This window comes from Styela clava, chromosome 6 (genome assembly GCF_964204865.1).
Source record: "Styela clava chromosome 6, kaStyClav1.hap1.2, whole genome shotgun sequence".
Lineage (NCBI taxonomy): Eukaryota > Metazoa > Chordata > Ascidiacea > Stolidobranchia > Styelidae > Styela > Styela clava.
Genome location: NC_135255.1, coordinates 489,605 through 628,556, shown reverse-complemented (window position 1 = coordinate 628,556; position 138,952 = coordinate 489,605). Strand labels below are relative to the sequence as shown.

At 36.1% G+C, this 138,952-nt stretch overlaps 8 protein-coding genes and 3 long non-coding RNA genes across 12 annotated transcripts; 6 read left to right on the top strand and 5 right to left on the bottom strand.

Moving 5' to 3' along the window:
- The first annotated feature begins 10,013 nt into the window (after positions 1–10,013).
- On the top strand, positions 10,014–12,249 carry LOC144424446 (uncharacterized). The gene is made up of 2 exons (XR_013476720.1): positions 10,014–10,821; positions 11,107–12,249. It is a non-coding gene; the product is annotated as an uncharacterized LOC144424446 (long non-coding RNA).
- Positions 12,250–14,251: 2,002 nt separating this feature from the next.
- On the top strand, positions 14,252–18,608 carry LOC120330895 (dynein axonemal assembly factor 9-like). Its single transcript, XM_039397874.2, has one exon. It carries the CDS (start codon positions 14,263–14,265, stop codon positions 17,773–17,775), a length of 3,513 nt encoding a protein of 1,170 aa, XP_039253808.2. The 5' UTR covers positions 14,252–14,262; the 3' UTR covers positions 17,776–18,608.
- LOC120330896 (BRISC and BRCA1-A complex member 2-like) lies at positions 18,583–24,950 on the top strand. Its single transcript, XM_039397875.2, has 10 exons — positions 18,583–18,764; positions 18,977–19,062; positions 19,540–19,699; positions 19,934–20,069; positions 21,858–21,932; positions 22,448–22,557; positions 22,909–23,082; positions 23,262–23,344; positions 24,162–24,315; positions 24,563–24,950. The coding sequence occupies exons 1-10, from the start codon at positions 18,637–18,639 to the stop codon at positions 24,624–24,626; spliced, it is 1,170 nt and encodes a 389-aa protein (XP_039253809.2). The 5' UTR covers positions 18,583–18,636; the 3' UTR covers positions 24,627–24,950.
- A 15,766-nt stretch (positions 24,951–40,716) lies between these two features.
- LOC144424311 (putative ATP-dependent RNA helicase Pl10) lies at positions 40,717–46,544 on the bottom strand. The gene is made up of 3 exons (XM_078113486.1): positions 44,932–46,544; positions 44,606–44,819; positions 40,717–44,372 (listed from the first exon to the last, which is right to left on the bottom strand). The coding sequence occupies exons 1-3, from the start codon at positions 46,468–46,470 to the stop codon at positions 43,846–43,848; spliced, it is 2,280 nt and encodes a 759-aa protein (XP_077969612.1). The 5' UTR covers positions 46,471–46,544; the 3' UTR covers positions 40,717–43,845.
- A 5,614-nt stretch (positions 46,545–52,158) lies between these two features.
- Positions 52,159–57,965, bottom strand: LOC120330682 (putative ATP-dependent RNA helicase Pl10). Its single transcript, XM_039397565.2, has 3 exons — positions 56,374–57,965; positions 56,048–56,261; positions 52,159–55,814 (listed from the first exon to the last, which is right to left on the bottom strand). Exons 1-3 carry the CDS (start codon positions 57,910–57,912, stop codon positions 55,288–55,290), a joined length of 2,280 nt encoding a protein of 759 aa, XP_039253499.2. The 5' UTR covers positions 57,913–57,965; the 3' UTR covers positions 52,159–55,287.
- A 6,479-nt stretch (positions 57,966–64,444) lies between these two features.
- Positions 64,445–79,708, top strand: LOC120331054 (ketohexokinase-like). 2 transcript variants are annotated; one of them, XM_039398077.2, is made up of 7 exons: positions 64,445–64,603; positions 76,992–77,135; positions 77,426–77,560; positions 77,772–77,844; positions 78,420–78,572; positions 78,826–78,914; positions 79,290–79,708. In XM_039398077.2, exons 1-7 carry the CDS (start codon positions 64,599–64,601, stop codon positions 79,555–79,557), a joined length of 867 nt encoding a protein of 288 aa, XP_039254011.2. In that variant the 5' UTR covers positions 64,445–64,598; the 3' UTR covers positions 79,558–79,708. The 2 variants fall into 2 exon arrangements, with proteins under 2 accessions (XP_039254011.2, XP_039254010.2); XM_039398076.2 differs by lacking the exon at positions 64,445–64,603 and adding an exon at positions 76,357–76,750 and having other exon boundaries at positions 79,290–79,707.
- A 997-nt stretch (positions 79,709–80,705) lies between these two features.
- LOC144424424 (uncharacterized) lies at positions 80,706–81,644 on the top strand. The gene has a single exon (XM_078113755.1). The coding sequence runs from the start codon at positions 80,706–80,708 to the stop codon at positions 81,642–81,644; it is 939 nt and encodes a 312-aa protein (XP_077969881.1).
- A 6,834-nt stretch (positions 81,645–88,478) lies between these two features.
- LOC144424621 (uncharacterized) lies at positions 88,479–99,771 on the bottom strand. The gene is made up of 3 exons (XR_013476846.1): positions 96,361–99,771; positions 95,997–96,121; positions 88,479–90,293 (listed from the first exon to the last, which is right to left on the bottom strand). It is a non-coding gene; the product is annotated as an uncharacterized LOC144424621 (long non-coding RNA).
- Positions 99,772–101,971: 2,200 nt separating this feature from the next.
- On the bottom strand, positions 101,972–115,707 carry LOC120330732 (ubiquitin carboxyl-terminal hydrolase 7-like). The gene is made up of 14 exons (XM_039397635.2): positions 114,068–115,707; positions 113,656–113,826; positions 111,574–111,708; positions 111,109–111,213; positions 110,607–110,757; positions 109,881–110,258; positions 109,445–109,600; positions 108,008–108,142; positions 106,937–107,125; positions 106,037–106,195; positions 105,296–105,406; positions 104,814–104,891; positions 104,550–104,624; positions 101,972–103,338 (listed from the first exon to the last, which is right to left on the bottom strand). The coding sequence occupies exons 1-14, from the start codon at positions 115,504–115,506 to the stop codon at positions 103,225–103,227; spliced, it is 3,396 nt and encodes a 1,131-aa protein (XP_039253569.2). The 5' UTR covers positions 115,507–115,707; the 3' UTR covers positions 101,972–103,224.
- Positions 115,708–119,128: 3,421 nt separating this feature from the next.
- LOC144424330 (uncharacterized) lies at positions 119,129–120,126 on the top strand. The gene is made up of 2 exons (XR_013476632.1): positions 119,129–119,271; positions 119,557–120,126. It is a non-coding gene; the product is annotated as an uncharacterized LOC144424330 (long non-coding RNA).
- A 4,865-nt stretch (positions 120,127–124,991) lies between these two features.
- On the bottom strand, positions 124,992–129,953 carry LOC120331099 (ketohexokinase-like). Its single transcript, XM_039398129.2, has 7 exons — positions 129,756–129,953; positions 128,760–128,909; positions 128,427–128,561; positions 128,181–128,253; positions 127,649–127,801; positions 126,279–126,367; positions 124,992–125,435 (listed from the first exon to the last, which is right to left on the bottom strand). Exons 1-7 carry the CDS (start codon positions 129,857–129,859, stop codon positions 125,171–125,173), a joined length of 969 nt encoding a protein of 322 aa, XP_039254063.2. The 5' UTR covers positions 129,860–129,953; the 3' UTR covers positions 124,992–125,170.
- Between the last annotated feature and the right edge of the window lie 8,999 nt (positions 129,954–138,952).

The window sequence follows — 138,952 nt, the reverse complement described above, 5'->3', positions numbered from 1 at the left end:
CATAATGGAAAATATCTTACGCGTTTCAAATTATGAATTATTTTAGCTATAAATGCGGTATTTGATACCTAAATTGCTTATAATATGTGGGGACTACTGTTAACGAACCATTACACGACCATAAATTATTGGACGCATATAACCATTAGTTTTCCTTGCTCTATGGTATTTACTCAATGCATTTAAAGTCAAATATTTCAAACTATTCAAATGACAAGTGTTACTCGCCTATTTTATTCGAACACAAGTGCCCACATTTTTCGAATAACCTCATAACTCAAATAAAATGCACAAGACGGGATAAACCTTAATTCGCAAATGGTAATGTTCGCACCCGTTATCTCGAGAGATATAATTTTATAAATTCGGATTATCGATATCTCCTGCCTATTTAATAACCTCACGCAATTTGAAAATTCAACGCCCCTGCACTTTAATATATATATACATGTGCATTTACCGGACATCCTCATTGAAAATTCCCGTTCTTCTTCAAAAATATAGTTTTAATTTAGGCAATTGAACACGCTTACGCACTGGTTTCGTTCAAAAAAAAATATTCATTAACGAGGTATGAGTCTTGCGTAGGGGAAGTTTTTCGAATCACCGGGCAGCCTACGTCACTTCTAACATACGCGGGTGCTGTATGCTTTGATAATAACAGGGTAAATAATTCCAAACTGAATTACTCATCGATATTTCAGTCGATGCTGTGCAAAGCGATGACTAAGAATTTTGCAAACAAAAAGTAACCGAAACCTTACAATTTTATAACCGTCAATGAAATAGCAGGATTTCACTTTCGAAATACCGGAAGAAAAATATATCTATTGCAAACACACAGATGCTTATGATGAGTCCAGGATAATATGTATAACAGAAATCTAACAGGATTGATACAACATTATTAAAGGTTGTCAAAGTAGGCTTGTTACCAGGATTTAGTCATCAGCAACACTATTCCGATATTTATGAATAGTTTAATTTTTCAAATTCTCACTTCAATCACGCATTGCAAACTTAATCTTCCGATCGCTCGGGTAATACGCTTTGATAATTTTTAATTAACTTTTTTATTTAACATTTTCTGTTACTATACCATAAGACTCGTTTGTATCTCAAAATTACCAACTTGTAACAGGTATGACAAAGTAGCCCATATCGATTATTTATACCATTATATCAGTATATATTTGTATTTATCAAACTCTACCAAACTCTTCAATGTCACTTCTGATCCACACTTTCCTAAAATTCTTGGGAAATTTTTTCGTGCATAGTTGCGAAGCATAGCTGGGAGATAAAAAGTGCGGAATACTTGTGCGTAATGGTGTGTCGTAAAATCTATTTTAGATATTCCTTTATGTGGTTTTGCGTATAGCAATACTACTTTATTGAAGCTGGTATTTAAATGTGCTACCCGATTATTTCACATTATATAATGACATTGATTCAACCTACTATTCAAATGACACTTATCACGAAAACAACCCAAGTACTGTTTAGATTCAGATGAAGATTGTTTCTGATGAGTTGGAAAAGTTAAGAAAGTTTCATAGAAGAGGTTTTGTGCAGTGACATATACATGCAAGCACATTGCCCTCGATTCCTTTTATCAATTTGCTTTGTGATCTAATTCAAAGGACATTAGAGCAAGACGTAAACAGCATCACGATAATGTTTAAATGATATGATATCGGGTCAGGTAGAGAGCATTTATATCTTGCCAACAAGCTGAATTCAATATAAAAGGCGAATGAAATGTGCATTATGCAAAAGAGCTCAAGCCAAGATGCCTCTCAAACACTCATACAATTTCATTATTGATTTGTAATTCCAATTTGGCAATTAGGATCAAATTTTTAACATGGCGTGGCGTATGTTTATTTTTTATATTGAACAATGTTTCCTTAAATTATTCTGTTTGATTTCTATTTTATTATATTTCTGTGTTTGTTTCTGTACGTGTGATTGTGTTGTGAATTAACGCATTTAAAGTGAGTGGACAAGTAGGCTACCACTACCTCACCAACAACTTTTTATTCAAAGTTTATACGTTATAAACCTTACCTATAGTTAAGCTAGCTCTCTTGATTCCGTAATCAGTGACCCTTTCCCTCGGATTTAATTAATTACAGTACTTCCATGAAAGAAAAAAATTATTCAAGTTTGTTTGAGCATGAACTCATGCTTGTGTGTGACTATACCAAAAGACGCTTTTTACAAAAGTTAGGCACTTTCTAGCTAGAATATGTTCCAAATGGCCCCCTTGGTGTTGGAGACAGACTTGCATCCGTTTCGCAAAATGGTCAATAACTCGATAGCACTTCTCTGTGGCAATTTTCTCGATATTTGGTGCAACTGCAGTTTTAAGTTAACCAATTGATTGAGAATCTTGGCCTGGGGAAGTGGTTTTCATCCCTTTTGATGGAGCGAAATTCTAGTTCAACATTCCGGAGGCTCGAAAAACCACTGTGGATTAGTTCAATTGTCTTTTGTTGTTCGAATTGTATAAGTATAAACAAAATAAAACCTAATACTGGCAAAATGAAATGATCTTGGAGTGTAGCAAATTTATTAGTGACAAACCCTAACCTGTTACACATACTACGGGAGTATCTTTTATTTATATTTAAACAATATAGCCATTATATATATACACAGATATATTAATATAGACTGCCAGATTTAAATGGATACTTGCGGAATCCCCTGAAATGTATTGACATATCCCTAGGGTGCCACGGAATTCCTATTTAAAAACCACTGGCCTAGGGCAGTGGCCGGCAAACTGCGGGACGAATGCAACTGGCGAACAAATTTTTGTAGCCCTCGGACGACCTCACTTTTAATGCATACAGACGGAATTTGCTCATACATTAGTTATCTGCACACGGACCTATGTCGAAAATTAGCTGCTGTAGGGCTTTTTATTTATAGTAATAAGCGCAAGCCCAAGTTGTATGTCGTTTGGCCTACTCGACTAACATTGGTTGTTATTAACATAGAAATAGGAGTCGCAGGTACGTCATAATTTGAAGTTTAATAATGTGGAGATTGCTTATAGGCGGAAATAAACGTGGCCCGAACGCTACCGTGAACATGCACATTTGGCCCAGTAGTACAGTGCAGGGAAAGCCCGACTGTCGTCTGGGTTTGACGTGTTTTTGTTGCTCTGTTAAATGAAAGATCAAACAATGCTGTTTGACCGAGATTTGAGAATTCTACGCTATGTATGTTTCGGTACTTAGTGTTGGATTTGTATCGCGTAATATTAACTCGATCAAAGCTCACCGGAATTAAAGAAGATTGGATTTAAAGTTAAATGGTGGACGATCTGTCACGGATGTTTTGGAATGGTGGTCGTTCGTGGAAATCCGATATTAATGTTCGAAGCATTGGAACGGATACAATAATTTTAAATTGAACCAATCGAAAACTACAAATAAACCCGATACCCCAATCCATGTTTGTGCATAGACTGTTATGAAACATTCAATCTATTTACAGAGTTGTTTTTTTTTAGTAACAATTTTTTGTCACTGTGCTATTTTTGCAATGAAATTGAACTATACAGCATCACCATTTTACGTCATCGAGTGTTTTTTATTACATATTTTTGTAGGAAAAGCACTTTTGTGATACATATAACATATCCATGCATTCCATCCTATCAAAGTGTATTTTTTAATTGGGACCCACCGAGTGTTTATGTTACACAAGTTTGACGCCCGAACGATACCCGTTCGTGTCTTTGTCTTTTTTTATTTTGAATATATGTTTGTGTGTTGAATGTGGGTCAACTGGCGCATGTATATTTACATGTATTAAACCTTTTGGGTAAACTGGTATTGTATTATTAAACTGGTGTATTAAACTGGTTTTGCCAGTTTCCCCGATTTTCCCAATCTTCTGTGTGTTCATTGTTTTATGTTTTGTGTATGATTTTTTTGCGGGAAAATCAAAATATACTTAAACTTATTATATACTTATACAGCGTTTCCCAAACTTTTTTGGTCACGGAACACTTACGCTTTTTATCTCGCCTCGCGGAACACTAAAAAATAAAAGGTTAAATTGATGAAGAATACTATGCAGCGGTTCCCAAAGGGTGTGCTGCTAGTGCGCCGTGGCGACTTGCCGAATGCGCCGCGAAAACTAACATAATTGTGTTCAACATAACTAAAATATAATTAAATATTTCACATATCGCATTTGTTATAAATGTTTTATTGCTTCTTATTTTAAATGCCGTGTATACGAATCAATAAGTTAAATTTACCTTTCTATGTCGTTCACTTTCTATTACATAGCGTTTGCCTCTAATGTTACGTAACAATGGATATAGAAGTACTTGCTTGCCTTTATTCTTTAGGCCTACGCGTTTGCCTGTAGCAAAACCAAAAATATTGTCTCAAACTTCATAATGAACTTGACAGTCAAAATGCTAGGCCGGGGGTTAATGGAAATCCACCCCCCCCCCCCAAAAAAAGTTAGGCCGACTAGGGTTAGTTCGGATACCTATAATTTTTACTATCTGGATATCGGATATATCCCAGTATCCCGTATTTCAATTATCCGGTTAACAGGATAGTTACTGCTAATTTTAGCGAACCCATTTCACAAGATTTTTGTGGAGAATTGACCGAAAACCATCACAAAGTTCTATAGTATAGTATTTTGTGTTCTGTAATATTTAATGATTTCTTGCACGACGAAATATTGACGAACTTTGTACATATATACTGTAATACCATACATATAAATGAAAGCACGAACACACAAAATCATGCATTTCGAACATTTCATTTCGGTGAGAAGTACCAAAAAAAAAATATAATACAGGGGGAGAAAAGTCCGTGAATTTTTAATGACAAAAAAAAATGATGATGTTAAAAAAAACGAACTAGTCCTATCACTGACTCATAAATCAAGAGTCGTGGTATTTTCGTTAGCATTTACTGCCTTAATTTCAGTCAGATTTATTTTTTTCAACGATAGATACATAGGACGATAGATAACATACTACGCGATTTCAGTTCCGGGCGAAATAAAACAATTTTCGGCGTTATATACCGACGTGACCGCATCCGACTTTTCTCCCGAATATGTTGATATATTAACATCTGCATTTATTGTACTAAATAAATTATACTCATTGGAATTACAGTAATAGCTCAAATATGATAAATTCGCAAGATCGCAAAAATACGAATTAAAACTGTATTTATTCGTGCAGCTCACCACGTATTTTCATATATATCTACAGTAGAAGTGCTTTTATTTTAACGTAAGTCGACGTAATCGTGAGATAGATGAACACAATTAATATGGAAAGACATTTTAAAATGCTCGAATCGGCAACAAATTGAATATTTTACGCAATGGAAAAATTATTATCAACTGAAAAAGTAAGCGGTAATATCAGGCAGTGTCATGATCGCAGCGACATCTTCACAAATCGTCGCAAAGTATTAATTTTATAAGTATATTTTACGAGACGTAACAAAAAAATCGAGCGGCATGTAATAGTGATGTTCACTCTACGGATGGCTAAAATATAGGCAGAGTGGTGTGAATGAAAGTTGTTACTATATATTGTCAGTTGCCACTTAACAAAAAATATAGAAATCACTAATGCGCATATGCATTATTTATACTGCTCTATTATCCGGTTAACCATCACAATAATATCCGGATATTAGATAGCAAAATAACTCTCGGTTAACCGGTTATCCGGATAACCGTTATCCGGATAATTCAACCCTGAGGCCGACGGTGACGCAACAGTGAACGATCGCCAATTAGACGACAACTTCACGATTCCGAAATAGCCATGGCGACCAATTTAGTCGTAAGTAGTACATCAGGGTTGGCCAACTTTTTTGGCCGAAAGGCTACATGTAGTTTACTAATAAGTGCACGGGCCACTTAACATGGTAGTTATGTTTTAGTTTTGCTACACACTGACTACAGGTTAATGAAAAAACAAACAAAACCCTCACGCTAAACTTTCTCAATTATTAGAACAATAAAACTGTTGTTTCCAAACCATTGATGGGGCGCCACCAATGATATCCTTAATCAGGACAATGGCCGCGAGCTCTTTAGTAATTTCAAAACCATCATTAACTCCCCACGTGATGAGAAGCAGACTATGGTGTCAGTGTTTTCGTCAAGCGCCAAGGAATACGATGAAAACTTTCTTGCTTTTGCAAGTGAGATTTCTGCTATAGAATTCCCAATCTCATCAACACTACGAGAATCGTTTGACTTGACAGAATAATTCTTGCAAACGCCTAATTTATTTCCTGATATAAAACATTGGCAATCCAAACAATACATTGCTTAACAAATTCTCAACGTGAGAATGGCTTCGATTGTTTTGCGATTATTTCTGCCACGAAGTAGGCCTATCTCGCTTTTATAATTGTATTATGAATTTTATGTATGTACGTAGCGACTATGCGCCTCTATGTATCGATATCTCCTCCCAGTTGGTTATGATTCAAAATTGCACTCATGGTTCGTTTGGAAGGGCTGGCAGAGCGCATTTCATGAAAATAGACAAATCTGTTGTATCACATCTTTGCATACTACATCACTCGACTAATAGTTATACTCAATTTGTTTTATTCAATTCCGAAAAATACAGTGCGGGCCACTCGAAAGGCTTCCGCGGGCCACATATGGCCCGCGGGCCACGGGTTGGACGACCCTGTAGTACATAAAGTTTGCCGACCACGAGCCTAGGGTAAAATGTTAGTAAGTCGACTCTTTAACTTTGCTCTCCCCAAGTTTAATATGAAGATGATGATGTCCAGTTGTTGTAAGACAGGGATGGCGAACCACTGACCCGCGGGTCACAAAGTGACCCACTGCGTTGTATTCGTGACCCGCCAAGGGACGAATAAAAAATAAAAATGGTAACATATCAGTGACGAGAACTAGATGATACTTTGCATTTTATTAGTTGACCACCTACATTGACGTTGAGAAAACAAAATCTTTCAGACTTGAAATAAAATCCTAGAAATCTGAAATAACAATGGGGCAGTGTAAAAGTGCCTTAATGTGGTTAAAAGCTGATTAAAAAATATAACACTATCAAAGTGGAATTCCCTCCAAACTCCTTGGAACCGTAAAATAATTTTCCTCATCCTAAACTTTTTTGGTAATTCATATGCGTGTTTTCGTACTCTAATTTCATAAAATTGAGTGCCATAATAAGTCCCTGATAGAAGTGATGCATAAGTAAAGCCCAAAACTACACCAATAGAAACTTATAAGATTTGTTTCAGAAGTTACTTATAGATGATACAAATACTGATTAAATATCTGTGACCCACTCTCTTCTTTTCCGCGATAAAATTATAATTTCTGATAATTTATACTTCTGATAATTGAAAAAGGTTCGCCATCCCTGTTGTAGGATAAGACCTCAAATATGATAGAATTGTGCAATTTTGGATGCAAGCATGAAACTTGGCACACATGTACAGTAGCATCTTCTGATTAATTTTGGGTATGGTGCCATCCAAGAAAACTCTTCGTTGCCATGGAAACTAGGCATCATCCGTATTGCTACCCAAGTGTACGAAACATTACTTCAAGAAAGGATATTTCCAAGATAAGTAAACCGATGTGTATTTAAGAAGTAAGGAATATAATTAAAAGGGCATTTTGACAATTGCCCTTGATAACAGGATACCTGGTTACCATGGAAACGAGTTATCGTTATCGGCTATCGATTATTAGTCGCACAACCTGAACGCTATGCGGAACACAAATAATACGTTCATGTTGTGCGCCACCTTGGTGCACATACTTCTGGAGCTCCCCCATCCCTACTATTTAATGGACATATATAGTATATATTTACGGTTAAACAAAATTAAAATTAGTGGAATCACAATATTTATTACCTGTGAAAAGAGATGATGATGTCGAAATTTAGCTTAACGATGTCGATGGAGTAAATGACACTCTCGCTTGACGATAAACAGACAGAATTTATAATCGTGCCAAAATGTGCGTATGCTGTTAATAAAGACTCCGATTCTACTCTATGGTTTAAAACTAGGAGCCTAGTTGCTCTTATTTGTGTGCTTTCAGCTAACACCACAATTTATAGATATAAATACTGTAATGCATATTAAGTCTCTTTCCTTAGAAGCAAGAAAATCACAATTTCATTTATATCACACATGCCTTATGACTGCTTTACAATAATAACATTATCAAAGCCTAATTTCTATGTCCCTGAATTTTAGAAAAGTGAATAGTATTTATGTGGGGGATTTTACAATGTATTCGGAATTTCAGTATCGATATATTTTTCAGAATGTATTCAAAATAGTCAATGAGTATTGCCATCCCTGATCACAAGCTTTGGCTACAAGGGTGGTAAAATAAATGAATGTTTAGCCTACTTATTCTATCAAATTGATACATTGAGTTACGTGCGCGAGATTATGTCCCAAAATCCACTAATATTCTATTGATATATTTCTTCATAATTACTATGTAATATTGAAAACGTCAATATGAAAATTTGACAGTAAAATAGCCAAATTACTTGAGCGTTTGGCTGATAAATAACTAAAAACAGGTCAGAATCCTATTCCCGTTTCTACTCGCGGGTGTGTGGACGTGCATGGCCCATAGTCCACGATTCCTCCAAGCAAAAAATAATTTAAACATCATATGACAACGAAAATATATTTTTCTGTTGTGCAAAGTGATGAATTCGTGACCGATACGGGCATATTTGAAATGTCTTGCTTTATTAATTTAATTGTTTTCAATTTAACCTGCGGTTGCGTCGACAAAAAAATTTGAGAGGTGTAACACTGACTCCGCTCAATCAAAATGCCGCCACTCGAATTATTAAAACCGTTCGAAAAACGCATAAATGTGACGTAAAATCTTAGAGTAAAATTTATTTCAGCACAATAAAAATTGATTGCATATACTTTAGATTAATTATATTATATACATTCTCACAGCCCGGGAGAAAATGATGTTTCAAACCTTGTATAATGTTAACACAAAAATTTTTAACGGCAATTTAATTAAAGTAATGGATAATCAGGCAAATCCCGCCCTCAATTAGGGACAATATATTTTTAAACGAGGACCAAACATAATGTGTGCCAGAGGCACACGAAATTTTACGATTTTCACTGCCTAGAAAAGCGTGTTTTAAACTGTTTTGTTTACGGTTTTATTTTCAGTATTTTAAATTGCCGCTTTTCAATCAAAAAATTTGCGTTTTCTTTAGAAACTCGCCGCCGATGAACGTCGGATTCACAATTCCGCGCGAGTACAAAAACAAAATAATTTTCATCGTTATCGTGGAACAAATTTGTGGAACATTTGCGTTTTAGGGAAAATAACAACAAACGTAAAGGCCTTTACGGCCTAAATAACATGTCACGCTGATGAAAGCAATGGACCTCTCCCCGACCTCTGACCCCCGGAAAATTCTCCATATACTTTACCATTGCAAAATTTTCAGGGCTATTTTAAGAGTGATTTTGCGAGTTGGCGCCTGTAAAATGGGGTATGTGTTTCAAACCATCATTATGATTCATCGCATACAACAATCTGTATTTTAAAAATACCGGTAGACAATTTCAGGCAAGTCTACCACAGCTATTTCTACACTAATTTTTAATACTGCAATTAAATTAAAACACCTAGGAAGACAGAGTGATCATTGAATTATCTGATTTATATTTAAGTTTCCGAAACACAACTGAAAACTAACGAATAGAGTTCAAAAACGCGAAAGCGAGGTAATGTTTACAACCACGCTTGAAAATCTGTCTGAGTGAGAAAAGTGTCTGAGCGGATGCGGAAAAGGGATTGTTAGGTCACTTTTTGCATCTTGCTGATTTGCCAATGTCACGAAGTAAACAAGGAAGTCGATGCTCGGGGAAAGTCCATCGGGCGCAAGTTTCTATCGAGAATGTTTTCATTCAACGGAAACGTCTTGAAAGCGGGATAGGCCGCGAGCCGAGGCCATTTATCTTTCAGTTTCGTAGCGCACATCAGGTAACTACCTGAAAATGATTTTAAAATGTTCCTTAGAAATTTAGTAACAAATATTGCCTTGTTCCCACTTCCAAAAGTTGCACGTTTTACAGAAAAGACGCTTTTACTACAATAAATATGTGTTACCATCTGTCCTATTTTCTCTGCTTTTCCGGTATCATGGGCCAATGAACGCAGACTTCTGCATGACGTAACAGTCAAGTTAGTCAGCTGTAGGTGGATCCCCAGTGGTCGGATGAATATCAGATGTACTCAACTGCTCGCTTTTGCGTTGAGTAGCCTTTCCATAGTTTTTTTCAGTTACCGGTAATATTAGTCCAGTTATTCTAAGGAGGTGTTGAAAAGTATAGGTAAGATATTAAACACTTGTATATCCTTGCCATAAATAGCAATTTTAGTTGAGCACTAGCTCATAAGACGTTGTTAAATAGGTACGGTGCGGTAACTCCAAGGAAGGCTAGACCTAGAATAATATGTCACAAACAACGATATTTTCTGGCTTGCATGAAATGTTTATGATTAATTTAATGACTCTTCTTGACTATTCAGCAGACTTATACTACTATATAGGCCACAGCATATTTGGAAATAGAAATGAATGGCTGTTTCTGTAATGCACGGTTGTGTGAAAGAGAAGAAATTAATCAATTTTACTAATGTCGGTTGTTCTAAATCTAAATTCATAGAGTCGACAAGAACCTGGGAAGCAATGATAAGTTATGCCGGAGTGGAAAGAAAGGTAGCATTGGAAATGATTGAGAGGTGAGAAATGAAGTTGTAGACAAACAGTTGATGTTTCAAAATATAGTTTATAGTCCATACTCATACTGTCATAGGACATTTCAGACTGTGATATATCAAAATTTAGTGTAGATATAGTCTAGTAATGGTATGCAAACACTGCTGGACTGTAGAACATGCAATGAGCATATAATCGCTCATTTAGTACATCAGATAAAATGCATTATGTATTCAAGGTATTAGTTAGTATTTAGGGGTATTTTTAAAATCATGCTGCTCCAAATATTATTTTCTTCCTTATTTTAGATACTGTACTACAAAAGAAAACGGCAATGTTCCACCAATCCGACCTAACGCAGGCTCTGATCCCTGCTGCTATCAGTGCTATAAAATGGATTAAACAAGAAGTCTTGAAGCTTAAAAGTATATGAGAATCATAATAGTTGCAAACAGCTTAGATGGGCTATTCATATTGAAATACTTTAGCACTTTTCTGCAATTGGAACTGCCCATCAAATTCATGTTGGAGACTTCATTGAGATTTTCAATTCATTTTTTTCCCTCGACTATGAAGATCTTTTGAGGTGAACGAGGTATTAATAAATAAAGCTGAGGAATTTGAAGAGGATATGAAGAATGTAAATGAAACCAGGGCACGTCTATTTAACACTGTCAAACATAAGGATTATACTCTCCACCCAACAATGATTCACTGAAGAAGCATGTGGCCCTCAAATCAGTTCTTGAGTTGGCAAACTGCAAAGAAAAATAGTCAAAATAATTTATGAAAGTGTGCCAAAATCAACTTAAATTGCACAGATTTTTGTTTTTGTATTGACTGCAGAAATCACAGTACACCTATAGAGGAAAAGTCGATTTTTGAGATAGTGGATTTCGAAAACAATTCAGAAGAAAGTGAATTAGATATTACAGTTGATTTAATAAGTATCATACATTTGTTTTTTTTTCGGACATTTGTTAGTGTCGTAGTCCTGTTTCTAGAAATATTATTGCCTTTGTTCAAATACATAACCACGTAAACTAAAAAAAGATTAATTGTAAATTGTAATATTTCTGTTCACTATGTTATGTACATATTGTACATTCATTTAATTTTCTTGACTTTTGCGGTAAATTTCTAAGTGAGAAATAACTGATTTATTTGTGTTTTCGTGCTCACGATGTTAATTTGTGACTTCATTACTTAAAAATAAATCATGTGATACTTGATAGCTTCTATAAAATGGATGTAGCTTTTTATGCTGTTCTTGTTGTAAACTGCTTGTGGTTATTACATAAAATTTATTCTCAAATGTGAATCAGCGTTGTTGGTGTCGCTGCTTTCGAGGTCACTCCCGACTCCTGTCACACAATTAAAGTATTTTTTGTTGTTGGTTACATGTATGCCATATTTTTCGTAATCTACCTAATAAATTATGATTGACTGAGGAAGTCCGATTTTGGTCAGGCAAAACATTACAGGAATACATTTGTGTTAGTGTGCTGTAGGGCTCTCGAATTGCATAGTTCTTATGTATGCGTTGTAAACTTATGGTTATTGAATTTCCGGGAACCTCTTATATTCAATTTCGCACCAGGATTGTGGAACAAGCTGTAATGCGTTCATTATGTTCGTTTTCACACAAAACTGAAGAATTTATTTAGTTACCAGATGTGCGCTACGAAACTCATTTTCTGGGCGTTTTCATGGTTTCGTCTCACGGCCCATATCCGTGGTAAGGATCTACAAGTGTTTAATAATTTACTTATACATTTTTCAACAACGTCTTAGCATAACTTAACTAATAATAACTAAACAGGGCTATGGAAAGCCTGCCCAACTCAGCGCAAGGTCGAGCAGAAATAACTAATATTCATCAGCTCGCTAACAGCTGGTTTAATTCAATTGTTACGTCATGCAGAAGTCATTGTTCAGTGCCGAAAATGTAGAGAATATAGGACAGATCGTAGCACATATTTCTTGTAGTAAAAGCGTCTTTTCCGTAAAACGTGCAACTTTTGGAAGTGGGAACAAGGCAATATTTGTTACTAAATTTTTAAGGAACATTTTAAAATCATTTTCAGGTAATTACCTGATGTGCGCTACGAAACTCACTTTCTAGGCGTTTTTCAGGGCCTCGGCTCGCGGCCTAGGACGGACTAAAAGTAGGCACTTGCAAATTAGGCACTTTTTTAGGCACTTTGGAAAAAAAGTAAAAAGGGCGTAATACCTTTTAAAAACATAATTAATTAGTTAAAAATGGTCAAATGAAATGTTGAAAACGCAAATTGCAACGGGCAAACTCAATAACAATATTTAAAACGTAGTATTAAAGGCAGTCGCACGCGCTTGGTCACCACATATGCTAGGCACATATTTAGGCACTTCGAAAAATAAAGAAAATGGCAATTATCACTAATAAAAGACAGAGACATAAACATATTACCCACACTGATTAGCCTGGGTAAATATCCAATAGATGCACTTGAGTCTAGTACTGGAATTTAGAAATAATAAATTGTTACCGGTAGGCACTTTTTTAGGCATTTATTTAGGCACATCGAAAAAAGGTGAAATGGGCGTAATAACTTTTAAAATGATAATTAATTAGTTGAAAATTGTCAATATTTTTCTAGGAGTTACTACGTCCATTTCACCTTTTTTTCGAGGTGCCTAAATAAGTGCCTACCGGTTACAATTTACAACAATTCCTGAGGGGGTCCAGTTACAGATAATGGACTTAGTTAGTGGGCTGTGAAGTGAGCTTTATTTTGCCCACCCTGTCTTAGTGGTTTATTCAATTCAATTATTGGAAACGAAGTGTACATATAAGTTAGCTAGATCGTTTTGTTATTATTTTGTTCTTGCACCAAGGTTTTCTTCCTATATGCAGTTGATTATGATTTGTTGTTGTAGGCTATTTGGGTCTCGTGTAGTTTCGCACCTAACGTACTTCTAGTGGGCGTAGCATAACAATTTTTTGATATGTCAATCCTAACCCCCATCTGACTACGCCATCCAAAAGTTAAATCCCTACGACATCACAATCACGGCATAGAGCTTGCTAAATATACGCACGATCGACCGAACGGCATTGGCGCTGACGATAAAAAACTGACTGACGTTATCGGTCTCTCTCCTATTGGAATCGTTGCGACGAGAAAACGAGAGAACCAACTGTTCGATTTCGGGTGCTCATTTGCGCGTCTTGGATGGCAGTTCGTATAGTTTGAAGGGCTCCATTACGTCACTGTGACGTCGTAATGACGTAATTTTTGGATGGTGTAGTCAGGTGGGGGTTAGGATTGATACGTGAAAAATTTTTCATGCTACGCCCACTAGAAGTATGTTAGGTAGGAAAGTACATGAGACCCGGCTATTTGATGTAATGACAGAATGACCTTAGGGTCCAGACAAGGAGTATCATTTGCTGTTTTTTCAATAATATATTTTTTCCATTGATGCATTCATATAGGATTTCGTTATATAAATTAAAAATGACTGATATCATTAAACCAATTGCAAAAAGAAATAAGTTTTCAACTTCATTGAGTTGCCAAAGGCTTCGAAGTGTTCAAAATTTGTTGAAAAACAATGTGAATTCGAAAGAATCAGTGGATGCAATTCTTGTAGTTCTGGGTGTTGATGGAAGATTTAACGAGGGATGTCGTGAACTTGCAAACTATTTGACTTTTGGATTTTTTTCAAATCGACAAACTGAATTAGAAAACTCGGGATTAGAAGAAGAAGATACTGAGGATGTGATCTTCTTCATTCGACCTGATTCTGTATCATTGTATTGTGGTTCATTGTTGTACAACTATATTCTACCTTATGTTACACACTGGAAAAATCTACAGATTTATTGCCGATTACAAGATGCAAAAAACAAAATTCGGGACACTGACATTGAAGAGAATTACAAAGTGAAAAGCTTCATTTCGATGCTGAGGAAGAGCGATACAATTGGCATTTCATACAGTGGATCTGTTACTGCAAATGATACCAATGGAAATTGTGAGATACCTGTCAAAAAATGGCCTGTCATGCAATCATATGCCTCTGAAGATATTGGTGTTGGCAAAGATTTTTCTTTTGATCACAAAGTAATAAATATGAGGAAGTTCCTGTTGCCTGTTTACAATCAGTGTGATCCATTTGTGTTTGAAGACACAATATTCCGGTCTTTTGGATTATTTCAACGTCATTGGTATGAAGCTACAAATGTGATTCAGAATGCCATGAAATGCAAAATGATTTTACAGTTGAAAGAAGAACAGGTTCTTGAACCCCTCCAATGCTATTTTAAACATGGCCAAATAGCTAAACATGAAGAAAGGGCCAGTGTGGACCCTCCCCTTAAACCATATGTGATGTTTGGAACACGCTCTCTGGGATCAAGCAAGGAATATAAGGCAATGGGCACAAATATTAAATCTACATCAGGAAAGGGGAAGTCTCTCCCATACCATATGGTAATGCAATGCATTGCCCCTAATTGTCCTCTGGTGTGCACTCGAACATACTTCTTTAAGAGTGGTAGCACTGGTGAGAATGACAAGGAGTTTAATGACCTTGTGAATTTGTATGCTGCATGCGTTGAAGGTGCTTCCATTGCTATTTCTGAGTATGTATCATCACTTGATGCCCCAAAAGCGGAGAAAAAAGTCATTGAGTATTTACTTGCGAAGGGGGTTGCAGGATCTTTGGTCTTTGATGCGAAATGCAAAATTATATCATGTGATAAAACTGGCCAGGTACTTCGGAGCAATGAAGGAAAATCTTTCCAAAATATAAATGTGATTCGTGTTGCTCTTGAAAACATAAAAACTTCACATGTCGGTGAAGCAATTGGTTCTATTGTGTTTTGTGATACTTTCATCGTATCATCGCTTCGAGTTATTGATGGAGAACAATCTTGTTTGAATTCTGCTTTTAATGTCTTGACATCAGACATTCCATCTTACAAAAAATGGCTGCTTGAGACTGTCAAATCTGACTACAAGTTTGATGGACAGGAGTCATTAGCTTACTGCAAAGATTTGGTGGTGTGCTCCAAGTCACTGATGTATTCTCCTTGTAAAGCTAATGTTCGGTTTAATGAAGATGGAAGTGTTTATCTGAATGCTGCAAACATGGAAGATCTCTTACTACAAACTGGGATTCAATATTATGATAGCAATTCCCCTGGTAAAGTCTGTATTCTTGTGATAAATTTTGATTTGCCAGAAAATAGGACATTCTGGACAAGAATACCAGCACAATGCAGAGGAGAAATCAATACAATGGCAGATGTTTCACTGACCCAGGCGAGTAAGTGTATAATTTTGGCCCTCATGCCAGGTACACCAGCCTATAAAGAGTTTTACGCATGTGTTGTGCATGCTTCTGTGTCAGATGGAATATTGAAACACATGAAGTCGTTGTCATCTGATCTTGACCAAATGTATAAAATTATTCAAAATGTTCATGAAAAGCATCTTGATGTAACCAAAGAAACGTTCCAGAAATCTGCTATATCTGCAAATACTACTGTAAAAGAATTTGTTTCTCATTTGACAGTAGCATCTGTTGCGGGAGGTTTACCAATACCACGACCAACCATGTCTATCCTTTTTGGAAACAATTCTGTTTCTAATGAGGTAAATGGTAAAATGGAGGATGAAAAAGTACCTGTAACATTGATTGCTGGATTGCCATCTTCAGGGGCTGAAAATATTAGCCGACAACTAGTGACTTTGAACAAAGAAAAAGTCAGATGGGTTGTTATTAGACCAGTTAATAACACATCACAGACACTCTTTATGTTACACAGGGAAAATTTAGTGGAACAACTCACTCAGGCTATTGGACGTAAACATGTAGCAAGACCAAGTGCTGCAGCCAGGAAAAAGCTGCGAATTGTCGTATTGGCGGTTGGATTTTTTGACTTGTGTGAGATCGTTCAATGCATAACCTATCATCCTGATATATCTATTCGTGAGCAGATGAAACTTGGAGCCGTGACAACTTGTATTTGGCCCAAATCTATCAATTTCACAGAACGACAAAATTACCCAAAGTTCTTTGATCAGTGCTTACTTGGAGTAGTAAGCAATTTTGCTTTTTTTACTCCATCAATTGAGGCTGCTGAAATCAATGATAAAAATACAACATTGGTGCAAGCACTTCTCCGCAGCATGAACAAACAAGCTGCATTTCTTATATGTCCTGGTGGTAAATTGATAAGAAAGAGTGATTTTGAACTCATCTTGGCCGAAGACAGTTTCATGAGTGCAAGGATGCAGAAGGAACGCTTTATGCTCAGACCAGCATTGTCATTAGGAAGATATGAATCAAAATTGAGTAATCCTTCCGTTTCCAAAGTTGTCCTTGAATTTTCTCAACCACTCATAAAAGGGACATTTTGCGCTCGTTCAAGAGGCCTTAAAACCTCCTTGGCATTGCAGCAACCTACTGGGGGGGTATGTTTTGTAAGTGGTTGTGTAGCATTTACAGATTCACCAAATCAAGATTTTGAAGTCAGCTTTGCTTCTGCTATGAATGAAGTTTCTCTGAATGCTAAAATTGAGCAACCAACACTTCCCACCCCACCATCTTCAAAGAACAGTACTTCAAAATCAAAGTCTTATTATCTGGAATTTCAAGGCATGGATTTGAACAAGGATGCACTAATGGATTGGCTACGGAAGTGTGGGAGGCAGAAACCAAGTAAGAAATGTCACAAGACAAAACAGCATCTAACGAAAGACGAAATTCAGATGATTCATGAAGAAAATTCCACCCGACGTCTTCCTGAAGGATTTTTTTACAATGGCTCATTCTATGTTAGTTTGTTTGACAACAACAAAATGATGCATCATCCCAATATGTCAAAATTTGTTGATGAGTATCTCAGAGATGAAAACATAGAAATTGATGCATACAATGCTGAAATTGACAAACAGAATATCAAGGATGTTTTTGAAGTGTAACATTTACATTCATTCACCTGACTGGCTCCCATCTGATAAAACATGTTTTTTTGATGCTATTTGAGTTCCTGAAATAGTCATATGAGACTGTTTATTTTGCATGCTGGAGTTAACTTGAATGTTTTCTTATTATCATTAAGACTGAAAGTTTTTTATGTCCAATATCTTGTGAATGTGATAAAAGTAGTTTACTAAGGCACAATGTAGGCCACTGGTAACAACTCAATTACCCGAGTTTTAGAGAAATTAAGGGTCGCTCTGAAGTTGAATCAGTTTGGCAATTCACCAACATACCGTAGTGAGAAACATTTTCATGCTTTCAGTAGGTTTTTATCAGTCCTATAAAAGTTTTATGAGAACAATAGTTGATAATAGTGCACCATTTAATTACTGTATATTATTCTTACCTATAATGAGTGTTTTTCAAATCTGTCATTCATGATTTATGCACTGTAATTTTATGGATGTATTTCATTGTGCATATCAGTAGTATTCTTAGTTTATTGCAGACAATGTGTAGTTAAAAATGCTTGCTACTTTTCCATATGAATTTATATTGTACCTATCATATTAATCCACCAGAAATAGCATACGGTACTTAAATACGTAGTTCTACTTTAGTTGAATATGAACAGAACAGACATTTCTGAATTTCCTATTGATTAACATCCCTATCTAGACATTGTTAACTGTTCCAAATTGTTTGATAAACTTTTTAATATATTTTCACTGTTAATTTGGTTATTTTTGTATGGTTTTCACTGTAGATATTGTAGATTTTTGTTTATATTTCGTTTGTTTTGAGATGAATAACTATAAATATATAATTTTTTAGAACTCAATTATTAATAAAACATATAAATGGATAGAATGGATGAAATTTGTGAAATGGATGTTTTTCCCTGGATTGAACCGTTGTTATCTCGATTGACCGAAGCTGACTTGAATCTTTGTGCTGGCAAAGCCTCTCTCAAGGATTTCACTAGCAGGTGAAATGACCATGTGTTGTGACCTAATTAATTAGTCTCATGTTATTGAAAACACAAGCATGATTGCCTTGTCAAGAATTCTTTGGTACTGAGATAATTTTATTTTTTTCATTTTGACCACTATGCTGCCTGTGATAGCATTAGCACTGCTTGGTAGTAATAAAAAGTGCTTAACTGCTCATTTGTATTCATTTCTTTATTTCTCTTTTCAGTACATCACAAAATTCTTCTGAAACTGGCAGTGAAGAATGTGATATATTCACGATTTGCATACCATTTGCAGGAGCAACATTACAATGTATGTATATATTATGGCATGTAATCTGCAGAAAATATTGCCTATCAGGCACAAAACATAGAAAGTCACAGACAAATTATTCACTGGTCAATACCACTTTTGAAATGTAGTGTATGAACCATTCTACATTGTTGATGGAATAAAATACTAGCCTACTACTTTATTTATATCCAAGATTAATCATGATTAACCATTCCCAGCCCTATTCACCACAGGTCAGGTCTTCATTAGACCTTGATTGTGATGTTTGATGGAAAGAACTCCCATTAAACTTGAAAAATAATTTCTCGAGCTTGTCTCCCAGAAGTGACACCTGTAAAATATTTGTATTGTAGGAGTTAATTTTATTCAATGCAGATATCGGTAACGAAATTCCAAATCTCAGAGTGGTCACTTATTAATAAATAATATTGTTCGGGGCTTTTGTGACTTTTTTAAGCTTATTTTTCATCCACGAATTATATTTACATTATTTAGGGAGAGTTTTGTTTGATGGACTTGATTGTGAAGAATTGCCAGATTTTCTAATATCTGATCAAGATGGATTTGATCCTGATTATGAAGACATTCCGCATTTAATAAATTGGAATTCGAAGGAATCTGATTCGCTGTTGAATGTTTTAAAAGACCTTTTAAAGTGAGGATTGGATTCTGTTTTGCTGTCTCATGATCAATTTTTGTTCATGCTTCTTTGCTTCAATAACATATAATAACTGTGTTTTTGCTATATACAAACTGGACACAAATTAAATAAACTTAACAAAGAGTGTTCTTACGACTAAAATACAGTCAACTGACTTACTGTTGATAAAAACTTATATTTATGTTGAAGTGCACAAGGTACACTTTTTTATAAATCTCTTTATTCTAGACTTTATAAGAAACATCATTTGAAACTATTGTCGGAAGCTGATCCCAAATTGTCAAAGAATGTGGAGGAAGTACTAGCTTCAAATGAATATCCATTTCTAGATGCCTGTGTGGTAAAGGAAGAAGATCGATATGGTGTAAGAAAAATTATGCTCCAAAACTTTTAGTAACATTGTCATTGCTCTCATTTTCTGCGTTAATTGATGGTATAGGCCAGGGGTTTCCAAACTAGGGGTCGCGACCCCAAATTAGGTCGAAGTGATAAGTAGCTAAGGTTGCAAACAGGTCATGGGGTCGCTAAGGTATGGTTGAAAATGGATGTACAAAACATCTAAGATTTGACAAACCATGTTAAATTTAGCAGTTTGTACCATGGCTTATTGTAAAACAGGCCCATAGACATCGCTCTATGCTTATGCTATAGAAATTGTAGGTGCTTATTGTGACATCACTGTTTGGTTTTAGCTTATTTTACCTAATACCACAACATGACCAAATTCAAAAAGCCAGTGAAAGAAGCTCTAAAGTTTCATGAAATATATATTGACCTGGGGTCGCACTGGACACTTGAAACTTGTCTTTGGGGTCGTCCTGGTATAGGCTTTCATTGGCTCATCATCATTTATTTATGCATTTTATTGCATACAAATGACTTCGTATTTGTTCCTAGCGCACTGTATCACAGGGTGTGTTCTAGAGTTCGACCGATATATCGAGCCGATATTCAGTGTTTGCCAATATATAACGGCCATACTCGGCAAGCGCTGGGATGCGTGCTTCAACGGCTCTCGCCTCTGCATAACTGCTGGTTTCCCAATATTTCTCTCGCTTTCATTTTGCGTTAAAAAGGTGTCTCTCCTAATTTCCGTTGGCACATGATTAGCCATTTCATGCATGATCATAACTGAAAAGTTATTATCAGGAGTAACGTTTTCGATAGAGTGCACAATGAGAAAAAAGCAAATTTAGTATCAATAGAAAACGGTGGTTCTATAAATAAAATCGAGTTGAAGCCGGTGAGTACTCACACAAACATGGTACAGATAGCTCAAAGCAATAATGTCATCAAAGTAGTTGCGAATTTGTGACCTTTCCAAATTGAATTTTGAATTTCTGGGGTAACAGTTTTATCAATATTGATTGATGGTTGTTTATCATTTTGCTGAGAATTACACAAAAAAACTCAATCCATTATAATTGACTAAATAAGGTATTGAGAGTCATGAAACATAGTTATTAAAAATTTCACATACTGCACATATGCTATCACAATATCGAAGGAATTTATCATTATCTCGATTCACTTTAAAAAAAATATCAATCTATAATTTTCCAACACCCTCAACATATGCACACGGCCACAGTTATGTTTAAAAACGTCAGATTAACAATTCTCTTTCCTGGAAAAGGCTAGACTGATATTGAAGTCACAGGAAAAGTTACAGAATAACATTTGTTCAAGCATTAACTGGAGTTAGTTAAATGAGATTCTTACTGCAATGATAATAAATATCAAAATGAAACTACAGACTTTCGAGGTACATAATAAAAGCCCATTTTGTGGCTCAAAATATGATTTTTTTTAAAACCGGCATATCGGTTATCGGCCACTTGTTAGGCGTTATATCGGTATCGGCGTCAAAAAGTGATATCGATCGAGCTCTAGTGTTTACCAACGTCATGTTATAAACAAATACGTTTTTGAGTATTTTTTCAGTGATCAACTAGTTTGGCGACGCCAGAGTGAGTGCCATGCCATGCCCAAAGTGCATAAGAACATATATATATAGTTCAACTGAAATTGTTCATTGAGGTATTCCGTGGAATTAATTTCTAGAGGTTGCCAAAGCCAAATAAACATGTTATAAGATAAAATCAGCACTGAACTGTTAAATCTTGACATTTTCATGAATTATTGTTTTCAGTCACCTCGATTCACATTCAGTGTGTTAGTTCAGATCCAATTGGATTCAAGTCAAATTCCTGACATCTGTTTCAAGGTTTGTAACATGAGAAATTTGACGTTTTTTAGTTGTTTAAAGAAGTGAAAAAGTTCTGGGAGCCAGTATATGTTTTATGTATCAAACCTGGATATTGCCTATACATTATATATATATATTGTATAAATTGAACTGAATTTGGCTGGCTTGTCAAATACCTTAGCATCATGAATAATATTTGCATGAATGACTCATATATTGAGAATAGATAAGTGCTCTTTCAACCTATTAATTACAAAATATATTTCATTGTTGTGGAGTGTTTTATCTGATTGATAAACAAGCAAATTTTAACATCTGCTTTTGAAGTGTCCAAATCACATATTTCATTGATGTTTGAATGTAATTGTAAGCTAGCAAATTTTAATTAAGCGTTTTAAACTAACTTTTAAAACAATTTTAGTCAATATAAAACAATTGAATGGCAGTTGTAGTTCCATAAGATAATTTGAACTAAGATTTTGATTTATATGGTTGTTGTCTCAATTTGATCCTGATGATCAAATGCTTTTCAGGATTCACCTCCCATTGATCCTGGTTTTCTCCAACCAGTATTGTTCATTCGATCAACTGCAAACAGTGGAAAAATTGTTCCCCAACTATACATGCCTCCTAGAATGGAACAGTAAGTCATGTTATGTTTGTTGACATCCTATTTTAATCACAGACGTCATTCATAACTGATGTTTTTACATTCCAGGTACCATCATCTTTTTAAAATAGTCTGTTGTGCATAGAAGTGCCCAATAAGATTAAATTTAAACTTTCATAGGTAGATTTCTACCACTCTTATTAAAATAATTGTATTGGTCTATGTCTATGTACTGGCTGGAGTTTGACTGATATGCACACTTTGGCATTTATTAGCAGTAACCCATTTTGTGATATTTAGCACTGAGTTTTCAGCACATATCTGTTCAGTGTTCAGGAATATTGGAATAGAAGAAACTTTGTTAAAACAAAACTTCTTATTCAGTGTATTGGGAGGTCGAAATGCCATGAAGTTGCCGCACTACAGTCGACAAAACACTATTTTACTTGAATACATTCAATCAGTTCATAAAAATCTTCAAGAATTAGTGGCTTTGTTGAAAAATGGACATTCAAAAAGAAGAGAATATGTGGCATCATTGCTCTGTCAGTTTTCGAGGTTATTACCTATGTTTTACTGCAATTTTTCAACATAGAAATGAGAATTATATGTTTTGTACAGTTGTAATACTTAATATCTCTAATTTTGATCAACTTGATGTTATGGCTGATAAAACAGTAATTTCATTTATCATAACAAGTGTTGTTTTACACTTCTTTTAATTGTTTAAATTTTAGCAATATTCTTGAGTATGATGCAGAAGATTTTCGAAAGATTAGCCTGATGTTCAGTCATGAAGATTTCTACTTCCTTGTTCATGGTATGTTATTAAGCTGATCATTCCATGTATAAATAGTTGCTCAAAAACAGCGGTCTTCTATCTGTATTATTGCAGAATCATGATATACTGTATCAGGAAATATTACGCTTAAAATTAAACAGATGCTACTTACATTGACATAAATCAAGAAAAAAATGTTTGTTTTTCTTTTTAATAGTTAATGCATATAAGGGTATACTTATCAGAAAAAGTTTCAAAAAGGACATACCGGTAGCTTTTTTAATATGGTATCAACTTTTTCAGTTTTCACAGTCATGATTTATGATCCGATTAGTATTTTTGTAGGCATTAGATATATTGGTACTCTCGAAGTATGTGAACCAAGATGGTGGACACCTGAATGTAGTATTTGTACCAAGTTAGGGTTAGGCCATAATTTGAGGTACAAATACTACGGGAGTCACTTGGCTAGTCCCAGAACTCGTAATAGAACTTAAAAATAGGAAAATTAGAATAAAATTAGGGCCTAACCCTAATCTGGTACACCTACTACGTTCTGGTGTCTGCCATCTTGGTTCGCCTACTTGGGAGTATCGATATATTAGTATAACCACTTTTGTTCATTGCTAAACTTTGCTTCTATAACATCCAGTTTAGAAATATTTCTTTGTAATTTGAGTTATTGGTAGTACACATACTATGTTCAGGTTGTGCGCCATCTTGGTGCTCATACTTATGGAGCGCCCAATTTTTATCACTACCAATAACTTCTATTTCTAAATTGTTTACAAAGAAAGTTATGTTTATGTTCTAATCTTGTGATGATTTTTAGTAAATTTTTCACTGTATTTTTCAGTCACTCTCAGCAGATTGTTTCCACAAGAGCAGCCGAAACTCATATTTCAATCTGCTTACCACGTTACAAAACGAGGAGAGTTGTATCAAGTTACTCATTCAAACTATCCTTATAGTCCTAGATGGACAGGCTCTGAAATGGTTAAAAGAGCAAGGTTAGATATCCTTTGTAGTTAGTTACAGTAGAGCAGAAATCTTTCATTCATTTTATTCTTCTAGCACACCTGAACAACCATATATTGCATAAATAAAAAGATGATCATTTTTCAATAGTTAACTCATTAATGTTGCTTTGTAAGATAGGGTGGTAGTTTACTGTTCCAGATAGATTAACAAAAAGCTATTAGCAGTGTATTAAAAGGTTTTAGTTTCATCCAGTTATTTTGTTGCATCATTTCACAGGGCATATATTCTGGAACGAATTGAAGCTTTCAAAACTGGCTGCATGAAGAATGGAATTATATAGATGCGAAGTTGCTCATGTAGTGCATCTTGCCATATTTGTCTTACTTCAAAGCATGTGCAGAAAGATTGAATTTGTCAATAAATGCAACTGTTTATGTTTTGATATTGGGAATTAAACTACCAATCTTCTCAAATCACCCATCCATCATTCTACATCACGGGTCACATCAAGAATTATAAATCTTGTCTTCGCTAGATCAACCTGCCCTAGTACATGATTGACTATCTCTTTCAATTTTTTTTTTCATAATCTTTTAGTTTTTTTTTTACTGTATTATTATGCAAGTTTTTGTTTCAAAATGCAATAAAAATATGAAATTATTAATTATTTGGTCCTTTTGATATTCTTCCTGGTAATAATAATATCCTACCACCCAACCATATGACTACTGGTACTATTCCTTTTTAGGACCTCCAGAAGTATGCGCACCAAGATGGCGCACTACCTGAAAATGGTATGTGTGTACCGGTTAGGATTCATGTTGTAGGGGTGCTCCCTTTTTAGGTTCTGGTTTTGTGAAAATCGGGATTTTTATTGAGGGCTTTAGCGAGAGTCGAAAAGCTTTATTGCTGTTTTGATTAAGATCTTAAAATAGCTTATAGTCTAACTTAAATAGTAAACATCACTGACGATTTACAATCTACATCAGCGATATGTCGAACTCCAAAACTGACATGGCTGCTTTCAACTACATCGAAAAGCCGAAGCCGAAACCTCGTCTAAGCAGAAGCCTACCAGACCCTGGCCTCTCCCCAATAGGTCCTGTTTCATATCAACAAGAGGGACCTAATTTTCAAAAAAATCTACAGGAAGCAATCCAGAGACAAATAGAAAGCCAACTACCATCTCTAATCACCAAGTACCTTGCTGAGAACTTCAATACAGCAAATCTTACTTCGGAATACATACCCCTAAGCCCAGGCCTTAAAGAATGTATGGAAGACCAAATCCAATCTTTAAAGGAAATAAAAGAGGACATTGCCTTAATCAAGGAAACCCAGAATTTTCAGTCGGATATGTTCGATAAATTATCCGCAAAGCAGAAATTTATGGAAGGAAAAATTATAAACTGTGACAAAAGAATAAGAGAATTAGAAGATTTGGTTTATGATCTTGAGGAAGATCTGTATTATGCCACAGAAAAAATGGAGGAACATGAAAGGCGCTCTCGACTCGACAATCTAGAGTTTCATGGTCTTGCCCCAGCTGTGAATGAGGACACAGATAAACTAATAATGGAAATAGGAAAACTGATTCATGTAGATATCAAACCATCTGATATCTCAGTTACACATCGCAGTCCCACTCACAACTCTAATATCCACAAGCCAATAATCGCCAAGTTCACTAACAGAAAAATCCGAAGCAAAATTCTTAAAAATCGCAACCTCATAAGAACTGCTTCCAACAAATCACCTTTAACCAATTTATCAAAAGCTTTTATTGTGGAAAACTTAACAGAAAAAAATAAAAACCTGTTCTATCAAGCTAAGATCCTGAAAAAACGATGTGGGTACGCCTTTCTTTGGACTTCCAATGGGCGAGTGTTGGTGAAAAAAAACAAGGATACCAATACCCTGTCGATATCAGATGAAGAAGATCTGCAAAAAATCAGATAAGTTGATTAATTGTAATTCCCACTGTAATTTTCTATCTATTGTTATTTTAAATCTAACTCTATTGTTGCTATTAGGCCCCACTTTCAATGTAAGCCCTTTATTAACAAGTTTCTGTGTATACTTTTTATTCACTTATTCAATACGATTCAATGTCTACTGTCCATGATGTACCTATATATTGTTCCAAAATGAACTGGGAATCTAACAATTTACATCATCATGTTAGTACAACTCACTGTCGATACCTCGAGTTAAACGAGATCAGTGAGGTCTCATCTAGATTTCTACCATCTGACCTTATTTTGGTACACTTCAACATCAGATCTCTACCAAAATACATTGACCGCTTAGTCGAATTGACATCAAATTTTCACTATCTCCCACATATTATTGCGCTAAGCGAGACAAGAATTAAAGCTGGGGGAATGGCCGAAAATGTCGACATCCCAGGATATAACTTTATATATGTTCCTACTCCTACCCAAGCTGATGGTGTAGGTTTTTATCTTAAAAGCAACTTAGATTACCAGGTGATCCAAGAATTTGATTTAGGATTTCCAAATTGTGAGGACTTGTGGGTAGAGATCAAACTTAACTCGAACAACCAGAGATTTGTAGTTGGTGTCATTTACAAACACCCCAAATGTAATATACCCTCATTTTCTGGAGCAATGGCTCTTGTTTTCGAGAAGCTGGCAATGGCGAAAAAGAGGTTTGTAATATTAGGTGACTTCAACATCAACCTACTTGACACCCATGACAATCCCACTGCTAAATATTTGGACATGCTTATGTCCTATTTCGTATTGCCTGTGATTACAAAACCAACTAGAGTCACATCATCCACCCACACCCTCATAGATCATATCTATACAAATAACATAGGTAATGTCTCTTCATCATTTATTTTGCTTAGTGATATTACTGACCATTTTCCTGTAATTTGTACAATCTCTGGTTTAAATGTTTCTTCCAAGACAAAAACTCGGATGAAGCGAGATTTGACAAAATTTTGTAGCGACTCTTTCAGATCTGAGGTCGAGTCGATGTGTAACAACTACATTGATACCGCTCTCTGTAAAGCAAATTTTAATTTATCTTTCGATTCTTTCCTTGGCCAATTGAAATGGTTAATCAACAAACATGCCCCACTTCGACTTGCATCACGTCGGGAAAATAAATTGTACTTGAAGCCTTGGATAACTAGGGGGATTCGCAAGTCCATCAAACACAAAAATCAAATGTTCAAAAAAAAATTTTTAAAAGGAAATTTACTTGAGCGTCTTTACTTTAAAAAATATAAAAATATCTTAAATCATTTGCAGAGAAAATCAAAACAATTGTATTACCATAAAATCCTCAAAAACAACCGAGGTGATGTAAAACACACTTGGAAGACTATAAATGAAATTATCAAAATCAAGTCCAGAGATGATACCCCCATCTCGGAATTGAAACTCGATAATGGTACTACAGTCAGAGACCCTGTCATGGTGGCTAGCGAATTCAATAAATTTTTCTCAACAGTGGGGAAGAAGCTTGCAGATAAACTACCTCATAGCTCAAAATCATTCGCGTACTTCTTGGGTGCTCCTCTGCAAAGCTCTTTCTTTCTTGAAGTAACTACTCCTGCAGAGGTCCTCCAAATGATATTGAATCTAAAAAAAGGAAAAGCAATTGGGCCTGATGGTATTCCATCACACTTCCTAAAAATAGTTGCTGATATCCTATCACCAGTGCTCAGTCATTTTTTCAATTTTTCATTCAAATTGGGTATTTTCCCTTCCTCTTTAAAAGTTGCTAGAGTGAAACCAATTTTCAAAAGTGGTAAGCATAATGACCCTTCAAATTACCGACCAATCTCCATCCTCTCCTCTATTGCCATTATCTTAGAAAAACTTTTACATTGCAGATTGATCAATTTTTGTACAAAATTCAACCTGATCAATAAACGTCAATTTGGATTTCAAACCAATAATTCTACCAGTCATGCTATTTTAGATCTAACATCATTTATTTATGATAAAATTGACAAAGGCGAATTTGTCTGCTGTATTTTTCTCGATTTAAAAAAAGCCTTTGACACTGTCAACCATAGTATTCTTTCCCAAAAACTGAGACACTATGGCTTTCGAGGTGCTACAGGCAAACTATTAAGCAATTACCTTTCGGGTCGATTCCAATATGTGGAGGTGGATTCTCAGCAGTCTCCGATGTTGCCCATTCATCACGGAATTCCTCAAGGTAGTGTGTTAGGTCCTCTTGGTTTCTTAATTTACATAAATGATCTGTCTAACTGCTCCAATGTCTAACTGCTCCAATTTCTTGAGCAAATTGTTTGCTGATGATGCTTGCCTGCTCTACAGTGCAAAAGATCCGAGTATTCTCCAAGACAAGGTGAACACTGAAATGAATAAAGTATATGATTGGATGACTTCCAATAAACTTACTGTGAATATACAAAAATCCAAAGTCATGTTATTCGGCCACAAATCTCTAGCCAGACATGCGAACATCTCAATCAAAATTACAGGTATCCCTCTTGAAATTGTTCACTCTTATAAATACCTTGGCCTCACTATTGACAATCAATTAAAATGGAACTTTCATACCAATGAATTGCATAAGAAATTGTCAAGATCAGTCGGGATCCTAGGGAAGTTAAGGCATTATGTAAACGACTCGACTCTGCGAACAGTATATTTGGCTCTTTTTCAATGTCATATCCAATATGCCTTAGCTGCATGGGGTTCCGCTACCAAAACAAACTTGAATAAATTAGAGATTTTACAAAATAGGGCTGTTAGAATTCTCTGTAGGGCATCTATTCGTTCTAACCTGAATATCCTATACCACAAGACCAGGGTTCTAAAATTGTCCGACATCTATAAACTAGAGATTTCTAAACTTATGCACCAATTTAACAATAACCAATTGCCCCCAGCTTTTGCTGACTATTTCGTCATGCTTAGTAACGTGCATGAGCATAATACACGCTCATCGACTAAATCCAATTTATTTGTCCCTCGATTTTCATCAAGCAAATGCCAAAACTCCTTGAAATACAGGGGAGTTGTAATTTGGAATAGCATAGGTCAAAGCCTTCGTCATTCATCTTATGACACCTTTAAATTTAAATACAAAAAATTCATGCTTTCCCTTTACCATTCTGCTGCCTTTTCATCCGATTAAAGTGGATCCAGAACTTTCTTCGCCATTGCCAGCTCCACTGTCGACTTGATCCAGTGATCCAGAGTACCTGAAATATATAATTTTGGAATTTATCGTGTAATCAAACAAATGTTTTTACCTATGTATGTTACATGGACCCAGCCTTACAAAAAGTATTTACTGTATTTTTAATTTCACCCAATATATCAAAGGGCGAGCTTTTGCTAAAATATTGACCTAAATCAAAAATTTTAGGTATCATTCTCTTATTAAATGACAATTGTCCTGCTATATGCATTTACAATCAGTCATGCTTCCAATGCAAAGCTCATATTGTCTTTCCTGACCATGACCTCTTTATTACCTATTTACTACTATGAATTGTTTCTTTTTACATATTTGATTCATCTCTGATTGACCCACTGTGTGAATGAGAGGATATCATGTAGGAAGAAACCATGCATAGTTCATGCACTGTGATGTCATGTAAAATAGTCAGTTATATATTGGTAATATTTGAGCCTGATCTAAGTTACTAAGATCTTGGTCACTGGCACCCTTAATAACATCATTTTAATGTTAAACCATATTCGATTGTAAATTATTTTTTTTTTATCTTTGTACATTTGGCATCGTTATGTCATAAACTGACTGACATTAGATTTTTATCAATCTACCTACCTTTGCTTTTTCCATGTTCTGTATGAAGTGGTTAGTTCCACATGAAATTTAATCCTACCTTGATCTTGTAGAATACCATTTATTCATTGATCATGTGCCTTCCAGTTACACACTGAAGTTCAATTTTCTTACCATAAAAGGTAAAATTATTTATGACTACCGGTACTACAGTTGCATGCATACCATACTACTGGTAGGCTTCCTGTTCGTGAAACTTCATTTTTACCATTGATACCTAAACAACTGTAGCCCTGCACCATACAATGTTCTACATACGACCACAGTCACTTCACAATGGTACCATTGTTACTTTGCAGCTATCGTCATGGCTACTTAGATAATTGGTGCACGGAGTCGTTTCTTGTTTTGTTGTTGTTGAAACGCGAGATTACTGGGCATACCTGGTTGGAATGCCTTGACGTATTTATATTTATTTTCAAATTAACGTATATATGATACTGTATATACACAGTTCGACTTTTTTTTTTGTTATTATTTCCTTGTTAGACTTGCTTATGGGTGCCGCTGCTCGATAACCAAATTTGGTTTCTCGCGGCTCCCCTCACCCTGAAATGCCTTTTTATTTATTTATTGCAATTTATATATCAAGTGTGCATTTAGTATGGTGAGAAAATAAACTACTGATTACTGATTATTTCCACACAGTCAAATCTATTTCGGCAGCTCAATACAGCTGTATGCTAATTTGTTAAAATAACAAATATCCTTAGTTTGTTTCGAAGCATGATCTATTGGAGTGGCCAGTAATTGGATATTTGGAATGGCACAGTTTCTAATGGGTTTACAAAGTGACTTTCCAGAACCTCTATGTTGATGTTGCCATCAGGATAGTTGAGACGCACAGTTTCGCACTACAACAGGCCCAAATGACTGAGAAGACAATTTTTTTCGGCGGTGAAGGCGACATAAAAAAAAACCTACAACTTGTCCCATCCAGAAATTGATTTACCGTACATTCAATATTTGCCCTTCTTGCACGCTATCTCGCTATAAATTTCTTACATATAAATCGCATCTATGAAGTATCAAGACCTAAAAAATATCACCAGAATATATTGTAATGGTAAAGATGTTTGCTGTTTTGTTTTATATTATAATTTTTTACAGAAAACTGATTTGGGGAAAATCCCCCTCCCATTTTCACAAAACGAAAATTAATGTCAGTTTGGGGTGTAACTAATTAGAAACCAGGGACAAAAACTATGTTACGCAGTGTAACTAACTTATGCTTTTTGTTGCCATCTTTAATGGTTCTCTCTTGAAGAACAGAACATAGTTTACACCAGATTCTAATCAGGCGTGCGTTTTTGTGGGGCGGGCTTCATAACATCTTTCCTGTGCTTTCGGGAGCCGTTTTTATTATAATTCGCAAACTTTACCACAATTTCGATAAAGCACATTAGTGATTAATAAGACGGGAGTGCATCAAGTCAAACCGACCTGAATATTTTCCAACAATCAAGAGGGATACCATTTATCAGTGGCGGCGCATCAATAGGGCCAACCGGGGAAATGCCCCGGTTGTTTTTCCGGTATAATAAAAAATATTCGAAAAATACCTCAATATCGGTTGCACAGACTGTCTACACTAGCCCTATTCTCCCGACATGGTTCATTTTTCGCTCGCAAAGCCTTCGCCGAACGTCGACGGGGCGACGCCGATTTTGCCCCGGTTGCTCATTGTATATCGTATTCTCTCTTTTATCTTCCACTCGCCGCGTTTGTCTCGTTTGTTTTCTGTTTCTTTTACTAAATCATCGGGGCTAGCCCCAAAATTATGACGACACAATGCCGACGTTTCTTACAACAACGTGTTGACATATTCACGCATTCCTTCTCGTTCGTTGGTTGCTTGAAGAGTTTCCTCGCCTTCGTTTTTGTCGCTTGTTTCGCTATTTGAATCAGTTAAAGACCTTTAGTCCATTTGCTTTCGATTTTCCACATTCCTTTTGAGCTCCTCACTTCTTTCCGGCTTCGCATTTCTTAGCCTTAGACCTCATAATGAATAAGGTTGATACACTACTTCGCACTCCGTTTTCGCAGCTGCCGCTGGAACAAAAATTAGAGGTACAACGTCTTGGGCCTTATCAACCAAAAAATTGTTCACTGGAACAATCCCATGACGGAGGAAAGCGTCGGCGTACATTCTGCGCAGAAACTTGGTATAAAAAACACGAATGGTTGTGTTACAGCGAGGACAAAAATGCACTTTTTTGTTTTTATTGCCTACTTTTTGCTACCGCCCGTGACTCATGTTGGTGTAAATTTGGTTTAAGAGATCTTAAACATCTTTCCGAGCGTGCCAGGGATCATCAATCTTCTATGGAGCATCTGGACAATGCAGTAAATTACCGAACATTCGGAAATGTTAATATTGCAGCACAGTTGGATGAAGGACGCGCGGTTTCTATTCGTCGGCACGACCAAAACGTCGAGAAAAACCGCCATGTTCTCGGTCGATTGATAGATGTTTTGAAGTTCATTGGTTGTCACGAGCTGTCCCTCCGTGGGCACGATGAACGGGCTGGCTCTTCTAATAGAGGGGTATTTTTGGATATGGTGGAATACACCGCATCCCTAGATACAGTATTGAGAGATCATCTTGATGCCGCAACTGTTTCGAAAGGGACATCTAATGATATCCAAAATGATTTACTCGACTCAATGTATAAAATTTATTTACAACATTTGGCTCTGGAAATTGAGAATTGCCAGTTCCTTTCGATTCAGTCTGACGAGGCAACTGACATCACGTGCGTTTCCCAACTGGCTGTGATTTTTCGGTTTGTGAAAGATGGTAAACCTACCGAGAGATTTCACAGCTTTGTACCAATCGTTGATCGCACGGCTTGCGGGATATCAGCTGTACTGAAAGAAGTGTTACAGCCTTACAACGCGAAGTCAAAATTGATAGCTCAAACTTATGACGGCGCGGCAGTCATGAGTGGGTCGAAACATGGTGTTCAAGTTTATATAAAAGAAGATTTTCCTCATGCGCATTTTTTACATTGTTATGCACACCAATTTAACCTCGTTATTAAAAATATGTGTCTTGATACCCCTCTCGTCCGTATATTTTTTGCAAATGTTTCGGGGTTTTCTTCATTTTTTTCCGTTTCGCCGAAGCGCTCTGACCTCCTTCGCCAGATATGTAGCCACCGTCTCCCAGCTTGTGCACCAACACGTTGGAACTTCCAATCACGCGTGGTGCAGGGCGTGTCCGAAATTAGGTCTGAGCTCATTGAGTGTTTCAATGGCATTCAGAGCTCTCCGGTTTGGGACGAACGCTCTGTGAGGGAGGCGGCAGGTCTAAAGCGTCTGCTAGAAGATGGTGAGTTTTCATTTTTGCTCGCTTTTTTCTCCACAATATTCTATCACGTGGATGTATTATACGGCGCCTTGCAGTCAAGGCTAATGGATGGAGCGTCTGTGCAGTCGTGTATTTCAGACTTCTGCGATGCTGTCGTATCCGGGAAACAATAAAATACGACGACACATGGAGTGCTTCTTTACGCCGCGGGCAAACAACGCAGCGTTTGATTTTGTCTGCAAAGGAATGCTGTGACATTCTGGTGAATCAAATAGGCGATCGTCTGCGCACTGAACACCTTGCCGCGTTCTCTTTGATGAACCCCAAAAATTTTTCAAAATTTGCACGCCAATTTCCCATCCATTTGTTGGCTACTGTCTCCAAATTTTACCCCATGATAAACGTGGGTAAATTGGAAAATGAATTGCGATGTATATACACCAATCAAACTTTTTTGAACATCACATCAACTTGCGCGCTCTATGGGTTCCTCATAGATAACACTCTAAGAACTACCTTTGCGGCGTCTGCAAAATTTCTGGACATCATTTTGACGACGCCTATTTCTTCCGCCGACGCAGAGCGAACATTCAGCACGCTGAAGCGTATTAAAACGTATCTCAGAAACACAATGAAGCAAGATAGATTAAATTCCTTGGCTGTTTTATCCATTCACAGAGACGTTATTTCTGGGATGCATGACTTTAATCAGCGCGTTATTGAGCATTTTGCTTCCAAGAAACCGCGGCGTGTTGCATATATGTTCAAGCAGTAGAAGTCTAGCAGCATATATATCTATGAGTGAGCGACGCATGTCCTTATCTTTGCATTAACTTTCCTTTCTTCATAGTAACGTTTTAAATCTTATTTTAGGTTTTGTCTGCTTTCCCGAAGTTTCTGTTAATATGTCATTGTATTTATCTGGGTAAATATTGTCTTTCCTTTTGAAAGAGGTTTCAAAATAAACGATGTCTATATTTATAAATCCCTTGACTTGGACCGGTTTTAAAGACACTTTCTTATCGTTAAAAATTGTCGCTTTTGCCGATTGGTTGTTACCGATGGAATGGTTTTTATACTCATAAAATGATGGGAGAACTTACAGCGCTCATACTGTCCCCGTAGATGGGGGTGACTTGGTCCCGCAGTAGCTTGCCCCGGTTGTCAAAATGACCACGCGCCGCCACTGCCATTTATTGTTATCTGAGACGATTTTAGAATACATCGCATAGGTCCGAGCATCTTCTTCAACTTTTCCAACTCAATATATTGCAAAAGAGCGTATACACTTATTAAGTTCGTTACATTTACCACGAGTTTATTTAGATCTCGCATTCGTACTTTTCGTAAAATCCACGAAGATTTTGTTGTGCTATAGAACCGTCGTCAGTTAAGTCATCCAAAGTTAGCAATACAGATACTGGTATATATATACTTCCCTAAAACACTGCTAATGCTAAGTTGACCGTTCATCTCGCGCAATTTTCTTTGTTTTTGACTAACTTGGATTTTCTCCTATAAACGGTATAACACAAATACAATTCCAGAAAATTTCGCTAAATGTTCAAAATTAGGCATCGCCAAAAGATTTGCGAAACGCACCATTTTCAGCATTTTTGAAAAATTGGGAAGAAACTCAAACTACGCGGGCTGAAAAAACTCGTTGTCAGACACCTGGTAGACCTGTTCTAAATCATAAATAACGAGTTTATAATCTCTTAGTTGAGATTTGGTTTCAAATGTTTCTGAACTTATGCGTCAATCACGCACAAGGCCACCCTATGGGCCTATGCGACGAAACGTCATGTTCTATGGAGAAATAACGACAGATATTTCTCTGAATATAATTAGGTATATTATAACGGCGTATTATTTATTTAACTTTAGTCGAATCTCGAAATATTACAGGCACGGACGTTCTATTCGAATTTAATATTCGAATATCACGTACTAATTTTTTCGTCGCTGTCCACGTTTTGATTAAAAATATTTAACAGTTACAGTTGCAATCACGCTGGCAGAAAACGCTCAGAATTTATAGCTAAAATTAGCCGTTTGAGCTTTATTAAAAGGACTTTGATTTCACTGGGCGCCTATTTTTTTTTCTGTACCTGCTAGTATAAGTATAAATACTGTAATGTTTATAAATTCTCTATTCTCAGAAGCGAAAGAACCACAAATTTCAATTATATTACACATTTATATCTGCTTTATTATAATAATATTAATAAAGCTTAATTCCTATGTCTTTGAATTTTAGAAAAGTGAATAAAATATATATTTTCTGGTATTTTAAAAAGAATTCCAGATTCGAAAATATTTTTTAAGAATGTATTCAGAATAGTCAAGTATTCGGTTATGACCATCCCTGTACGTTTAGTTTAAATTTCATGATGGCTGATAGTGACAGTGTTTAACCGGAGATAAAAAATTTATTATTTATTATTTGGAAAGCGAGACTTGGTGTCCCATTACTATTGAATGCTTTCTAGACACGAAATTGTAGTTCTTGATTGTATTGAACAATGAACTATTTCAGACATATATAAGTCAAACTTGGATCGTAATCTGAAAAGTATGATTGCTCGTCGGTCTTATCCATGGCTGGCATAGCTCTTGGAAAACGTGTTCAATATTTCTTAAAACTACATATGAAAATTACATTTATTTTTCAACGCTTTTCAAATATCTAACTATGAATTGTTAAAAATAATAATTTTTTTTATCTGTCACTATCAGCCATCAGGAAATTTAAACTAAAGGTATAATTTGCTCATATTGAGAATATTCGAAACGGCTGACTAAAATATGAATGAAGTAATTAGCATCAAATAAATTATCAAAGACAAATCATGCCATCTCGTCGGATACAAGAAAAACAACACAGTATTGATGACGACGACGAGCTAGCGATACTCATCACGATGACGATATACAACTGAACAATCCCGAACTAATCTGAAATTTAGGACCGTCGGATTGCCAACGAAGCCACCCCATTAATATTCACCGGAATTCATTCATCTAGGAGGCGGAATTCGCATGTCGTACGTAGTTTCAACTGCGACAGTTCGGACGAGTGCGTCAGATTGAGTTGCCAATATCCTCTAGGTCAGCGTTTCCCAAACTGTGTTCCGCGAGCGTCTTCTGTGTGTTCCGTGGAAAAAGAATCAAAAATACGTCGAAATTGGTCGCCATGGAATTCTAGGGATCGTGAAGTTGTCGCCCAACATCGCGTCACCGTCGGCCTAAAGCGGAATAACTAGGGTAGGGGCAATTTCCTTAACAATCGGCCTAGCTTTTTGACTGTTAAGTTCATTATTAAGTTTACAGCAATCCTCTTGGTTTTGCTATGGGCAAACAAGTAGGTCTAAAGAATAAAGGTAAAAGGTCAACTCTTCTCCCTCCATCTCTGCCTGGTTTTACTTTGAAATGCTGAAAAAATTACTCATGTTCGCTAAACTCGATTCAGCAGATAAATAAACTGCAGGTCTGCAGTTCGCGAAATTGCAGCAAGTACTTCTATCTCAATTAGACGTAACATTACAGGCAAACACTACGTAATGGAAAGTAACGACATAGAAAGGTAAAATGAATTTATTGACATATGCACAGCATTTAAATTTAGAAACAATAAAACATTTATATTAAATGCAATATGTAGAATATTCAATCATATTTTAGGTGAGTTTAACACAATTCTGTTAGTTTTTGCGGCGCATTTGTCAACTCGCCACGACAAACCCATTGGATTACACATTACACCATGTTTCTTTATCAATTTTACTCTATCATTTTTTGATGTTCCGCGAAGCGAGATAATGAGTGTAAGTGTTCCGTGGCCGAAAAAGTTTGGGAAACGCTGCTCTAGGTAGAGAAACAAGTTCAGATTTCCACTTTCCCAGATTCATTGCTCTTTCCGCCAATTAACACCGCGCCACCAAAGTCTGTCTCTCGTACTCTTTTTGTCATCTTTCCCAAAACTGATTGCAAATAGCTTCGGTTTGCCTCTTTCAAGCAAACGCAAAAACTGGTCCAGTTAGCCACCCGTCAATATTTTCAAAAAACTGCGAAACGTTCGTTCTTCTAGTGCAGCAATCAGCGGTATTCGGCGCGGAATCAACGTACCGAGGACGACTCTGACAATGTACCTTTGTTCTTGCCCCACCTAACAGTAACAAATAATGCCCCTCAACGCATTGCCTCCGGAAGAAATTGGACCTCGAATGTGCGCATGTAATTCGTTCCAACATGCCCCGAGAATGGGATAGCTTGGACCAGTCATGGGGCGCGTTGAAAAGTAAAAGAAAAAATGACGAACAAGTTAACAAACTCAAAGAAAATTTTCAAATTCAACCACTGGAGTTCACAGAGGATCATATGGGGATAGATCTATTGCAAAAGTTAGTTTTTCTGCACACCTGGCAGTGCCGCCTATGCGCAACGGCGCAGGAAGTTTCATTGTTATGTAATCCTTTCGATGCAAAGCGACGTCCTCTTCACACGGGTACGAAAATGCCATGGCATCGGTTCTTCTCATATCCACTCGTCTCACCTCTCAAAAATCTTGTCTTCATCTCTACGGTTTCTGCGTCGCTCGTACCAGAAACTTCTAGAGTTTTTCCGATATAGTGCGCGATGGATCAAAACCCTCGGAATCTCACCACAACAAAATCACCCTGCTCGAATGATTCGACCTTTTCGCTGTCATCAGTGGTGTCGTGAATAGACATAACTTCTTCCTCATCCGAGGTCGATTCATCATTGACCATCGCATTTTTCCTGGGGATCATGCGTTGTATAGTTTTGGTATTAGATGAGCTCTTTTTCAGATATCTAGCTAAAGCCAAGTCTTTTTCATGGGTTCGAGTTAAGATACAGGATTTTTTTCTGTTTTCTTCTCACACCGATCATTCGCGCCTGTAGCTTGGGTTTCGTGATTGGTCGGACCATTTCTGAAGTCACGCCGGTTTCAGACTCGACCTGCGATGGCTCTCGGTTTTCCACGGCAACTTCTTCAGGGGATGGGCGTTCAGTGGCCCGAGATGGGAAGAAGTCTTCTTCGACATAAATATTCCTATCCAAAGGTTAGATACCTGTTTTGGAAAATCCGCTTGACTATATTTGATTTGGGAAACGACTGTGGAAGCTCTGAGACGCCAGTTGTGGAATGTCGTATATTGTGATGCGTTCTCCCTTGTTTAAAATTCGTCGACTTTCTATCGCACTACAGCACAACGAACCGTTACCATGGTTCCCCTTTCAGCGGAAGTGGCAGTCCCCACATGACGAGTGCCCTTCTCTGCAAAAATTAAGCTTGGACGTTGCACTGTGGAACATCGAGGGCTTAAAATGATACTCGTCCATGATTTCATACAAGTTACAAAATATCCTTACAGTGTGTTCGTTGAAGGCAGACATCCGTGCTATTGATGTTGATTATGGTGTTCTAATTGATATGTTCTTATTTCTTCTCATAAAATCTGAGAACCAATCACTGCCAGCCTGCTTCTCCCCTCCCCAGGACTCACGGTATTGTATCTTTCTCTCCTCGTGATTTTCTTCTATCGCCCTCGCAAAATCATACGCTACCTCCGAAGTTCCAAGGGTGTGAGACCGAAAAACAATTTGGCTGCTCTGATTGCATACTTTGCTAATTCTTTTTCCTTTCCTGCGTTGAAGACAAGTCTGCTTTGCTTGTAGCCTACGTGTTCAACATCAGAATCCTTCCTATACTTTTTAACATACCTAGTGTGGGTCACATGGGAAATACTAAATTTGTTGCCGACTTGTCTGACAGTCTGATGGTTTTTTGATTTTCTACAACTTCCTTTACCGCATGCAGCATTTCTGTTTTTAAAGTTTGACCTCGCTAACTTCTACGTTTGTATTTCCTCATTTCTCGTTGAATTATTCTCACTAAAAAATGATAAAACTGTGGATAAATGTTAGGACAATAATTCTTAACGTAATCACCTACGACTGTCATAACATGGCACAACACTGCGACTGATTGCTCTCAATAAGCTTGGGATAGCGGCCTAATCGATATGTGAGGCACACGGGGCAGGTTGAAACGGTAAATATTGCCCCTTGCAGTAAAGTTCCAACTGATCCCGACGTGACAAGTCGAACGAAAATGGCCGCCCTAACCGGAACAGTTGGTGTCCTGCAGCCGAATCTCTGCCAATGTCAGCCTCTTATACCTGTTCCCATTAGCGCAATATCAGCCGAATCGCCTTGCCCTATGGTACCTCACATTCATGAGCAAACAAAAAAATTAACCTTCTAGTTAGGCCAAAATTTGCATCCGATTTTGAACGATATTGCTCTACAAATTACAAAACTAGCTCTAACTCCTTGCTCCGCAGCAGGTGAAACGGCGACGTTGGTCGCGATTTGCTTGCTGCCAAGCGATCACGTAATTTGGGCGCGTCATCTCGTAGAAAATTCGACCGTTTGAACAAGCCCCGTATACCAACCCGGTCTCCCCTACACTGAAATAATCGTAATAGTTTTTCTTTTTCTTTATTACGGTACTTCAATTAAACCAAAGTTCCCACGCGTGGTCCAGCTTTGAGAATTTTTTTTATTAAGACAATACCGCTTGATTTAAACCTAAGTTCTGAAAACGGTAGAAGTTGACCAATGAGGCAATGTTCGAGACCATGTCCAAAATGGCTCCTGAATAAATTTCAATTGTTACGTTTCCTTTTACATTTTGCTGTTTATTTGTTGCCATTGTTTCGGTAATAAACTAGGAAGTCCGTTCGTAGAGAAACGTATTTGGATTTGTTATTATGAAATATAAAAAAATGAAACAATTTGACGCGGAACACCCGTAAGTCTCTCAAGGAACACCTGTTGAAAAACACTGAATTCTGGTGGATATCAACTGCATATGGTATGTCAGTGATAGCAAACCATTCTACTGAATGCTTGAAATGTGTTAATAAGCAGAATTTGTAATATCAACATTGCCGGGTTATTTTTTGCAATGTAATATATCGCAAAACCAGCTGCAAGAAATGTCCTAAGATCGTAAACTAATGTGAGTATACTAGCAACCAAATGGAATGGAAGTTTTCGCGTTCTTTCGACCATTGTGGACTTTGTGGTTGCATTATAAAGCACTGCAACAGATGACGTGTTTTTAAAAATAGTCACGGATTTTTGGAGTGATCGAAAACTTCGGAACTTAGTCCTTATCATATGACAAATTCACTGTTATATAACCTGGCGTCTAAACTATGTACGTCACTGATTTCCCAAAGAAGGTATCGATACACATAGTCAGTGATCTTTTTTAAACAAGAAGCATACAAACCCAAAATTTACACAAGCTTAGCAATTTACTCTTACTCAGTGTTTCCCTGATAGTGTTAACTGTTGTGACATTCAATATGTACTGACACCTTAGTCCCAGGTTCCAAAGCTGAATACTCATGAAAACTAACAAATGGAATGAGCTTATACGCAACAAAAACAATTAATGGATAGCAGTCGTGTATCTTCATATGGGTAAGAAAAGTGTTATCAAATTTAAAACCAATTTCAGCAAAGCAATCAATTCAAATCACTATTATTGACATAGACAAAGCCATAACGCATATACTAATACCTGCATACTGGGTATAAATTGCTTCTAGCCATGTAAATTAATGCACAAATCGCTGTGAGACAGTAGGTGCCTATAAGTATGATATACAGATCAGCAGCACCTCTACCATTGATTTATAATTCATTTGCACATGAGAAAGCCAACATCTTTGAATTAGTGACGTCCCAGAAAGCAATGATAAAAGTATAACGCTAGAATAACAGTTCAAAACTGTAGCCTTAAAGTGATTAAAATTGATGCCAAACTTGTGGAATTGATTGAAGATATCAAAGTAGCTAAATTTACATAAGATTGTAATTAACATATCACGTTTCTCGATGTGTGATAGTATTATGCAAAATACAAACATCCTCAATGGATATTTAGATATACAATATTGCAAAATTTATGAAACTGTCAAATCCTGTTAAAGCTTTTGACATAAGCTCTAACTTATAAAGACTGTAAAACACTTACAGCTACAAAACAAATAATATCAAACTTATTTTTTAATCTACCACATGGCTGCACTAATTTTGTGTCGCATAAATATTTAAATACACACTGTACCATGTCAAAAAAAGACTCATTAATTTAAATATACAAAGCATCAGACCTTGTGAGAAAGCACTTAAATCTTCTATATGTATTTCTAAGGCCAAGTCACTTGCTGCATCAGCAAATGCACATCAACTGGAAAATACTGTAAATGGGAATTCAAAAGTGAATCACAAATTTCAATTGTACATTTTACTTTTAACAAAACTTTTTAACTATTGCCCCAATATTTGCCAGTCTAATGTAATCATTAGTGTCAGTGTCATGGCTGAAATGACATCTAAAAATGAGGATGTCGGCTTCTATTTTCGATAAACTTACATTCTGTGCAAGTTTGTAAAATAATTACCAGTTGAGTTTAAACAATTAGAGCCCGACCGTCAATTTCCTATAAAAATACTCTTACGAAATTTTATATCCATGATTTTATCACAAAGTGATATTGACACTAATATCAGAAAAACCAGATTACAAAGAGCACTGGAATTTTGTAATATTTTATATAGGCAATAACTTTATACATTACTGATACATTTACTATTTGGCATTGGGAATCCAGCTCCCTAAATTTATGAAATATGTTCCTAAAACAAAAATAACCTCGCATTGCTGTAAAAATATATAAAAAGCATGCTGTGCAAGATATGCCCACATTTATAAAGCAAATTGCGGGCTAGTTATTTTATGGCTCTTATTAGAGCCCGCTTCCTCTGAAATCGCGATATGTTTCATACCTCTAGATTGCACAGTAATTTTTTCAAAAACAAAAAACACAATGAACTTTTCAGCTAGTTTACAACAGAATACTAAAAGCAGCTCAATGTCGAAGAAGCTAGGCATAACAATTTAAAAAATAAAAAGGGCAGTTTTTGACTGGTATAAAATAAGCATGACAATAATCCAAGAATAAAAAAATCTTATTGATTCTCAAAGTTCTTGTCAAAAATGAACAAAATTCAGAAAGGCTCCATATTACAATCAATAAATTAAGATTTATGCAAAAATATGTGCAAAGAGGTATAAAATGGACCATTCCGTGAGGAAAACTTCCATGTATATACTTTTAGGGAAGCATTAATTTCACAGTGGTTTTCGCGATACAAAGGAATAAAAAAGCACAGCATACTTAAAAAAATACAGCACTAGTGTGAACTATACTAAATATGAAACATTCAAGTGAGATCAACTTATTCTTCACAGTTCACACATAAGCTTTTGTCATGCATTCATGATTGATATATACTCTTGGAAAATTTTTTACTGGAATGCTCAAAATAATCTTTTCGAATTATTCAAGGTTCCAAAATTTGGATTAAGATTACTTAAAGATTACTCTATAAATCAACATGATAGAAGTAATAATAATTAGTTCATACAATTTACTGTAATAAATAATTTAAACCAAATTGTAAAATATTACTTTCTGGATTCCCCGAATTTTTAATTATTACTTGGTTGATCACTATTTAATTTGACTAAACACAGGCGAGAATGTGCCCTACAATTTATTTATACTAGTAAAAAAAATATCATAGAATACACTTTTCCGTAAATATTAATGACTGAAAAAGGTACAGTGCACTATTGAATCAAAATAGTTTGCAGAATATTTACGACAGTAAACATTCTTGGCAAGTGTGTACATATTGTCCCGCATATTCACAACCAAAAAAATTGTTCTTGGCTGTGATATATACAAAATTTGGACATCTTCAAGAAATTACTAGAGTGCGACACTTTACACAAGAGCCATGTGGAAAATGATGTTGGTTCTAGTACATAAGGTAATCGCCGCAAAAATGGTACCAAAACTAAGCAATCCAGCTGTGAGTTTATCTATCCTGTCAGTCTAATGGTTGGTTCGCGGGTTCTGGTAAAATTACAATCAATCTTAAAGAATACTACATTTTTGTACATTGTCAAATCGGCATTGTATCTCAACAGCTGTTGGGAAGTTTTGATCCCAAAATTATTGTGACTAAAAATTTTAATAACCAGCCCACAACAAAATATCTGCCACACAGAACATAATTATGCAGGTAATAACAAGGGAAACCTAGACAATATTTACAAGGGCTCCCTGGCAAATTAACTTATTGAAAGAATCGTTGAATTGAGTATTACTAACCAGATTTCTGTTTCTTGTCACCTCCATGAATCTTTTGGACGACAGCACATTTATATACAGTTATTGCCTAATTAATGGGTACTTATTTCATAAGTACAGTGACAACAGAGAACAGTTAGCTAGAAGATTGTCTAATTACCAAACCAGTCCTCCGATCCACCAGAGCTGCCATATGATCCTCCATAATCATTACCACGATAATATGGCATTCCCCATCCACCACCACCACCACCACCCATTCCTCCTCCTCCTCCTCCACGTGCGGGCATCATACCCCTCTGGCCTGTTCCTCTTCCTCCGCCCCCTCGGCCGGACTGTTGCCTGTAATCCCGAGATCCAAAACCTCCAGTGAAACGCTTTCCGCCACCACCCCTCATTGGTTTACCCTTCTGGTGATTGACAGCCATCTGCTCCAGCCAAGGTGGAACTTCTTGGTTAGCTTCCATGAGCAAATCGACTAGATCCTTGCCGATGTTTAAATTCTTCTTGTTGAAGAATGAAGTTGCCAAACCAACATTACCAACACGACCAGTACGACCAATACGATGCACATACTCATCAATATCACTTGGTAGGTCAAAATTGATAACATGACGAACATTGGGAATATCCAATCCACGGGCAGCCACAGCAGTAGCCACCAAGATAGGGTATTCACCTACATAAGAAAAATTTAACGACTATAGTAATTGCACCTATGATCGTTGGTTGAAGTATATCGCAAGAAATGTCACAGTAGAGCATTTATTAAGATCATATTTCAAGATGGATATGAAAAGTTTTAGTAACTAGTGCCAAATTTTCTGTAACTTAGTTTTGTCTGAATAATATCTCGGGGTTTCAAAGAGGTATGATTAATATACTATAAGATACAATTGAAAATTTTATTACCTGTTCTGAAAGCTTGCAGAGCTTCTTCTCGTTCACGTTGGGATCTATCACCATGGATACTGGTTGATTTGTATTTACGAGAATATAAGAATTCATCCAAATCATCTGCACCTTTCTTTGTTTCAGTAAATACCAGAGTGAGCGAATTGGCATCAGTCGCATTGATCAGATCCAAAAGGAATTTATGCTTCTCATCTTCATCAACCCAAACCACCTGAAACATAAGATTACTAAAAGTGAATTTAGTATTGACTAAAATAGTATAGAAAGCAAGTAATTATAATGACAATAAACATTTATCACGAGTAATATAATTGAAAAATCACCTTTTGAGTGATGTTTGTAGAAGTTGATCCAACCCTTCCAACTGCAAGAAAAATGTAATTTTCCAAGAAATCACGAGCTAGCATTTGAATTTCTTTGGGAAATGTAGCGCTGAACATAAGTGTTTGTCTTTCCCCCTTCACTGGCATCTTGTTTTCTTCCACAATTCTTCTAATCTGTGGTTCAAATCCCATATCCAACATTCTGTCTGCTTCATCCAATACCAAGAATCGAATATATTTCAATCCAATCTTTCCACGATCCAAGAAATCAACAAGACGTCCTGGAGTAGCCACAAGAAGATGACAACCTCTATCCAAATCTCTCATTTGTGCTCCAACATCTGCACCCCCATAGATCACACAAGGACGAACATGGGAACGATATGAAAACTTCCGTGACTCATCATAAATTTGCGAAGCCAATTCACGAGTGGGTGATAATATCAGAGCCAAAGGAAAAAGCTTTCTCCTTCCTGAACGCTGGGCAAGAGTTGCATTGTGCGATTCTCCAGGACCTTGCTTATAGATGTTGCATAAACAAGGCAGCAAAAACGCAGCTGTTTTTCCAGATCCAGTTTGTGCACAAGCCATCAAGTCTCTTCCCTTCTGAACAATTGGGATAGCATATTTCTGTACTGGCGTCGGTCGATCGTATTTGCAATGCTTCAGATTCATTTCGCCAATTTCCCCCAGCTCAGATTCAGAAAATGTATCGATATGGTCAGGTACATCATCTCCAGTTGCTTCAACAGGAATATCATCATATTTTTCAAAATTAATACCAGTGTTAGATCCAGAAAACAACTCTTTTTCCAACTTTTCGTTTTTTGGTAATGGCTTACTCCAATCTTCCGTGTCAGCAAACGCATCTCCACCACCACGTCTCTCATCCCATTTCTTAGCAAGACGATCCCCCTCGTCATGAGTGTATCTTGGATTGTGATACACGTCATAGCCATCATCAGGGCCATCCAACATAGACCAACGATCTGCTACTGGCAATGGACCCCGAGGTGCTGGCCCTCCCCATCCGCCCTGAAATCTGTCATTCATGCCACGATTGTCATATCCTCGGTTGTATCCTCCTCTGCTGCCTCCGTAACCTCCTCTATCATTGTAGCCTCTGTAACCACCTTCTCGGCTACCATAACCTCGATCATTCCCAAATCGTGGCGGTGGGCCACCACGCATCATGCCATTCTGAAAACCAGCCCTGCCATTCCGATATGGCTGATTCATTGGAGGCATTGGTGGCCCTGGATGCATGTGTCCTGGTGGACCCTGAGGTGGTCCGCCATATCTAAGCTCTCCATTAGGCCCAGTCATTGGAGCACCACCATACTGCTGAGGTGCTTGCTGAGGTGGTCCTTGTATATATTGTGGGTTTCCTCGAGACCGCCCATATTCTTGTCTCATATGCGGTGGCATATAGTTGCCTTGAGGTCCTCCTCCATAGTTTCTGCCACCCCCTCGAGAATTTATGTCCAAATTGGCCATTTGGTTTTCCAAATTCGGTCCATTTGTCGCGGCTTGTGACATATTTGTACCTTATACTACACAGAATAGTTTGAACTAGGTATTTTAGTTTAATGCTGTGATAGAATTTAAATAAATTAAATATATTGGCAGATTGAAATAAATATAAACAAAAAAATGTGTAACTGTAGAACTGAGAATGGAAGGCAACGCTAAAAGATGCTTCATAAATAGACCATCACGAATATTTACAAATGATTTTCATGTCTTATTAAAACATACAAGTACGACTGGGTAAAATATTCTAATAGTATTTTCCCCTCAAATATCAGAAAGCATATTCACTGCAAAACATTTCTTGTGCACAGCACTGGTGTGCTGCTTCATCAACTACACGGTCATGGATTACACACTACACCTGTCAATTCTAGGCGAACGTGCACAAATTTGGACGTGGCTCTTGCAAACAGACGTAAATGTTAAAATATAGTTGTCAACCTAATGGTATTGTGCTTTTTGAATTATTCATTAAAGTGTCATAGTTGAAGAGTCAGTAAATGATAACACTGATATGCTGTTCACAATATATTCTGTGTCCATAGGTATATAATGCTTTGACAACATTATGACACAAATGGCAACAAACTGAGCCTAAACCTATACAAAACAGAGTATGACGAATTCAATTACTATTGTTAGGTCACATTTGGTTTGGTGATATGTAGAGAAATATGACAAATAGGCCTAAGGTGGCAGTGTGATTCAAACCGAAATTTAATATAAAAATATATAAAAAAAGCAAATAATTCCCAAAGCATGTATTGCCCTCCCAGAAAACTAAAAGCAAGGAAATGCTATAGCGAGACATTGTTCATGAACTGCATCCAGCACTTTTCCCTTGTTATCACTTATAAAACGAAGCAACTTCTACAAAGCAAAAATAATAAACACTAAGACACTCAAAATATAAAACTCGCACATTTGTATAAGTCGTAATTATCCGTGACTATGTATTGTTGAACATATACCATAATAAAGTATGAGCAAGATTCCCAGTATAATTTAATAAAATGCTGTTCTTGCAGTCAGGCACAGTTCTGCGATTCCGATGTCCAGACAATAGGTTCATTACATTTATTTTTCAACGCTTTTCAAATATCTAACTATGAATTGTTAAAAATAATAATTTTTTTTATCTGTCACTATCAGCCATCAGGAAATTTAAACTAAAGGTATAATTTGCTCATATTGAGAATATTCGAAACGGCTGACTAAAATATGAATGAAGTAATTAGCATCAAATAAATTATCAAAGACAAATCATGCCATCTCGTCGGATACAAGAAAAACAACACAGTATTGATGACGACGACGAGCTAGCGATACTCATCACGATGACGATATACAACTGAACAATCCCGAACTAATCTGAAATTTAGGACCGTCGGATTGCCAACGAAGCCACCCCATTAATATTCACCGGAATTCATTCATCTAGGAGGCGGAATTCGCATGTCGTACGTAGTTTCAACTGCGACAGTTCGGACGAGTGCGTCAGATTGAGTTGCCAATATCCTCTAGGTCAGCGTTTCCCAAACTGTGTTCCGCGAGCGTCTTCTGTGTGTTCCGTGGAAAAAGAATCAAAAATACGTCGAAATTGGTCGCCATGGAATTCTAGGGATCGTGAAGTTGTCGCCCAACATCGCGTCACCGTCGGCCTAAAGCGGAATAACTAGGGTAGGGGCAATTTCCTTAACAATCGGCCTAGCTTTTTGACTGTTAAGTTCATTATTAAGTTTACAGCAATCCTCTTGGTTTTGCTATGGGCAAACAAGTAGGTCTAAAGAATAAAGGTAAAAGGTCAACTCTTCTCCCTCCATCTCTGCCTGGTTTTACTTTGAAATGCTGAAAAAATTACTCATGTTCGCTAAACTCGATTCAGCAGATAAATAAACTGCAGGTCTGCAGTTCGCGAAATTGCAGCAAGTACTTCTATCTCAATTAGACGTAACATTACAGGCAAACACTACGTAATGGAAAGTAACGACATAGAAAGGTAAAATGAATTTATTGACATATGCACAGCATTTAAATTTAGAAACAATAAAACATTTATATTAAATGCAATATGTAGAATATTCAATCATATTTTAGGTGAGTTTAACACAATTCTGTTAGTTTTTGCGGCGCATTTGTCAACTCGCCACGACAAACCCATTGGATTACACATTACACCATGTTTCTTTATCAATTTTACTCTATCATTTTTTGATGTTCCGCGAAGCGAGATAATGAGTGTAAGTGTTCCGTGGCCGAAAAAGTTTGGGAAACGCTGCTCTAGGTAGAGAAACAAGTTCAGATTTCCACTTTCCCAGATTCATTGCTCTTTCCGCCAATTAACACCGCGCCACCAAAGTCTGTCTCTCGTACTCTTTTTGTCATCTTTCCCAAAACTGATTGCAAATAGCTTCGGTTTGCCTCTTTCAAGCAAACGCAAAAACTGGTCCAGTTAGCCACCCGTCAATATTTTCTGCGAAACGTTCGTTCTTCTAGTGCAGCAATCAGCGGTATTCGGCGCGGAATCAACGTACCGAGGACGACTCTGACAATGTACCTTTGTTCTTGCCCCACCTAACAGTAACAAATAATGCCCCTCAACGCATTGCCTCCGGAAGAAATTGGACCTCGAATGTGCGCATGTAATTCGTTCCAACATGCCCCGAGAATGGGATAGCTTGGACCAGTCATGGGGCGCGTTGAAAAGTAAAAGAAAAAATGACGAACAAGTTAACAAACTCAAAGAAAATTTTCAAATTCAACCACTGGAGTTCACAGAGGATCATATGGGGATAGATCTATTGCAAAAGTTAGTTTTTCTGCACACCTGGCAGTGCCGCCTATGCGCAACGGCGCAGGAAGTTTCATTGTTATGTAATCCTTTCGATGCAAAGCGACGTCCTCTTCACACGGGTACGAAAATGCCATGGCATCGGTTCTTCTCATATCCACTCGTCTCACCTCTCAAAAATCTTGTCTTCATCTCTACGGTTTCTGCGTCGCTCGTACCAGAAACTTCTAGAGTTTTTCCGATATAGTGCGCGATGGATCAAAACCCTCGGAATCTCACCACAACAAAATCACCCTGCTCGAATGATTCGACCTTTTCGCTGTCATCAGTGGTGTCGTGAATAGACATAACTTCTTCCTCATCCGAGGTCGATTCATCATTGACCATCGCATTTTTCCTGGGGATCATGCGTTGTATAGTTTTGGTATTAGATGAGCTCTTTTTCAGATATCTAGCTAAAGCCAAGTCTTTTTCATGGGTTCGAGTTAAGATACAGGATTTTTTTCTGTTTTCTTCTCACACCGATCATTCGCGCCTGTAGCTTGGGTTTCGTGATTGGTCGGACCATTTCTGAAGTCACGCCGGTTTCAGACTCGACCTGCGATGGCTCTCGGTTTTCCACGGCAACTTCTTCAGGGGATGGGCGTTCAGTGGCCCGAGATGGGAAGAAGTCTTCTTCGACATAAATATTCCTATCCAAAGGTTAGATACCTGTTTTGGAAAATCCGCTTGACTATATTTGATTTGGGAAACGACTGTGGAAGCTCTGAGACGCCAGTTGTGGAATGTCGTATATTGTGATGCGTTCTCCCTTGTTTAAAATTCGTCGACTTTCTATCGCACTACAGCACAACGAACCGTTACCATGGTTCCCCTTTCAGCGGAAGTGGCAGTCCCCACATGACGAGTGCCCTTCTCTGCAAAAATTAAGCTTGGACGTTGCACTGTGGAACATCGAGGGCTTAAAATGATACTCGTCCATGATTTCATACAAGTTACAAAATATCCTTACAGTGTGTTCGTTGAAGGCAGACATCCGTGCTATTGATGTTGATTATGGTGTTCTAATTGATATGTTCTTATTTCTTCTCATAAAATCTGAGAACCAATCACTGCCAGCCTGCTTCTCCCCTCCCCAGGACTCACGGTATTGTATCTTTCTCTCCTCGTGATTTTCTTCTATCGCCCTCGCAAAATCATACGCTACCTCCGAAGTTCCAAGGGTGTGAGACCGAAAAACAATTTGGCTGCTCTGATTGCATACTTTGCTAATTCTTTTTCCTTTCCTGCGTTGAAGACAAGTCTGCTTTGCTTGTAGCCTACGTGTTCAACATCAGAATCCTTCCTATACTTTTTAACATACCTAGTGTGGGTCACATGGGAAATACTAAATTTGTTGCCGACTTGTCTGACAGTCTGATGGTTTTTTGATTTTCTACAACTTCCTTTACCGCATGCAGCATTTCTGTTTTTAAAGTTTGACCTCGCTAACTTCTACGTTTGTATTTCCTCATTTCTCGTTGAATTATTCTCACTAAAAAATGATAAAACTGTGGATAAATGTTAGGACAATAATTCTTAACGTAATCACCTACGACTGTCATAACATGGCACAACACTGCGACTGATTGCTCTCAATAAGCTTGGGATAGCGGCCTAATCGATATGTGAGGCACACGGGGCAGGTTGAAACGGTAAATATTGCCCCTTGCAGTAAAGTTCCAACTGATCCCGACGTGACAAGTCGAACGAAAATGGCCGCCCTAACCGGAACAGTTGGTGTCCTGCAGCCGAATCTCTGCCAATGTCAGCCTCTTATACCTGTTCCCATTAGCGCAATATCAGCCGAATCGCCTTGCCCTATGGTACCTCACATTCATGAGCAAACAAAAAAATTAACCTTCTAGTTAGGCCAAAATTTGCATCCGATTTTGAACGATATTGCTCTACAAATTACAAAACTAGCTCTAACTCCTTGCTCCGCAGCAGGTGAAACGGCGACGTTGGTCGCGATTTGCTTGCTGCCAAGCGATCACGTAATTTGGGCGCGTCATCTCGTAGAAAATTCGACCGTTTGAACAAGCCCCGTATACCAACCCGGTCTCCCCTACACTGAAATAATCGTAATAGTTTTTCTTTTTCTTTATTACGGTACTTCAATTAAACCAAAGTTCCCACGCGTGGTCCAGCTTTGAGAATTTTTTTTATTAAGACAATACCGCTTGATTTAAACCTAAGTTCTGAAAACGGTAGAAGTTGACCAATGAGGCAATGTTCGAGACCATGTCCAAAATGGCTCCTGAATAAATTTCAATTGTTACGTTTCCTTTTACATTTTGCTGTTTATTTGTTGCCATTGTTTCGGTAATAAACTAGGAAGTCCGTTCGTAGAGAAACGTATTTGGATTTGTTATTATGAAATATAAAAAAATGAAACAATTTGACGCGGAACACCCGTAAGTCTCTCAAGGAACACCTGTTGAAAAACACTGAATTCTGGTGGATATCAACTGCATATGGTATGTCAGTGATAGCAAACCATTCTACTGAATGCTTGAAATGTGTTAATAAGCAGAATTTGTAATATCAACATTGCCGGGTTATTTTTTGCAATGTAATATATCGCAAAACCAGCTGCAAGAAATGTCCTAAGATCGTAAACTAATGTGAGTATACTAGCAACCAAATGGAATGGAAGTTTTCGCGTTCTTTCGACCATTGTGGACTTTGTGGTTGCATTATAAAGCACTGCAACAGATGACGTGTTTTTAAAAATAGTCACGGATTTTTGGAGTGATCGAAAACTTCGGAACTTAGTCCTTATCATATGACAAATTCACTGTTATATAACCTGGCGTCTAAACTATGTACGTCACTGATTTCCCAAAGAAGGTATCGATACACATAGTCAGTGATCTTTTTTAAACAAGAAGCATACAAACCCAAAATTTACACAAGCTTAGCAATTTACTCTTACTCAGTGTTTCCCTGATAGTGTTAACTGTTGTGACATTCAATATGTACTGACACCTTAGTCCCAGGTTCCAAAGCTGAATACTCATGAAAACTAACAAATGGAATGAGCTTATACGCAACAAAAACAATTAATGGATAGCAGTCGTGTATCTTCATATGGGTAAGAAAAGTGTTATCAAATTTAAAACCAATTTCAGCAAAGCAATCAATTCAAATCACTATTATTGACATAGACAAAGCCATAACGCATATACTAATACCTGCATACTGGGTATAAATTGCTTCTAGCCATGTAAATTAATGCACAAATCGCTGTGAGACAGTAGGTGCCTATAAGTATGATATACAGATCAGCAGCACCTCTACCATTGATTTATAATTCATTTGCACATGAGAAAGCCAACATCTTTGAATTAGTGACGTCCCAGAAAGCAATGATAAAAGTATAACGCTAGAATAACAGTTCAAAACTGTAGCCTTAAAGTGATTAAAATTGATGCCAAACTTGTGGAATTGATTGAAGATATCAAAGTAGCTAAATTTACATAAGATTGTAATTAACATATCACGTTTCTCGATGTGTGATAGTATTATGCAAAATACAAACATCCTCAATGGATATTTAGATATACAATATTGCAAAATTTATGAAACTGTCAAATCCTGTTAAAGCTTTTGACATAAGCTCTAACTTATAAAGACTGTAAAACACTTACAGCTACAAAACAAATAATATCAAACTTATTTTTTAATCTACCACATGGCTGCACTAATTTTGTGTCGCATAAATATTTAAATACACACTGTACCATGTCAAAAAAAGACTCATTAATTTAAATATACAAAGCATCAGACCTTGTGAGAAAGCACTTAAATCTTCTATATGTATTTCTAAGGCCAAGTCACTTGCTGCATCAGCAAATGCACATCAACTGGAAAATACTGTAAATGGGAATTCAAAAGTGAATCACAAATTTCAATTGTACATTTTACTTTTAACAAAACTTTTTAACTATTGCCCCAATATTTGCCAGTCTAATGTAATCATTAGTGTCAGTGTCATGGCTGAAATGACATCTAAAAATGAGGATGTCGGCTTCTATTTTCGATAAACTTACATTCTGTGCAAGTTTGTAAAATAATTACCAGTTGAGTTTAAACAATTAGAGCCCGACCGTCAATTTCCTATAAAAATACTCTTACGAAATTTTATATCCATGATTTTATCACAAAGTGATATTGACACTAATATCAGAAAAACCAGATTACAAAGAGCACTGGAATTTTGTAATATTTTATATAGGCAATAACTTTATACATTACTGATACATTTACTATTTGGCATTGGGAATCCAGCTCCCTAAATTTATGAAATATGTTCCTAAAACAAAAATAACCTCGCATTGCTGTAAAAATATATAAAAAGCATGCTGTGCAAGATATGCCCACATTTATAAAGCAAATTGCGGGCTAGTTATTTTATGGCTCTTATTAGAGCCCGCTTCCTCTGAAATCGCGATATGTTTCATACCTCTAGATTGCACAGTAATTTTTTCAAAAACAAAAAACACAATGAACTTTTCAGCTAGTTTACAACAGAATACTAAAAGCAGCTCAATGTCGAAGAAGCTAGGCATAACAATTTAAAAAATAAAAAGGGCAGTTTTTGACTGGTATAAAATAAGCATGACAATAATCCAAGAATAAAAAAATCTTATTGATTCTCAAAGTTCTTGTCAAAAATGAACAAAATTCAGAAAGGCTCCATATTACAATCAATAAATTAAGATTTATGCAAAAATATGTGCAAAGAGGTATAAAATGGACCATTCCGTGAGGAAAACTTCCATGTATATACTTTTAGGGAAGCATTAATTTCACAGTGGTTTTCGCGATACAAAGGAATAAAAAAGCACAGCATACTTAAAAAAATACAGCACTAGTGTGAACTATACTAAATATGAAACATTCAAGTGAGATCAACTTATTCTTCACAGTTCACACATAAGCTTTTGTCATGCATTCATGATTGATATATACTCTTGGAAAATTTTTTACTGGAATGCTCAAAATAATCTTTTCGAATTATTCAAGGTTCCAAAATTTGGATTAAGATTACTTAAAGATTACTCTATAAATCAACATGATAGAAGTAATAATAATTAGTTCATACAATTTACTGTAATAAATAATTTAAACCAAATTGTAAAATATTACTTTCTGGATTCCCCGAATTTTTAATTATTACTTGGTTGATCACTATTTAATTTGACTAAACACAGGCGAGAATGTGCCCTACAATTTATTTATACTAGTAAAAAAAATATCATAGAATACACTTTTCCGTAAATATTAATGACTGAAAAAGGTACAGTGCACTATTGAATCAAAATAGTTTGCAGAATATTTACGACAGTAAACATTCTTGGCAAGTGTGTACATATTGTCCCGCATATTCACAACCAAAAAAATTGTTCTTGGCTGTGATATATACAAAATTTGGACATCTTCAAGAAATTACTAGAGTGCGACACTTTACACAAGAGCCATGTGGAAAATGATGTTGGTTCTAGTACATAAGGTAATCGCCGCAAAAATGGTACCAAAACTAAGCAATCCAGCTGTGAGTTTATCTATCCTGTCAGTCTAATGGTTGGTTCGCGGGTTCTGGTAAAATTACAATCAATCTTAAAGAATACTACATTTTTGTACATTGTCAAATCGGCATTGTATCTCAACAGCTGTTGGGAAGTTTTGATCCCAAAATTATTGTGACTAAAAATTTTAATAACCAGCCCACAACAAAATATCTGCCACACAGAACATAATTATGCAGGTAATAACAAGGGAAACCTAGACAATATTTACAAGGGCTCCCTGGCAAATTAACTTATTGAAAGAATCGTTGAATTGAGTATTACTAACCAGATTTCTGTTTCTTGTCACCTCCATGAATCTTTTGGACGACAGCACATTTATATACAGTTATTGCCTAATTAATGGGTACTTATTTCATAAGTACAGTGACAACAGAGAACAGTTAGCTAGAAGATTGTCTAATTACCAAACCAGTCCTCCGATCCACCAGAGCTGCCATATGATCCTCCATAATCATTACCACGATAATATGGCATTCCCCATCCACCACCACCACCACCACCCATTCCTCCTCCTCCTCCTCCACGTGCGGGCATCATACCCCTCTGGCCTGTTCCTCTTCCTCCGCCCCCTCGGCCGGACTGTTGCCTGTAATCCCGAGATCCAAAACCTCCAGTGAAACGCTTTCCGCCACCACCCCTCATTGGTTTACCCTTCTGGTGATTGACAGCCATCTGCTCCAGCCAAGGTGGAACTTCTTGGTTAGCTTCCATGAGCAAATCGACTAGATCCTTGCCGATGTTTAAATTCTTCTTGTTGAAGAATGAAGTTGCCAAACCAACATTACCAACACGACCAGTACGACCAATACGATGCACATACTCATCAATATCACTTGGTAGGTCAAAATTGATAACATGACGAACATTGGGAATATCCAATCCACGGGCAGCCACAGCAGTAGCCACCAAGATAGGGTATTCACCTACATAAGAAAAATTTAACGACTATAGTAATTGCACCTATGATCGTTGGTTGAAGTATATCGCAAGAAATGTCACAGTAGAGCATTTATTAAGATCATATTTCAAGATGGATATGAAAAGTTTTAGTAACTAGTGCCAAATTTTCTGTAACTTAGTTTTGTCTGAATAATATCTCGGGGTTTCAAAGAGGTATGATTAATATACTATAAGATACAATTGAAAATTTTATTACCTGTTCTGAAAGCTTGCAGAGCTTCTTCTCGTTCACGTTGGGATCTATCACCATGGATACTGGTTGATTTGTATTTACGAGAATATAAGAATTCATCCAAATCATCTGCACCTTTCTTTGTTTCAGTAAATACCAGAGTGAGCGAATTGGCATCAGTCGCATTGATCAGATCCAAAAGGAATTTATGCTTCTCATCTTCATCAACCCAAACCACCTGAAACATAAGATTACTAAAAGTGAATTTAGTATTGACTAAAATAGTATAGAAAGCAAGTAATTATAATGACAATAAACATTTATCACGAGTAATATAATTGAAAAATCACCTTTTGAGTGATGTTTGTAGAAGTTGATCCAACCCTTCCAACTGCAAGAAAAATGTAATTTTCCAAGAAATCACGAGCTAGCATTTGAATTTCTTTGGGAAATGTAGCGCTGAACATAAGTGTTTGTCTTTCCCCCTTCACTGGCATCTTGTTTTCTTCCACAATTCTTCTAATCTGTGGTTCAAATCCCATATCCAACATTCTGTCTGCTTCATCCAATACCAAGAATCGAATATATTTCAATCCAATCTTTCCACGATCCAAGAAATCAACAAGACGTCCTGGAGTAGCCACAAGAAGATGACAACCTCTATCCAAATCTCTCATTTGTGCTCCAACATCTGCACCCCCATAGATCACACAAGGACGAACATGGGAACGATATGAAAACTTCCGTGACTCATCATAAATTTGCGAAGCCAATTCACGAGTGGGTGATAATATCAGAGCCAAAGGAAAAAGCTTTCTCCTTCCTGAACGCTGGGCAAGAGTTGCATTGTGCGATTCTCCAGGACCTTGCTTATAGATGTTGCATAAACAAGGCAGCAAAAACGCAGCTGTTTTTCCAGATCCAGTTTGTGCACAAGCCATCAAGTCTCTTCCCTTCTGAACAATTGGGATAGCATATTTCTGTACTGGCGTCGGTCGATCGTATTTGCAATGCTTCAGATTCATTTCGCCAATTTCCCCCAGCTCAGATTCAGAAAATGTATCGATATGGTCAGGTACATCATCTCCAGTTGCTTCAACAGGAATATCATCATATTTTTCAAAATTAATACCAGTGTTAGATCCAGAAAACAACTCTTTTTCCAACTTTTCGTTTTTTGGTAATGGCTTACTCCAATCTTCCGTGTCAGCAAACGCATCTCCACCACCACGTCTCTCATCCCATTTCTTAGCAAGACGATCCCCCTCGTCATGAGTGTATCTTGGATTGTGATACACGTCATAGCCATCATCAGGGCCATCCAACATAGACCAACGATCTGCTACTGGCAATGGACCCCGAGGTGCTGGCCCTCCCCATCCGCCCTGAAATCTGTCATTCATGCCACGATTGTCATATCCTCGGTTGTATCCTCCTCTGCTGCCTCCGTAACCTCCTCTATCATTGTAGCCTCTGTAACCACCTTCTCGGCTACCATAACCTCGATCATTCCCAAATCGTGGCGGTGGGCCACCACGCATCATGCCATTCTGAAAACCAGCCCTGCCATTCCGATATGGCTGATTCATTGGAGGCATTGGTGGCCCTGGATGCATGTGTCCTGGTGGACCCTGAGGTGGTCCGCCATATCTAAGCTCTCCATTAGGCCCAGTCATTGGAGCACCACCATACTGCTGAGGTGCTTGCTGAGGTGGTCCTTGTATATATTGTGGGTTTCCTCGAGACCGCCCATATTCTTGTCTCATATGCGGTGGCATATAGTTGCCTTGAGGTCCTCCTCCATAGTTTCTGCCACCCCCTCGAGAATTTATGTCCAAATTGGCCATTTGGTTTTCCAAATTCGGTCCATTTGTCGCGGCTTGTGACATATTTGTACCTTATACTACACAGAATAGTTTGAACTAGGTATTTTAGTTTAATGCTGTGATAGAATTTAAATAAATTAAATATATTGGCAGATTGAAATAAATATAAACAAAAAAATGTGTAACTGTAGAACTGAGAATGGAAGGCAACGCTAAAAGATGCTTCATAAATAGACCATCACGAATATTTACAAATGATTTTCATGTCTTATTAAAACATACAAGTACGACTGGGTAAAATATTCTAATAGTATTTTCCCCTCAAATATCAGAAAGCATATTCACTGCAAAACATTTCTTGTGCACAGCACTGGTGTGCTGCTTCATCAACTACACGGTCATGGATTACACACTACACCTGTCAATTCTAGGCGAACGTGCACAAATTTGGACGTGGCTCTTGCAAACAGACGTAAATGTTAAAATATAGTTGTCAACCTAATGGTATTGTGCTTTTTGAATTATTCATTAAAGTGTCATAGTTGAAGAGTCAGTAAATGATAACACTGATATGCTGTTCACAATATATTCTGTGTCCATAGGTATATAATGCTTTGACAACATTATGACACAAATGGCAACAAACTGAGCCTAAACCTATACAAAACAGAGTATGACGAATTCAATTACTATTGTTAGGTCACATTTGGTTTGGTGATATGTAGAGAAATATGACAAATAGGCCTAAGGTGGCAGTGTGATTCAAACCGAAATTTAATATAAAAATATATAAAAAAAGCAAATAATTCCCAAAGCATGTATTGCCCTCCCAGAAAACTAAAAGCAAGGAAATGCTATAGCGAGACATTGTTCATGAACTGCATCCAGCACTTTTCCCTTGTTATCACTTATAAAACGAAGCAACTTCTACAAAGCAAAAATAATAAACACTAAGACACTCAAAATATAAAACTCGCACATTTGTATAAGTCGTAATTATCCGTGACTATGTATTGTTGAACATATACCATAATAAAGTATGAGCAAGATTCCCAGTATAATTTAATAAAATGCTGTTCTTGCAGTCAGGCACAGTTCTGCGATTCCGATGTCCAGACAATAGGTTCAATAAAACAAACACTATATGTCTCTGAAACAATAACTTCAGGCACGACAGCATATCGCACCATGATGGTCTCAATAATATAAACCAATCGCGGCGTGCATAGGCCGTCATGTGACCAAAATTGTAGTTTTTGCTAAATACTCGCAAATGCTACAATCAAATTTTTTCATTCGGTAAATCTGATTCTTTTTTTCAACAGATCCAATAATGTCAATTTTAGATTGCGCTTCCTTTTAGGCCTGACTGGCTTGTGAAGGATATGATTTACATATTTATCCCGGGGGAAAAGAAAGCCGATAAGAAGGCTTAACCATATGGCGAACCATGGCACCTCATTCGGTTACCATTCCATGCCGGGTATGGGATTAGTTGGTTAATTTTTTTCTAAAGCATGGACTTGATAGTGGAGGAAGTTGTAACTAACCAGCGGTTACGTGAACCACCCGACGATGGCGAGGAGTCCAGCAATCCTCTCGCAGGTGACTATCCCCACATGGGACTCAAACCTGCAAACCCACACAGATCAAGCAAGAGGTGCGGTGGCGAGTGTATTTCTAACGCTCAGCGCGATGAGCCATATCGTTGCGCCAAGGAGAGGTTTGCATTCATCGTTATAATTGATATTCTTGGGATCTGAGAACTGTGCCGAACTAACTTAAGGGCATTGTATATTTTGTACATGACATCATCACAGAGAGATTGTAAACCAGGGATCATCAGTATGAGTTCAGGGGACCAAATGTGTGAATGAATGAATGAAACCAGCATTGGTCTTAACCTCTCCAAACCGATATTCTGAACAGCATAGTACTGAGTAAGCTTACAATAGAACTACCGACTTGGTTTACCGTACATAATAAACAGGAAGATAAATATGTGAACTAACACCAGAACACTGGTGCACGATTCAGTGACAGCTCGGATAATTCAAGAAAGCAAGAACAGATACGGTAACTCAACATTCTGGAAGTCTAAAATGTAGCCTTCACGGCATTTCATTTCATATCAGACAGATTTCTTAAAATCATAAAAATTTCACATCACATTTTTGTTTAAATTTGAGTTGGGTGCCGCAGGACTAACTTCCTATTTTTTCTCTATGCCTTTATGCTAGTGGATCCGTATGCTTATACTGCAAGGATACTGTAGCTGGAATGAACATGACTATTCTATCCAATTACAGAATAAAAGAGTCCAGCTGCACACTAACATAAATGTATTTCTGTAACGTTTGTCCGACCAGAGTACAGGAGTACCGTAGGACTTACTCAGTCAAGCAGTTTACAACAAACTGTACAAATTGTTGTAAACTGCTTGTCTGAGGAAGTCTGACTCTGGTCGGATGAAATGTTACAAAAATACATTTGTGTTATTGTGCAGCTGGACCCTTTCAATTGGATGGAACATATTTGTTTGACAATATTTGAGCAGTGGTACCGGTACTGCGTTTACTTTTTCCCAATTCTGGAAACAATAAGTGGTTCAGAACTGGGTCTGTCAGTCTGTTCAAAAGACTTTTACGAATTGACTTGATGTCTGTACGGTACCATCACACAGTCATACCTACCTTCTTTAATTCGTCGTTACCGGTACAGCTTATCTTTGATTCTTCAATCACCAATACCGGTACGGTACCGTACGTCGGATACCGGTACCGTAACGTCAGAATGTTTTAGAAAATAAGATATACAAAATGGGCAATGTTCAGGAAGGCATTAATCACTGAAAATATATTCAAGTTGTAGCATGCACAGCAAATTATTTTATTTATTTATTTTTCAAATGGCTGTTTACACTCTGACATCTGCATGCGCATGTTCCCTTTTTGCTTAACGTTGGATTTTTGACATTACACATGCATGATCTTTGTTTCTATATGGGTGGTGTGATACCTTATGAGGGTTGTAGACCGTATAGTTTAGCTCCTGTACCTATTATTGTAATTAGGCGACCAGTGGAGATATATTGGATTCTCCCCTTCATTTTAATTTGTTGTGGTATTCTATGATTTGTTTTGTGTGTATACAAAATTTTATCCTAGGTTGAGGCTCTGCTGTGAAGTTGATGTGAAGGCCAACATACGAATGGTCAGTGTGGTTTGAGAGTTTCTGCATGGTTTGCGAGGAATTCACCCTGTGTCCCAACCATATTTCAACTCTGGTCTTTGAACTAGCGTTTTATAGATAGATAACTAATAATCAATATCTACTCGAAATAATAATTAATTCTAAACAAAAGTGTAGGGTAGTGCTGTTTCCAAATATGTAACCCTTGAATATCCTACTCGCAGATTTGTTTTCTGTTTTTCAGGTCGTTCTGTGATGATCAATACAATGGCTAGTTTATTGAATATAAATGGTGTCTACAACAACAAAATTCGCAGGCTGATGTCTCATCCACGATAAACTTGAACCTATTACGCCATAATAATTAAATGAAGAAATGATCCTGTGAAATAACAATACTAATTCCTTTATTCCTAATTCCTTTATCCTTGCAGAAGTCAATATCTAAGAATGAAAAAAAAAACCTTATAACCTTAGCAACCAACATATTCCTATACCCTGTCTTTCTACCTTAATTAATTATAATTACTCATACTTATAAAGTTACTGATAGATTTAAATACTTATTGCAATCTGGACTACAATTTGGCAATAATAGGCTCTAGTTTGGGCAATGAAGTGGTCTAGCCCACCTCTTCATGCACCCAATTCTGGCAACTTTGGTTGGGCATTTTGGCATTTGACTCCATCTATAATCAGCTTGACAATATATTTTTTTATAAAAGTTTATCTTTACTGTTCACTCCCATTTATAAAATTGATCAATTTGGCAGTGGCAATCATGATAAATTTATTAATATGGTGTGGCAAGTAATTTTTATTTATTTAATTTTTATTAACTACCAGTTTGTAATTTTTCATGTTCCCTTTACTTAATAACTTCTATATGGTTGTGTGTGTGGGTGCGTGTGAGCGTGTGTGAAATATTTCAATTATTTTAGGTGAGTGAACACGTACCACATCTTCTTGGCAAAACCTTCCATCTTATATACATTCTGTACGTTTTAAACCTTATCTAAGGTTTTGTTCGCTCTCCTGATTTCATAATCAGTTTTTATTTATTTATTTTTAGCATTCATTTTATTGTTTTGCTGATTATGGAGTCGAAATAAACTTATACTTATACTTAAGTTGTAAACCCACCGTACTTATCCCGCAGCGAGCCAGTTAACGGCGGGTAACACAGCCAGCAGAGAAACGGAAAGACCGACAAAGAAGGGCATGTCCTAACTGTAACTGACTATGGAGGAAAAAGGCACACACAACACGCACCAAAGAAACTCTGTCACGTGATTAAACGAAAATTTATTCTCAGGAAAGAGATGATTATGGTGACATGCGGGAGGTCGTTTATCTTCCAGTTTCGTAGCGCACATAAGGGAACTAACTAAAAATAGTTTTAAAAGGTTCCTCAGAAATTTAGTAACAAATGCTGACTTGTTCATATTTCCATAAGTTTCACGGAAAAGACGCTTTTACCACAATAAATATGTGTACCATCTGTCCTATATTCTCTTCTTTTTTCCCCTACTGCAATTATGATGCCTGCTTTAGAGTGTCCTGTCCTGGTAGAATCTTTCCTTAGGGGTCGGTCGACCTTGGAAGTCTTGCCCGTCCCCTGCCGTATATATTTTTATGCTTATTGTTGTTTGCTTATGCCTACCGTATTATGTACTTGTATCGGAAATAAATCACTATCTCTTTTCCGATATCTTGGGCCAATGAACGCAGACTTCTGCATGACGTAACAATTATAGTTGGTCAGCTGTAGGTGGATCCCCGTGGTCGAATGAATATCAGATGTACTACTGCTGGCTTTTGCGTTGAGTTGAATCTGAGTAGCCTTTCCATGGTCTTTTTCAGTTATTATCAGTTGGGTTATTCTAGGTAGGTGTTAAAAAGTATAAGTAAGCTATTAAACACATATCCTTACCATAAATAGCAATTTTAATTGAGCACTAGCTCATAAAACGTTGTTAAATAGGTACGGTACGGTAACTGAACCTAGAATAATATGTCACCAACAACGATATTTTCTTGCTTGTATGAAAGGTTTATGATTAATTTAATGACGATTCTTGTGATATGTCGAAATTCAGTGTAGATATCGTCTAACATGCAAACACTGCAGGACTGTAGTACATCAGATAAAATGCATTATACCGGTATATGAGAAGTATTAGTCAGTATTTAATGGTGTTTTTACACTCATGTTGTTTGAAATATGATTTTCTTCCTAATTTTAGATACTGTACTACAAAAGAAAACGGCAATGTTCCACCAATCCAACCTAATTCCACCAATCCAGGTTCTAATCCCTGCTGCTATCATAGCTATACCTGTAAGAATAAAATAAATTAAACAAGAAGTCTTTTGATTGATGGATCTACTGTCCCACTTGTACTACGTGTCCCACCTATACCCCTCGTGTAACACGTGTCCCACTTCTCCGTGACACGTAGGACAAATGGAACACGTGGTACAAGTGGGAAACATGGTACAAGTTTGGTTCACGAACGACAAAAGTTTGCCGACCCTTGACTTAGAACATCACTGTGACGAGAACTGAACAATCCTTTGCCACCAAAACTTAGGTCTGCGTCGTGGGATACCTGAAAACGTTTAGCAGCTTACCGCGAAATACAAAACCACGTATTACTCAAAACATGTATTACCAGCACTTCGCTGTTTAACTTCATTCAACCAGATTCCGTTGCCTTTCGTCTCCAGCACAGAACTAATATCAACTTACATCGCAGTGCACAGGCAAAAACTTATCGATACGGAATTGATAGATACAGAAACTGTATCGATATCGATACAGAACCACGTAACTAACCCCATGCATTTTGTTACCTAACGTTACCAAATCAATTTTTGCTTTGTTTCCCCGTCAGCTTTTTTGGTCATGTAATTGCGATGGAAATCTGACCGTGCGCGAGCTATGTGCCTGATGACGTCGCCGGTCGACGTAAGGGGTCTGACCAAGTGTGCAGTTGGCCATGTACTAAGATTAGATGTCTGCCGCCGGTGCAATCTTGTCTGTGACCGGTTTTTTACCCTTGTTGTGAAATTTTTGCAAGCCCTATTTTGGCGCTCGGGGGCATATGTACCCCATTGCCCCCCAACCCCCCCCCCCCCCCCCCTAAGCTACGCCTCTGTAGCTGCCAAAAACGGATATCGGCTAGAGCAGTGGTTCCAAACTAGGGTCCGCGGACTATTTGGGGTCCGTGAAGCACTTTCGGAGGGTCCGCGAAACAAATCTGCAATACGACAAATAGATTGACAATACAAAACTTAAGTGCTTTAATTTGCAAATACACATTTGTTGCCTTTTGCTGCTTTGCAATCCCCGCCGGAGACACCGAGTCTTCACCTTTTTTCTGTTTTGATCACACTGCCCCATTGTGATGACACAGAGCTATGGGCCTGTGATATTCCAGTGAAGGTTCAATCATACATTTACGGTTCAATTCATGCCGCCACAGGTTTATTAACTGCAGAGCTGTAGCTGGCGGTGCCCTTTCGCACGTTTACCAAATATCGAAACAGATTGGATGTCGTGAGTATTGCGCTTTATATTCTTCTCACTATACGGCACATTTTTTTTGTTACTTGTGATCTTTTATGGTACTGTATTGTTTTGGTGCATAAGGCCGGGAATCATTAATAAAATTGCAAGGGGTCCGTCATGGAATTTTTCGAACCACTGGGCTACAGCGAGAATGCAGTCGCATTCATAGCGAGAGAACAGTTATTACAAAACAAGAGGGCTTTGAAATATATAAACACGTAGCGCCACCTAGTGGCAAATCCGGATGACGTCATAACACTAAAAAAAAAATCCTATGCAGCTCATCGAAATAAATAAAAGTAATAGCCTTCTAGGGAAAAATTCCATCTTTAACCCCTGAAAATTTCAAAGCCAATGGTCCAGAAATCAATGAGAAAAGTGTTTTTTTCATAACGACACCAATAAGAATTCAAATAAGATAAAGAAGAGTGCCAGCATAAAATGCAAAACGTTCGTTATGTCCACTTACGGGACAACACTAAAAGGCTGAAGGAGGAAACGGATGAAGTGGAGGGAAAACGGAAGTTGAAGTGTTCCCAAAGGCGAAAAATTAAAAAACACTAAAAGGCTGAACACTAAAAGGAAGAGGTGGATGAAATTTTTTCCGACGAATAATGAGGTGGTTGAAGTCACTAAAAAGCTGATGGAATTTTTTCCGACGAATAATGGGGTGGTTGAAGTCACTAAAAAGCTGAACACTAAAAGTAAGAAGTGGATGAAATTTCTTCCGACGAATAATGAGGTGGTTGAAGTCACTAAAAAGCTGAACACTAAAAGGAAGAAGTGGATGAAAATTTCTTCCGGCGAATAATGAGGTGGTTGAAGTCACAAAAAAGCTGAACACTAAAAGGAAGAAGTGGATGAAATTTCTTCCGGCGAATAATGAGGTGGTTAGAGTCACTAAAAAGCTGAACACTAAAAGGAAGAAGTGGATGAAATTTCTTCCGGCGAATAATGAGGTGGTTGAAGTCACTAAAACGCTGAACACTAAAAGAAAGAAGTGGATGAAATTTCTTCCGGCGAATAATGAGGTGGTTGAAGTCACTAAAAAGCTGAACACTAAAAGGAAGAAGTGGATGAAATTTTTTCCGACGAATAATGAGGTAGTTGAAGTCACTAAAAAGCTGAACACTAGAAGGAAGAAGTGGATGAAATTTCTTCCGGCGAATAATGAGGTGGTTGAAGTTACTAAAAAGCTGAACACTAAAAGGAAGAAGTGGATGAAATTTTTTCCGACGAATAATGAGGTAGTTGAAGTCACTAAAAAGCTGAACACTAAAAGGAAGAAGGTGATGAAATTTTTTCCGACGAATAATAGGGGTGGTCGAAGTCACTAAAAAGCTGAACACTAGAAGGAAGAAGTGGATGAAATTTATTCCGACGGATAGTGAGGAATACTTGAAAATTCAATATATTAGGAATTGGGTAATTTAATGTTTGTTCGCTTCGTATTTATGAGACAATGTCCTCGTGGATTCGTTTTTTGTTCATTTTTTATATGTTATGCTCAGTTCGAATCTGGCGAATATTGAAGGCCATGACATTCTCGTTATATTCTTTTTAATTTTGATGTAATGTGCAAACAAATTACTATATATATATTCATATCTAGCTGTTCCTGCCGTATAATGGGTATGTTGCGCCACAATGGGTGGGTTACGGCGAGGCATGTTTTGCAAATAGATATCTTGTTTTTCATGACGCTTGAAACTGATTTTGTTATCAAATCAATTTTTCCAATCAACAAACCTTGTAATTTATAATATGTTTGTGGCCCACCTCAAAATGCCTCTGAGGCTTACCAGTGGCCCATGGCCCATTGGTTGAAAACCAGTGGTCTAACAGGTCTTCGATTTGACTAATACATCATTATTCAAAGTCTTCGTGCGTGAACTGCTTGCAAAATTTATAAAAACAGATATTAAGTTCAAGGAATGAAAAACGGAATCAAAAACTAATTATATTCGGGCACAATACCACGGCAATCTATGTACATAGATGTGTGGTCAACTGCGCGATTATTATTAATTTTTGATTCCTATTTTTGTATTTACAAAATACAACGGCGATCCATGGCGGCGACGTTCTGGACCTGCTGCGTATAAAAAATATTCGGTATTGGACTATTCGGTATTTGTTAAGAATATTCGAATTATTTGATTCGAAAAAAATATTCTATTTTGCCCACCCTTTTCTTGGCCGCCATAAGAGTATAAAAAACACGAAAAATTGAGAGTCATCGAGAAAGAGCTGCGTGTTTGTCTCTCTCAATTAAATTCCAGCCAGAATAAAATATTGAAACTTTTCGAAACAGGCCCATTTATTACATCAAAATACCATTTCTGTTCCTAGCTCCGAATCGGAATATGTGTAACGTCTTTTCCAGCTGAAGTTGACAAGCTATTATTAATTTCGTTAATTTATTTTATTCCGAAATGATCGATGTCAGTTAATTGCATAATGTAGTTTATTTCCAGAAAATCTCATTTGTTGTTCCGTCACAATTTTGGAATAAACAAGAGAGCTACGCACAAATATATGGACACGTTAGACCAGAGCGAATCAGTCCTTACCGGTACCTTTGACGCTACCGGTACCCTCAAAAAAGTTCTGAATTTCCAGTAGCAAGAATTTTGCAGAATCAAAACGTACAGCCAGTCATGACACTGACTAAAATCCGTGTTCCCATGGATAAAAAATAATACAGCAAAATTTTAGACGAAATATCAAATTTCATAAAATTTTGAAATAAATAAAAGTAATAGCCCTCTAGCAAAAAAATTAATCTTTAACCACTGAAAATTTCAAAGCAATTGGTCCAGTATTCGAAGAGAAAAGCGACTTTTTAAAAACGTGTCAAAGAACAAGAACAACAACAACATAATATTGAAACGATCGTTCCGTCCACTACGTGTCCAAAAAGTGTTCCGCGATACAAAAAAGGTTGAAAATCACTGGTGTACGATGTTAGGGATCAGGTTGTGCGACATCTTGGTGCGCGTACTTCAGAGTAGTACCAATATTTCAATTTCAACGGAGTTTAAATTGAATTTCAATCAAAATTAAATGTTTTCTAGAAGTCGGTATCTGATCGTTTATCAATTCATGTCAAGGCGTATCATAACTTAGTCGCAGAGAAGATGTGCTGTTGCATATTTTTAACAAAATTGCAACGAACTTTCGGGTATACGATCCATTTAAATTTGCGTGTGATAGAAACTTAGATCATTCAGTGGAATACTCAACTGACAGATTGAAGGAAATTAATTACCCACACAGCACGTCAACATCTCGAGTGATGATCAGGGTGTGTTGCGCTGAACATGAAAATGAATGAAGGCAGATTAATAAAAGTAAATAACGAAAAATTTATTTACAATCCCGTCTGGCAATTGGTGTTATTTGGAGTGTTTGTTTTTCTTCGCTAAACGGCTCTCTTTCTTTCGAATCGCGTAAATCAGATTCGAAAAAAAATGCGATTTGAATCGATTCAATTCATAAATCTAAAAGTGGCATGCCTACTCATCAGTCCGCTTTCAGGGTCTTCATCCAATCTCACTTCCGTCGGGATATGTTTTGGCTATTTAACTCTTTTAATGTTCGGTATTTTAGTGATTTCAACCGCCTCAAAATCGATAGGACAAAATATCATCTAGCCCTAACGTACTTCTTCCTTATAGTGTTTAGCTTTTTAGTGACCTCAGCCACCTCACCATCCGTCGGAAGGAATTCCATCCACTTCTTTCTGTTAGTGTTCAGCTTTTCAGTGACCTACGCCACCTCATTATTCGTCGGAAGAAATTTCTTCCTTTTAGTGTTCAGTTTTTAGTGACTTCACCCACCTCATTATTCGTCGGAAGAAATTTCACCTACTTCTTCCTTTTAGTGTTCATCTTTTTAGTGACTTCAACCACCTCATTATTCGTCGGAAGAAATTTCATCCACTTCTTCCTTTTAGTGTTCATCTTTTTAGTGACTTCAACCACCTCATTATTCGTCGGAAGAAATTTCACCTACTTCTTCCTTTTAGTGTTCATCTTTTTAGTGACTTCAACCACCTCATTATTCGTCGGAAGAACTTCCGTTTTTCCTCCACTTCATCCGTTTCTTCCTTCAGCCTTTTAGTGTTGTCCCCACCAATGACATTAAACAACATGATGCGCAACTACGGCATTTTTGGCCGAAGATCGTATCCGATAGCACGCTCCAATGCACATACTTGACGAGACGAAAACGAGCGGATGTGTGCTGCTTTCAAGCATAGCACGAATGGTGTTCGTGCCGGCTTTGACAGTTGTTGTCGATTTTAATGATATTTTGGAAAGTTGAGGTAAAAAGAAATCGGAAAAAGGCAAGGTAAATACTATTGTTGTATATCACACCCGGGCATCGCACTGTTAAGTAAATGTGGGAAAGCCAGCTTTTGTCAAATACTACGAAGTTATTAATTCAGTACGGTACGTAGTTGCCCATTTGCCAAAATTGCATATTTACTTACCCCTTAGGGTTTCAAATAGTTCATGCACCTCCATTTAGATTTTTTTTAATCAGTGAGGATTGAATCAAAGAGTTAACAAGTTCACCTAACATTTCACTCATACCGGTCTATATTGTATAGTCTGATCTCTCAAGTATATGGAGTCACGAATGCTTGTAATTTTCTGACTAAATTCCTTTATTAGTTGGTTTATATACCAAATTCAGTAAAACATTTTTTACATTAAACATGAGATATTGGATTTATTAGCTTTTCCATTCTAAATCATATAGACTGCTTCATTTATTCTTGACGAAAATTAATAAATCTCCTCTCCTTCTTCAGATGTGAATGTGGACAAACCTGTCTAAGCATTGTGAGACTCCTGCAGCACCAGACGCAATAGCAAAAATAGTATGTATATCAATCAAGAAATTAAGGCGACATAAAGCAAAAGTTTCAACTAATCGTCTAAGCTCAATTTCCTATTACTTATTCACAGGACAACTACAGCAGAAGGGGAGATATCAGAAGTCTGGCTACATATCAGTGACCGTGTGATTCCAAGAAATATATTTAGAGTACTCCATAAATGTTTGCAATAGAAGAACAACCTATGGGAGGCATGCAAAGACATTTGACCCTCCGGTAGAGTTGTGTATGGCACCCACATCCTGCAGGGCTTAAGGAAAATATCAAAAAATTCTAAAGCGTGAGATTGCATAAGCGGTCCTATTTGTAAAAAGGCACAAAACACACCAGACATACTTAAAACAGCTTTGAAAAATGAGGATTACGGCTAACTCACTACACCTGTGTTATATTTGGTTCATCAACTTTTGGTAGTACTATAGAAGAAATTCAGGAAAGGGTATAATCATGATTCATGATAAAATACTGTTATATATATTTTGGACAACTTCAATCTAGACCAGGGATGTCAAACTCGCGGCCCCAGAGAACTTCCAGTGCGGCCCTCGAACGCTTAGCAATAATTGTAATAGTATTTTGGAAGTTTTTTTCTATCTAAATGTAATAGATTTTTCAAAATTGATTATCCACACAGAAAACAATTTACTGAAAGTAGTTTTGGAAAATTAATTTTTTTTTGTCCACATTTTTACCCAATTAAGAATACTCATTAAGCTAGCAAAAGAATACTTGAATAAAACACTTGAGTGATTAAATTAAACGCAAAGTACATAAAGAAGGTGGCATTTTCAAAGAAAATGAGAGTTGCAATATTTCTGCATTTCACAAAATTCTGAAGCACATTGTTTAATTTGTCATATTTCCATCAATACAATGAAAAAGCACAATAAGCTCAGCAGTCAATATCACAAATTCGAAGAGCAACTTTGAACAGAAAATTTTCATGTGTTTGTATATTAAAATAAAATTATACAACGACTTAGTTACTAAAAATCAATATCAATAATAATTCAAGCAATCCTATGCCACGCAATGTGGTGCGAAATGTCTTGTCGAAAAAATCTGTCATGTGTTCTTTTTGTATCTATACATGAAATTATAAAAATCACTTTTTTGCATTACTGAAATTAATTTTCGCAAAGATCCAGATTAGCCCATGATCATGTGACCTCGTTAGTTAGAGTTGGTACTACAAAATCATTTCAGCCTGGCCTTAGTATGCTGGTGACACAAAAAAGATACCAAACGTCAGGACAAAAGAAATTAAAAAAAAACATTGAGTTTATACTGTAGTATTTTTGTTAATTTTAGGTCCATATATTTAAAATAAGTCATTTTTAGTGTATGTATTATTCTTTCCTTATCCAAAGTTTGTTCAAAAATGATTTTGATGGATGTACATAGAATTTTATGATTTTTTGTAATAAATACAGTAACTTGCAATAATAGTGGAATGCAAATATTAATATGTAATTGCATTTGAAATTAAAGAAAATAATGAAACTTAATCCAACTGTTTAGTTGCATCACAACATATGTCACAAACTAAAACTATCTTAAAAATATCTTTCAAGTATACATTATCAAAAACTGTTTGCGGCCCTTTTTACAATTTCCAAAATGCAATGCGGCTCTCGAAAACCCATGAGTTTGGCACCACTGATCTATTCTAGACGATTCAAGCATTGCTTTGGGAAATAATATCACTTCAATCAAATTGAAAAAAATCTTGCTATATTAAATACAAAATCGTTGTTATCATAAAGGTAAACTAATTCAGCCACTCGAAATATATTGGCCTTCACAAAACAATGGAGGCAAAATTGAGAGTTCATGAGCTATAAACTTATGTTCTTTTCTTTGTCTTGAACTTTTCATACTCCACAGCCGCTATTAATTATTTTTTAATTTTAAATACCATGTGATGGTCATACATATCTTTAACTTGTATATTCTGATGATGTGTTATCTCAAGTTGTCAAACTATTAATTAGTGTGCATATTTTGCTTCCAGATGACATAAATGTATTGTCTTGTTTATTACCTCAGCTTGGAGTATTGACAAGAAAGAGGTGCCAGTAAATTACGTAATTTTTTTTTAACTCTGTTATAATCAGAATCCACAATTAATAGGAATTATAAACAGCCAACAACCAATGAGAATTATATGCGAAATCCCTCAGAATAAATTTGTCTTCTAAAATCGGAGGAAGGCAAAACATATAGGTAGTTTCCATTCACACAAGTCTTTCAAGAAGACTTGCTCGAGCCAAACTAAATGAGCATGGCCAGGTGATCGGTAAGGCTGCAGGTTGAATTCAGCCCTGCAACCTCCTGCATAGAAGATAATATTAATTAGTGGGCTATGAGCTGAATTCCTAAATTTAAACAAACCTATCTACGAGGCATTATGTACCAGCAATGTTACCTACCTAAAAGTGTGAGTTGTTCAAAACCACTACTGCTCAATGACAATGAAATTGAAAGAGTGAAAGAAATAAAATTTCTAGGAGTTATCTTTGATGAAAATCTATCATGGAAATCACAAATGTTGCATGTTATTGGTAAAACAAAAAGGAACTTGGCAGTTGCTGCTAAAGTATCCCAGTGCGTTAATCAATCAGCTTTACTAGCAATGTTTCAATCTCTACTACTAAGTCATATCCGATATTGTAGCTCAGTCTGGCTCCATGGTAATAAAACACTTGTCTCGAAATTGCAAAGCATTTGTAATAATTTTTTAAGAATTGTCTTTAGGAAAAGTAAACGTGAAAGCGTAAATCATTTCTATAAATCGCTAAATATACTCAAGGTTGAAGACATAATGAAATTTGAAGTATTATCATTAGTTTATGATTTTCATGACAACTCATTGTCAAACTGCTTTGACGACATACTAACCAAAACCACCTCCAATCGAAGAAGTAATTCCAATTTATTTATACCGTTTATGAGTAAATCTGTGAGCCAGCATGCCCTATGCTATATTGGACCTAAGCTATGGAACTCTCTCCCCTTGAATTTGAAGTCATTAAAATCCAAAAAATCATTTCAGAAACAAGTTAAGTCGTACTTGGTATCCAAATATTAAAAGTTATTTTCCCATAACCACACTGATATATATACTCTTTCGTATGAAATTAGCTACAACGTTTTGATAGCTCGGACACAAAAAATATTGAACCTTCATGAATGACCATGATAGAAAGTTGGGACACTCTTCACTTGCACATACTTATTTTCATGAAAATATTAAACAGCTACAATATTGCTATTGCTCCTGCAGCTGCTGATTGTTGTTGAGCCGGCAGTTAATCTCTCTCCACCTGTTCTACATCTATTGTTGGTGTGTCGGGTTCTGTAGCATGCACAGCAAATTATTTTATTTATTTATTTTTTATATGGCTGTTTACACTCTGACATCTGCATTTTTGACATTACACATGCATGGTCTTTGTTTCTATATGGGTGGTGTGATACCTTATGAGGGTTGTAGACCGTATAGTTTAGCTCCTGTACCTATTATTGTAATTAGGCGACCAGTGGAGATATATTGGATTCTCCCCTTCATTTTAATTTGTTGTGGTATTCTATGATTTGTTTTGTGTGTATACAAAATTTTATCCTAGGTTGAGGTTCTGCTGTGAAGTTGATGTGAAGGCCAACATACGAATGGTCAGTGTGGTTTGAGAGTGACTGCATGGTTTGCGAGGAATTCACCTTGTGTCCCAACCATATTTCAACTCTGGTCTTTGAACTAGCGTTTTATAGATAGATAACTAATAATCAATATCTACTCGAAATAATAATTAATTCTAAACAAAAGTGTAGGGTAGTGCTGTTTCCAAATATGTAACCCTTGAATATCCTACTCGCAGATTTGTTTTCTGTTTTTCAGGTCGTTCTGTGATGATCAATACAATGGCTAGTTTATTGAATATAAATGGTGTCTACAACAACAAAATTCGCAGGCTGATGTCTCATCCACGATAAACTTGAATCTATTACGCCACAATAATTAAATGAAGAAATGATCCTGTGAAATAACAATACTAATTCCTTTATCCTTGCAGAAGTCAATATCTAAGTATGAAAAAAAAAACCTTATAACCTTAGCAACCAACATATTCCTATACCCTGTCTTTCTACCTTAATTAATTATAATTACTCATACTTATAAAGTTAGTGATAGATTTAAATACCTATTGCAATCTGGACTACAATTTGGCAATAATAGGCTCTAGTTTGGGCAATGAAGTGGTCTAGCCCACCTCTTCATGCACCCAATTCTGGCAACTTTGGTTGGGCATTTTGGCATTTGACTCCATCTATAATCAGCTTGACAATATATTTTTTTATAAAAGTTTATCTTTACTGTTCACTCCCATTTATAAAATTGATCAATTTGGCAGTGGCACTATGATAAATTTATTAATATGGTGTGGCAAGTAATTTTTATTTATTTATTTTTTATTAACTACCAGTATGTAATTTTTCATGTTCCCTTTACTTAATAACTTGTATATGGTTGTGTGTGTGGGTGCGTGTGAGCGTGTGTGAAATATTTCAATTATTTTAGGTGAGTGAACACGTACCACATCTTCTTGGCAAAACCTTCCATCTTATATACATTCTGTACGTTTTAAACCTTATCTAAGGTTTTGTTCGCTCTCCTGATTTCATAATCAGTTTTTATTTTTAGCATTCATTTTATTGTTTTGCTGATTATGGAGTCGAAATAAACTTATACTTATGTAAGCTGTACCGGTACCGGTATTGATTGAGTATTTGTGACCCAAAATCTTCTTTTCCTTAAATAAATATAGTCTAATTATGTTTACAACCTGATTATAGAATCGGGAGAGCAAACAAAGCCTTACCGGTACGGTACAGATTGTAGATTGACGTGGCGGTGTAGCGCATCGTGGTAAGAGTTAGGTACAGCGTTAGATAGATAGATAGATAGTTTAGATAGTTTATTTCGAAAACTCCATAACAAACCTAAATTAAAAATGGAGAATTCTGGAGGGCAAGCAAAACCTACAAAAAAGTTTAAAACATGAAGTATCTCATGTGCCTGCCCACCAGCACGCACACAAAAACACAAGCCCAATTAAATGAGGCTTGGGCTTTCTTAAAAAACAAAATACACGATAGTAATAACTTTCGGGCTGTTGTACTCTCTTTCAATAATTACGTTGATGATGACCAATACCTACAACCTCATGCAAAGATAATGTGGGGAGTGGAATGTAATAAATTTGCGACGATAGTCATACTCATGAAGCCATGAAAGCTTTAAGAAAAACCAAGCCATGAAAAACTACACTGATTGCTTGATTGGGCATTGCGGAAAAGGTGATAAGTGGTTTAATATACAAACAAACGCAAAACCATGGCGGCAAATTCGATGTGCGGACACTCATAAAAGCAATTATTAGGAAAAACACTAATCACACGTGAGCAGGTCTGTAGCCTAATTGATACATTGACGTGGCCAACATTGTTAAAACAGTACCGGTATACACACAGAGAGAACAAATCAAAAATATGCCACTAAATGAATGTTTAAAAATGTTACACTGTAAGTTACACTGCAAACTATTTACACATATATAGTTGAATACTCAGTATTCAAGCGGAATGTCTAGAAATAGCAGTATATCATACTCTTTGTCACAAAATAAAATATCTGAATCAATCCCTGTTGTGGTCATCTTTCGATTCTGTTATGATGTCCGTATGTTGCCTTTATGCTGCCATGCAATTTCATATTTCGGCCTTTACTTGTTGATATTCCTTAAGTGCTGGTTCATTGTTGTCAATCTAATCTTTCTGCGCTGTTCAAAAATGCGACCGCACCCGACGACTGCCAAACACAAACTTTAAATCCAATCTTTTATCCATGAACTTCTTTAATTCCGGTGGATGGGCCTTGATTATGTTGATATCACGAGATACAAATCTAATAGTAAATACCGAAACACACAGCGCGTAGCATTCTCAGTCCAACAGCATTGATCGATCTTTCATCTAACAGAGCAACAAAAACACGTCCGACCCAGACGGCAGTCTGGCAGAAGTCAGTCAGTCAGTTAGGAATACTCTCGAACCGCTCCTCTGATTACCGCTGGTCGGTTACGGATTTTTCCATCATCAAGTCCATGTAGTCTATCTGAAAACAAATAACTGACTAACTAATCCCCGGGGATAAATACCGGTACTGAAATATGTAAATCCTATCCTAATCCAATACCCGCCATATGATTAAGCCGTCTTACGACTTTCGTCTCCCCCTATCCTCTTCTAAATTTAGATTGAAAGGTGTTGTTAATAGATGTAGTACCGGTATGTGTTCGCTCACCCAAAAGTAGCAAATTATTTAAAGCAAGCACACACACACACAATCACTGAGACATGGTAGGATCATGGCGCGGCGGTGTGGCTCATCGTGCTAAGCGTTAGGAATACGCTTGCCACCGCACCTGTAATTTAATTACTCTGCATGGGTTCGCAGGTTAAAATCCCATGGGGGATGGGTATGGAGGATTGCTGGACTCTTCGCTGTCGTAGGGTGGTTCACGTAACCGCTGGTCAGTTACGACTTCCTCCACCATCAAGTCCATGCTTCCGAAAAACAAGTAACTAACTAATCCCATACCCGGCATGGAATGGTAACCGGACGAGAGGCCGTGGTTTGCCATATGGATAAGCTGTCTTATTGGCTTTCCTCTCCCTCGGGATAAATATGTAAATCCTATCCTATCACTGTATCGGAAGAAAACAAAAGAGCCAACTCAAGGTCCGAATTATATCTATTTCTATCAATTGTGTTTCTCGATTCTAATCAGCTCCCTTGGCACTGGTCCTTCGCTTAATCGCTCGTTCTGATTATCTGGTACCTGCCATTTTATTTTAAAAGGAAACAGCAATTAGTGAACTTGCCCCTATAATTTCTGACCCATCCAATAAAAAAGGTTCGCCATCCCCAAATGACGTAAGCCTTGTTAAATACTGTTTTCCTCCTGTTATGACAGGTGCTGAGGGAAATTGAGGGTTATATTTTGAAATGAAGTTGGTGATTTCCTATTATTTAGTGTTTTTTTTATGTTGACCATGGAAGATTCTAAGACGAGTTTGACGGGATTTGTCGCATGTGTTGGCCTCGTGTGTGTCGATATAGTGAATACTTGTTCGAAATTTCCTTCAGAAGATAGTGATCAGAGGTCTGAAAATTTATGATTTGTGGGTTCTCAAAATTCCTAATCCCATACCTGACCTGGACTGGACTGATAACAGGACGAGACATTCGTCATTTGCTTGAGCCAGCTTATCAACTTTCCTCTCCTCCGGGATAAATATGTAAATCCTATCCTTGAATTTTCATTTCCATCTTTCAATTAATTTTTATCTCTGTTCATATGCGCATTGGCCTGTAATAAATTTTTTAACCTTCTTGTTGAACAGATCACTGTCGCTCTATTGGCAAAGAGGAGGTAATGCAGCCAATACTTGTACTGTACTTTCCATTCTTGGGTCCAAAACAAAATTTATTGGAAGTGCACCAACTATGAATAGTGATGATTTGCCTTGGGGTCTTGATGCCTCTAGGTAAATGCTCCACTTCTACTTTTCTATTGCATGTTACATTCGTTCATTTTTGTATTTATCATTTTGTAAAAGGTCAAGAGAGGTTTTAGATATAAATATTTCTATATATGGCAACTTTGATTTAAAATTATGTATGCGAGGCAGTGCCTTTTTTATGTGTAGAAAGTTTTGGGATTTGTTCACAGTCATAAAATGGCGTGAATTTTTCGTACACAATATTGAAAATGTATATTCTTATAAGTCAATTAACAACTGTTGAAATTATTGAAATCAGAATTTTTGTTTTTCAGATTTGCTTTGCAGGGGTTGGAAAAATATGGTGTTGATATTAGTGATGTTCATCACTGGGATTGCGTAGATTTTCCAACTTCTTCTGTTATTGTGAATAAACAAAATGGTTCAAGGACAATAATGCATTTTAGAGGGTACATACTTCTGTACTTTTTGCAATAATTGATGCCCAATGTATTTGTATTTTCCAAGAACAAATCTTCTAGAAAACATCATACAATATTACTTTACATGAGGCACACAATTTTTTCAAATTTTTCATTAGAATGTGTCTGATCCGTTTGTTATCTTTATGTTTGGCAGAGTAACATTGGTTTTATGTTTTAACATTATATAATTTTACAGAGATCTTCCAGAATTAAATGTTGAAGCTTTCCAAAATTTGGATCTGGGAGATCATGCATGGTTTCACTTTGAGGTTTGTATTGCTTTCATTCTCATATTTATATGGTTGGGACATTTCATGTATCTAGTTTCCAGCAAAATTTAGGCTTTCTTCAATAATCATGAAACAAGGATAAAATCATGAATATGAGCCTGGGGAAATTAGATTGCAAAGACTTGGTTTTATGCATATCCAATTTTGTATCATAGCTGCTTATAATTCATAGGGCTGGCTTCTTGCTCTTATTTCAAAATAACAAAATTTAGCCAGACAACTGATGGCATCCGCACACCAAGTTCTGATTTATCTACAAATTTCACCGCTTCTTTCAAAAAATTTCAAATCAGTCGAGTTCAGGCAAATGCTCAAATTTTATATAAAGATGAGTCATAGTTGCTCGCCAAATAATTTTTTCAACCTATCACCACAAATATTAGGCCCGCTTTGGATCATTTATTCTGTCAAATACTAAATGAAAATGTAGTACTTTTTACTGTTCGTCTGTTGGATTCACATGTCTCAATGTGAAAATCTGCATGTTATACAAATGTGCAACAATGTTTGATATTTTTTCACTTATATTAATGGTGAGATCATTCCATTCACAGGGTCGACCCAACATTGATGTCATTATTTCTGCCATGAATATGATTGTTGATTACAATGAAAGCAGATCTGAAACTGAGAAAATTAGTATGTCTGTTGAATTAGAAAAACCCCACGTGACTAATTTGTTTAGCATCGCAAAGCTGGCTGATTTGGTATGTGCGTGTAAATGCATTAGAGATGCATTCTTCCAATTTTAAATCAGAAAAGAGACAAACTGTTACAAGAGCTGAAACTATCCTGCAATTTTGTATTGGACCAGTTATAATGATATAGGCTACTGTAGACTCATAATAAATATTTGTACAAGGTTATTTTGAATGATATGAAGAGAATAGCTAATTATTTTATGTGACTCTCCCAATTTAATAATTCTTGGTAAGTTAACAAACTACATCTTTTCTACAGGTTTTTGTTAGTACTGATTATGCTAAATTCTTGGGTTACACAACCGCCATAGAATGTGTTGAAGGAATAAAGAATATGGTTTCAAACGGGTAAGTGTTGAATGTATTTTTTTTTTGCTTATTTATACACTGTGAGAGTGTGCTACTAAGAACGGTCAACACTTTTATGCATGCCAATATTGGAATATGGAATATAAATAGAATATATACATATATATAGGATCTCAAAAAACAGGGCTGTTGTAAGCCTGCTGATTATACTAAACAGTAGTTCAAAATGCAGATGTTGGTTACATTCTTCACATCTTTGTGTCTATCTCATTCCACTTTTTTAGCCTACCAGTATTTTATGATATTTTAACAATGTAGATTTTTACACATAAAATTGGGGGAGGAAAGTGTATACCGGTACTCTATTGATCTCCATTCTTCAACATGTCTTAATCATTATTCTTGCTATTTCAGGACAGAAATTGTGTGTACATGGGGAAGTTCTGGTGCAGCATTTGGAATAAATACAGTTGGGGATGTTTCTACTATGGTACCTGCCATTCCACCCGATAGAGTTGTTGACACAATCGGAGCTGGTGATTCTTTTATTGCAGGAGTGATCCATGCAAGATCACAAGGGCATCCCTTGGATAAGAGTGTTCAATTTGGATGCAGAGTAGCGGAAAAGAAAATATCAAATTGTGGTTTTGATCATATGAAGGGATTCAAACCTCCCATTTGAAAACAATTAGCGATTATTGTTTGTGAAAAAAGATTTTAGGCCAGAAACTCAGCAGAAAGGCGTAGAAGCTTTTGATATTCCATACGGTACCATTCACATAGAGGTATCTCTCACATAGAAATCACAATTGCCAGATCTGGAACAGCAACAAAATACTTTGATTTCAGGGGTTTCTGGTGTTTACTCGCACAGATTACAAAAACCCAAGACCTCTTGAAGTATGTGTACTAGAGATGTATCGGGTATCGGCATCGGCAATATCGGCCATTTTTTCGGTATCGGCCATGTATCGGTATCGGTTAGATTAAGGCCGATATTTCCGATATATTTACCTTTTTGATATGGTCCAAAATGTTTTAAAAGATTAGTTGGAATACTACTTTTTAATTTATTTTTTGTCTGGAGAGATTGTGAGCTATGAGCCATACTAGTTCCCACCCCGTGAGAGAATATTCACGTGTTTTTAGCTATTTACCAGCCAAACTAGTTCAACTAATTTAGATATTTTCGCTGTCAAATTTTTATATTGACATTTTTAATATTACATAGTAATTATGAAGAAATATATCAACACAGCACATAACAAAAAGCAATCAGGCGCCCGGTTTTAAATCATACAGTGGAATTGGGTTCCTTATTAACTGCACATAGACTTTTGGCACGGGTATAAATTCTGACTGTTTGTCGTCAAGTACGAGTGTCATTTAGTCCGTCGACATCGATAAACTAAATTCTGACACAATTATCTCTCCACGCAGGTATTAATTTTGTTTAACTACACAACTACTTTATAGATATATTGACATGACCGCCTAGCCCTAGACTGTCTCAAAATAGGTCCAGGTCCTCTGTATTTTGTTTGTCCCTTTGTTGTTGTTTTGTGTTTTGTTTGTATCAGAGTGACCGAATAAAATTGATTGATGATTGCAATTGTAAAATATTATAAAATCTATTTCGTTGGAAGAGATCATGTTATTTTTACTAAAAAAACCTCCTCGACGGTTATAGGTAGGCCTTCCTTTTGTTGGTGCTGATTGATATTCTTTATTCATGTTGCCTTTGACTTATTGACATTATTCGCTATTTGATTAAGTTCACAGATATTTATTCTAAATTACTGGTTAGTTCTTAAACAATTATTTGAAATCATGGACAAGAAAATTGATGAACTCAAACACAAGTTGGACCTGATGGAAGCAAGGATCACCAATAACCTAAAAATCGAGATCAAAGCCATTGTTGAAGAAAGCATTAAAGACCTGCTTGAAGACTCCATTAATGAACATGATAAAAAAATGACAACCCTGATAGATGAATCCGTTTTAAATAATACCCAGCTAATAACTGAACGATTGGAAGCCATGTTTCATCAGAGTGATGCCATGATGAGCAAAGTGGATTCTCTTGTCGAAGATTTAAATGGTATTCATGTTGTTAACTCTACTCTCCAACATGATGTTCAGGCTGTGAAAGCAAGTCAGGATTTTATCAGTGCAGACTTTGAAATTCAAAAAAGCCATTTAAATGATCTTCACAAAAAAGTCGAAGAGCTATCAGCCTCCAATAATGCTCTTAAAGCTTTAGTTTCTGCCCTCCAAAATAGATTCGACAAGGACCTCGAAGATCTAGCACAATATGTAAGACGTGAAAATATTGAATTTCACGGTATTCCATACAAAGAGGGTGAAAAAACTGATGAAATCATCATTAAAATTGGCAAACTGTTGAATATTAATGTGGAGAGACTGGACATATCTGTATCCCATAGACTGCTCCGACGAGACAAATCTAAAATCCCACCGATCATCGTTAGATTCACCAACAGGAATAAGAGAAATGAATTCATTGACAAAAAGCGTTCTACATCCAGCATAGCAAGTTTTGGAATACCTGGCATGAAATCTCTTTACATAAATGAAAACTTAACCGATTACAGGAACAATTTACTATATACTGCTCGTATGTCGAAAAAGGATAACAAATACGAACGACTCTGGACCACTAATGGTAACATTTACATGCGGAAGAATAAAGATGCCCCGAGAGTTCCAATTAGAAAGTTAGCCGACATCGAAAATCTGAAATAAACAATTCTAAGTGAGTTTACTATTTATTTTTATTTTTTATGATATATAATGGCTTCCTTATATTCCTGTTCGGTGTGTAAAGAGCCATGCATAGAAAACTTTATTTTCTGTAGTATCTGTGATTCTAGAACTCATAGTTTATGTTATAATTCTGAAAACCATTCCAAAAAAATGTTTGGAGCAGCATACTACTGCTGTACATGCTCAAATCCATTGCCTTTTCTTGATAGCCTCAAGTTTACTGATGAGGAAGTATTACCGGTATGTAATGTCCTAAATAATGATGATTTTGACTTTGGAAATGCTAAAAACTGTGTTCTCTTAAATGATCGAAACAATGCGTTAACCACTTTCACTCAATTTGAAAAATATCCAACTATTTTAGCACATGTTAATATTCGATCTATCCAAAAAAATATTGATGAATTGTCCAAACTTATATATGATTTAAATTCGGCCCCATCATTCATTGCAATATCTGAAACTAAATTAAAATCTGATCCTGTGGCCAATATTGACTTAGAAGGGTATGACTTCTACCACACACCATCTAATACAAATGCTGGTGGCGTTGGATTATATCTGAAATCATGCTTTTCTCCAAACTTTATTGACGAATATAAACTAGATGTGGTCGGATGTGAGGAACTGTGGGCTGAAATTTCTATAGGAGCTGCTAAACCCTACTTACTAACCCTTGGTATAATTTATCGACATCCCAATTCGGATCACAATGAGTTTTCTAGCAAGTTGAAACAGACCTTGCACAATTTAGCCCAAGATAAAAGAAAGTTTTTTATTATTGGTGACATGAACATTAATCTTAATGCAAACACCACCTTTACAAAGCAATACCTGGAGATGCTGCGGTCCCATGCCACAATTCCATTGATTACGCTTCCTACCAGAGTGACCGGTAGTACTGCGAATTTACTAGATCATATTTATACTAATATTATTGATAAAAATATGAGACCATTTGTTCTACAAGACACTCTGACAGACCACTGCCCTATTTTTTGCCAGATTGACCTGAAACTTGAACCCCCCAAGCATGTGCCAGAATTGAAGCGAGATATGGTAAATTTCAATGTTGAACAGTTTCTAATTGATGCTCAAATTATCTTCAGTAATGAAGGTTCAAGTTCAGAAATTGAGGCTCATAACTTTAACATAATTTTTGATGAATTTGTCCTAAAATTGAGTAATCTTATTAATAAGCATGCCCCTTTAAAAAAATTAACTAGAAAAGAACGACGATTAAAACAGAAGCCCTGGATTACCCCAGGTATATTGCGCTCTGCTAAAATTCGGAATAAATTACACAAATCATTATTTTTAAATGGCACTGAGTCTGAAAAGCGCCAGTACAAAAAATACTCGAACACTCTCTCTCACATTAAGATTAGAGCTAAAGAGAATTACTATGCCAATTGTTTCGATAAACATAAAAAAGACCCTAAAATGACATGGAATACCATTAATTCAATTATTAACCGGAGAAGTAAAAAATCTTATCCCGGCACACTGCGTGATGATTATTGTAATAAATCAACTCAAGATCCAATTGACATTTGCAATATGTTCAACAATTATTTTTCTAAAATTGGGCCAAAGCTTGCATCAACTTTTTCTAATCACAATAGTTATGATTTTCTCGAATACCTTAGTCGACCTAATAAATCATCAATGTTTCTTGAGGAAATTACAACACCAGAAATTGAAATGATTATCAACTCACTTGCAAATGGCAAAGCAGAAGGCTACGACCGGATTCCAGTCTATCTAATTAAAATACTGAAGCCCGTTATTAGCCCAATTATAAGCAAACTTTTTAACACCTCTATGACTCTGGGAATCTATCCCAATCATTTAAAAGTTGCCAGGGTGGTACCTGTATACAAATCCGGGAATAAAGAGGTCGTATCTAATTATCGCCCCATATCAATACTTCCCTGCATTTCTATTATTTTTGAAAAATTACTACTCAAGCGACTCAAATCTTTTCTTGATAAAAACTCAATCTTGAATATTGACCAGTTTGGTTTTAGAAATGGACATAGCACATCACACGCGATTTTAGATATTGTTAGCCAATACTATAATATTATAGAAGAGAATTTACTAGGTTGTAGTGTCTTTTTGGATCTCAAAAAGGCATTTGATACTGTCGATCATAATATTCTAGTTAGGAAATTAAATCACTATGGAATTCGTGGAATTGCAAATAAGTTGTTTAAAAGTTACCTTCAGGATAGAAGTCAGTTTGTGTATTTGTCTGGTTTTGAATCAACAAAAGAAAGACTATCTGTTGGGGTCCCTCAGGGCTCTGTACTCGGTCCCACTTTGTTCCTTATCCACATAAATGATGTTGTGAATGCTACAGAATCCTTAACCAAACTTTTTGCCGATGACACCAGCAATACGTCCACTGCAAAAAATCTGACCGCCTTGGAAAAAAGGGTTAACGGGGATTTACATAATTTATCAGAATGGCTTACTAAAAACAAGCTCACTGTTAACGCTCAAAAGACACAAGTCCTGTTGATAAATTGTAACAGAAACCTAAGAAACTCAAAATTCACCCCAAAATTTATCTTAAATAACACAATACTGAATACCTGTGACTCCGTTAAGTACCTTGGAGTCATTCTCGACAATAACTTAAACTGGCACATGCATTTAGACCTTCTTGCAGGCAGGTTGTCAAGAACTATTGGCGCAATGACCAAATTAAGGCATTTCGTACCAAAAAAGATATTGCGATCCGTTTATTTTGCTTTGTTTTACTCGCACCTACAATATGGAATTGTGGCATGGGGCTCAGCATATCAGACTTATCTCAGAAGAATTACTGTGCTCCAAAACCGCGCTTTGAGGCTAATGAGTGGCTCATGTTTGAGACAACGCCTCAGTCCAGTATATAAACAACTAAACATTTTAAAACTTGAAGACGTATATAAATTTGAAATAGCTAAAGTGATGTTTCAGTTCAATCACGGTATGTTGCCAGAAGTTTTCAACAGCTATTTTACTAGTTGTAGTGAAGTCCATGGACATAACACTCGTCTAGCAAGTAAAGGTGCCTATTTTGTCAACAGGACTACCTCAAGTGTATCCCACAATTCCATTAAAAATATGGGTCCAAGTATATGGAATAGCATTCCCACCGATATTATAGAATCATCCTATAGCACTTTCAAATATAAATATATGCAACATCTAATCGATAAATACTGAATGTATTAGTTTATCACAATTTGTTGTTCTATATAGCATGGCCACTGTGCTATTTATGAATTCGTTTGCACTATTTACCGGTAATACCTTATCTCAGTTAATATTAGATAATATAGCAGGGCCTTCGTTCACCGTTACTGGCCTTTTCAAAGTTCTCCTTGTGCTTGCCAAATAGAAATCTACTCCAACTATAATAGTCATGTTTCATAGTGCTACATCTTTTTTCATCTGCAAACCTACCCCCATAGTTTCTGTTATCATCCGACTACTTCTTTCCAAAAATGTCACAATTTTATGGATTTTCGAGAGTCACTCTGGCTTCCTCAGCAGTAATGGATATGTGGATATCTGCCTATTAGAATTCATGGTTGAGCTCAATTGGTATATCGTTGCATTCTACTAAATATTAATCTATTAGATCATTCTGTTCCAATTATTAAAACTTAAATTGCTTCCATGATAAGTTCAGTATACGAGTATTGCTTTTTGTACATACAACTCATTTATCCATGTCAAATTTGGCGTTGCAAATGCCCACTGGCACTTATATTTTTATTTTTAAGACATTGATGGTACTTTACTGTTAAATATCATTTTTGTACTTGCAGTCCCCCTAGTTCATTATTCTTGTTTATTATTTACACAAATATATATTTTTTTGTAACCTAGTATTGTACTATGGCACTTTATCAATCATGCCCACATAGATTTGTCAACTGTAGATATAATTTCTTTCACATTTCTATTTTGTGGTTTGACATGTAACGTAAATAGTTGCCTTTCTAAGTCAAAAATATGAATTATTTTGCAATTGTATCCTTTATCGTGACTCACAAATCCATATAATGTTTCATTAAATTTGTGATGAAATTCAAAACAACAAACTGTTGTTTCTCTTGCACTTTTAATTTTCCCATTGATGAATTATGTTTGCACTACCATATCTATCTAAATTAATATAAATTGAATGTAAGGGTGATCTCTTCTCCTATATTGGCCCATCTGTCGGAGGAAGTAGGAACTTCGTTTTCTCATCTGTAGACAGGGCTAAACAGACACACACAGTCTGCTGATTGGAATAATAGTTTATTTATCCATATTCATATATTGAGTACTATTTGTGCATTTGCAATACTGTCATCCGATTTTGAGGCTGCAACCTTGCTGAATTAAATAATAGTTTTTTTTATCCAAATATATATTGCAAACTATTTGTTTTTTTATGCCAAAAATGCATTTTTTGCGGGGATGAACCTTGCTGTTTGAAATAATAGTTAATTTATTCATATTCATATATTGATTACTACTTGTGTATTTGCAATAACTGACTGCCTTAATTTTGAGGCTGAACCGTTGTGAATTTGGATAATATTTTATTTATCCATATTTACATATTGAGTACTTGTTGTGGATTTGCAATAACTGCCATCTAATATTAAGGCTGAACCCTTGCTGATTTGAGTAATAGTTTATTTATATTCATTCATATATTGAGTATTACTTTGTCTATTTGCAATAACTGCCATCTAATATTGCAGCTGAACTCTTGCTGATTTGAATAATAATTTATTTATCCATACTTATATATTGAGTACTATTTGTGCATTTGCAATAACTGCCATCTAATATTGCAGCTGAACTCTTGCTGATTTGAATGATAGTTTATTTATCCATATATTGAGTTTATTTGTGCACTTGCAATAACTGCCATCTAATATTGAGGCTAACCCTTGCTGAATTGTATAATAGTTTATTTATATTTATTCATATATTGAGTACTACTTTGTCTATTTGCAATAACTTCCATCTAATATTGCAGCTGAACTCTTGCTGATTTGAATGATAGTTTATTTATCCATATTCATATATTGAGTTTATTTGTGCATTTGCAATAACTGCCATCTAATATTGAGGCTAACCCTTGCTGAATTGTATAATAGTTTATTTATATTTATTCATATATTGAGTACTACTTTGTCTATTTGCAATAACTGCCATCTAATATTGCAGCTGAACTCTTGCTGATTTGAATGATAGTTTATTTATCCATATTCATATATTGAGTTTATTTGTGCATTTGCAATAACTGCCATCTAATATTGAGGCTAACCCTTGCTGAATTGTATAATAGTTTATTTATATTTATTCATATATTGAGTACTACTTTGTCTATTTGCAATAACTGCCATCTAATATTGCAGCTGAACTCTTGCTGATTTGAATGATAGTTTATTTATCCATATTCATATATTGAGTACTACTTTGTCTATTTGCAATAACTGCCATCTAATATTGAGGCTGAACTCTTGTTGATTTGAATAATAGTTTATTTATCCATATTTTTATATTGAGTATTTGCAAAAACTGCCTTTCCTTCACATCATAAATTCATCCATATTCTTTATATTGAGAAACATTTTGTGCATTTGTAAAATCTTTCGTTTTTTTTGAGAGGTTGACCCTCGCTACTTCAAATAATGTTTATTTATCCAATTTTCCACTTATATATGAGGGCTACTTGTATATTTGCAAAAACTGCCTTTTATTTGTCAGGCTGATTTATTGCTGCTCAAAATAATAGTCATCGTTTACCTATTTAAATATTGGGTTTAAGTTTTTAATAGGCCACAGTTGTTGTCTTGTTTGAAAGGCTTACTAATAATAGTTATTCAACCTAAATTGTATTTATATATATGACTATCGATCGTATGTTTACCAAAATTGTTTCTTAATTGGGGTATATAATATTTTTTCAGTCACCTATTTGCCATAAATTTTTCTTGTTACTTATCGATTTTAATCGGTAAGTATGTTGATAGGTATTTGTCTGTCTGTCTGTTAGATGCACGCGATATCTCACGAAAACGAGATCGAATCTGCTCCAGATTTTTCATGTGCATTCATCATATCTCGGACCAGAAGCCTATTGATTTTGGGCGAAGTATATCGTATAATTAGCGAGTTATTAATCAATAGTGATGGGACACAAGTTGTCACTATGGAGTAAGAGCGCTTTTTTGGGGGATCCCCTGACTTTTGATCGATAAGTCCTCGGTCTCTGACCGATATTCTCGTTGGAAGGTTGATTCCTCTCTTGAACCAATTGTTTTACATGAGTACCATGTTGTTTATCTCCTGAAATTCATTCGTACATGTAAGGCTGGCTCCTTGCGTCCAAATCTACATTGAGTATAGTAGTCCAATAGCCAAAATTGTTTTTTTTTAATTTGTGGGTCTTACTCCTCACTTTCAAATCTCATCATTTAAAAATTGATTTCACGGAAAAAAAATTAATTACTTTTATTTACTTCATTTTTTTGTTTGTTTTTTCAAATTTTGTGTCGTGAACTTCAACCATTTCTAATAATCTTATTTTACTGTGAATTTATCAGCGTAAACTTGGAGGGGGCTGACTTCGATGACCGCATGGTCGTATCGCTCCTTCCAGTCTACACCGAAAAAAGCGTACTTTTTTATAGCCACTATTTTTTATTATTATGACTGTTTTTTTCTGGTTGACGAAATAAATCTCTCTCTCTCTCTCTCTATTGCGTCGACGATTACGAATAGCCACGAAATACAATATTTGTAAAATGCTTTTAATTTGAACGTAGGACGGCGGCGCTAGAATATGTGGGTGATATTCGATATTCTTTTAAACACGAATAACGATATTCGAAGGTCGCGATATTAACATTAAATTCAAATTTGACATCCCGGCTTATGAGTTTTCTAATTGAACACCGAGATTACTAGCGTTACTGTACAGCGTATCTTAATCAGTTAAAGCAAACTCCAAACATTAATTTCATATTATGCGACATATATATCTTTTTTTTCGATCTGAAATATTGTGTACTATGAACAACGCTCAAAGACCATTGTTTTAACCCGTCTGCCCTACACAGCACCCCTAATTAAGTAATAATTACATAGTATCGGTAATATCGGCCTTCTTATAGTATCGGCGTATCGGTATCGGCGTTTTTAGCTGGTATCGGCGACAAAGGTGGTATCGGTACATCTCTAATGTGTACCAGGTTAGGGTTCAGGTTGTGCGCCATCTTTTTGCACATACTTCGAGAGCGCCAAAACCCAAGGTAACCAGATGATGCAGGTGGCTGGTGATCACATTGTTGACAAATAGGATAGAAATTTCGTATTTGTCCAGAAGCAAAGATGACTTAGTCATACCACAAACCATGATGTCTTGTTCGTTTGTCTTTCGATGACGGATATGGGAATACTGAACCAATTATTCGCTTTACATGAGTGCGCTTGATGTTGAAGGAAACCATAACTGGCCAATGGTTTTTGCTGAAGTGCTGGTTGTTTTTATATGTCATGTACTGGTATGTATGTTCTCAAATTTCTAACGAATGCTTCTGGCACTAATTGCTGTTCTATGCGGTATGTTTTATTGTCCTCTAATTTTAAAATGTCATTTTTGTGGCTGAATTTGTCAGTTTGCGTCATGATTACTATTGCTACTACTTCAATTACTATGAAATATATTAATTAATGCAAATCCTAAATTATAGATAATATTTAACGATTTCGGGCCCATCTTTTAGTTATTGTCACTTATATAACCCTATTGAAAATCGCGCAATGACATCAACAGTGCGTTGTTCTTTTAGAACATGCTATAGATCAGGCATGCACAACTCAAAAAAAAAAGAGGGCCACACCAACTAAAAATAATTGTTCACAGGCCATACACGCCATTGGTTCGGAATCTTGCGTATAAACAATGCAAGATCTGGACAAATCGACGTGAGATCAAAACTTTTCTCCACTCAATTGAGAATAATTATCGGAGTTGACAATTTTAAATATTTCGTTATAAGTTTAGAGAGTACAGATCGCTGCTTGTTTCTCTTAATGTTTAATACAAAAAAAGGTTTGCTTGCATGCATACAAGCGCCAAGTTGAACATTTGCATGCTGATACCATTACATGGGTTTTTTGAAATTTTCGTTCTGTATTGTGGAACTAACACCACTTTTTGCTGTGCAGGCCGAAGTATTCGTCAAATTCCAAATGCAAATAAGTATTTATTTGTCTATTTTATTGGTGTCGTTTTCAATCTTTATTTTGACATTGCGTTTTTGCACAAATGGTGAAACCAAACGCTTTGACTGGAGACTTAGAGAAGCGCGGTATCGGCACGCACGTAGTGCTAGGGAAAAATTACGATGATACCCTGCCAAGGGTTTGGTTCAGAGCTACTAATTATTTTCAGGTTAATGGGCCTGGCCTGTAGAGCGCAACAGCGTCCTCATTCCACCTGCTGTGGATAGTTAACAAAGTTTGGTGATCGAATGTTGTTTGTAAACTTGGTCATCAGTTGTAGCTTCATCAAAAGTGACTTCGTGATAACAAGTGTGACAATAGCCCAGGTCGTACCTTTATGTTTCAAAGAAATAAATGGCGAAATTCATTAATTGTTAGTAACCGATTAAGTCCCCATTCGAAACTGGAATTCATTTGTTTCGTGTACACGAGTACTAATAAAAAGTGTAATGCTGTATGAATAAACTACCAATGCTATGATAATTTATTTTACCTTTTGATGTTCATATTCAAAACTTCGTAGTGAATAGGGTAAATTTCTATTTTTATGGCGTCAACGTCTACACACCCACTTTGAAGAAAACATTCAGTTGAGAAGTGAACCTTAGTAAAACTGACTAGCGTCAAACCGAAACCCTGTCAATTCTTATACCAACGTATGTATATCGCAATTTACCTGGGACCGACCCGTAAACGTGTTACGTGTATGAGGCTCGAGTGTCGAGAAAATGTTTTTGAAAAGGATTCAGGGCAAGGACGCCAACGGTGCACTATACCGCCAGGGTTCCCTAATTTGGGTTCCGATTTTCAGATTATTGCCACGGGAGCGTATAGTCCGCGCAACCAAATTTTACCACTTGGAAAAGCAGTTTAAACTTCATTGTGCGTTTTTTTGTAAGTTGCGCAAAGTCAGACTATATATATATGTAGGGTTACCATATTTTTGTGACTTCAAAGCGGGACGCAAAAAGGCAAATGACCCATTGGCTGTGATTTTGTAACTTTACATTTTCCGATTTTACTACATAGGCCTACATTCAAAGCCATCCCGGCTCTCTTCATTGACCATAGTGTCATCGAGAGTTCATGCGCATATTCTCTGTCTACACATCAGGTTCAGTTCGAAAAATAGAAAAGACTTGCCGTTAACGATACAAATATATCTTCCTAATTCAGATTTCCCATGTACAGCAAAAGGAATAAAGAATAATAAAATAGCCTGTCGTTTTCAAGCATTGGGATTTTCCTCTACGACCAAGCATGCTTTTCTGTGGATAACTAACACCTTCTTCAAAAAAACGTTTTTCAATGTCACATTCACGTAAACCTCAGAACAGGACCAATTAGTATTGATTTTACATGTTTATACGTTTGCTAACAATGTTAGCGGGAAACAACGAAACAAACAAAATAAAGTAAATAGGCTAGCCTGCGCTACACAGCGACAACAATAACATGTTAATTTGTAATATGCTGAATGGCTGAACGCAAAAGCGGGACTTTTGGCTGACTTGTCGGGAGGGCGGGACAAGGCGCTAAAAAGCGGGACGTATGGTAAGCCTATATATATGTCTAAATTTGACCATCAATTAGGCAGTGTAAAAACAAATAATGACCTGATTGGTTAAAATAAAACACTTTGATTGGACACGAATCCAGTATTATACACAAATTGCAAATGAATATAATGAACAGTGAACACCCTACCCAAGTGGCACAAAAATGTTCTTGCGACAATATGCGACCAAAATCTAGGTGCGACGAGAGTTAACTTTAATAACACCGATCTATGTTTTTGAAGTCAACTACATTTTTCGAAACAGAAAACTTCATACGCGAACTGAAGCCTAAGTCAAGTTTTGGAATCGATGGTATTCCATTCACGCAACACCACTTTTATGGCTGAAATGTTTTGGTATATAAACTAACCAAGGCGTTTGAAGGCAAGCAACATGTTATTGGTATATATATATATATTTGAAAAATTTAGACACCAAGATCTATTTGCATTTGCAAACCAAGATCATATCTGAATGTTGTTTAACAAATTATCTCCTAATGGTGGGATAACATGTGTGACGACCCTTGTTTTGCCTGTTAAATGACGTCATGTGATATCGTTTCAATATTTGGTATCCTATCAGTGAGGACACTGGGGGCGCTGTGACACTGTCGGCCTTCCTTTTTTTTGCGGCATGGTCTGCACCGTGGGTTGACGAGGGGCAGTCGTTTGAGTGTTTCGGTTGGATTGGTGGTTGTTTACAAATTGTGTCAAAAATCCACCCACTGCATTGTTGCTTGCATCACATACAACTGATAATGGGATGTCCGCTTTTGGGTGTGCAATCATACAAGCATTTGACAGGCATTGCTTTATTTTATTGAAAGCAATTTCACATTCCCCCGTCCAGTTAAGTTTATGACGCTTGAGATTTTTGTCTGATACAAATTTAGTCAAAGGATTTATGATCTCCGAAAAATGGGGTATATGCTTTTTATAGAAGCAACATAATCCTATGAATTTACGACACTCAGTTACTGTTTTAGGTCGTTGAAATTTTTCTATAACTGATACCTTTTCTGGAAGTGGTTTGATTCCTTGATCTGTTACTTCGTATCCTAGATAAGAAAGCTTAGAAACTCCAAATTCACAATTTTTTAATTTTAATGTTAAGCCATAATGATTTAGCCGCTTAAATACTTTTTCGGTTATTTCTAAATTTTTCTCCTTAGTTTCACAGTAAATTAGTAGGTCGTCGAGATAAACAAAAACATTTTCAATTCCGATTAGGACTTCATGCATAAATCTTGAGAACGTAGAGACCCCACCATTTAGGCCATAATTAAGCATGATCGGTATATAATGACAAGAACCCACGGAAAATGCCGCTTTGTGGCGTTGTAAAGGGTTAATTTTTAAACTAGAATAAGCTGATTCAAGATCTAACTTAGTAAAAACTTTGCAACCAAAAAGTTCTGACCGGAAGTTTTCCAATCGTGGTAATGGGAAGCGAGGAAGTCGCGTAATTAGATTTAATCTCCCGTAATCGACGCACATCCTAATCTCGTTGTCTCCTTTTGGTACGATGTTGATTGGAATACTGTATGCACTTGTTCCGCGTATAATATCACCATTTTTTAAAAGTTTCTCAATTTCTTCGTCAACTTTTTTTTTATATTTGAATGGGATCGGCCTTGGTTTTGAATAAACCGGCGGCCCGAAGGTTATGATATCATGTTGGAACTTATGATTCACACCTCTCAGAGATGCATGTTTTCGATTTAAAATGTTAGGATATTTGTCTAATAAAAGCTGATATCTTTCATCTACAGTTTCAGGTAGCAAACTCGATAATGGAGGTTCCATTTTAACATTCTGACACGGAATAATAACTCCATTAGACTTATTTATCAATGAACCATTTGCTAAGTCGACGACCAATTTATTTTTCAAAAGAAAGTCAACACCAAGAATGCCATCGAAATTTATATTAGCCATGATACATTGGTGTATGAATTTAGTCTCAGCTGACAAGCAAATTTCAATCCGCTTGTGACCAAGAACGGATAATTTGGTTCCGTTAGCTGTCACTAGAGGTTTATAATTTCTATTTTCGACTGTCTGTATATCTGAATCTCTTAGTTTATCAGAATTGTTGTTAATTTTAAATTGATCTGCCTTTTTCGCATCCAATATACTGTAGGTTGAGCCAGTATCGATAAGAAAAGTATTATTTGAAAAATAATCATATACAAAAAACAATTTATCACTACAAGATGGCGACGTATCGTCGTTATTATACAATTTACTACATTTATGTTGTTTTTGTAATCTTATAGAATTTTGAGTATTCTTGAGTAGGCGTGTTCTCTTATATTTATTGAACGCGCCTACTCCTTTTCTAAAAAAGGCTTGTTTCTATTAAAATTGCAAGGTGGATCGCATTTTATTGCATTTCTGCCAAATTTCCAAAGAAAACGACAAAGTCCTCTTCTATCATTATTTCTAGATACATAATTACTTCTGTTGAAATCACCTCTCCTGTCGTTCTCTCTGGGAGCATAGTTATTTCTGTTGAAATTTTCTCGATGGTACTGATTTCAATTATAATCTCTACACTCGTACCTGTTATTGCTTTGTGGGTTGACATACTGTCTAGAATAATTTGAAGCGCTAATGCGGTGGATTGGATTTATTTTTGAGTCAGATTTTTGAATGTTCATGTTTTTTACTTGGTTGTTCAAATTGTCCACATTTTTTGCTAAAGACGTAACCAATTCGGTCAATTTACTAGTCTTATCGTCTGATGTGTTCCACATGCAAAGTTGAGGCATAATTTGATTGTTTCTCTGACGAATCGTAGATTTGCATGGCTCTAGACAATATGTTTTCACAAGATAATTTATTTGTATCAGAATACAACACATTAGCAATGTAGTTAGGTAACAATGAAACAAAAACCTTTTTGATTAGTGTCTGTACTTGTTCATTAGTTTTATCTGACCCTATAAATGAATCCTTTAGATGTTATAAAATTACATCCGGTCTTTCAAACTGTAACTGGCCTGAAAAAATTTTCTTCAGTTTTTCGCGAGTATCGGGTGCGAATATATCAAGTATAATCTGCTTTAGCTTTGGATACGTGTTTTGGGTCTCAATAGGTGATAGCCTGGCTCTGACAAGATCTAACTGTGGAGAATTTAAACATCTCAGTACGATTTTGTACTTTTCTAAGTCTAAGGTAATTCCTGACTCGATAAATTCCTGCTCTGTTAAGAAGAACCAATTTTGAACGTCTGACTCCCAAAGCCCTCGAATTGGAAGTCGATGTTTCTCGTAAAATATAGCTCTCGGTTCTGAACTGCTGGACATTCTAGATGTCGTTGCGCCAATTGGAGTGGGTTGTCCAATATCTCTCGTTTGTGTAAATGTGCTTATAGATCTATTTGGATATTCGTTAAGCTCTTTATTTGGCAGTGGTTGAAAATTTACTTTTTGAGTGCCCATAGTGGTTTCAAATTCATTTTTAACTTCGTTACATTCCGTCAAATCCATAGAGTCTAATGAACATGACAATCTATTTGGAGAGGAAATAGGTCTATGTTCTACACCCGCGTTCGTTTCCGGTATTGTATTTTCGAAATCACGCTGTAAGTCTATGTTCTCGTCAGTAACATGCACTAGTCGATACGGTTCAAATTCACTCTCTAACGTTCCGCGACTTTGCATTTGCCGTGATTTACTGCGTGTTAGCATTTTTGCGAATTTATCCATTTATCTTATTTAACCCTTTCCGTGCGGTGGGCACGTATACGTACCCACGACAAAACTCGCTAGTTTGCGGCGGGTACGTTGATGTACTCCACTGTTTTATTTAGCAATCGGTCGCAAACTGTTGGTCTAGTTTTTCCGGGTTTTAGTTTATTGATAAGAAGCCTTCTTCGAGATTAACATAAGCGACGGTAAATCTCGCTTTCGTTTACCATGGGAGTTTTATTTGCGGCGGAACGAGGGAGTGTTTTTGATTTATGCAAATTTCGGTGTTTTTTGGGTGGTAATAGAAGATATATTATCCCTTCCATCTACCAAAGTATTTTGAGTTAGATAACGAAATTGCTACAGTAATATTATGCTATTGTTTGCCAACCAAGAAGCGGTAACAGTAAAGGATTTAGCGAATATTTCTATTTTTTATCACGGCTTGAAGTTTCAACACCCAAGAAAAAAAATGTCTTTTTTCTATCCTGTTTGTGACTCAGACCACCCCTTTTGAAAAAAAAAAAAATTTTCAATCGCCAATTGCAAGCTCTTTAAATAAGCTTTCCAACGAGCCGTCAGTGGGCAGCAGAGGATCATTACTTTTTCGTTAGTCGATCGATTAGTTGTGGGGGTACAAATGCATAAAGTCGGCGTAGCAAATACGATTATTTAATAAAAAATAAAAATCGCATGGAAAGGGTTAACATCTAATGCTTTTATTAATACTAACATCTAAAACTATATTGTAGAAACAATAAGTAAATTAATTTACCAACCTCATTGTTTTGTCGCTAATTTTTGTTCCCAATTCGGGATCACCAGTGTAGCCAAAAGCTTCTATTTGGTTATCTTCTCCGTCAGTTGATAGATACTACTTCGGTATATATTGTGCTCCGACTGTCTAGACTCCGATATAAAACAATTATATTAATCAGAAGTTATACGAGCTCAATTGGGAGTTCCTGCTAATTTTATATAACAGATCGACTCAATATCTTTACTTTAATGTTATTTTATTGCTCCGTTTAAACCATTAAAATTTACATTAACAAGAAATTATAAAACACGACTTAAAGCATAAAATACAATTTACACCCTAAATAGCATTGTCCCTAAGGTAAAGCATAATTATAATTGTACCTTAAATAGTATTGCCCATAAGATAACAGCTGGATTAGCCAGAACAGCTAACCTTTCTCCTATCGTTCACCACTCCTCTCTCTCTAACTTCTTTGTTCCGATAAGTCTATTTATATGGAATTGGGGGTTTCTCAATTTAGAGGATAATTTGTCTATCTTTATTTATTACTTTTCCGGGAAGAAGGTTTTTCTTGACCAATCAAATTCAAGTTTGTCTCGTTTTTGATAGGAGGAATTTTGGATGCGCACGATGATTTCTTATTTCATCGGCATGGTTATTTAGGTCAATTATCTTGTAAAGTTATGAAATGACCTAGTTTTATGTCTAAAAATAGCAATGATTTCATTTGTCCCGTGAGTATGAATCATTTTATGCTCGTTGAAATTTACAGCTGCTAAGTCGAAAGTCAAGGTTTTAAGGCTAATTGTGGCAATATTCGATGATTTAAAGTGACAAATTGCAAATTTGTTACAGTGTCTGTGTGGGTGCCTCTGGTCTTCGGGGATGTTTGTCTGTGGTTGTGTGACTGTTGGATGTTTTGTGCTGGACAGTGGGCTGACGTAGGGACCATGTCATTGTTTGAGTACAGTGCCATTACAGTTCATTTACCGTAGTGTAGTATTTTCAGTTTTATCATGAAATTAGCTTTTATTAGTACTATTCAAATGTTGTGCACCCTATAGAATTGTTCGTCGTCTTTTAAAAATGCCTGTCATAAGGTATTTTCGGCCTGTTCTGCAAATGGTAGTAGCTAGTTTATTGTACTGGATTCTAGGGGTCATTTAGTTTCGATTGAAAGTCTCTTCGATTTCAGAGTTCGTCAGTGTTTTTTATGGTGTATATGGTCTTTCTTGCCTTTTTACTGCCTGGTATCTGTTATTTTTATTTTATGCTCTTCGTTCCTTTGGAGTGTTTGGTTGTTTTGGATCGTTCACTGTTTGAGTTGTTAAATAAATGACATAAAACAGCGTAAAGACTTGGACTATTGAGAGGGAAACTAGAGGTCAGATCATATTAGAAGATATTCTGAACCTGGATAATTGGACACGTAGTGGACATAACGATCGTTTCAAAATTTTGTTGTTATTGTTATTATTTGTCTCCATCATTTTAAAAAAAAATCGCTTTTCTCTTCGAATACTGGACCAATTGCTTTGAAATTTCCAGTGGTTGAAGATAAAATTTTTCCCCAGAAGGCTATTACTTTTATTCATTTTAAATATTTCTGTTAGCTCTGTGAGATTTGTTTTTGTTTGCTATGACGTCATTAAACGTTCTGCGGACATCGGACGCCATTTTGTGTCCTACTGTACTGCTTCGCTTGGTGTGAATATATTTGTAGACTGTGATCTGACGGTACGGTAAACCGTACTGTGAACAGACGTGTCCATATATTTGGGCGTAGCTCTCTTGTTATTTCATACATTGCCGGTACGCTACACTAAGATGAATGCACATGCAAAATTTGGAGCAGATTGAACCTCGCTTTCGTGAGATATCTCGTGCATCTAACACACAGACATACAGACAAATACCTATCAACATACTTACCGATCAAGATCGACAAGTAACGAGCTGATTCTAGAGTTCGTTACACTGTTATATAAACCAACTTTGGAATTGGCATAATTCATGCATTTCATGTGATCATCTACCACGTAATACCACTGGTAGCTGTAAATATTTGAGTACTGGAAACTGGAGCATAGATTAGGGATGTGTGCCGGCGTATAAAAAATTAGTAACGGGGATGGAGAGATGTACCACGGAAATGTTATGGCAAGAATAATGATCCAGTCCGGATATAATGCTGAACAGTGACACTCAATAGGAGTGAATGATACCAATGTACCAGGTAAACGTGGAATCCCAGTACGGGTATCTATAGATCAGCGGTTCTCAACCTGGGGTTCGCGAACCCCCAGGGGTTCAAGAAAAGATTTCCAGGGGTACTTGGACGGCAGTCGAGGTTTTGTGTGTTGCTGTTTTTTAATATCCTTCATTACTACCAGAGGAAAATTCGTGTTGATTGAAACTAGATGCCAATTGAAACGTAGATTTTTCGTGATGTTGCGTTTTTGTGACTTGGCAGAAAAAAGGTTGAGAACCCCTAATAGATGAAGCAGTCTTCCAAATTTTTATTCAAAACATTATAATAAAAAATGTAAAAAAAACATGACAGTGTTGCATGCTGGGCATTACTTATCTATCTCATATATGCCGATTTTATCAATTTGAGTGAGTGAGTGAGTTTATTTCAATTTTCCAATATTATACAACAAAACAATACATGGCAAAACAAACAAATGTACGGAAAATCAGGAAAGTGGGCAAAATTTAATAAAGATTTAAGACGAGCTGGTGCACGTGCCCACTTAACCCAAACAGAAAACAATACATTGAAGTAAATTAAAAAAAAAGAGACACGAAAGATTAATTCGGGCATAAACACTTGGGTGTGGATGTGGAGTTTTAACATGGGGCGTACTTTCTAGTTTCTACTATATCTGTACATGGAAATACCTAGAATTGTAACCTACAACAAACAAGTGATGCGCAATATGTGATAAAATTAATGTGATTACGAACGCACTCAACTAATAATCTACTGGACGATAAACAACAATAATAAAAGCACCATAAAAGAAACCAACAACAAACGAAGTAAAATATGACAAGAGCATTCCACGCCCTGGCGTTCCGCCTTCAGTTGTGCTTTGTGTAAGTGTAAGTAGTCTTTTTTATGGAATTCATCATCAAATATTCGTTACATTTGACTGTTTATGTTATCCCCAGCTTCGATCAATGTCCAATCAGCGTAGTTTTTCATGGCTTTTGACTATCTTCATCATTTCATCACATTCCACACGTTATCTTTATATTGGATTAAATTAGTCAATATTATCTTAAGTGTTTCAAAAGTATCACAGCCCGAAAGTTCAATATATTCGCGTATTTCCAGGTTTGTTTATTTCTTACTCGTTTGTCTAGGTTTATGTGTGTTTGAAATTTTTTTATGTGTCGGTGAGCGGACATATAATATTTCTCATGTTTTAAAATTTTTCAAGGCCTTTCTAGCTCTCCAGAATATTCCCCAATTTTAACTTGTGTGTATTACGGAGTTTTCAAAATAAACTATCTGCCACCATCAACGACTAACATACCGCCACCATTGAACAAAATCACTGTCCGATCACTCAATTACCGCCGCGCCTGCAGCGAAGCAGCAGGTTGTGCAGCAACTGCCAATTTGCAATATATACTTTACTTTTGTAACCTGCACTTTATAATCTGTGTGAAATTTCTGTCGTATGACAATAGCCGATGGTCAGTCTAGCTCGGGAGTATGCACTTCTTGAGTTCTGGGTGTATATACATTTCTACGATCTTTTTTTTTGTACCGCACATTTGCGTATAAATAAAAACAACACAACGAATTCTTCATAAACGTAGAAATTAAAAAACTTATAATTTTGGGATTTGCCAAATCTATTTGATACGTCTGACTTCTTAGGACGCACTGTAAAATAACGAAGATGTGTCCCGGTCTGGCATGTTGTCTACAACTTATAGTGACCAATAATCGCAAGAGATCGGACTCATGTTCGAGATCGTTATAAAGCCTCCTATGAGCAAGGGCGATCTCAGGAGAGCGAGTATTCACGTCAGTACGCAGTTTCTTCGACGTGAATCGGTACTCCCGTAGCATGTGTACCAGGTTAGGTTAGGTAGGGTTGCCATACCGTCCGGAAAATTCCGGAAGAATTTGAAAAATGCTTAAATGTCCGGAATCCGGAATTTTACTGCATCTGTAATCGTACTGTGCACACCGCTAATAAAGAACATTGTTATTTCGTACCGTGCACATATTTTTTACTACGAGGTCATGAAAAAGTCATGAACTGTCCGGAATTTTGCTTTTTCAAATATGGTGACCCTAGGTTAGGCCATAATTTTATTCCGATTTTAGTTCTTTTAAGAGTCGGGACTGTCTGTGTAATCCAAGTGGTTATACCCATGCCCATAGGGTTAGTCCCTTTACTTACACAACTTGATGTAGGGTAGGCGAACAAAATTAGTTACCTCGATATTGGTACACATATTTCTGGTCGTCCGTGAATCCGGGTTATTACTATTTACTAATTCAAGTCAACTGATATCACTTTCTTCCGATACAACACTGACTGACAGTGAATTGAACTTCATAAGAAACGCGTTTTCAAAGTGTTTTCGTTTAGCCATTTTGATAATCCAACATTGACGCTTACACTCATCTTACAAATTCCCGTTTTTTTGTCCTTAAATTAAATGAGTGGCTGCAAGGGCAAACTGCGCTAGAATATACAATTTATGACCTGCATGAAGGAATACTAAACGCAGGTTGATACAGACAGGACAGGGCGCAATAGCTTGTGACAGCTGTAAAGATGTCGACCATTCAGATAAAGTTTTGCGAAAATGTTCTAGTTATTTTATTGAACTAGAAGAAATATTTAAAGACTTATAATAGCATCAATAATAATTATACAACACATTCTACCAAGAACCAAATCAAGTTACAAGTTCAATCGATTGTTATACAACAAAAGCAGCCACGGCCGTTGCGAGTGTAGTAGAGTTGTTTGAAATTGACAAGGTAATCTCCGAACTACGCCTGGTAAATGGGGAGACGCTACTCTGGGATTTATTAAACAGCTTTCTGCTGCTAACGACCCACGGAGACACGTGACCATACTGATCACTTTAGAAACAATCTTGAAATTCCGTGATATTAACGAATAGACTATCATGTCTGACATCGGGGTTAGAAAATTGTTTTAATCTTTGGATTCCAGACAGAGTTAATAGTTAAAAAAAACATGCGGCCTGCGTGCCAGAGTTTGGACCACTTTGGTATAAAATATTCGGGTTGAAAGCCGAAACCTGATGAGACAAAAATTGCAGTTTTCGTAATCCCAATTATGATAAGTGCAAGTTACTCGTTCCTAAAGCGGCATTCAGTTGCGGACAGAAACGTTTGTGCGCAGTTTCTTCGACAGGAATTCTGGTTAAGATCAATTCAAGTCAATGGCTTTTATTTTCTTCCGATACAACAATGACTGACAGTAAATCGGACTTCACAAGAAATGCGTTTTCAAAGTGTTTGTTTTTTTGGCCACCAGCCATTTTAGGTCTTTGATGACCCAACATTGACGCATAAACTCGTCTTTCAAATTCCCGTTTTTGTCACCTAATGAAATGAGTGTTTGCAGGGACAGTTTATAGTAGGGTCACCACATTTGAAAAAGCAAAATTCCGGACAGTGCATGACTATTTTCATCACCTCGTAGTAAAAAATATGCGCACGGCACGAAATAATGTTATGTATTAGCAGTGTGCACAGTACGATTACAGATACAGTAAAATTCCGGACATCTGAGCTTTTTTTAAATTCTTCCCGGACGCAAAATTTTACCCTAAATTCCGGACATGAATTTTCCGGACGGTGTGGCAACCCTAGTTTATGGCCTACATGAAGAAATATTGAACGCGGTGTTGATACAGACACCACAGGGCGCAATAGCTTGTGACAGCTGCAAAGATGTTGACCATTCACATAACAATTTGAGAAAATGTTCTAGTTAATTTATTGAACTAGAAGAAATATTTAAAGACTTATAATAGCATCAATAATAATTATACAACACATTCTACCAAGAACCAAATCAAGTTACAAGTTCAATCGATTGTTATACAACAAAAGCAGCCCAAACAACAAGCATGCATTGTAGAATTGAACATAAACAAGCATAATGCAAAGCAAAATAACAAAGCTGAAAATAACCTATAGAATACAATGAAACATTACAATATCCCAAACATCAAAGTATACAAAACAATAGGTTGCAGTTCCAGTTGATTTCTAAGATTATTGATAAAATAATGCAAAATTTAATTGATAAAATTCGAATTTTCAATACAAAGGCACTACGAACTGTATCCTTACCTTTTTTTTTTTTAAATATAAATCATTCATATTTATTAATTAAATGAAGTATTTTATTCATGCAGATACACACTTCCAACCAAATGTTAGCTTATAACTATATTGTTATTAACAGTTCATTTTTGTTGAGCATGTTTCATCTATGTCTACATGAGTGCATATTCCCCCAAACGATTGTTCGAACAGTAAGTACGATGAAAACTTCAAAAAACAAGTAATTAGCATACAAAGAAGATTACAATCTAGTTATGGAACATATCAGTCAAGAATGATTTCAAGAGCGACATTGTACAAACTAAATTTCAACAACACCGATCAAAATATAACATACCCACTGTTCTGGATTACTGGTATATAATTTGAATATTGCAAAACAAGAACTTAATGTCACGTCACATCTAGGACATCAATTTATGCCCCCATATATGGATATGATTATAAAAATCAAAAAGAATGACATTTGTGAATGGTGAAACCATTAATGAAGGTGGGCATCGGAATAAACGAACAGACTAAAAAACAAATCATTCAAGCTGTCTGATGAAATCTTCAACAAGATAACATTAATTCAATAGAATGAATAAGCTCAGATATTTGAAAGATTATTAAGACATTCCAGGGGTAAGCTGAGGTAACAAGTAACAACTTACATGAGATTTCAGAAAACTTCAGTTTTGTACATAAAAATAGAACATAACTATCAAGTCTGGTAATCTTTGGAATAATCCATCAACTGTTGTTTCTAATTAAAAACACGTTATAACTGCTGTCAGAGATATCTGCTTTATATGATGGCAAAATCAAATAACTATTTGAAGAGCTTGAATGAAAATTAGACGGTTACAAATTCCAAATTAAAATATTCAACTGATAAAAGTTAGTTATGTATCTTGATTGCCTTTTCCAGATAACCAAACCTTCCAGTGTGACGTTTTGGTGCTTTGTTTACGTGATCGAGGCCGATCCATGCCTTATTACATATACTGGAAACCTAAACAGTCAGTACAAAGAAATAAGAGAATTAATAAACGAAACCCAAAATGTCCTCAAAAAGTTCCATATGCATATTGATAGGTATAGAATAACCTGTGTTGTGCGAGAGATTTTTGTACATCCTCTCAATGTAGGGAGTGACTCATTTTTTACAAAAATATACTTTGGTAAGAATAAACTGTTGTGTGTATATAGCTTTGTGCATGGGATGTGTGAATGCCATTGCCATTTAAGTGAATGTACATAAGATATTTAGCAGAGAAAAATGTTTGATAGAACTTAGAAAAGATAAAGATGCTTTGTAAAGACATAGTTTGGTTGGCATGTTTTGAGATTCTTGCACGAATAATTCTTACATTACGGTCAGGGTGTGCAGAACACGAGATATATCGTGTAACTTTGGGATAGTTACTCAAGTATTTTTGTGGCCATGGTTGACAAACAGTGGCTGAATGTACCAGGTTCGGGTCTGTGGCGCATCATGCTATGCATTAGGAATAACCGTCCACCGCACCTCTGATTAACGTGGATGGGTTGGCAGGTCCAAATCTCATGCGAAGATTATTATGCGAGGATTGCTGGACTCCTCGGCGCCGCAGGGTCTTTCATGTAACCGCTGGTCCGTTACGGTTAACTCCACCATCATGTTCATGAATCTAAAACCACTAACTGGCTAACCAATCCCGAATTTGACGAGAAGCTGCGGTTCGCCATATGATTAAGCTGTCTTATCGGCTTTCCTGTCCACCAGGATAAATATGCAAACCCTATCCTATTAGCAGGATATACAAAGCTCACTTTCAATACCAGATGGGGCAAAAATTGGTACGCACATACATGCATGATGCATCTATATATAACTATGACTCGACTTGATATAAATTCTTAAAATGACCAATAGTGCAGATTTTTACAGAAAGTGTGGAGTAACAGATATAAGAGAAGTGAAGTCATTTATTTCAAGGCTGAAAATTAACTATGGACAAATTATTGCACCAGTGACAAAGTACAGATGATATACCAGATCACCACAGTACTCAGGAATGTTTTACTAATTTACGATTTGATTATTCCTCATTTTTTGGCATTCTGGAATACTAGATTTCAAAAATGCCATATCAATACTTGTATTATCAAAATAGTCTATTTTTAGATATATCGAAGTATCTCCAACAGTTTCCATGCAAAAAAAGAGAATGAACAGCCTACCTGTGTTGTGTAAGAAGGTGAGATCAAATCCTTAACATTAACATGAATATCAGTTTCTTCATTAATTACTCTTGCCTAAACCGAAGTAAAAACATGTTAAATACGAAAACTAAAATTGTTAATATAACAAACAGTAGGACATCCAGCAATGTAATGACCAAGATGAACCACTGAAACAATATTCAAAAAAGCACAGGACATATTGTTATATGTACAAATAATTCAATCAAAATTCACAGGAATAAAAACTGATGCCATTATTACCTGTCCTTGCATCACGACAGATATTTTCCATTTTTCAAAATCCTTATCGTCAAGAACATTTCGTATTCTTTCTTTTATCTAAATTGAAAATCATTGAGATGAAAGGATAAATGAATAGTGCTCCAAAAAGCTGCATTTCACTCGCAAGTCGATGCTTGCAGGACATGGCTAGCTATTATAAGTATTATTGGCGCTCCAGAAGTGTGTGTACTAATATGGAGGTAACTAATTTTGTTCGCCGACTTTACATCAAATTGTGTAAAGGGACTGGGCAGCGGAGTAAATTCACTTGGCTAACACAGACAGTCCCCGAAATCATAATAGAACTAAAATAAGGAAAATCGGAATAAAACTATAGCCTAACTCTAACCTGGTACCCACACTACGGGAGAACCGAAATATCAATATCACATTTGATATCTACTGCAGTATCAGTAGGCTTAGTGTTTTGAGAAAGTAACAAGCATTCAAGGCTTACTAACCTGCTTATATCTTTCTCCTGTCTTAATCTTGATAAGAAAAGGAACTCCAAAAGTTTGATAAATTTCCTTATTGTAGTGAACGACATTAATCAATATTTCATCTTCGGCAAGCTGTAAAGATATGTGGACATTTATTAAAAGCTGATTTCTACTGTGTTTGAAAGAGTTCGCTTTTTAATGACTCGAGCAGGAATAAGTTTGTCCATAAGGCATAGCAACCTAGGCTAATAGATTCCTCATTCAATTTTTTATGATGCCTATATTGTTATATATATTCCCAACCAAAAAGATAGAAAGCTAGTTAACAATTTGCGCCAGCCAAGCACACTCACTAATCAACTGCGATGGTTGTCCCAGTTAGCTATAACATTAGCTAATTCAATGATATTTGTGAGGTAACAAGATGTCAAAAGATTTTTCTGGTTATTTTCATGACAAAAAACACCAAATGCGATTTTTGATTAGCCTCCAGCAAATGTGACGTGGGCCACAGATAACGATGCTGTGGCCCACGGGCCCTGGTTTGAACCACCCTAATATATAGTATGACACCAAATTGAAAACACCATTCAATGAAGTTAGATTAAAAAAGAATTATTATAATCCGTATTGAATATTAATATAAACATAAGTAAATACAATACAGAAATTTCACATTTAATTCAATTTTGTTCATCGCTGAAAATTTAGGAGTTAAAGGCTCCCTAAATAAATAGTTAAACAAAAGCCTAGGAAACAAACCTCTTTCTGGTCAGGGGGAATTTGTTCAATACGATATACTCTAGTTGCAGGATTATGAGCCGCGATTAATTCAGTTGATGACTCAGGACGCATCACAGTGAAAATCTTGTTTCCGACAACTTCCAACAAGCGAACATCCTGTTCTGGAGGCAGTGACATCTGGTAATAAAAGATTCCAGGTCAACAAACATAGTACAATAGTGGAACATAAAAAAGTAGCAAAATGTTTGAGAAATGGCATTCAACTTAAAAAAAAAAAAATTTCAATGGGAAATAATTCCATAATGGGAATCATATTTTGATGACGATTGAATAAGTGTAGTTAATTGTTTGCGCTGAGGCTGAACTCGCATCTTCACACAAAATAACTGCATTTAATAAATGATAGTTATGACTGCTTGCTACGCACATAGAGGTACACATACATCATTTATCTACTGTATCAGACATTCATGTAATCAATATTGATGAAGATCTCATTGATTTGCATATGCACTTATTTCCAACATAATAGAATCAATAACCCAAACAATTGATAGTTCCATGTTTACAATGTCAGATCTCCCACACAGACACTAATCATGCACACTTGCATTTTTCAATATGACATTATCTAATACCTGACGCTTAGACCCTAAGAGGAATTATTCATCATTTCTGACAGCTCAACTAATGGGCCATTCGTGAAGCTCATTGTATTGTGCTTCAAGAGCACACAACAATCGGTAACAACATTTTGTACCAATCGAGTAAAGGAGAGTGCCAGCAAATTTTACGAGCGCCTTTTGAACTTTGCTGGGATATGAGAACTTGAAATGTTAATGTTAAACGTACATTCCAAATGAACTTCTTGAGTTGTTGGTGCAACTCACAAGACATTAAAATTGATTTCAAACAAACCTTTTTTTTACATTCCATTAACAAAGACGCAACATCACTGTTTTTGTTGATATATAACAATAATTCTTCTTCTTTTAGTTTTGGACTAACATATACACATCTGAATTGACGCTTGTTTTCAAATTCACCAACTTTCATAGACAGCTCTTGATAATATAATTTTTTAGTGAGTTTTCGACTTCCGTAAATCTAACAAATAAAAATGAAGAAATGAGAAGATTCCAAGTATTGAGTCCTGCCTTGAAATGAGTGAGTACTTTGTCAAATTCTTTTAAACCTTTTGCTCACGAAATTCTGCAACATGAAACAATGTCCCAGGTGATTCAAGAGTCTTGCTGGACACTAACAAATATATATTTGTATCTGAGGAAGTCTGACCTTGGTCACACGGAATGTTACAGAAATATATTTGTGTTAATGTGCAGCAAGACTCTTGAATCTTTAGGATAGTTATCTTCACTCTTGCTGCAGCATCCTTGCATTAGATATGCATATGTGTCCACCACACAAAAGCACAGAAGGATAAGTAGTTAGTCCCGTAGAAACCCAATCAATAGCACATGAAATAATAATATTTGAAGAACTGCCTATCACAATCATGTTGTAACAAACCTAATATTCTAACAATAAACACAGTAGGTCGGTAAGTAAGCTCCAATCTAAGATATTGTGTATATGTTGTTATCTGTCCCTCAATCATACTTTAAATTCTTGGCATCGAAAAAGATTTCCACATGTTACACAAACACTTTTAGTAATGTATGGGACTCTTAAAACGAACCATGTATTCATCATTAGATTCATTACCTCACTCAGCTAATGCTTTTGTGCTGTCTTTAAATGATCAATTATTAAAATACAGTACACAAGCCAAATTGTGCTCTGACAGAATAACAGAAAGTCAAACAACAAATGTTGTTGCATTGAAGGAATTTACTGGAAAGAGTGCACGGCAAAATCGCTTCAGTGACACATAAACAAAAACTAATAACAACTGGCTGTGTGAATTTATACATTGTCTTTGCAATACAAATTGACATTGTAAAATTAAATCTTCATTTATTGCAATACCTGTAATAAATCTTTCAGTTGTCCTTCATAATGTGATCGTATTACTGCCCCTGGAATCTCTCGCACAGTTTGCATTCGGAAAAATTGCAGCATTGTTGGATCGGCATCTATGCGTTTCGCCACTTCGACTGCCATCTGAAGTTGTTAAATTTCAGTTTCAGAAATGCAATGGCTGTTATTCACTTATATGACGATTGAGAACAAAAATTATGTTCACTGTAATTGTCAGCATTAATCATCAAATACTCTAATGCAATGTAGTTTTGAGAGCTTACCTTCAACTTACTTTGAATTATAAATAGACCATGAGAAAGAACATGATACAAAATTTTAATTATATCCACTGGGTACTGTTTATTTCCACGTTTTATAGATAATATAATTTGATCTAAATTCTGTTATACTCAGGGATTCCATACCGTCCTTATTTCTAAGGTTTGTCCTTATTTTTGGCTTATTTTTTGCTTGCGTCCTTATTTTTGGCTTGCGTGTCCTTATTTTGTCTTATTTGGACTTCATAAAGGAAGCTTTGTGTTGTTTGTCTTATCGCCAAAGCTTTATTGTGGCATCATAAAAGCAACACAATCTTATTTGAAACACAAAGAGCAAGGCACAGATAGGCATGAAGCATTGTTAGTGTGGCGACCCTTAGGTTTTGTCGTCGTGGTGTTTTTTTTAGCCTAAATTTAAAAATGAGCAAATGTAAGAACGTTTTTCGTGAGTACGGGAAAGAATTCAAAGTTAAACAAAGCTTGAAGGGTGAGTGCTTCGCACACTGTGACGTCTGTAATTGTGACATTAATCTGGAGGCCATAGGAAAGCCAGCTATTTCTGCTCACAATGCAGAAATTTTTCCAGTCGTCCTTATTTTGGGTTCCAGATCGATGGAATCTCTGGTTATACTACATATCAAATATAAAAAAATAATTTCTCCAATTTTCCATTTCAATTCATGATGACTTATTAATACCAAGTAATGTAACTACTGCTTATTAAGTAGTAAATTTATTTTCTTTTGAGCTATATAAGAAATGTGTCATGGACCAGGGTGGCCGATACTGAACAATGAAAAGCAACTGGGGAGGCATGGCCAAAGAGGTAAATTTTTTCTCAAGGATTTTAAAACTATATTTCCAAAAATGTTATGTTAATAAATACTTCTTAATTAAATCATGATCAACAAGTAACATCAATGCATATTATACAGATTGAATTTCATAACATAAAAATTTAAACTTATCTTTGAACTTAATTTTATCAGGTTTTCTAATATGTCAATTGCACATATTACACATTTTCAAGTGAGATTCTAAATTGAGAAATAACTATATCCAATATAAATAATTAAAAGTAAGCGGTTATATAAGTTTTGCAGAAGACTCCTGAGGCAACAAAAAGCACGGAGATTATTTTCGTAATCCTCGCAAATTTACGAACCTGATTGTATGTCATTTTGTGACTCAAAGAAACAAGAAATCCTGGATCACTCGGATCATTTTTGTTGCAGAATATAACTTCTACTCTATGATATAAATCTCGATAAAAAGCCTTTGCTGTTGGTAATGAGGAATTATCATTATCTGGTGAATCAACCTGAACATAAAATTGAAATGTAATCAATTATTTGAGATGTAAATGTAAAACATACAGGGATTCGCACCTATCAAAAATTTACCAGTCCCATCTACGTATTGTAGTATTGGAAACTAATTGAGTTTATTGCAATCACATAGACAAAGCCTGTGAGTATAATAGCTAGTTATCATCATATTTACTTTCATCAAGACATTTCCTCCATTTAGCGAATGATAAATATATCAACTGATTATACAAGGCATCTAGTTTGAATTCAAGTTCGGTAATTTCAGCTCACTTGAAAAACAATAATATTTCCATCCATTAATTTATCCATAGCTTCACCCAAATTCAGTGATTTATCTTTTATAGGTGAACAATGCGAAGGTTGGATTTCCTCGAAAAGAAGTAACGGTGTGTCAGGAAGCAATCCACCCCTTTTTCGCAGCTCAACTTCAAGATCGCCCATTTTTGTGCCGGATATAGGAACAGTCAAATGACCACAATACGCAATGCACTTGTATGTAGGCAGGTACATTTTAGCAAAAAGCAGTACATCTCCATCTTTATCAAAGGGGGGCAAGGCAGTTGCATCTGAATCGCTGTGTAAGACTTCAAGCCATAAATTCCAAGGTACTTCTCCATCAGCTATTTCAAATAATGGTTTAGTACGAGCCTGAAAACAAGAATCAGCAGATGAAGTAGTGTTGTGATGTCAAAAGTTTACGAATTTAAAAAAAACTCCCTGCTTATAATCCAGATAAAAATACAAGGTATTTCAAGTAACTTTTAAAAATCAATGTATTCGAATGAAAAAATGTATTCAAAAATGACAGGAGCCAGTTAATAAGTTCTAACAGGAAAACAGCTTTTCTTGATTTTTCAAACAGTTGAGAAATTTACTACCAGAAGCACTTGAATTTTAATGGCCCCATATTTTTGAATAGCTCGAAGATGTTGGTAGTAGAGTATCCAAACATTAAATATACATAAATAATCCAGTCAAATAATATGTTCAATCAACCTCCTGCTCATCCAGAGTGCATGGTCTCAAGGTACTGTTTTGTCTTTGAGTAAGAGGCCAAATTCTGATGTGAGATCTGGGATAACCAAACGAGTCTGCTAGTGTATCCATGAATTGATCATAACTCTGTTGGCGTCGAGCACGAAATGTTCTGTCAGAATATAAACCAATGATGAATAAAAAGACAGCACTGATACATTTTCATTTAATTAATAAACGACTAGCAATAGTGTTGGGAAATGCTTATTTCCCTACTCAGTCTCCCAATCAAACTGCCGATAGAAAAACTAGGAAGTCACTCTTGGATTGTGAGAGGTACTATACACTCCCACTCCTCTTACACAAAATTCCACAATAATTCAAACTTTATGAAACTCAAACTCAGTCATCTTCTTCGACACAATGAATAAAAAAAATAAAATTCATAGCCTACTTCATTGATTATCCATACATAAGTACACATTGTTTGCCAAAAATTCATTACATTTAATTGATTAATTACCTTGTTAAGAAAGGATGTTCGACATCAAATAAATCTTCTGCTTGGTGACCCCAAAACTGATCTTCAGTTATTACATTTACTGTCATGTATAAATGTGCTTCCGCCCTTCAAGTATACCAAACAGTAAATTAATAAACATCTACTTCGGTAATTACTTTTTAAAATAAAACAAAATATTGATAATAGATTAAACCAATTTTCTTGAACATCAGGTTTCCCTGCCTTGCAGGGTTATTTTAATTCGATTGAAAATTTTCTACAAAGTGTCCAACTCTAACAGCAGGCAAGAACCACTGCGACACGGTTTAAAGCCTCAAGCAGGTAACTTTAGTTTCAATTTAGTTTCCTGAAGATATATTTAGGTCAAAGTTTTGCAATGAATACTGCAAGTTGAACTTTTTAGTTTAAGCCGATCAAATCTAACAATGGTAGATTCTAATTTGGTAATCATAGCTTTACACAAACCTCTCTTTTCTTCGATAAGCTTCCACTTCTCTTTCATCACTTAATCTGTTTACTAGGTTTTCAGGAACATCTTTGTCAGAAATCGGACACAAAACCTCAGATAGCTTGTTTTCTCGAATGTATACCAGCATGTATCTGAGTGTGAAACAATGCTCATAGTCAAGATATAACTTTATTACCAAACTTCGACAGAAGCTCATCACAGAACAGAATCACTCTTTTGCAGATAAAAATACACATGAACATTTTCAAGTCTGTTGTAGTATTTCCACAGAAAACTAGAAGAAGTCCAGTGCTGCATGAAAGCACACCACAGTGTGAGTCTATCATATTTAGCCAGTTAGGCCTAAAAAAATTCATTCCCAATAGCAAGTTCCTTTAATGAGGAATAAAGTCCAAGCAAATACACACAAAAGCAAACATGCTGATTCTGAAGAACAAAGAATGGTCCATATAGAGATCTTAAATTCCAGTATGTGGTAGTGTATTTGAGAGAACGTCACCCAGTCTTCTTTATAGTATTTGTGATTGATAAATAAAGGGTAGGACTTACATATTTATCCCGGGAAGAGAGAAAAGCCTATAAGACGGCTTAACCATATATGGTGAACCACGGCCTCGGCTATGTGAATCAACGACCTCAAATTGCATTCCACCTCCAGTGGAGAAGTCATGTTATGACATAATATTGAGTTGTGATTCGTACAAAACAGGTAACACTAATTAATACCAGCTGATCTCATTAACTTGAGATTTTCAATATGAATTGGCCTAATCGTTAAATCCCTTTGTTCCCATGTTATAGGAATGAACGATTGGAAAAGTTAATTTACAAATAATGACCCAATAGAAGAATCGCTTCTTATAGACATTTTGAACACATCTATATTATCTGGTCTGGTCTATTGATCTTATACGAAAATAAAATACAATTGAAACACGCAGGTTGATCTGGCGGTCTCAGTATGTGGTTAGTACATAGTTGAAGTTGAAGGTATGTTTTCAAAGTTCATAAAAAAGAGACCGAATGATTATCTAACCAAATTGTTATCAATAACTTTTACAAATTATCTGCGCTATTAGGCAGGCTTTTGACAAAGTTCAAAATTTTCTAAATCATATTAGATAAATGAATATTGTCGACATTTATTCCTAACAAAACATTGCATCATTGTGTTTCCCCCGAGATATTTGGTAGCGAACTGAGATAATCAACGCTTTGTTTTGAGCACATCTCAGGCTGTTTCTACAAATAACCTTATTTTGAATTATCTTTTAATCTTACCAGGACAAAAAAAGGATGCTTGCATTGATAGCCAGTTGTAATTGGATGGCACGCATAACATATCGAAATGAGAGAACACTGTACACAGATAACACACTAAAATTTGAAACTAAACATTTCATGGTAAACCATGTCTCTCTAACAATTGCTGCTACTAAAACACAGGCAGACACACTTTGCATGAAGATATTTAGAGAGTCTCAGTAATTTTAATTAAGTTTCATTGTTTTGCAATGACATGACCTTGGTCGCTAGACACGTTACCTTCTTAAAGGATTTTCACATGCAAACTAGGAGGAAATTATGTGTGTTACCTTGTTACAAAGAGATTCATTATTAATAAACAGGTTGTCCAATACTTCCAGTGATGTTTTTGCGCAATTTGTATTTTGATATGCAATTTTTTAAGACACCATTACAATTTGTTCGACTGAAAGATTTTTATAGTCTAGGCTTCCCCATGAGGACACAACCCAAAATGAGGAAGGCAATAAAAACGAGTTGCTCCAAGCACCTTCAAGTATACTCATCATCAACCACAATTTGCTGCAACCATTTCTTAATTCGAAACAGTTTTGAACAGTTTCAACTCAAGTTCGAATACACTTACATAGGATTGCTCAAAAGTAGGTTAACAGTTAATAATTCAAACCGCAACCCAGACAAGTCTGCGTAATACAGTTGTCAGCTTAGTTAGTGTAGGAAAATAACCCGTTCCAAAATTTGTCTGCATCTGCAAAACTCTGTTGGATAAAAGTAATAGAAACAGTGAAAAATGTAACAGCTGTCATACTTACGCATTGGTTGAATGCCTCCCAATAAAACTTTCCTCATCTCGTCCACCAAAACTACCATGAAAAGCTTCTTTCTTTGTACATCTTGATACAACATCATCGTCAAACTTACACCACTTGCCATCTCCGACAGGATTCAAATAAGCAACATAGTGACCGCCATGATTATCACCACTGCAATAAAATCAAAGTTGCAATTACTTTTTGATACATACTAAGCTCTGTAGCGGGGTATATTTTACAGTTCCGAGACATAAACTTGCCTATATCTGTCAAGGCTCAAGGGTTTTAAAAAAATCCATAAACCTTTCACCTCTGACTTATTATGAAAAATTTCTTAGAGATGCTAAAAATTTATGAAGCAAAATTTTTCATATTTCCAATATTTTAAATCCCAATCACCAAAATAAGTTACCTGTGAACAAGAACAGCATGCAGGATATAAGTTGCTTTGTCAGCTGAGTCTGGTACTTCTAAAAATTCATCCAATTCAAGTTTCTCAAAAAATTCATACCGATCATTTATTTTAATGTTCATATCTGTTATCGGATCATAGTGAAATCTGAGTAACTGAAGATGAAGTACAGGTGGGAAGGTTTTAAAGGTGACACCCTTCTCTGCTTCTTGCATACCATTTTCGCCAGCATCAAATTTATTATCACCATCGAGTGTCTCTGGCTTGACATATTCTCTCAATGATTCCAAAATATTTTTATGACCTTTGACACTGAGTTGAATATCGTAAAAAGATTCCTCTCTACTCGAGACATAATTGACAAACTTGCATTTGACATATGATGTCATTGTGCCTCGAAAAAGTCCAGGAATTGTTCCCTCGACACATGTTCCCTTCATTTTGCTCTCTAAATTATCGATGAGCACACGACAGAACTCCTGCACATCGTGTTGCATGAATGAATCTAACGTTTCCCAACCGAATGACTTAGTCAACTTTTTAGTTCCAACTGGCTTGTCACTGTGCTGGAGATCATAAAATACCCGCTGCAAAGCTAATGACACACTTTTCATAGAATCGTCACTTTCTGTCGGCATTAGGTAAACTGCCTTTCGCAGTTTGGATGTAAAGAAGAGTGTTTGCAAAACACTATTCATATAGCAAGTAGCACCCTGATTTTTTAAACCAATATACCCAGTCAGCTTTCGACTGTCCCAAGCCACACCATGTGGAGCATCTGCAAAGCAGTGGACTTCGAAAGTAAGACTTTTTTCGGGAGTTATGAATCCTTTTTCAGGGTTAATCAAATCTGACCATGGCAGGAAATTGCTGAATCCCCAGTCATTTTCTTTACAATGAAATATATGACTAATTTTCTTCTCAAGCATTTCACCTCCTTTCTTAGCTGGCAGGATGCGTAGTTCTGCAGCACCATGACAAGACCAAGAGCTTGAGTCGTTATCAGCATTACATTGAAGAAAATATCCTAAACTTTTTGCACCAGGAGTTCGATCTGGATGGCTGCGAGGCATGATTAATATCTTCCAAGGCAATCCGCGAATAAAAGTTTTTGGACTCGTAACAGACTCAGAAAGCTTATGAACATTTGGAACTGAAAAACTAAACGTCGCTTCTGATTTACAGAATCCAAATTCATCATCAGTATCCTCAATGCTTTCTTTGTCATCAGCAATTTCGATATCGTTCTCTGATATGCTTCCATTTCCAATCATTTCTCCTCCATTTTCAGTGACTTGAGAAACAACATCTTCAGTTTCCATTTTCTCAACTTCATCCACAACAGCATCCAAGCCTACATTTCCTGCTGACTGTCTCAGGCATGGCTCTGTATTGTTTTGTGAAACAGGATCAGGCATCTGTCCAGTATTTTCTTCCATAACAATTTCAGATATGAGGCTCGTTCGACTTGAAGTATCAAACTGAGGCTGTGGTGTCGGGTCTGTTGGAACAGACACCTTGCTGTGTTTACTCACTATGCGCCCAATGACTGTTCTAGATAGAAAAAATCAGGGCGAGCGACAAAAGATGCTTTTAGAAATCAAGTTCTTATTTTCATGCTGAAAAATTATCAAATTAGTTATTACCTTAGTCCTGTAGTCTCAGTTTGAAACTATGGCTCTGAATTCAAAAACCACACAATAAATACATGTCATATATTTTGTTCTACACTCGCCTTTGGAGTTGTTTAAAACTAATAATATATATTTTGTGGATTTACAAACCTACTGACCTAGCACATTTAGGCATAGTCAGAGTTCACGAGTTGGGGGGTGAGGCTACAGGGTTAAGGTATTACCAGCATGAGGTAAACAGACTTTTTGCGCTGCGGGGTTTTCTGTCTACAAGATGGTTCGAGTTATGACATTGTTTAACATAATAATATATAACGTTATCATAGACTATACATGGGGAATTATGAGATATTCAAACATTGTGAATGTTGTATCTGGTGACAAAGGTCAGCCATTCAACAGTACATGCCGCAGAATATTGTGGCGAATGGCGATGAGTCAAGCAATCAATCCTCTTGCACAAAAGGGTGTAATACAGTAATAATAGTTCCATAATTTGAAGCCAAGATTTCCAAACACATTCAGTTATAAAGTATCGCAAAAATCGAGAACGCTTACGACTTCCTGTTGAAAGCCTCAAGTCGTCAGAGTTTATTGATGTTATATCATCTCAACATAAAATCACAGTTTGGCACTATTCCATGTTTTAAAAAACTTAAATAGTCTACTGACATATGCCAGTCGGATACGGCACCTACTGCAGTACTGACCTGGGATAGGACTTACATATTTATCCAGAGGATAGGACTGACATATTTCTGTGTTTATCCCAAGGACTGAAGGATAGGACTCGAATACAGTAACGCAGTACAGGTACGGTACTGACATATTTATCCCAAGGATAGGTTTGACATATTTATAGGACTGACATAGCCTATTTATCCCAATAATAGGACTCACATATTTATCCCAAGAATACTGGAATAAGACTCGCATTCCAGCATAGCCTACAGACATATTTAACCCAAGGACAGCGAGGATGGGTCCCACATATTTGTGTATTTATACCAAGGATAGGTATAACTGTATAAGGGTCTCGTGTAGTTTCATAGTCAGGTGGGGGTTAGGTTTGATACATGAAAAAATTGTCAAGCTACGCCCACTAAAAGTATGTTAGGTACGAAACTACATGAGACCCGGATATAACTCACATATTTCTCTCAATGATAATGCTGTAATGGAATAGGACTTACGGTACATATTTATCCCAGGGATCTGACTCGCATATTTATCCCGAGAAAGAGGGAAGCCAACAAGACGGCTTAATCATATGACGAACCACGGTTACGGCAATAAACAAAAATATAACTACATCGGGCGTCACAAACTCATAATACTGCATTATGATGATACAGCACATATAGATCTGTAGATATCAAAAATTGCGAATCGGTCAGCTTTTACTCTGTGGATATATATATTTTCTTTAGTCTCAAATCAGTCTTTTGGGGAAGATTGATAAAGTCTAATCCTAGTCCTAACACATATCCGAGACGTAGCATTGTTGTTGTCGCTGAAAGGCTGTTACCAGGACCAGCTTTACCATTGACAAGGTAGGCTAAAACCTATGGGCCTTGACATTCTATTTTGAACTTTATTCAACTGTTACTAAAGTATGTGTCTCCAGAATGAAACCCGTTTAAAATAGTACAGAAATATTTTTAAATCAGGTTAATAATTTTTTGCCGCAAATTATTTACCGTTTTGGAGGTCTAATAAACGATTTTGTAGAATTTCAAAACACTCTTGGAAAAGTAAAAAATCAAATTAAAAAACAAAGAATCAAAAAGTATAACTCCAGTTTTGTAGGTGTAACCCTTTAATCCTAAAAACAAACTATGCTAATTTAAATTAACTGACCGTTTTTGCCGTTATAATGTGTTTTTTTGATTTGACGTAGGTGATCACTAGCGTACTATCTTGTCCGCTACTAAAATTTCGTACCTATAAATATAAAATATAACAACGCAATATAAAATTTAAAGTTATGACGACATAATACATAACACAATCTCAAGAAACGTATAGTATGACATCACATTGAATTTTATGCAGTCAATGTAAAGGCTCTCAAAAACAGCATAGTCCTGCGCCCCTTATTGTCTAAATCCGGTTTTGGCTATTAGGCTACTATTATTTATTTAAAAAATTCCTTTGAGCTCTATGGGATTCGCTCTTACCTTTGAAGTTTAGTGTGGTGACGTCATCAAAATAAAAAAATTCATTTCGGCGATCATATTTCTCATCAAAATCGAGAATGGCCTTCGCTAAACATCACAAAAATCGAGAGAATTTTTAATAAATAATCCATTCGCGCCAATTCGGAGTTTCTATTTAAGTGTTTTTTTCTGACATTTTCTCAGGAAATTGGTATACATATCAATTAGGCCGCGAGCCGAGGCCATTTATCTTTCAGTTTCGTAGCGCACATAAGGTAACTACCTGAAAATGATTTTAAAATGTTTCTTAGAAATTTAGTAACAAATATTGCCTTGTTCCCACTTTCAAAAGTTGCACGTTTTACAGAAAAGACGCTTTTACTACAATAAATATGTGTTACCATCTGTCCTATTTGCTCTGCTTTTCCGGTATCATGGGCCAATGAACGCAGACTTCTGCATGACGTAACAATCAAATTAGTCAGCTGTAGGTGGATCCCCAGTGGTCGGATGAATATCAGATGTACTACTACTGCTCGCTTTTGCGTTGAGTAGCCTTTCCATAGTTTTTTTCAGTTATTATTAGTTCAGTTATTCTAAGGAGGTGTTGAAAAGTATAAGTAAGATATCAAACACTTGTATATCCTTACCATAAATAGCAATTTTAGTTGAGCACTAGCTCATAAGACGTTGTTAGGGTCTCATGTAGTTTCTTACCTTTTTTTCACGTATCAATCCTAACCCCCACCTGACTACACCATCCAAAAATTACGTCATTACGAGGTCACAGTGACGTAATAGAGCCCTTCAAACTATACGAACTGTCATCCAAGACGCGCAAACGAGCACCCGAAATCGAACAGTTAGTTCTCTCGTTTTCTCGTCGCAACGATTCCAATAGGAGAGAGACCGATAACGTCAGTCAGTTTTTTATCGTCGGCGCCAATGCCGTTTCGGTCGATCGTGCGTATATTTGGCAAGCTCTATGCCGTGATTGTGATGTCGTAGTGATTTAATTTTTGGATGGCGTAGTCAGATGGGGGTTAGGATTGACATATCAAAAAATTGTTATGCTACGCCCACTAGAAGTACGTTAGGTACGAAACTACACGAGACCCGAATAATATGTCACAAACAACGATATTTTCTGGCTTGCATAAAAAGTTTATGATTAATTTAATGACTCTTCTTGACTATTCAGCAGACTTATACTACTATATAGGCCACAGCATATTTGGAAATAGAAATTAATGGCTGTTTCAGTAATGCACGGTTGTGTGAAAGAGAAGAAAATAATCAACTTTACTAATGTCGGTTGGTCTAAATCTAAATTCATAGTCGACAAGAACCTGGGAAGCAATGATAAGTTATGCCGGAGTGGAAAGAAAAGTAGCATTGGAAACATTGAGAGGTGAGAAATCAAATTGTAGACAGACAGTTGATGTTTTAAAATATAGTCTATAGTCCATACTCATACTGTCATAGGGCATTTCAGACTGTGATATATCAAAATTTAGTGTAGATATAGTCTAGTAATGGTATGCAAACACTGCTGGACCGTAGTACATGCAATGAGCATATATACGCTCATTGAGTACATCAGATAAAATGCATTATGTATTCAAGTTATTAGTTAGTATTTAGTGGTATTTTTACACTCATGCTGTTCCAAATATGATTTCCTTCCTCATTTTAGATACTGTACTACAAAAGAAACGGCAATGTTCCAAACATAAGGATTATACTCTTTCACCCAACAATGATTCACTGAAGAAGCATGTGGCCCTCAAATCAGTTCTTGAGTTGGCAAATTGCAAGTGTAAGAAAAATAGTCAAAATAATTTATGCAAGACTGCAAAAATCACAGTACACTTATAGAGGAAAAGTCGATTTTCGAGATATTTCGAAAACAATTCAAAAGAAAGTGAATTAGATATTGCAGTTGATTTAATGAGTATCATTTATTTTATTTTTTTCGGACATTCGTTAGTGTCGTAGACGTAGTCCTGTGTCTAGAAATAATATTGCCTTTGTTCAAATACATAACCACATAAACTGAAAAAAGAATAATATTTCTGTTCACTATGTTATGTACATATTGTACATTTATTTAATTTTCTTGACTTTTCCGGTAAATTTCTAAGTGAGAAATAACTGATTTATTTGTGTTTTCGTGCTCACGATGGTAATTTGTGACTTCCTTGCTTAAAAATAAATACGTTTGATAGCTTCTATATATGGATGTAGCTTTTTATGCTGTTCTTGTTGTAAACTGCTTGTGGTTATTAACTTATTACATAAAATTTATTCGCTAATGTAAATCAGCGTTGTTGGTGTCGCTGCTTTCGTGGTCACTCGCGACTCCTGTCACACAATTAAAGTATTTTTTGTTGTTAGTTACATGTATGCAATATTTTTCGTAATCTACCTAATAAATTATGATTGACTGAGGAAGTCCGATTTTGGTCAGGCAAAACATTACAGAAATACATTTGTGTTAGTGTGCTGTAGGGCTCTCGAATTGCATAGTTCTTATGTATGTGTTGTAAACTTATGGTTATTGAATTTCCGGGAACCTCTTATATTCAATTTCGCATCAGGATTGTGGAACAAGCTGTAATGCGTTCAGTATGTTCATTTTCACACAAAACTGAAGAATTTATTCAGTTACCAGATGTGCGCTACGAAACTCGTTTTCTGGGCGTTTTCAAGGCTTCGTCTCACGGCCCATATCCGTGGTAAGGATTTACAAGTGTTTAATAACTTACTTATACATTTTTCAACAACGTCTTAGCATAACTTAACTAACAAGAGAGCTACGCCCAAATATATGGACACGTCTGTTCGCAGTACAGTACGGTTTACCGTACCGTCAGATCACAGTCTACAAATATATTCACACCAAGCGAAGCAGTACAGTAGGACACAAAATGGCGTCCGATGTCCGCAGAACGTTTAATGACATCATAGCAAACAAAAACAAATCTCACAGAGCTAACAGAAATATTTAAAATGAATAAAAGTAATAGCCTTCTGGGGAAATATTTTATCTTCAACCACTGAAATTTTCAAAGCAATTGGTTCAGTATTCGAAGAGAAAAGCGGTTTTTTAATATCTCCACTAGGTGTGTTATTCTGTGTCAAATAACAAGAACAACACAAGAGAGCTATGCTCAAATATATGGACACGTAGCGCCACCCAATGGCAATAATTTTGATGACGTCATAGCGAAAAAAAAAGTAATAGCCTTCTGGAGAAAAATTTTATCTTCAACCACTGAAAATTTCAAAGCAATTGGTCCAGTATTCGAAGAGAAAAGCGACTTTTTAAAAACGTGTCAAAGAACAACAACAAGGATAACAAGAACAAGAACAACAACAACATAATATTGAAACGATCGTTATGTCCACTACGTGTCCAATAATATTGAAACGATCGTTATGTCCACTACGTGTCCAATAATAACTAAACAGGGCTATGGAAAGGCTGCCCAACTCAACGCAAGGTCGAGCAGTAATAACTAATATTCCTTCGCTCGCTAACAGCTGATTCGATTCAATTGTTACGTCATGCAGAAGTCATTGTTCATTGCCGAAAATGTAGAGAATATAGGACAGATCGTAGCACATATTTCTTGTAGTAAAAGCTTCTTTTCCGTAAAACGTGCAACTTTTGGAAGTGGGAACAAGGCAATATTTGTTACTAAATTTTTAATGAACATTTTAAAATCATTTCAGGTAGTTACCTGATGTGCGCTACGAAACTCACTTTCTAGGCGTTTTTCAGGGCCTCGCCTCGCGGCCTAAATCTTCGTTAACATCCCATAGTGCTCGCAAACCGACGAGGCCGAGTTTCCTCTCCGTAGACGTACGTTGCTTTGTTGCATGTGGATCAGGCATGTGAAATGGAATAGAATAGACGATGTTGGAAAGCTCCCGAAATGAGAATATTTGATTCGATTGGTTATTTTGACCTATATATAATATATTATGCTGGCTTACTATATCTGTATCTGGAACAAAAAACTGGGACAGTGTTGATCGGACAAACATTAGCTCGGACCTGAAACTTCTATCTTATCTTTGCGAGTAGATATAGCGCATCAAATTAGCTATGATTTAATTCATACGCGGAGTCGCCAATTTTTTTATAAGAGCAGTTAATTATTCGAACATTTCAATAATCGACATAAGAGAGACACCTGCGGTTGCCATACTCCAATAGTTTTACTCATAATGACAAAATCGCAGAATGATACCTGCTCTGTTACCTGAACAGTAAAATTTGAAAAGTTTATATATACATTTTGACAACAAGACTTTCTACGCAAACGGACAAAGTATCCACGGAATTAACTTCAGTTAAAAAGTTAATGAGCCGCACAGTTTTTTTTTAGTTTGAAGAAAACAATATTGATCTCGTTATTCTACGCCTCCCTCTGGCATTTTGATAATTTATTGGCAGGGCAGTTAACGTTGGGTGTCAAATTATCGCAATAAACATCTCTCATGCTGTGTCATTACTTATGACACAACAAAACAGCAGTTCTCTCTCCCTCTGTTAACTAGTTAATCATAGATAAATTGGATGCTTCCATTAAAAAAAAAACTTATATAAAAAAAATTGTTCCCTACCGCATAACTGGGACACCGGACGGGACGCCGGGACAGCTTGTCAAATCCGGGACTGTCAGCCTACCTATATGGTAAACATATTCAGTAGAATGAGTAGATCAACTGCAAAACAACTTCTGTCATTGATATGTTTCAATACACCAGAAACAATCGCTAGTATGGAAAGTCAAGCGCTGTTGATAACAACCACTGCCAAGGATACAAATCAAAGGCGATCTAGATGTGAGATTTATTGTGAATAGGGATTTGTTCAAAAAGAATTGTTTTTAAAACAATTGTTTTAAATCGAGTTTTTTTTGCCTGTTTTGTTCAAAATGGCTGTACCATTTGATTTTTTTGTATTAAATAGGTTGGAGAAAAATGGATGTAAAAACTTGCCAAGCGCCTCTTATTTCCAATATATCCCACAAATATCGATGGAGGCTCATGCACACCTTCTCAAGCTATAGTTCAGTGGTTTGCGCAGTAATACGCAACCGATAAGCCATTACGTGAACGACCCTGCTGCGATGAAACCATCTTGTGAAAATTGAAATGCCATCGAGTAAATGAGTTTGTATGACCTTGCAAAACTCACTTCAATCGTAAAAAACAAAGTATGCTAAGCATATATTAACCGAACAGTATTAACCGTAACAATGACTTCATTTTATGAGAGAAATGTCAAGACATGACCTCGATATTCATATTATGGCTTCATAACAGATTAGTTGAGGAGGACTCTTACAATTAACATAGGTTAAGTTAGGGTGTCTTATTGTTCATATCAGTAGATTACCGCTGATATAAGCATATTCTTCATTATCGCAACCCACTCGTTTTGCGAAAGGGCTGCACTTGATCGAATTGCTTTTGTAGTAGGCTCGTGAGCTAATTTTCATGATTTTTCTTACTCAAAACGTCTCTCTGATATCTCGGCTAAACATTCCGGGTAAATCTTGTGACTTTGGTGGAGATATAAAGTGGCGATAAATGTACGCAATAGTGGTAAAAGTCAAAATAAAAAAAATTACTGACATTTTTGAAATTATAATTCCGGCTTCGTGTGCAGCTGCCAGAATGCAACGTTTTGGCGTAGTATCGCGGCGATGCAAGTGGTATTTCAATAAAAAATACAGAAAAAAATTGATTTAAAACAAGCCTTTGTTTTAAAACACGATGTTTTTTTTAGAATTGATAAAAAACAAAACCCTAATTGTGAAGACTGTAGATAAAGCTATAAATTGGGATTTGGACCAGTATTATCCTATATTATAGGTCATGCCTACGTTTTGGGCCCAAATCTGCCTGCCAGAATCAAAATTGACAAGTCACGGAACACCAAATTTCGACTATGGGGATTGAGTCCAAAACAAAAAATCGAAGCGGGCCTGACACCCACCGCACTAGGTAATGGAGGTCCGTTTTTTTCTATATATTTGGACACATGGTTTCAAACTTCACTTTTCGCATTTTTGAATGTTCGGACGTCTAGCATCATGTTTAGAACGTAACCTCTGTTTGTTTGGACGCTCAGCTTCGACGCCACGATTTCGATTAGAGTTGAGATTTTAAGATTGAATTTACAATTACAAATCATGCGATTATTTTGCAAATGTGCACAAATTGTTTAAAACCTAAAATGAATGTTTATAAAGCAGATGAACAATTACACGAGGGTTTCTCGAGTATCTGGAATGTTACATCGGGGTCCCGCTCCACCAAAAAGGTTGAAAAGCACTGGTCTGAAGAATCTATACAATGCAACTGACCAATAATTATATCGCACCTAATAAATTCTTCCCATCATATAAACCTTCAATTAAAATTAACATCCATTTGTTCTCACTCAGTCGATAAGTATTAAAAATATAAGAGCACGAGTATCTCAAATCCAACTTCAAGTGATACACCCCAAGTATCATATGGACCATATAATTCTCTGGGTGCATTGTAAAATGGCAGAAACTAGAGCATAAACGTTTTCTTCGTTACATGTATATTTTAAAGCTTTATTCGGCATTCATGGATAATTAGTGTGGAGTAGTTTGTCACCCGTAAAAAGCTTCATTAGACATCAAGTCGGTCTATAAATTGTTTTGTCAAATTGTAATTGTCAGAAAAAATCGTTTTTGTCCGCAACTAATGAACCAATCGATTTCAACTTCACTAGTTTAGAGATGCCAGAAGATACTAGAAGTCCTGTTGGACCCGGTATTCCACCAAAAACTTTTTCGTAACCGAAAGGGAATAGTTTTTATTCCATACTGCTCGGCCGCCATTGAACCAAAGATATTTTTAGCAACTCTATGACCTGGGCGTTACCGTAGCGATATCCATAGCGAAATTTATGCAATTTACGGATATCAGGCCTATCGCGTTTTTCTCATCAAAGCTTGTCAAAGGAGAAAGCAGAGACTTGGGCATGCCATACAATATTTAGAAATTATCTTCTTAAAACACAGCTGGTATATAACTGGCAGCCCCAAGAGTAGTTGCAAATGAATACACAAACAATTGTTCTTATCTTCCAATTATGAAATTACAATAAGTTTAGTACATTGATGTAAAATGTTACAGAAACAATATAATATGTGTAAATGAAATTGAGGTGAGATGGGTGATTTGTTGTAATATAAAAATCAATTCAATTACGCTGGTTACGCTATCGCATCCAATTATCTGCAACTTTCTTTCTAATTTATACCCAACCCGATAACACTGTTGTACCCAATTGAAGCAACTTTCTTGCTGGCGACTTCACATGCAAACAGTACAGTGCTGTTGAGATCCAATCCGTTTAATCTAGCATGTACCAGAGAAGCTTGGAACGTATCTCCAGCCCCGAGAGTATCAAGAACTCTTTCTGGTTTCACAGCTTGTACAAGTTGCTCAATGTTATCTGGAACGTTTCTTGCGTGAGCTGCACCGAGATGCCCCCACGAGCAGACAATGTCTCCACTGCAACAAAACAAAAATCAAATTGAAAACTTATCGTTGAATGATTTCTTGATAATATTCCTGACAAACATGTTACTCTATGCCAGTTGTTCGGGCGATCCGAACTTGCCCACTAGCAAGCGGTGGGTCATTCGCCCTGAGGCGTTTGCCAGTGGGGAACAAACGTACTTGTAAATGACACGCAGTGAACACAATCAATGGATATTATTACACAATGAAAACCATGATATGTGACACTGAGAGAAGAAATATGTCCATGTCGCCATGGGCGAAGCGTGCTATCTTTTTAACATATAATTTTGAAGAGAGATTTTGTGGCATTTCGTAGTGAGACACAAACTAGTACTATTTTTCAACACTGATTTACCAAATTTATAATTTGCCCAGAATACACCAGCTCACAAGCTGAATACTCAGTTCACAAGCATCATCATGAACACAAGCTCCAACGTCCGAATTATAAATTCGTTACCTCTGTGTCATGACTTAGGCGTATTTGGTCGGATTCGTCGGATTAACACATTGACGCTTCAATTCTTTTTTTACGATGTTCCACACACCAACACGAACTCATACTCCCAAATTAGAAGTGAAATTCCGGGCATTTTTATTATCATAATAATAATAGATAATGTTAACGTCACAGACGGAAACTCTTTTAATATTGTGAGTTTGTATCCAGGCATTATTTATGGGGCATCAAACAATCAAGTTCGTTTCCATCAAAACACATGCCACTATACGTTGATCATTACATATCCAATAATATAAAGAACTAAACTCTGAGATGAAGTAGCAACTCAAGATTGCGTATATGACGTGGTTTTTTTTTAAAGGCCTTACCCTTTTTTCAATTGATGACGCAATTTTGCAACGCATTCTATGGCAGATTGAAATCCCAAATGACGAGCGAAATATCTGCTGATGATGATCTGTCAGAAGGAAATTTTTTTTTACTCTTCCACATATGAATATTAAATGAGCCTCAACGATTCGATCTTTGGCTTCTTCAATAATTGTTATTTAAACACCGCACACGAACTACACAAATACAATAAATGAACGGGTAATTTATCATACTTGTAGTTCGACGTAGAACGGTAGCGATGAAAACACAATACGTTACGACGAGCAGTTGATAATCAATGCTGTATTAAAGCGATATTCCAAATAATAAAAAACTTTTTTTCGACCAATTAAGATGCCCTGAAATTTAACCTGAAAATCAACCAATACTTCTGTAAGTTGAATTTGTAAAATAGTGATTTGTTTATTCAAATAGATTGTTGTTTTTTCTACAATATTTTGATGTTTGATTTTTTCCGTAGACATCGCTCAAAAGCACGAAATGCCCATTCTTAGGTTTTTAAACGGACAAATTGTATGTGCCAAAATTAACAGTTCCCGACTTTAGAAAAGGGCGGCACGCATGTCGTGGCATTTTGTCCTGATTCAATGAAATTCAATGTTTGTTTGTTGAATATAGTTTTGAACAAAATATTCTTTTGATTTTAATTGGGTATAAAACCCGAAGACACGTCTTTTGAATCGTGAAGTGCGACTCGAATTATTGCGAATTCATCCGAATCGCGGAAGTTTACAATTATATTGTAATGTCTGTTTAATCTAATATTAGCGTGGCATTGCCACTAAAAAGAGTATTCCTAATTATTTTGTTTTCACGCCCCCTTTAAAGTGTTCAAAGTTTACAGTAAAACGTTTGCGGCCCTTGATATTCAAGGATAGTCAGTCGTATACGTGTAGCAAGTACACTGAGCATTGTTGAAGCATGTGTTTAAATGCAACGAAAAAAGGTTGTTGTCCGATTCATTTCCGCATATAATAATAGCATAAACAATAACAAATTTACCATGCAAACGTTTTATGCCATGGGCCGTGAAATATGATGACGTGATCCCGGCCGCGTTCAAGAAATGTCTTCGTTAACTTACTTTTGATGTAGTTATAATTTGGAATTCAACTCGTGTACCTTGCAAGGTGATACGGCTTTTTATTTATATGTTACCAATATATGGACATTTGGCAACACAACTACTATATCTTATATCATCCGCAGTCCTATCTACAAAGTACAGACCTATCTAATATTTGTAATGCTGTCTTGATTAATATGCCTATTAAACGATCGATGTTTGCCTCTTCTGCAAAAACATTTAAAAAAATATATAATACACAAAAATTTTGGTATTTACCATATCCGCTAAGGGAATTAATTTAGCGAGTGATGCGTGTTCTGGCAATTCGAGTTCCACGGACACCGATACTCGATCCTCCAACTTTTTAGTTGAATTATGTTGTTGAATTATTTCGATTTCTTTCTCCATGACATCGCCATTTTTTCTTCCCTAGAAACAATAGTGCAAGTGGATACATATATGAATATGAGAGCTATAATTGGAAAAAAATTATCGACCAAATCTTATATATATAGTTATTCGACGCAGGTCAAGCCCCACAAAAAGAAGATTTCCAAGAAAACCTCCAAACTTGGGATTATTCTTAATATAACACTATTACTAACACTATTATATTTTAGTGTGACATTATATATAATATTTTTCATCGTTTTTACAACTTTGTTCAATGCATATATTTACCCTCAGTGAGTTGTAGTTAAATAATAACAATTCAAAAACAATAAAAGTGTATTACCAAGGTAAATTATGTAAACACAGTTTACAGTAAAGTATGAAATCTAAAATCTCATACTGTATATATATTTACCTCAAAATGTATCCAACAATATTTGTTTAAATCAAGAACAGCAAAATCTTCTATGGTTAATTCATCCAGCGGTCTGGTAATAAAAGCAAGTAATAATTGGACTACTTCTACTATTGCAATTATCAATATTTTTTTTTTTATAAAATAACGAACTGGAAAGATTTATTCAATATGACAACATTCGGCAATATTGGAGCTTCAACATAATGGTGCAAAACTTTATACAGACCCTGAAGTATCTCTTACCCCCTGTAATGGGCAATAGTACGAGTTCCGGTTGTTTTACTCAATACACTTGATGTTGAAGGGAAGCTTTGACAATCCCGGAAAGCAAGATGTTCGTAACTAACACGGGCTCGATCGAGTTCTGCCAAGCAGTATCTGAATATTTTTATAATGTTATTCGTTTTAATGATTCCAGCAATGAGAAAAATGGTAATAACGTGATTTTCCTGAATCGAAGAATTCTTGGTATCAATTACATCAATTTTTTGACGTCTCGAAAATTCTTGATCAGGTCAAATTGATCTAAAACCGTTTAATTACAAAATAAATGCAATTAGTTGTAATGGTGCGTACCTGGCTTCCGCAATACCTCCCATAATAGATTGTTTCATCTTACTCATGTCAGGAAAAGTTCCCATGAATTCAACTTTATTACCAAGATGAGAAATAACTTCAGCAAAGTTTCCGGCATTTCCACCTCTCTGCCAATATTGGGCTTGAGCACTAATTATTGATAACAATAGTAAATGTGTCTATAGAGGGAATTTTGTAATGTTCGTTCAATAATCATAACGGCGACAAACTACGACCAATCAACTGCATTATGTGACCACTTCCAGTCGCATTATGCATGCAACGTTCTTGTTATTATTATTATGACGACGCTAAAAACTCGACATATTTACGGTGAAATTAGATCGCGGCAAGATGATTAGTACTCAATGCGTATTCCGCAGCGACACTCGGTAAACAACTCAAATATGGGCTTTGGGTAAATATTTATTTCAACGTCGTGAACATGTAAATGGAGTGTATGGACTTTTGGTTGATAAAAGTAACCATTGGTTTGAAAATTAATATGTTCAATTATGTTTAACAATGTTCGCAGAAGACTATGCAATCAGGTTCGGGAGTTTTCTGTTTCAAAATTCATTCATCTACATTAAACGTTATTAGAAACAAGGGCTGCGATCTTTCAAGGCTCAAATTTGCTGAACAGTGGAATCGCCAGAAAAATAGATAATATAGTATAATATACAGAATACAGACATATAGATTTTATGGTGACCGTACATTTGAACCCACGTACATTTGAACCCATGTGTATATCCACAGGTTAAATCTACTTGCGGGTGCTTAAACCCATGGGTTAGGGTTAGTATGGGTTCAACTATCCGAAAAACAAAAAAAATTCCATAGGTGCAATAGCATACAGGTGCAATTGTCATGGGTTCAAATGTACGTGGGTTCAAATGTAATGGAACCAGATTTTATATACCACACAATATTCAGGGTTCAGGCTAGCTCAAAGCCTGACGCGGAAGTTAGTACAATAATGTAAAGTCTTACCAAACTTGAAGATCTTCTTCGGGGTATGACTCGCATATTGTTATCAAGTCGGCACATATTTGCCCAACACTAAGAACATACTTTGAAGATTTCACGAAAGACATTCTTGAGATTTAGTCCGAAAAAGTGGAATGAAGTTTTCAGTGCGAACTCGTGTTGCTCTGTACTGCACCAATACCACGCTTCATTTGCTTTGACAAGCAAATTGCGAGATATGTCGTCACCATTTTGCGGACAGAGATGAACCCTCTCAAGCTTACTTCCGGCGTATTTCGTACGTGTAGTCTCAAATAATAATTATGTTCCATTTAAGAACGCTTTACTCGTATTAGCAAAGTTTCCCCGCAATACCTAATTTTAACATTTTTAATGAAATGATATTTCTCACAGGTACAGTGTTCAAGTTATTTGAGAGCTTGATTATTACATTGCATTTCAGGGATATGCCAGTTGTCTGGTGATTGTAGGCAATTGGATTACAAGTTAATATTATTTTGCTATTTATTCTCTTATAATTGGTTGGTTGTGAGATTGTCACGTACAATACATCTCATTTACACAAGACTACGCGATATTTGCATGAACTATCGTCAATTTTGGCAACTACAAGCCTGCAACGACTGGCGCAACTGAAGATATTTCTTTTTTTATTCAAACAGCGGGAGAAAATAATGAAAGTAAACGATTTGTTTGCTAAAGTATGTGTTGTAAACGCAAACTCTCTTCATTTAAAAATAACATGATCTCTTTCAACGAAATGGTAAGTATATACTATATATATAAGTATATAAAATATTTACCATTTCGTTGAAAGAGATCATGTTATTTTTACTTATCACTTTAATACTATCTCGTATCCTTGTGGCAATTACCACATACGGATCCCAAGTATAAAGTAAACAAGAAGAAAGGACCTGCAGTTCAATACAAAATATCCAAGTTCTCTTCATTTACACATCATTTAAAACAAAACGCATTTGATTCGACCTTCTGTGTTCGAGGATGAGTAATTTGCAGACCCGGTAAAATTAACCAGGCATTTAGTCACGATATAATTAAAGTGCATACTAGGCCATTGCATATAATAATGCAATCGAGCTTTTCTACAATTGAACGCGTGGTGTTTTATTCAAATTCTTCTCTAATTCAAATTCTTTTTTATTCTTCCCTACGTGTCTTCACTATGAGATTTTTGAAACGCCATTTAATTAAATTTACAATCTTAATATATCATGCATTGCGGTCATTCGAGACATCGATCATTTTAAAACTAAAGTGAAATGTCGTGGGACCCGCAGATCGATTCTGGGTACTAACATTTGATGAATTTTTGTCTCCATAGTTGGAGGCTAATTACAACGATTGAATCCGCATAGATGTCCATTTCCTATGTAGATACGACACTGTACAAATGTACGAATGACAAAAGGAAGAAAAGTCGATGGATCATCGTTTACTCCATGATATAGAAATTGATAGCAACAGAAATATGTAGAAAGAAATGCAAAAGACACTGACCACAAAGTTATTGGAAATATTATAATTTTTGACTTCAGTAAATTTTGTTAGAGCAATAGTTTCAATAATCTTAATTTAAGTATTATATATCAAAATTCGCATTTTTATTTTGGTAAAATTTGATTGGTATTAAATATACATTTATTATACTGTACGTCCTTTTGATTTTAGTATGTATCGCCGAAGTATCGATCGCTTTTTTGGCTGAACATTGATACGCCATAATTTCAAGCATCAAATTTGAAGATCGTATTCTTGGAATGTGTTCATCGAAGATATTGGAACAAAAAATGAAGACGTTGCCAAAGCGGTTATTTCCAAATTTCATTGTTTTTCGAAGTTACGTCTGGATTACACAGATATTTAAATCATTTTGTTGGCACATAATCAGTTATCGGTTAAATCAAACGTTCTCATTCAAACAAACGATAGTTAAAAATATTGGTAGAATAGTTGAATTGCTCAGCCCTATTAAATTTTCTACTCTCTTTTAAAAATTTCATAATCTATCACATATTTTCATGTTGATCAATGTGGAGTACGTATTCAAAAAATACATACATTGTGTCCCGTGTATTCAACAAAGCGGAAAACGCCATTACCTCACGTACGGTTCCCCACCTTTGAATGGTTTTCGATTTTTGAATTCTTGCTCTCGCTTGAAACAGAAGCTTCTGCTTCGTTGTTCAGCAACTTTGTGTCGTTCATACGACGTCAAAACTCACAAAGCGTGTCCAATCTGTGCGCTGTCAATCGAATTGCAACATAATAGATAGCTCCTTATTTGTTAGAGCATAGCCGGAATCGTAGCAAAATACTTGGGGTTATGAATGGCTGCAGAGAGCTTCTTGAATCACATTTACTTGGCCAAGTTAACTTAGACAGTAATATTGAATCTACGAGGTGTGAAAGATTATAAACGTACGCACGAAAGTAAGTGGCAGTCCTTAGATATCTAGCGTTGTCATATTTGACTTGCATTAGTCTTGCGCATAATGTCTTGATTGACACCGCGGAAATTTTAGTTTTTTAGGCGATAGAAAGGCTTTGGCATGACTTGAATGATCATTTAAATGAGATTTTTGTGACCCATTGACCCTTTTTTGTGTTAGATGCAATTTTTAAATTTGTAGATAAACCTCGACACGTAATAAAAATATTTTGACTCGGTTTGGGAATATTACGAATTGAACCCTCAACTAACTTTCGGGTATTAAGATCAGCTTGAAAAAGTTCTATCGTTCTCATGCAGTTAAGGATTTTTTTATCGAAACAACTATTTGTGTCTTGCATAGCCATGGCTTGTGTCGTTAATTAAACGCGTGCATGTACCAATAAATAATAAAAAAAATTAGCTAATGCAACGTCACAGTGCGCTTCCTCATGTTACATCACGGATTGCAATCACGTTAGTGGTTCAAAACTTCAAAGAGAAGAACACAATATATTAGAATGTCGTTAGATGTGCTTGATGTCACAAAACAGTTCACGACTTATAGCGCTACCCTAAAATTGAAATTCATGTACGTGGTGTCCCAACAGGAATCTACGATTTAGGCCATTCAAATGGCGCTTGGGTTTATACCTGACCTGGGCAAAGTATGGCCTTCAGGCCAAATCTGACCCGCTGGGTAATTCAATCTGGCCCGTATGATGCTGCCACAACCAAACTGACAACCAAATTTAGATTTTTTAGCTAATAAATTTGTTGAGATTGTGGTTAAATTTAGTTTTCTCAGGACGCTTGTTTTCCACCTTTGCTTTGTAACACTGTAAATGTTGTTCATAAAATGTAACTTTTTACGTCACACTCACATGGCCCGCCAGACTAGATGGGTAACATTTTTGACCCCTGGTTCGAAAACCTTGCCCACCCCTGGTCTATACCCAATCCTATTCGTAACTTCATTGAAAATACATTTCTTATTGCGAAGCAAACAAAGTCACATATAGCTATATATGGGATTTACTCTGGGGATCTACGGGAATATTTATATATGCTAAAGCATTTGCTCCCTGTTGCACACGACAAATCAAAATAAGAAAGTTTTCTTGCTTGTTTAATTTATTGCACGAAGTGTGTAAGCTTTGGTCCGTGAGGACCAAATGTTATCCGTCGCCTGTCCAGGTTGATTTGAAAATGAGTAGCCAATAGTAAGAATATCTGGTCAATATTAAAAATATCTACCTTCAACGATATATAACTTCGACAATTATTATACATAAATATAAACATTCGTCATCACTTACCTTTTGATAATTTTTAGTTCGGCTCGATTCGATTCAGCACGATAAATTCGATTAGTGTAAATAAATCTCTCCATCTCATTCTTATATTTCAGTAATGACATAGCGATTTTTTAGCTATTTAAGTCAATTGGAGCGTAGTGCAAAGATTCTTTCTTACTTCAGCTAACAACAACAAATTCGCCGAGCTATTTAGATTTTCACACGATGAGCGGTTAACCAAGATCAAGGTTCCCATTTGGGGGGTTCACATCAGATGTCTCTAAATCTGTAAAATTTGATCAAAATGATAACTTTTTTCAATTATAAAGATAATTTATGGACATTTAATTTATTTTCCATAGTCGAATTCAAGTTTCCCATAAGGTTGTCTGTTTAAGGTACAATTTGTAGCGAGGCGTTAGGTTGTGGGGAGTTTAAAAGAGAAATGGGAATGGGCCATATCGGCGTCGATCTTGAGCTTGAAGTTTTTTAAATGATGTAAACAAGTTCATTAAGTGTTTAATTGGCTTTAATTGGTTATTACATTGTTAAGACGCATTCAAAGATTAAAGTATAGATTTAGTCATGATGTATGAAGTTCAGCATGATTTGAGCACAATAAATGAACAGTCTTCGAACACTTTTTCGCGTGTTAGGATCATTACAGCAAATAGTTTGAGAAAATCACATTTGTCAAACAAATCACTGATAAACGTAACTCAAACATTGCAATAACAAGGTATCGATTTTCGAAGAAATTAAAAAGTAGCTAATCTAATTGATCCTTCTTCTCGCTTGTCTATATTTATCTCAGAAATGAAACTGTATTTCAATTTGCTGAAGTCCGAACTGTTGTTGACTTGAATTTCGTTTACACGGTGAAAATTGTTTGGTAATTTATGTTGGAAGATTGATTTCATGATAAGGTGTTTAACATGTTTCATTCAACTTCAATCCATGATGGATAAATATTCGTAGCACACCTTGTCCATTCATCCCATTCCTTATTCATGATTAAATTAGTAGAGTTTATTATTAGTATTTTCGGAATCTTCAAGTAGACGCCAATTCGTATTTGTAAAGACATACTGTTTGTGCGTAAAGTTCCTTGTAAATCAATCCCCGAAGGACAAAATTATATGTCGACGTAAATGGTGGTGTAGAATACCAGTGCAAAGAATTTTAAACAGTTACCAGTGGATAGATGAGCCATTCGATTAACATAGAAAAGTCTGCGAGTTGAAATTACTAGGTTGAAAGTAGTGAATCAAGAAATTTTAAAACAGTAAATTTGTGTATGAAAAAATACTTTGAAATTTATGCATGTCAAATTATCAAAATCGCATTCTCCTTTATAAAATATTGTGTTCCTTAAAAAAGAGTAAGACGAATTTTTTTTGAAATATTGAAGTATGGTATGCGACAAAGTGTAATTGAAAATAAACCTATATTTGCATTGCAAGCTTTGCAACGTATAACCAATATTACGATTTAAAAGACTTGCAAATCGAAATGGATGTTCAATACAGGGGATATGTTTGTAAAATATCATTGTTTGTCAGTGAATGAAATATTCAAATACTAATATATAGACCATGCTTGGATGAGTTCTAGTATAATTGAAGGAAGGAAAGAGTAATCGAAATGACAAATGTAACTTGTATTTTATCTCACGTATATAGCACGCACGTAGTGACAAGACAATGTAGCCTACTAGATAATATAGCGTTGCAGAGATTAAATTAAATATTTTTGGTGTTGGAAATGATGGGAATGGGAAGTAAAAATTTGTTACCAAGATTCCGTGAAGAGCCTTCGTTAATTTTGGATGTTAAATTATTTCACTTGGATCGAATACCGAGATATATCGAACTTATATATAACATAAGTAAGGTACACAGTATAGGCGTAGTTTGAATTCAAAATTATATTTGTCAATGATTGTCATTTGCTCACGCTTTGTTGTATTACGAAAAGGAAATATTATTCAACAACTCGCTTTGTATGTAGAACTTTAAGCTCGACAATCATTTGCCACAAAGCAGTCTAATACCTAGATCGTATTAGTCAAGGTGATCGATTGTTTGATATTTATATGTCGATAGGTATTTTGAGAATTTATTTTGAAGATTCAGCTTTGAATGTGGGTGATTTGAATAATCATATAAAATCTTGCTAAACATGGGATGGGCCATGGCGTCACAATTTTGTTTGTTAATATTGACAGCCAACTCCTTCGCTAACATATGAAAAGCAGTAGGCATCAAATAGTCATACATTTTGCGTTCTCTGTAGAAACAATTTGTATGGCATAATTTTCGGAAGCCGTCCTTTATATTACTGCCTTGACGAATAGTATTAAAAATTTGTTATTGCGCGCGTTTGCAGCGAACATTTCCTGTGCGGATGCTTTATCAATTAGTCAAACCAATTGAACAACATGAGAATACTGAAATGCTCAAAATCGTCGAAACTATCACATCACACTGTTATACGGGAAAGCAAAAGGTTGTATTATGGTAGTCGCTGAAAGAGAGCGTTAGTTGATTGTGTACAATCAAGTCAATCAAATTTCGTTTTCAGGCCAAAGTCGTCAGTTCAGAGTTGTCGAATATTTAGTCAAACTTCTAACCCCAAATTTCATGACAGATGACAAAAATGTTCTCATGCGACGTTAAGTGGATTCGTGAAGTGATTTCGCAAAAATGCGTGCTACATGTTTTGAACGCCAGCATACCTCATCTTCTTGTAGCATCGTTTCGTATATATTCTGCAAAATTTCTTCAATTTTTTTACTCCGTTCCAAGTGAGCTTTACTTTTATACCTGAAGAAATGTTTTGGACACGGCAGAACAAGATTTTGATCATTTTTAAAGATTTAGCGAATTGTAAAGAAATGCTGTGTATGAAATAACGGTTTGCTGGAAGGAAGGTTTTTGCTTAATGAAGTTGTTCATTACAGTGACGTCGTGGACCAGGGTTCGGCAACCTACGGCCCGCGGGCCAGATCCGGCCCGCATAGTACTATAATCCGGCCCGCGACGCTTCATTAAATTATAGTAACAAAACATCCGTTTGGACAAATATATTCTTTAGACTAGATTATATTATAACCTAACAATTATATATTTCACAATTACTCGTTTAATGAGCATATAATTTAATTATAATTAAGCAAATGGCAACAAAACGCAGAAAAGTTGATGCTAAGTGCAAAGGGTTCAATGGCGCTGAAAATATTCAAATGGAATTTTATGAGATGCAATGAGGAAATAAATCTACATTCTATTCGAGAGATATATCACTGCTTGAATTTTATTATAAAATATACCATCCGTTCGGTCTTTCCACATTTCTAAAAATATGTGCGGCCCGCCAATGACTTGCAACCTAAACCCCGAGAGAAACTAAAGGTTGCCGACCCCTGTCGTAGACGATATATTTTACTATAATAAACTTCTTTTGTATGAAGTGCCAAGGTTCACGAAGTTTTTTTTAAATCATATCAATTTGTACGAAACAAATTTTATTTGGAGCAAAGTTTCGTGTGGGATCTTGAAAGAATAGTTCCCTTGACAAATTAACGAATAGGCTTAATTCACTCCATCATGCACTAATGCAAAATGATTTTGCTTTTAAGTTCGGAGTAGAATTCACCAATCCATAAATTAATCAAATTGTTCGAATTTGTGTCTGAAATTGATGAAACCCATTTAACGCTGTTTTGTCATTGACAGTAGAATCTTTGCTATCGGTCAAAAAATATTACACACCGTGTAGGGTTGTTGTTTTCTATTCCTTCGAAAAATTGAATTATAGAATATCTGAATTTTGTAACTTTATCACGAAAAATCAATTTTTAAGACTTACGATGGTCATACATCTGAAGCGCACTTTCAATAGATTCGAAGACTTAAACACTGTGGATTGAATACCTAATGTGAAGTAATAGCCATAAATAACGTTTTCAAAATTCTGTTGTTTTACATTTGTTTTACTGTTGTTGTTTTAATTTATATATTAAATGATCCTATTGATTCAAAAACGTTTTGAAATATAATTAATGATTTAACAATGTTTGTTGTGGCGCGGCGGTGTGGCTCAACGGGCTAAGCGTTAGGAATACGCTCGCCACCGCACCTCTAATTACTCTGCGTGGTTTCGCAGGTTCGAATCTCATGCAGGGATGGTTATGTGCGATTGCTGGATTCCTCGCCGTCGTTGGTTGGTTCACGTAACCGCTGGTCGGTTACGGCTTCCTCCACCACCAAGTCCATGCTTCCGAAAACAAACAATATAACTAATCCCATACCCGACTTGGAATGGTAACCGGACGAGAGGCCGTGGTTCGCCATATGGATAAGCCGTCTTATCGGCTTTCCTCCCGGTCCCCCGGGATAAATATGAAAATCCTATCCTATTCTTGTAGGAGAAAGTTGAAGCGTGAACTCCATATTCAGTACAGTATCTAGATATATCACTGCCTGGGGCCCCAAAACAATTTATATTGGAAATTAATGCTTGTAAATCTCGGCCAACGAAGTATTAAATTGCGATCTATGGTATGAGCCTTTTCAATTCTTATTTATCACACAAAGTCTCAACCATTTATGTTCAAACCCTATTTTAAAATAGCATAAACAACGTTTCATCGTTTTCATCTTCATGTTAACTTTAAATAGGTTAAAGTTCGTTTGTTCCCACGCTTTTCTGGTTGTTTAAAATTCACCTATATGGTTGATTGATTTGCAGCAATCACGACTTTTGGTCGTCGCGTTCCACGATGTTTACTGTATAAAAAAATTTTCGCAACAAATTGGAAATTATCAATACACATTTCAACACGGTTGATCTCTAGTAGTAAAAATGTCACAATCACATCTCGCAATTTTTGATGCCATACTCTTGATGAATATTTGATGACACCGATGTAGTTGATCTTAGATTGAAAATTGAATTGATTGCGCTGTATAATATATATGAATGGTATATTTTATACTTGAACATTTGTATGCGGAATATTTATGTGCGCTGTGTAGTTCCAGTTTTGTGAAACCTATTTGAGATAACACCAACCTTATTCTAACCGTGACCTCATAAATGACGGTTTATTCGCAAAAATGCAAGTTGATTTTTAACTCTAACTGATTTAAATCAACATAATTTAATCTTTTTATATTTAGTAGGTAAACTTCATACATTGCTACAGTCTAAACTCTAAATCGCTCGTGGAGTTCTTTGCTTATTGTTATGATAAAATCGCCTTTCTCATTAACTACCAGACCAATTGCTTTGAAATTGTCGAATATTGTCTTTCCCACTAGAAAACTATTACGTTTATGTATTTCAAATTTCTGTGAACTCTATGAAATTCGTTTTTTTTTTATGTGCGATGACGTCATTAAAAATGGTGGCTTTTCCGCTTTCACGTCAGTCGTGAAGATTGTCGT

Coding starts and splice junctions, on each gene's coding strand:
- LOC120330896 (XM_039397875.2), top strand. CDS start 18,637: ATGGATAGAATGGATGAAATTTGTGAAATGGATGTTTTTCCCTGGATT. Junction 23,083..23,261: donor TTGCTCTGTCAGTTTTCGAG/GTTATTACCTAT, acceptor TTTAAATTTTAG/CAATATTCTTGAGTATGATG. Junction 23,345..24,161: donor TTTCTACTTCCTTGTTCATG/GTATGTTATTAA, acceptor TGTATTTTTCAG/TCACTCTCAGCAGATTGTTT.
- LOC144424424 (XM_078113755.1), top strand. CDS start 80,706: ATGGACAAGAAAATTGATGAACTCAAACACAAGTTGGACCTGATGGAA.
- LOC120331099 (XM_039398129.2), bottom strand. CDS start 129,859: ATGTCTTTCGTGAAATCTTCAAAGTATGTTCTTAGTGTTGGGCAAATA. Junction 127,802..128,180: donor ATTGTTGGATACATTTTGAG/GTAAATATATAT, acceptor TATTGTTTCTAG/GGAAGAAAAAATGGCGATGT. Junction 125,436..126,278: donor CGTCATCAATTGAAAAAAGG/GTAAGGCCTTTA, acceptor GTTTTGTTGCAG/TGGAGACATTGTCTGCTCGT.
- LOC144424311 (XM_078113486.1), bottom strand. CDS start 46,470: ATGTCACAAGCCGCGACAAATGGACCGAATTTGGAAAACCAAATGGCC. Junction 44,820..44,931: donor CTACAAACATCACTCAAAAG/GTGATTTTTCAA, acceptor CTTATGTTTCAG/GTGGTTTGGGTTGATGAAGA. Junction 44,373..44,605: donor TCTGCAAGCTTTCAGAACAG/GTAATAAAATTT, acceptor TTTCTTATGTAG/GTGAATACCCTATCTTGGTG.
- LOC120330732 (XM_039397635.2), bottom strand. CDS start 115,506: ATGGAAGAAAATACTGGACAGATGCCTGATCCTGTTTCACAAAACAAT. Junction 104,892..105,295: donor CAGGAGAAAGATATAAGCAG/GTTAGTAAGCCT, acceptor TTTTCAATTTAG/ATAAAAGAAAGAATACGAAA. Junction 104,625..104,813: donor CTGTCGTGATGCAAGGACAG/GTAATAATGGCA, acceptor ACTTCGGTTTAG/GCAAGAGTAATTAATGAAGA.
- LOC120330682 (XM_039397565.2), bottom strand. CDS start 57,912: ATGTCACAAGCCGCGACAAATGGACCGAATTTGGAAAACCAAATGGCC. Junction 56,262..56,373: donor CTACAAACATCACTCAAAAG/GTGATTTTTCAA, acceptor CTTATGTTTCAG/GTGGTTTGGGTTGATGAAGA. Junction 55,815..56,047: donor TCTGCAAGCTTTCAGAACAG/GTAATAAAATTT, acceptor TTTCTTATGTAG/GTGAATACCCTATCTTGGTG.
- LOC120330895 (XM_039397874.2), top strand. CDS start 14,263: ATGCATTCATATAGGATTTCGTTATATAAATTAAAAATGACTGATATC.
- LOC120331054 (XM_039398076.2), top strand. CDS start 76,632: ATGTTGACCATGGAAGATTCTAAGACGAGTTTGACGGGATTTGTCGCA. Junction 77,845..78,419: donor ATGCATGGTTTCACTTTGAG/GTTTGTATTGCT, acceptor TTCCATTCACAG/GGTCGACCCAACATTGATGT. Junction 78,573..78,825: donor TCGCAAAGCTGGCTGATTTG/GTATGTGCGTGT, acceptor TCTTTTCTACAG/GTTTTTGTTAGTACTGATTA.